The sequence below is a fragment of the Marmota flaviventris genome, chromosome 1 (assembly GCF_047511675.1).
Source record: "Marmota flaviventris isolate mMarFla1 chromosome 1, mMarFla1.hap1, whole genome shotgun sequence".
NCBI classification, from domain to species: domain Eukaryota; kingdom Metazoa; phylum Chordata; class Mammalia; order Rodentia; family Sciuridae; genus Marmota; species Marmota flaviventris.
Genome location: NC_092498.1, coordinates 147,130,008 through 147,271,321, shown reverse-complemented (window position 1 = coordinate 147,271,321; position 141,314 = coordinate 147,130,008). Strand labels below are relative to the sequence as shown.

The 141,314-nt window shown below is 42.2% G+C and overlaps 8 protein-coding genes across 12 annotated transcripts; 4 read left to right on the top strand and 4 right to left on the bottom strand.

Annotated features, from left to right (window-relative positions):
- The first annotated feature begins 8,866 nt into the window (after positions 1-8,866).
- Pop5 (POP5 homolog, ribonuclease P/MRP subunit) lies at positions 8,867-12,647 on the top strand. Of its 2 annotated transcripts, XM_027923379.2 has the most exons (5): positions 8,867-8,932; positions 9,009-9,151; positions 10,216-10,365; positions 10,537-10,620; positions 10,725-12,647. In XM_027923379.2, the coding sequence occupies exons 1-5, from the start codon at positions 8,913-8,915 to the stop codon at positions 10,835-10,837; spliced, it is 510 nt and encodes a 169-aa protein (XP_027779180.1). In that variant the 5' UTR covers positions 8,867-8,912; the 3' UTR covers positions 10,838-12,647. The 2 variants fall into 2 exon arrangements, with proteins under 2 accessions (XP_027779180.1, XP_027779181.1); XM_027923380.2 differs by lacking the exon at positions 10,216-10,365.
- A 136-nt stretch (positions 12,648-12,783) lies between these two features.
- On the bottom strand, positions 12,784-48,578 carry Rnf10 (ring finger protein 10). Of its 2 annotated transcripts, none has more exons than XM_027923351.2 (17): positions 48,373-48,578; positions 37,768-37,964; positions 32,585-32,784; positions 30,650-30,740; positions 28,697-28,881; positions 28,481-28,617; positions 25,107-25,267; positions 24,229-24,354; positions 23,566-23,836; positions 23,220-23,353; positions 20,988-21,105; positions 20,662-20,763; positions 19,371-19,526; positions 17,301-17,401; positions 14,200-14,257; positions 13,943-14,101; positions 12,784-13,341 (listed from the first exon to the last, which is right to left on the bottom strand). In XM_027923351.2, the coding sequence occupies exons 1-17, from the start codon at positions 48,527-48,529 to the stop codon at positions 13,265-13,267; spliced, it is 2,430 nt and encodes an 809-aa protein (XP_027779152.2). In that variant the 5' UTR covers positions 48,530-48,578; the 3' UTR covers positions 12,784-13,264. The 2 variants fall into 2 exon arrangements, with proteins under 2 accessions (XP_027779152.2, XP_027779153.2); XM_027923352.2 differs by lacking the exon at positions 48,373-48,578 and adding an exon at positions 43,786-43,807.
- A 3,993-nt stretch (positions 48,579-52,571) lies between these two features.
- On the top strand, positions 52,572-70,345 carry Coq5 (coenzyme Q5, methyltransferase). Its single transcript, XM_027923320.2, has 7 exons — positions 52,572-52,775; positions 53,473-53,622; positions 56,666-56,887; positions 62,553-62,659; positions 65,183-65,271; positions 66,908-67,019; positions 67,102-70,345. Exons 1-7 carry the CDS (start codon positions 52,589-52,591, stop codon positions 67,201-67,203), a joined length of 969 nt encoding a protein of 322 aa, XP_027779121.1. The 5' UTR covers positions 52,572-52,588; the 3' UTR covers positions 67,204-70,345.
- A 2,155-nt stretch (positions 70,346-72,500) lies between these two features.
- On the bottom strand, positions 72,501-107,531 carry Dynll1 (dynein light chain LC8-type 1). Of its 2 annotated transcripts, none has more exons than XM_071617145.1 (3): positions 107,252-107,531; positions 74,433-74,570; positions 72,501-72,921 (listed from the first exon to the last, which is right to left on the bottom strand). In XM_071617145.1, exons 2-3 carry the CDS (start codon positions 74,562-74,564, stop codon positions 72,784-72,786), a joined length of 270 nt encoding a protein of 89 aa, XP_071473246.1. In that variant the 5' UTR covers positions 74,565-74,570; positions 107,252-107,531; the 3' UTR covers positions 72,501-72,783. The 2 variants fall into 2 exon arrangements, with proteins under 2 accessions (XP_071473246.1, XP_027779171.1); XM_027923370.2 differs by lacking the exon at positions 107,252-107,531 and adding an exon at positions 74,775-74,890.
- A 146-nt stretch (positions 107,532-107,677) lies between these two features.
- Positions 107,678-114,496, top strand: Srsf9 (serine and arginine rich splicing factor 9). The gene is made up of 4 exons (XM_027923226.2): positions 107,678-107,972; positions 110,806-110,966; positions 112,428-112,600; positions 114,003-114,496. The coding sequence occupies exons 1-4, from the start codon at positions 107,785-107,787 to the stop codon at positions 114,144-114,146; spliced, it is 666 nt and encodes a 221-aa protein (XP_027779027.1). The 5' UTR covers positions 107,678-107,784; the 3' UTR covers positions 114,147-114,496.
- A 986-nt stretch (positions 114,497-115,482) lies between these two features.
- Positions 115,483-123,924, bottom strand: Gatc (glutamyl-tRNA amidotransferase subunit C). 2 transcript variants are annotated; one of them, XM_071617136.1, is made up of 5 exons: positions 123,828-123,924; positions 123,574-123,746; positions 119,155-119,223; positions 116,877-116,980; positions 115,483-115,908 (listed from the first exon to the last, which is right to left on the bottom strand). In XM_071617136.1, the coding sequence occupies exons 1-5, from the start codon at positions 123,906-123,908 to the stop codon at positions 115,805-115,807; spliced, it is 531 nt and encodes a 176-aa protein (XP_071473237.1). In that variant the 5' UTR covers positions 123,909-123,924; the 3' UTR covers positions 115,483-115,804. The 2 variants fall into 2 exon arrangements, with proteins under 2 accessions (XP_071473237.1, XP_027779028.1); XM_027923227.3 differs by lacking the exon at positions 119,155-119,223.
- Positions 123,866-126,276, top strand: Triap1 (TP53 regulated inhibitor of apoptosis 1). Its single transcript, XM_027923228.2, has 2 exons — positions 123,866-124,157; positions 125,303-126,276. The coding sequence occupies exons 1-2, from the start codon at positions 123,942-123,944 to the stop codon at positions 125,384-125,386; spliced, it is 300 nt and encodes a 99-aa protein (XP_027779029.1). The 5' UTR covers positions 123,866-123,941; the 3' UTR covers positions 125,387-126,276.
- A 3,094-nt stretch (positions 126,277-129,370) lies between these two features.
- Cox6a1 (cytochrome c oxidase subunit 6A1) lies at positions 129,371-131,862 on the bottom strand. The gene is made up of 3 exons (XM_027923395.2): positions 131,717-131,862; positions 131,441-131,583; positions 129,371-129,638 (listed from the first exon to the last, which is right to left on the bottom strand). Exons 1-3 carry the CDS (start codon positions 131,823-131,825, stop codon positions 129,555-129,557), a joined length of 336 nt encoding a protein of 111 aa, XP_027779196.1. The 5' UTR covers positions 131,826-131,862; the 3' UTR covers positions 129,371-129,554.
- Positions 131,863-141,314: the final 9,452 nt, after the last annotated feature.

The following is a 141,314-nucleotide window of genomic DNA, read 5'->3' as shown; positions in this document are numbered from 1 at the left end:
TTTGCCAGCAGGAGTGTAAAATGGTGCAGCCGCTGTGGAAAACAGTTTGGCGGTTCCTCAAAAAGTTAAACATAGAGCTACCATATGACACAATAATTTCATTCCTAAAAGAATTGAAAGCAGGGACTCAGACAGATACTTGTTCACCAATGTTCACAGCAGCACTATTCACGATAGCCAAAAGGTGGGAACAACCCAGATGTCCATCTGCAGATGAGTGGATAAACAAATTGTAGTGTGTATAGACACAATGGAATATTATTCAGCCACAAAAAAGAAACGAGGGGCAGGAATATCCTACAACTTGGATAGTCCTTGACAATACTATGTTAGGTGAAAGAACACAGATACAGAGAGTCACATATTGTATGAATCCTTTTATATGAAATGTCCAGAACAAATCTATCTGATGAGATAAAAAGTGAATTAATGGTTGTCAGGGGCTGAAGGAAAAGAGCATGGGGAACAATTGCTCAAAGGATATGGAGGGTACAAATGTTTTGAAACTAGGAAGAAGTGATTGTTGCACGTTGTGAATGTGTATAAATGTTACCATATTGTACACATAATTATATGTATATAGACTAATCACTGTAATAAAAGAGGTTAGCTTGTTTACCCTCCCCTTGAATCAGACTGGTCTTGAGACTGATGTTGACCATTAGGCTGCAGCAGAAGGAATGTTCTGGAACTTCTGTGGCCAAGCCTTAAGAAGGCTGCTTCTGCTTTTTGGAAGTCAGTTGCCATACTGTGAGCAGTCCTGCCCACAGAATCCTAAGAAATTAAAAAGATAGTTGTTTAAAGCCACAAAGTTGTGGGGAAATTTATTATGCAATAACACGTAAACAATTCTACCTCTAAAAACTTCTCAAGGCCAGCCGGGCACAGTGGAACACGCCTGTAATCCCAGCAACTTGGGAGGCTGAGGCCGGAGGATTGCTCAAAGCCAGCCTCAGCAATTTAGCGAGGCCGTAAGCAATCTAGCAAGACCCTGTCTCTAAATAAAAAGGGCTGAGGATGTGGCTCAGCGGTAAAGCACCCCTGGGCTACATCTCCAGTACCTCAAAGAATAAAAAAATAAGAACTTCACAAGGCCACCTATTTCTCTGTCTCCCCACCACCCTAGTCTGAGTCTCTCTTCTCCCTCCAGACAGCAGACTCCAGCTAGAGTTCCGGATCTCAGTCCAGTTCTGGAACTTCACCTTCCCTTGTAGCCAGAGGGAAGCTTCTAGGCCCATCTCATTCTCTCAGTCCTCCAGATAGTAACCGGGCTCTTTGTTGTGAGCTGCAAGGCGAATGCCCCGTCCCTGCCCATCTCCCCAGGCCCAGCGCCCTCACCCACCTCCACCCCCTACTTTTTGCAGTTCCTGGACTCAGCACTTCCCCTCCTCAGCAAAGGCTGTTCCCTCCACCAGAACGTTCCTACCGCCTTTCTTCCTTCCGGCTCACTCTTTCTCCTTTGGGAGGAGCTCAGCTCAGACACCAGTCGCTCCAGGAAGCCCTCCCTGACCCCCAAGCAGAGTTAGGTTCCTCCTCTGGGCAGCCGTTGGCCGTTTTTATTCCTGTCCTCACAGCAGCCGCTTCTGGATGGTTCTTGCCTTTTAGAACCCGTCTGTTTCACCATGCCACGAATGATTTCAGGACAGGGAGAGACTAGTGTGGGGCCGGCACCCAGAGGTACTTATGGAAACCCAGGGAAAGGAAGAGAGAGGTCTGTGGTGTGGGCTGGGGCTGTCTAACTTCTCAGGTGGGACTGTTGTGTGAGGGCTGGGCTTCCCCCACCCCACCTGGCCCTGGCCACCTGGAGAGGCCTGGAGAAGAGGTCATGGAGGAACTGCTAGGGGCTTGAGTGATAAATGACAAGGTGTTGGGAGTGGAGTGCTCTTCTATGTGCTCAGCATCTCCTACCCAACCCCTGTACTGCAGCAACCCAATGGCTTATCCATCTCCCCAATAAAGAGTGTCATGCAGAGCTTATTTGCATAGGCTATGCAGGTAGGCAGACCAGCTTTCAAATCCTGCCTCCGCTAGCTCCCAGCTGTGTGAACCTGGAGGATCGCTTCACCTCTCTGATCCATTCTCCCTTCATCTGTAATAAAGGGCATGATAATGGCACCTCATAGGTTGTCATGAGGATTAATGAGATAATGTGTCTAAAAAACACTTGTCACAGTTGCTGGCACACTGGCAGGTTCCCTGAAACGTTAATGAGATCGCTTCCTGTCACCCTGTGAGCTGTACTCACCTAGGTCCAGCACTGTGCCTGGCGTGTGAGAGGTGATCAGCCAATGCCTTAGGAATGAAGGAGTGAGGGTTCCAGAGAGAACACAGGAGCGATCATAACTGCATGTAAATACCCACTCATTCATTCAGTCTTTACAACCTCTAAAGGACTCGGGTGGTATTATTGTACCTTCTTTATTGGAAAGGAAACTGAGGCTTAAGGGAGTGCAGGAACTAGGGCGTGGAGGATGGATTTAAGCCTGGCATTGCAAGTCCTTAGTCCTTGAGCCACCAACCCGTGCTGTGCTGCCCCACTAAGCACCACGTTCACCTCTCCTGTCAGTGCGGCCTCTATCCCAATCTGTGACCTCAACCACGTGCACCTCTCGCTGGGCCAGTCACCCAGGGTACCAAAAGAGGACTGGAGGAGTCAGGGTTGAGGGCGCTTCCTACCAGTTTAATAATCTAGGCCTTGGCTGGCGCCTGCCCTTGCTAGTGACCTGATGACAGGTGGGTTCATGGGCTGGACTGTCACCAGGGGGTCATTGCAGGTAGACGGCTGCACTGTCCACACATACACACTGGGGGAGGGGTCTAGCCTCTGCCTCTTCCTAGCCCCCTGAAGGCCCTGAGAGAGGCTGAGACAGCCACCCCCAGATGTCTATTCCTGTCCCTGGCCTAGTGCCGCGCTGGGGAAGCAACAGCTATTTTGAGGCCCTTCTCCCTCCAAGCGTGAGTGGTGGGAAGGCGCTGGGAACATCCCGAACTAGGAGGCTGCCCATCGCAGCCTTGCCCTGGATCTTGGCCACCCCAGGCCTCCGTGGCTCTGCCTCAGTTTTTCAGCAAAGGCATTATGACCATCTCTGAACAGAGCCACCACACTGGGATAGCCCAGGGGAACTGATCCCAGGGGACTTCTGGTGTCTAGAGCACAGGGTGACTGGGCCTGGCTCTTTGGGGAAAGGACTGCAGCAGCTATAGCTGGACCCACCCAGCTGGTCTGAGCTTGACATTGGGAAACAGAATTATCAGAACAATGGCATAAAAATACCTGACGTTTCTTGAGTGCTCACAATGAGGCAGGCTCTGTTCTAAGCACTTGACACAGAAGTGATTTAACCTTTGCATAGAGGAAACTGAGGTTCAGAGAAGGAAAGCAACTTGCCTGAGGTCAAACAGCTGATGAGTGGCTGAGTCGGGACTAGAACCTAGGCAAGCTGGTTCCAGAGTCCATGTTATAACCACTTTTCTTCCCTTGAGCCCTCCAGGCCCAGGGAACTAATGTGAATAAGGAGAATGAGGCACTGGCTCCAGAATCAGTTCCCCTTTTCAGGTTTCCACCCACAGCACTGCTCCCTCATCTGGAAAATGGAGGTAAGAATAGCGCCCACTTCCAGAGTGGAGGTAAACATTAGTAATATCATACTTTTAAGCTGGGGCTCAGTAACTTCTTAAAAATTGTGGAATTAACATGTATGTGCCCATTCATTCGTCCAGGCTGTCATAACAAAAACACTACAAACTGGGTGGCTTGCACAACAATTTATTGTTCATGGTTCTGGACACCCAGCAGTCCAGAATCAAGGCACCAGCAGATTGAGTGTGTGATGATGGCCCACTTCTTGGTCCATAGGTGGTGTCTTCCTCCTGTGCGCTCACATGGCAGGAAAGGGTGAGAGAGCAATTGGCATCTCTTCCATAAGGGCACGAATCCTATTCTTGAGGGCTGCACCCTTATAACCTGATCCCTTCCAAAGGCCCCACCTCCTGATACCATCATGTTGAGGGTTAGGATTTCAACACAAGGATTTGGTGGGAGCTGGAAGACACAAACATTCAGTGCATAACAATGTGGTAAAATAAAATGGTACAAAAGGTACCAGGGATTAAACACGGGGCACTCAAACACTGAGCTCCATCCCCAGCCCTATTTTGCATTTTATTTCGAGACAGGGTCTCACTGAGTTGCTTAGCGACTAGCTTTTGCTGAGGCTGGCTTTGAACTCAAGATCCTCCTGCCTCAGCCTCCTAAGCTCCTGGGGTTATAGGCATGTACCACTTCGCCTGGCAAGTCCCTCTTCTTAATGCACATTTTTTAATTTCTCTCCCCAGAGGTAACCACCATCAACAATTTCTTGTGTCACCTTTTGGAAATGTTCTATGCAAAAAAAGTCAGAAAAGCTCTATAGAATAATAGTTACAAACACAGTCTTCCTGGTCAAACCATGGCCCTGAGCTTCTAGCTTCAAGAAGCTTGGGCAACTTACTTCTTCTGAGTCTTTGTTTCCTCATATGTAAAATGGAATTAGTAAAATTAAGTACAGACTCGAGTGTGGCTCAGTGGTAGAATGCTTGTGTAGCATGTGCAAGGCCCTAGGTTTGATTCCCAGGACTACAGTGAAATAAGTATGTACTTTATAGGTAGCTGCAAGGACAAATGTATCAATCTTTGCAAAGTGTCTACAACACTCTCTGGTACATAGCTGTCCAATCACTACACATTCTGATAAACATTGAGGTGACTTTTTGCCATTGCAAACAATGCTGCAAGATACATCCTTGCTCACCTGTCCTCTGGCATGTGCAAGAATCCTGTGGGATAAATTCCTGGTGGAGAAATTGCTGGGTCAAACAACAGTGCCCTTGGATTCTCAATTAGTTTTTGGATGAGCCAATCTCACAGGACACAGGGGTGGGATTGAGTGAGATGCAATGTTCTATCTCTGAGGTTCAGGAGGGCTGTGTCTGCTCCAGCAACCTGGAGGAGGTGGTGGCTCCCCAGGCCCCCGGCCAAACAGATGGAGGGTTTAATTTTATCTAGATTGTCCCCATAAGTCTTTACAGGAAATTGGTTGATAGGATTAGAGGAGCAGGAGCCCCTAATGAGCAGCGGTTGCTTTCCAAAATGCTGAAGCAGATACAATTTTCCTTTGCCACCAATTTTCCAAGGCAGCATCCAGATGCTGGTTGGGACTTCCTAGATGCCAAAGGCACCTTAGAATGGCACCAGATCAGACTTTCCTTCCTTGAACATCCTTCTAGTTCCTGGACATCCCAGAGTTGGGAGTAGAGAATAAGGGGATAAGAGCACAAGTTTGGGGGTAAGAGAGAAGTTGTCCCAAATTACAGTGACCTTGGGCAAATCACTTCCCTTTCTAACCCTCATGGGTATGGAGTCACACCCAGAACAGAAAGTATTTATTTATTTATTTATTTTTAAAGAGAGAGTGAGAGACAGAGAGAGAGTGAGAGAGAATTTTTTAATATTTATTTTTTAGTTCTCGGCAGACACAACATCTTTGTTTGTATGTGGTGCTGAGGATCCAACCCGGGCTGCACGCATGCCAGGTGAGAGCGCTACCGCTTGAGCCACATCCCCAGCCCACCCAGAAAGTATTTAATGCAGTGCCTGGTACATGTGAGAGCCTAGTAAATGGCCCTGCAGGAGACAAGCATGAAGAACAGCAGCTACTCTGGATCCTGCATCAGAAGACCCAGGGAACATCCCTGCCCCCTGGTAGCCTCCTACCCTCACCTAACTGCAGCTGCCCCAACCGCCTCCTAGGGAATGCTCCAGATTTTCCAGACTATGAAATGGGTTGTGTGAGTTGTAAGGAGCTAACATTCTGTTCTGTGTCTGATCCAAAAGGGTAAATGGGAGCAGGAACCCTCAGACAGGCAGGAGGGGAGGAATCCAAAGGAAGTTTTCCAAGCCCCAGCTCCGCCCCCCACCATTTATCTGATCTGATTTAGGATCTACGACTGTAATAAAGACAGTAATAATAGCAACTACCCCATTGATCCAGGCGGCAGATGAATCTGTTAAGGGCACAAGCTCCGGCTCAGGCTCAGACGGACCTATTCTGGAGTGAATCATGCTCAAGTTCACTTCTCTAAGCCTCAGCCCCTTTCCTCACCCTACTGCGGGGTAAAGGGATGGGAACCAGGAGGAGGCAGACTGGCGCATTGGGGACCGGGAGGCCGCCGCCCCTCCACGCCTCCGCAGGCGGAGTCCCCAGCGGCCTCCCGCGCCGCGCGGCGGGGACCCGGGTGATTGCAAACAGCCGCCGGCCTCATTAGGAGACGTGTAATTAGCGGCTGATGGAACCCGAGCCGCGCAGGCTAATTATCCTGGAAGAGGCTGCTCCGCCGCCGCGCGTCTGCACCCCAGCGGGGCCGGGAGGGGCCGGACCTGGTTCAGAACCAAAGACCGAACCCGCGTTTGCTCCCCGGGCCGTGCTGTGCATCAGGAGTAAATCGTTCATTCAAAACAGCGTTTACTATGCGTTCACGGTGCCGGGCACAGTGCCCGTGTAATCCCGCTTAAACTTCCATTCTAATAATTATTAATAATAGACACCATTATTAACCTATTGCAGAGATGGGGAAACTGAGATCTAGAGACGTGAATTAACCTCCTCGACAGCACCTGGCTAGTAAGTGAAAGAGGGGCTAGAACCTACGATGCCATCGCTCCATTTTATTATACCAAGTGGACCGTGAAACGGGGCACCGGAGGACAACAGTCGCGTAGATGGGATTAGAGACACTGGAGTTGGAAGATTTGGGGTTCGAATTCTGCGCCTGCTCCTTATTGAATACTTGACTCTATTCTGGACCCCAATTGCATCTATAAAATAAACGCGGCGTTAGGATTAAAGGAACGAAGGCTGAGAAGGGTTAAGGATGGGTATTTTTAGGGAGGTAGGAAGCTAGACACTCAGGCTGAGTCAGGCTGGGTCTTGAGCTCTCGGCAGAGGGCCTCTGGCGCCCCCTGCTGGCCAGAGGACGCTGGAGATCGTGTTTCTGGATCATGAGGTAGTTCTACAGTCATTGATCCCTACACAGCGCCACCACCTACCCTCCCGTTTTTCCTCCCGGTGGAAAAAAGAGTAGGGAATGATTGTCAATTATCAGTTGTGAAACCTGTCTCTCTTCTTGAACCGCACAGAATGAGCGTCATGACAAATAGGGGTGGACGTAAAGACCTAGCTAGCTACACGGCTATCCATCCAAGTATTGGGTGTAACCAAAAAATCTGGAGATGTTTTAAACGTCCATCAAGGGGATATTGACTAACTAACTTATCAGTGATTCATTCAGACAATGTAATAATGCATAAGAATATTGTAACAGAACAACTGATATGATAAGTCAAACAAGAACGAGTCTTACAATGATGTTGGATGAAATAAGCCAGACACAAAACATGCTGTAAATTATTTATATAAATTTCAAGAACAAGCAAAACTAATCTATTGTAATAGAAGGCAGTAGTTCCTTCCTAGTAAGGGCTTTGACTGGGAAGAAGTCTACACACACATAGAAATTCATTTAGTTGTACATGTAAGAATATGCCATATACATTTTTTTTTTACATGAAAAGGAAAGAAATAGTATGATCCTCTATTCTTCAGTGTTTTATTTGTCTCAGGATTCCTATAGAGTCTTACTGAGGATTCCAAAGGATTTTTTTTTTTTTTTTTTTTTTTTGCGGGCTATTTCTATCAATATTTACCACGAACATTGGACTTTTTGTGTGCGTGGTGCTGGGGATTGAACCTAGAGCCTTGTGCATGCAAGACAAGCACTCTGCCAAATGAGCTATATCCTCCTCTCCTAAAACTGAGAAATGTTTAAAATAAATACACAATTCCATTAGATGTCAGAGCAATGGTGTCATCACATGTCACTCAACCTCTGGAAAAAACTTCACTGTCCATTTTGAGAGAATGAAAAAGGCAAATGACATCTTAATGTTATTATGAAAGTGATTTTGAAGCTGGGGACTCCTTGAGCGGTCTCAGTGGTCCTTGATCCATACTTTGAGAATCCCTGGCATAGGGGGAAAATGATGAGAAAGAAAACACTTCATGGCAGTTATTCTCTCTCCGTGCTGGGACTACAGTTTATTTTATTTGCTTCTCTGTGTATAGTTAAAAAAAAAAAAAAAAAAATCCGGAAAAATGGGCTGGAGTTGTGGCTCAGCGGTAGAGCGCTCATCTAGTATGCGCGAGGCTCTGTGTTCGATCCTCAGCACCACATAAAAATAAATTAAATACAGGAATTATTTTTAACTAAAAAATAAATATTTTAAAAATCCGGAAAATACAATGACTATATATTGTTTTTTTGCTAACAAAAAATGTTACTAAAGCATCCACCTTCATAAGACTGCTGAAAAGCCCAAATAGTAACAGAACTTTTAATTGTACCGAAGAAAAATCGAGCTCTAACCTGAAAATAAGAGTCCGATTTCCCGAGTGTTAATCCCTGGGCCTCAAGATTTTGGCCTCAAAAGTTCCACCGTCCGTTTGGGGGACAGAATATAATGGCATACATAACTGAACCGGAGGGTTCCAAGGGCACCAAATAGGGCGGCTGACACCCAAACTGTAAATCCCGGTGTGGAGCAAAACCACCCATCACGGCCACAAGCCACTCAATTGCCGAGTCCTGCCCCCAAACTAATTTAGGAAGGCTCCGAGGACGCACGCGCCCTCACAAGCGCAAGGGAAGGCGGGGCTTTGAGGAGACTGACACAGAACTCGGCCTCTCAAGGGCCTGGTTCCGCCCCCGTCCTGCCTCCCTCTCAGAGTGGCTGCGAGGCCGAGAAGGCCAACTTCCCATTGGCCACGGGCGGGACCGACATCCGGTGTGTACGTCGTGCCTGCTGGGGCGAGGCCGCCATGGTGCGCTTCAAGCACAGGTAAGCGGCTGCTGGGGCACCCCCGCCCGGCCCCCAGAGCCCCACCTCGCGCTCACCGCCTTCTCGTCTGCTGCAGGTACCTGCTCTGCGAATTGGTGTCTGACGACCCTCGCTGTCGCCTGAGTCTGGAGGACCGAGTGCTGGGCGGTCTTTTTCGGGACACGATTGCCCGCGTACACGGGACTTTCGGCGCAGCCGCCTGCTCTGTTGGTTTCGCGGGTGCGAGGGCGCTGGGGGACGGCGGGATTTGGAGCAGGCAGGCGCCGTAGAATGGGGAAAGAAGGGGCGCGAGCGGCCCCTGAAGCAACCAAGTCCCACCATCCTTTGTATTGGAGGTTTTGGGCGTCTGGGACCCGGAGCGGGAGATCGCTAGGAACCGGAAATTGGACAGAGAGCTTAGAGTGGGGACCTGAAGGCACTGGGTCTTTGGACAAGAATCTTTTCTGTACCTGACTTCTCTTGAAGATTAATACAGTTGAGGGAAACCATATATAACTCCTGATAAGAGCTACTATTTGGATGTATTGACACCACACGGAATGTGTCACAATTACCCCCTTAGACACACACACACCTGGAAAAACCTTGAAAGAGTAATATAGAACTCGATTGCTGTGTATATAAATGCAGAACGAGCCCACGCAGAGGCCCTTCTTCCAACAAGTACCACATAGTTTACAGTTCTCTTCCTTCCTAAGCCCAAACTTGAATTCTGGAAAATTAAAGGCATGTAGACATCACCGGTGAAGACTCATCTGGCTACTGAAAGAACCCACACAGCATAATCCCAGTTACTTGGGAGGCTGAGGCAGGAGGATACCAAGTTTCAGGCCAACCTGTGCAGTTCAGCTAGACCCTCTCTCAAAATAAACATACCCAAGAAAGGACAGGGTGTTGGTGTGTGGCTCAGTGGTAAAGCACCCCAGGGTTCAATCCCCAGTACCACAACCAAAAACAAACTAGAGCCCAATTGTAGTACAACCACCTGTTTTTCAGGTAAGGGTCCCTCTGCCCAGTGAGGATGGACCTCTCCCATCCCATTTATTTGGTCAGGGACAAGAGTATTTTAAATTCTAAATTCATTTTCCATTCATTGTGTACAAGGCAATGCCTCTCCATAAATAAAGGTTTGTCCTAAGGTTTTCTTTCAGGGATCTGTTTTTTACTGATGCATCCTCCCAAGTGCCACTTGTCTAGAAGTCTCTCTGGTACATAGGCTTTTCTCCCAAGATTATTACCTGCTGTGAATCCAAGGTTTTCCAAAAGTTTTTCTTTATTTATAGTTCGATACATCAATGCTTATACTGGAATAGTGCTACTTCGGTGTCGAAAAGAATTCTATCAGCTCGTGTGGTCAGCTCTTCCCTTCATTACGTACTTGGAGAACAAAGGACACCGTTATCCTTGTTTTTTCAACACCTTACATGTGGGAGGTAGGAGTGCCATGTGGTATGGCTGATGATTTTTAGTAGGTGACAGATTCAAAGATCAATCATGACAAATGGGTGGGCGGGCTTCCTGCTGACCCATCGAGAACAAGATACTTCTGCCTCTCTCTCTTTTAGAAACCTTTCACAAGCTGTTGACCACAAAATCTCTTTCAGGTACAATTAGAACTTGTCAGAAGTTTCTGATTCAGTACAACAGGAGACAGCTGTTAATCCTGTTGCAGAACTGCACTGATGAAGGTAAGCAACACTAGTTCAATGCCTACCAAGCAGTGACTGAGCTTCAGTTGAATGAGATGCTCCCAAAGACATCCTTCATCCCTGGTTTGTATGCTTTTCTCCAGGAGAGCGGGAAGCCATCCAAAAGTCTGTCACAAGAAGCTGTTTATTAGAGGATTCTGGTGAGGAAGAGCTTTCAGACAATGGTGGTGAAGAGGCTGCTGAAGCAATGGAGTGAACTTCTGCTTGCCACACAGAAGGCTACACTACTGTTCAGGCCTACTTGTGGAAACAGAACATTCTAGGAGGCACAGCATCTACATACAGTTCTCCAAACTGGAAGACTACCAACCAGAAGACAAGTAACCAGCTTGAAATGAAGGACTTAAGTTACCTTTATGTAACATCCCTTGGATCCTGGTCTGCAGGTTGTAAAGGCTCTCTAGTTACATTTTTGTATCTAATTGCTTGGTTAAACAATGCTATAAATTATAAAAGGGTTTACAGAATTCATGTGTGGCCAAGTCTCCCCATCTACAACCTGACCTTGGTTAGAAGACTAACTCCCTCTGTGGTATTTATTTTAGCCTTCCACTTGAGGCTTTGTACTCTCAACCCCCAAATTGGATCTTAAGCAAAACATGTCACCTGAAGTAGAAATATTAAGACAGCAACTAAACTTTGTACAGACCTATAGCTAATCTAATCTTGTTTATAAATACCAGATTCCTTCCCAATATTTAATCAGGTGACTTGATAAGAAATACAACTTTTGGGCTGGGGATGTGGCTCAAGCCACATACTCTCCTGGCATGCGTGCGGCCCGGGTTCGATCCTCAGTACCACATACCAACAAAGATGTTGTGTCTGCCGAGAACTAAGTAAATAAATATAGAAAAAAAAAAGAAATACAACTTTTGCACTTTGGAGAGTGGCCTCACTTGCCCTCATTATTTACATGGCCCTAGAGCATCTGCCAAATTCAATGTTCTACAGTTCCACTCTTTTCCTGTGGCCTTAAACGTAACACCAGAAGAGACTGCCACACTCAGGAAGGAGTAAAAAGTCTTGTGACCACATTTAGCCTGCTACCTCCTAATGACATCTCTAGGATCTCTTTTCTCCATAATAAAAGGATACAGAAGTTTTTTGTTTTTCTTGGTACCAGGGATTGAACCCAGGGGTGCTTATCCACTGAGCCACATCTCTAGAGCTTTTTTAAAATTTGAGACAGGGTCTCATTAAGTTGCTTAGGGCCTTGCTAAGTTGCTAAGGCTTGCCTCAACCTTTAGGATCTTCCTGCCTCAGCCTCCAAGCTATTGGGATTACAGGCATGCACCATCACATTTAATAGAAAATCTTAACATTTAATAAAGATTTGTGATATTTACTTCAGTATACCCCGTATCTAAGGCTAAGCACCTTCCTTGACCCAGGATTTCTCAAAAATGATAAAGCTAAATCCAGCTTTAAGCCTCATACCAGAGATGTTAGTCCATGCTAGCTGCTATGAGTTTGCACAATTCTGTTTAATCTAGAAATAATGTGCCTAGCTGACCTGTAAACAGAACTTTAAAAAACAAACAAAAAAACCCCAGTATTACTTGTGCAGGTGATTTATTGCAACTTTGTCTTTTTTTAAGCAGCAAAAAGATTCTGAGCTAAAACCCAGGCATAGGAAGCTGCTCTAGGGCTGGGTATTATTCCTGTTCCTGCTAGCAGAGAGGCAAGAGGATCCCAATTTTGAGGCCAGCCTGGGCAACTTAGCAAGAAAAAAATAAAGGGCTGGCTAGAGCTCAATGGCAGGCCACTTGCCCATGATGCCTTGGATTCTACCCCCAGCAGTCGGTATAGGGTTTGGGAGGATGGAGCTGCTCTAGATAAAAGAAAGGCTAAGTATTGGTGACCTGGCTATTAGCCTGCTCTCCAGGAGTGCTGGACTCTTTCCTATAATTCATGCTACTGTCAAAATAAGCTTGTCCAAAAGGAAGGGATGTCCCAAAGGCTTTCTTAGTGACAAGTACAACTTTTTTTTTTTTTTTTTTTTTTTTTTTTTTTTAAAGCAAAGCCAAGTTCAAGGGGCAAAACTCCCTCACACATGGCAAGTGTCCATCAAGCTGCCAACTCAAGTCTGGCACCACACCCTGGCCATTTGTCAGAAGAAAAACTTCAATTCAAACTGGGTGTCCTAAATCCATTTTATTCCCATCCCTCTGTTTCTTTAACAAGGAGAACTGAACAGGTAGGAAAGATTCAACCATTTTTAAAAAGACAACTAATAGTATGCAGAGAGACCAGGAAGCCTGACACATGATGTCACAGCAGAGCAGTGTTGTGGTTTGGGCTGCTCCAAGGGGTGCTGAAGGGGCTCAAAACTTGTTTGGGGTTAAATTACACGTGGATCAAAAAGGCTAACCTGGCAACAAACTAAAAGCTTTGGCAGGGAGAGATCTCATGTGAGTGTCAATACTTTATTTTGGTGTAAAGACGGGAAGCTGGAAAATACACTGTATTTAAAATTTTTTGATTCCCCCTCACATTGTGGAAACCCCCTCCCCCCACCCCAAGCTAATCTGTTCAAACTCAAATACTTAAAATTACAGCAGCAAAACAAAAGCACAGAAAAAAGAAAACCAGATGAAGAAGGTAGCCTTGGCCAGTAGTGTCACTTGGTATGGACAACTGAGGTGCTGAACAGGAGCTTCTGCTTCTGTTTTTTCCTTTTCTTCCCTCCTTTCTCTTCTAAAGGAAAACAGAAAAGAGAGCTCACTTAATTTACAATGCCATCTTGGTTCCCTGGCCTTTCCATTACCAAGTCATTCAATGTCAGCCAAAGTACAGGCTCTGGAATTACACTTCTGGACTCAAATGCCAGTAGCATATACTAATATTTGTCTTGATGCTACCTCCCTGGCCCTGGCTTTCGCAACTCTAAGAGTTACACCTATTCAATACGGTTGTCGGGAAATTAGCACAATGCTAGGGACATATAAAGCACACCATAAATTTGTAATTCTTGTTTAATCGTGAGTACCAGGGTGGATACTGACTTACACATCTATGAATTACCTTTTACAGACTGGTCGACCAGTTTAGGTCTTCAACATAGTCAAGTATCAACTAATTTGGTTTGTCAGAACCCGTTTACCAACCCAAATAAATTCTTGAGGCCTAGAAGGAAAATTTGGATATTTTTTTCTTCCAAGACAGTGGAGAGTAGATCCTGCCTACACTTAGAATCTTGAGTTGGTAGTGTTTGCTGCCGAGTACAGGCAGGAATGGCAGCACCTGTGTGGTAAGTTTTTAGAGTCCTGTGTTGAGAACTCCAGTTCTCTGCCCTTACCAGAGAGGGGATCTGAAGTAGCTGGTGTGTCCAGTTTCATGAAGGCTGCTTCAATAGCTTGGCTGAAGGAATTCTGGAAACTGGGCACAGGAACACGGTCAGAGTTATCACTCTCTCCATCACTGTCCACAGGGGCAGGAGGAATTAAGCTGTTCTCATCTGGGGGGGGGGGGGAAATCAGTATTACACTCCTATGAACAACTAGCATTTTAATGAAAAGAGGACAAACTCACCCTTCACCAGCAGGCCCTCCTCACCTTTCTTTGGATTAGGTCTGGGCCACACATCTGCTTTTGCTTTTCCAACTCTCAGCATCTATGGAAGTGGAAAATGAGGTAAGTTTTTAGTTCAACTTCTTTTCCAGACACCAGCCTTGACATCAACTGGTTAGGAGGGCACAGAACCAACCATCACCTGTGAAATCTTCTCTCATTAATATACTATTTCAGTCACATCCATTATTATCCTGTGTAAACCACAAAGTGGTAAGGCCAATCTCCTTTGGGAAACAGGTAAAGAATACCACACAGAAGGAGTAAGCGTTTCTTACTCAGATGCTCAAGCTGGAAATGCTTTTTCTAATCAACTTTCCTTTTCTCCTTGAAACCCCTAAAAACATCAAAATGTTGGAATAAGCAACATCGTACCCCCTCCAGTTTTAAAACCATGTGGCTACTGAACTTCAGTTATTTAAAGCTATAAAACTCAATTTTATCCTGAAAGAGTAAAACAACACTCATTCATTACTTTTTTTTTTTTTAAAAGGGTTTTTAAAAATATCATTATTTATTTTTATATGGTGCTAAGGATTGAACCCAGGGCCTCACACCTGTGAGGCAAGCACTCTACCACTGAGCTACAGCCTCAGGCCCTCATTCATTACCTTTTAATCTTTGCTTTTTGAATAGCTTAATCATTAACTTTCAGATTCAGCCACAGACCTATAAAATTCTTCCAAGTATAGTAAATCAGAACAACCCTTCTGTCTCTGGATAACTGGCTTCATCTCAGTCAAGGCCATGTTTTTTGGTTTAGGGTTTTTTTTTTGGGAGGGTGGGGGAATATCGAGGATTAAATCTAAGGGTACTATACTGCTGAGTCCTCTTCCTTTGTCCCACAAGTAGCATGGCATCTGAATTGTCTTAAGATGTGATTAAAACATATCTATCACCTATGCTTTACTCTTACCAAAAATGGTTTTCTAAGTATTTAACCTGAATCCACTCATGAGAAAACAAGCAGACAAATCTAAACCATTTGATGTTCTGTGAAGCAACTTGCCTCGATGCTTCAAAATTCAAGGAGGAGGGGGAAGGAGGTCAGAAGAGCTGTTATGGACCAAAGGAAGCTGAAGAAACTTGGCAATTAAATGCACACAAGTAATCTGACTGCACCCTGAACTTAAAAAAAATGAAGATTGAAACAAATGGGCAAACAGAAACATGTACTACATTATTACATCCAAAAAATTCAAATTTTATGCTGTATAACTATAGTTTATAGGAAAATGTCATTTTACTTGACATGTATCCCCTAAGTACTAGTGAAGTATCATGCTGTCTAGAACTTATTACATACATAACAGAAAGCAAATATAGCAAAAATAAAAATTGGTGTATCTAGGTGAAAGATGTGACTATTCATAATATAATTCTTTCAAGTCTTAAGTTTCTCAAAGCTGAAAGAAGAAAAAAAAAGTGGTTGAGGGCCCCCCGAGTTCAATTCCCAGTACTACTACAACAATAAAAAACCTAAGCATTTGGCCTAATTCCTGAAAGCCACTTGGTTTTGCCTATGAAATTCAGTAATTTTCAGAATTGCCCTCAATTATTTTCATCCTTCCTGCCTTTAGGACCTTTCTTACCCAAGTCTAATTCCTATTTATGTCAGCACAAACTGTCATTTCTACATGAGAAAATCCATATCAACTGCAGACATTAGGTCTTTTTTTTTTTTTTTAAGAAAGAATTTTTAATATTTATTTTTTAGTTTTCAGCGGACATAACATCTTTGTATGTGGTGCTGAGGATTGAACCCAGGCCGCACGCATGCCAGGTGGGCGCGCTACCGCTTGAGCCACATCCCCAGCCCCAGACATTAGGTCTTAAGATGAATCTAATAAGGAGTTCTCGACTTTATAATGATGCAAAGTGTACACATTCTGTTTTTCATCTTTGGAACAATAAATGACAATCAATATATTATAAAATGATTTTGCTCAACTGTAAGCTGAGCATGTTTTTAGGGAAGCTATGATGTTCAGGAGATTAGGGGTACCAAATGCATTTTTTTGACTTACAATATTTCAACTTATGATAGGTTTATTATGTGTAACACCATTGTAAGTTGAAAAGTGTTATTCTCTAAGAACTGTTAAGGTAATGATTCCAAACTAGCCCCACAGAAATTAACAGTAACTTCTTACAGGGGTGTCTGTCCATCATCTTTAGTTATATGGATGCAGGAATGCTGAAGGTTAGCATGTTAAATGAATATTTGCTTAACAGAGTGATCTGACATCCAATCTCACTAGCTTGGTGTTTTCCCACCTTGCTCCATAAGGATGCTGCTTTGGCTAGTTACAGGATAACCCAGATAAACTTTCCCTTCTCAAAGTGCAGAGGAATGATTTATTTTATGTAACAAATACCAGTTGAACAAGAGATCCTAGAACTAGAGAACCATTAAAATTAATTGATGTATTCCCTAGCCTTTAGGACAGTGTCTAGTTTACAATGTAGTGGTTTATTTTGTTTTGTTTTTTAATAATTAAAACTCAAGATTTTTCTTTCAGCTATTCTTGGCCTCTTTCCTGGGTAAGTCTATAGTAATTGTTGAGACTAAACCCAAGAACTTCCCTCTTAAGAAAGCCTCCAAAAGCTAGGTACAGTGGTACATGCCTGTAATCCCAATAGCTTGGGAAGCTGAGGTAGAAGGATCCCAAGTTCAAAACCAGCCTCAGAAACTTCACGAGACCCTGCCTCTAAATAAAATATAAAAAGGGTTTGGGATATGGCTCATGGTTAAGCACCCCGGATCCAATCCCTGTTACAAAAAAAAAAAAAAAAAAAGAAGAAGAAAAGAAAAGACTCTAACAATTATGTATTAGAATCAATGCAGCTTAAGCCTTAAGGCCCTTCCCTCTATCAGAGGGGATATCCACAGAATCTACTCTTAGCCACTCCTGGTGGCATACAGCTCCAAGAGGCAGGCAATTTCCCTCATACCTATTCAAAGGACTAAATGGGTTCAGCTGTTATTAGAATGAGGAACAATAATCCCTGGATGAAGTTCCCAGAAAAACCAGCAGCCGAATTCATGTTACATACCTTGGGCTGCTTCACAAGCAAATTATTACCTGGGCAAAAGAAGGAAAGGGAGTCTCTTCTTCCAGACTCCCAACGCAAAATGAAGGACTGCCCTGACTGGCAGTGGGTGACACAGGGGTCAGCAGAAAGTCTGAAAAAGAACCAGACACCTGATTATATAAGTTCCAAAAAGCTAGCACCTATGAAATGACGAGATGAACCCTTGAGTCAGATCTGAATAATTACCAAAACCCACCCATCCCTGGCCAAAGAGAACCTTGATCCAACCTTCAATTCTGCTGTTTTTCCAAAGCCAAGAACACTAATGACTGTTTACATCAGTGATCAGTGGAGGGAGAGAAAAAGCTTCAGTTATAATGCTTTTAATCTGTTCCTACAGCAAGAATAACCCTTTTTCTTATGAAATGCTACACTTTTCCACAAAGAAACGTGATAAAATTTAATTAGATAAGCCTTTATGTTCCAGCCAGCAGTTAATAATGTGGAAATGTTTGGTTAAGATTCACGACAGATGGTGGCGTATGCCTGGAATCCCAGCTGAAGCAGAGACAGGAGGATCGCCAAGTTCAAAGCCAGCCTTAGCAACTTAGCAAGACCCTGTCTCAAAATAAAAAGAGTAAATAGAAAAGACTGGGAATGTGATTCAGTGGTTAGGAGCCCTTGGGTTCAATTCCCAGTAATCATGCACCCTCCCCACCCCAAAAAAGAGATGTCTAAAATGATGGTCAATAACTCTTTAAGTGTTTCATTTCATAACATGGCTATACTTAGGAGTGCTTGTCTAGCACATGTGGCCCTGGAGCCAATCACCAGAACTGGGGGGGAAAAAAAAAAAGGACAAAAATGAAACACTAATACATTTTTCTATAAGAATAAAGTGAGTATGTGTGTTCATTTTTTTACTTTAAAAAGGACAAGGGTGGGGCTGGGGTTATAGCTCCAGCGGTAGAGCACTAGGTAATGGGTTCGATCCTCAGCACCACATAAAAAATAAATAAGATAAAGATATTGTGTCCACCTTTAAAAAAAAAAAGACAAGGGTATCTTTGAAAAATCTTTCAATCCTTATCTCAGAGTACTAGTCTGGAATGTACCTGTCCCAATATTCTATACACTTAGATAAATGCACAATGAAATGCTTTGTTACTTTTTTTAAAACCCACAAAATTCTACAACTGTTTTTTTGAGCAGTACATGGATTAAAGGCAGGGCCTCAAACATTCTAAGCAAATGCTCTACCGCTGAGCTACAACTAGCCCTCTACAACTTCCTTTTATCTTTCCATGGTTCATAAAGACAGCTATTATTTTCTTCTTCAATATGAAGTATTTCATAGGGAAATGACTAAACTGTAGCATTTACGCTATCAATAGATTCTGTAGGCCATTTCTTCTTTATTGTTATTATATATGCTACTACAATAAAGAAATACAAACAAAGAGGCTAAAACAAAGGGTAGTATCCCAAATGTGAACACTAGAGGTAAAACAGCTGGGTCAAAGTAAATTTCCTACATAGCGAGCTACCTTGAGGTTTTTATTTTTATTATTCCTTGGTACTGGGGACTGAACCCAGGGGCACTTAACCACTGAGCCATATCATCAGCCTTTTTTTTTTTTTTTTTAATTTTGAAACAAGACTTTTGTTACATTGTTAAGGGCCTCACTAAGTTTCTGAGGCTGAATTTAAACTTGCAATCCTACCGTCTCAGCTTCTCCAGTCACTGGGATGACAAGTGCCACCACCTGGCTACCTTGAGCTTTTTAGAGGTTGGCAAGGTATAAAAAGTCAGTACAGGGGATGAGTGGCTCAGTGGTAGAGCGCTTGCCTAGCATGTGTGAGGCACTGGGTTTGATCTTCAGCATCACATAAAATAAAGGTATTGTGTTCATCTACCAAAAAAAAAGAAGTAAAGTCAACGTAAAAAGTAAATCAAATGGCAAGAATTTGATGTAGTTTAGAACTACCCAAGTAAAAGTCATCTGCCTGAAGAGAGCACCCCATGTTTATCGTCCACCCGAGTAAGTAAAACCCTTTAAGCAGCTGTGACCTAAAGTCTAATCAGTGGCTGAATATATTAAATCTCAATAGTTATTTACCTGTATGGGAACCTGGACTTCTGCTAAGAGGAGAAAGGGAGAGGGCTCCAGGCCCCTGGATGCTGGTAGGACCCAAAGCAGAATCAGAGGAGCAGGTATAGGAATTGAAGGCAGGAAACTGCTGTAGATTTTCTAGGGGAATGTGGACTTCTGGATCTGCAAAGGAAGACAATAACAGTAGGACCATTTACAATTCCTCAAATTTTCCCAACAGCTGAGGAAAGCCAGTATGTATAAACAACCTCAAGGTTCTGAAAGATGCAGACAGAAATTTAACAACTCAATTTATAGCAACTGCCATCCAATAATATGGTTTTTTTTTTAATTTATTTTTTTAAAGAGAGAGAGAGAGAGAGAATGAGAATTTTTTAATATTTATTTTTCAGTTTTCGGGGGACACAACATCTTTGTATGTGGTGCTGAGGATCGAACCCGGGCCGCACGCATGCCAGGCCAGCGCGCTACCGCTTGAGCCACATCCCCAGCCCCAATGATACATTTTTAATATAAAAATGCTTGTTCTAACTAGTCATAATTGAAGGTGGACGATAAACATGCGGTGCTCTCTACCTGCTTGTCTGAATATTTCCATAAACAAGTTAAAACAAAAATCCTGTTCTGTAAACATTTGTTTTCTCCAAGTTTAAGACATGTTCCAAATATCTACAACAGTTTTGAAAGCCCAAGTATATATATTGGCACAGTTTGAGAAGTAAAATTTAGTGTTTGCCATACCATATGGAATCACAATAACTAAGTCCTTTCCCTACCCAAAGACTCAAATCCTTGTTTTCTAGTGGATAATTAGGCCTGTGGGTCACACTAATCCAGTGGATTCTCTTACACAGGAGAACCAGATCAGAATACTCTGTGCTTACTGACACAAGAGCTCTCAAGTTTAACTTCCTGCATGCATTTCCTGGTTTTCAAAGTTTCTACTTTATTAGACATTTCTGGCACTCACTGGCACTGTTCCCTTTAATAGCTTGGAGGTAAGATCCATGATCTACAGACCACATGGGACAACTGCCCCCAGCTTTCTCAACAGAGTTTCAATTCCCTTCCCTGGAACAGATTTTTGTCACTCACTATGCCAAGGTGAATTTCATTTCCATATGAATTGTGCTATGCACATTGTGACACATATGAACTCATTAAATTTATCAAATGAGCCTATAAAGGAGGCTTTCATGACCTAGGTAAAAACTGAAGAACAAATGACAGAGCGAGACATGAACACAAGCAGCCTGGTTCCTGGTCACAGAGCCTTGTTGAGAGCTCCTGAACTTACACTTGCCCTGTTTCTTGTTCTCCTCCATTTCAATCCTACGCTCTCTGCGGCGTTCCTCCCGAGCCTTCTTCTGGCGTTGACGCTTCCTCTTCTCAATGTCATCTGTGGGTTGGTCAAGCTGTGAGAAGGCAGATCCCAAACCACCTGGCCATTAACTCTTCCCAGCTGATTAGCTGCTAAGCCCACACCAGTGGGCTGAGCTGAACTAGATAAATGGGGTGAGGTGTCTCAGGAGGAACTGCCCGCATTTGGTTTCCAGCATGATTTCCACCAAAGTCCCCGAACCCCACCCCCACTATAAAGAAAAGCAAAATGGGCGTTCTCACCTGAAAACATCTCTAGGGTTTCCTTAGAGACCACAGGAGGCTGCAGAGCCAGTTCACAGATGCTGAACTCACAGGTGAGAGGCAAGTGAGAGAGATATCTATGACGCTGCCGAACATCCTACATGGGAAAAGTGACCAATACTCCAGTAAGGCGTGACTTAACTCTTGAGAGTAAAGGCTGCCAACTCAGATTTCCAACAGTATACATACACTCACAGACAGCACTGGGCTTAAAGAGTAGTTCTCAAGTTACCATCTTTTTGAAAAGCAAAGCAGAAACTATGGATACAGACAGGCAGAAAAAGCAACCAAATTCAGTTTTTGCTTGTGCTACAAGTGAGTAAATTCAGCCTGGTAACAATCTAATCAGCTGTTTCAGATTGCCTGGGGTCCACAACTGAGGGGAGAGAACGGGGAAGATAAAAGGAGGAAGATAAACATTTCCCACGGGGCGTGGTGGCGCACACCTGTAATTCCAATGGCTTGGGAGGCTGAGGCAGGAGGATTGCAAGTTCAAACCCAACCTCAGCAACAGCAAAGTGCTAAGCAAGTCATTGAGACCCTGTCTTTAAATAAAATACAAAATAGGGCTGTGGATGTAGCTCAGTGGTCCAGTGCAGAGTTCAATCTCTAGTACCAAAAGCAAAAGAAAACAACCAGATTTCCTTACTAAAGTGTGGCCTAAAACAAAGAAGCCCATCAATTTAGTTTTTTTTCTTTTCTTTTTCTTCACATTTGAAAAAAACTGATAGTACTCAAAGAGTTTCTATTTTGAGGCATATGATAAATTTGTCATCAATACAGGATAATATCCAAAGGGAAAAAAATTCACATATGTGAATTATAAGACCATAACTCAGATATCTGCTAAGCTAAAAATGCATTTCAAGCCTATATACCTAACTTAAAGCCTCCATAGATTTTTCAGGGTTTTTCTTTCGTTTCATTTTTTTCTGTATGTTTGTGCTGGGAACTGAACCTAGGGCCTCTGGTATGCTATGTATAGTGTTCTACCACTGAGCTACTACTCCCTCTGGACATTTTTTTTTTTTAGTTATAGATGAACACAATACTTTTATAATTTATTTTTATGTGGTGCTGAGGATTGAACCCAGTGCCTCACACATGCAAGGCAAGCTCTCTGCCACTGAGCCACAATTCCAGTCCCTGGACTTTGTTTTCAAGATTCCCACCTCCCTTCTCTGGTACTCAAGATAGAACCTAGAGGTGTTCTACCACTGAGTTAAATCCCCAGCCCTTTATATTTTGAGTCAATCAAAGCTACCTAGAGCATCACTAAGTTGCTGAGACTGGCCTTGAACTTGCAGTTCTCCTGCTTCAGCCTCCTGAGTTGCTGGGATTATATAGGTGTGCACGACTGTGCCTAGCTCCCAGGCCTTTTTATTTTTTACTTTTGAAACAGGATCTCCCTAAGTTCCTGAGGCTGGCCTTGAACTTGCAGTCCACCTGCCTCAGCCTCCTGAGTTGCTGTGATGACAGGTGTGTGTTACCACACCCAGCTTCTTATTGTTTAAGAAATATCCTAGCTGAAGTCAGGTACAATGTTGCATGCTGGTAATCCTAGCGCTCAGGAGGCTGAGGCAGGAGGATCACAAAGCCAGCCTCAGCAAAGTGAGGCACTAAGCAACTCAGTAAGACTTGTCTCTCAATAAAATACAAAATAGGGCTAGGGGGATGAGGCTCGTTGGCCAGTGCCTTTGAGTTCAACCCCAGTAGCCCCCACAAAAAAGGAAAAAGAAAAAATATCCTAGTTTAGAGGCCCTCAGCAACTTATCAAGGCCCCGTCTCAAAATAAAAAAAGCTTGGAATGTAGGTTGGTAAAGTGCATCTGGATCCAATCCCAAGTACTAAATAAATAAATGAGGAATGAGAAGAAATCTATATCTCAACACAACAAATGTACCTGAGAAGCAGGGGGCTTAGAAAACTGACTTAACAAAATGCTGGCACATTAAGGAAGAACAATCTAATTAAAAAAAAAATTTCACAGCACCATCACCAACAAAAACAGACTTCAAAATACATAGGGCTGGGGGTATAGCTCACTAGAATGCACAAGGTCCTGGGGTTGATCCCCAGCCCATCACACACACAAATACATCAACTAAAGGCCTTGAAGGTTTAGGAACTTAGGCCAGCTCAGTCTACTCTAAAGAAATTAGTTTAATGTTGCTTCCCTAGCACCTCCTCTCCTAAAAGGCAAGCCCTTACCTCAGACATGGAGTAACCAGCAATCTCTACCACAGTCGCTGAGATCTTCTCTGGGCTCTGTTCCAGGCTGCCATACTCCCGCACGAGGCAACGTACATTCACAGGGTGCAGGAACATGTGTTGCCCATCCTCGGCTGAAGACAAGAGCTTTATCAACCAACAGTCTCTGCCAGCCCTCAGCACAGACCCTCTCATTGCTAGGCCCCCCTCCTTCCCAATGCTGAAAGGCACAGCTAGCTATCCAACCCCCAGGACCAGGAAAGAACCGTCTGCTCAGAAATCCAGGCCATCCCTCTCAAACATATCTATGGCAGGAAACCCCGTCTTCCTCCTTGGGGCCCCTCACCTTGGTAAAAGTAGTAACAAGGAGAGCTGCTCAGGTGTGTAAAGCCTGGCTTGGTGATGGGTTCCTGCTGGCTGGACTCAATACGAATGGTCCCTTCTCCAAGATTGTCAGCAGCTAATTCCAAGTCATCACAGGCCTCTGACAACCCCTCAGGCTCTGGTTCAGATACTGCTTCCTCTTCCTCTACCAGAGGGAGAGCAAGAGGATGAGAGTCCAGAGAACAAACTTCTGTGGTTTCTTCATCAAGAGCAGACAGATACTCTAGAACACCCTGTTGGAACAAACTCTAGGTCAACGGAAAGTCTATGTCCTGTTTTCAAGAAGCAATGCAACGGATTGGGGTTGTAGCTCAGTAGTAGTAGTAGAGTATGGGTGAGGAACTGGGATCGATCCTCAGTACATGAAAAAATAAAGGTACTGTGTCCATCTACGACTAAAAATATATTTTTTTAAAAAAGCAATGTGACATAAGGAGGAGACATAAGAAGCTCCCTAGATGTTTATCATATCGACTTAATACCCACAGTAAAAAATTACAAACCAAAGATAGTCATAGTCCACTCTCCTCCAAATAAAGTTGAGGTTTCATAGCAATACCTACCAGCTTAATAATAGCAACTGAAGAATGGCTGTCACTTAAGACTGTAACAGGGGCACACTAACCTTCCTGGGTTGAAAAACGGACTCCTTCGCCAAGGGAGCCATCAGCACCAGTTGTTCCAGAGCAGCCACAACACCAGTGACCTTCTCTCTGCTTTCACTCAATCCTGACAGAGCCTCTTCCCGAGTCTAGGGCCAGAGAAACCAGAGAAGGCTAAGTTTCCAGAAACATACTCAGTGTGGAGAGCAAGGACTCAGAATGGCCTTTCAACATGAGCTAAAGCCTGAATGGACTGAGGCTATACCTCAGTGGTACAGCATTTGCCTTACACACATGAGGCAATGGGTTCGATCCTCAGCACCAAATAAATAAAAATTTTAAAAAGTGGGGGACTTCTTCACTTGGGTAATTCTTGCTACTTAAAGGATCCTCATCAGGTATTGCCAAGGCCCAAATGGGCAAGCACTAATACTTTCTCCACATTTCTCTCAAATAAAACATCTCTAAAAACAAATCTAAAAGCCTACCTTGCTTAACTAAGAGCAGGGCTAACCTAAAAAACCCTACTGTCATAATTAGTCATAAAATTTGAGATACTTTTTATTTGAGAAAGGATCTCACTAAGTTGTTTAAGGCATTGCTAAATTGCTGAAGCTGGCCTTGAACTTGCAATACTATCTCAGCTTCCCTAGCCAGTGGGATTACAGGTGTATACCACTATGCATAAAATCATTTGAACTATTCCTTTCAGCTCTAGAAAAAGTTTGAAAAACCTCAGCTCTTCCCTTCCATTACAACATAAAGCCCAGAGCAGAATGCTTTTTTAGCCATTCTGGCTTATTAGCCTCAATGTGGGGTTGAAGTACCTAGGTCCCACTGTCCATCCCTGAATAGAAAGGTTTAACATCTCTGGCTTTTAGTTTCTAATGCATCCTCTGACCTTGAGTTCCTGGATAGCTGCCTCAATAAAGCAGGACTCGGGAGTGTGCTTCTCCTCTGCCAGTTGCTGCTCCAGTGCTACTTTCTCTTCCAGAACTACCCGGTGCAGCACCTGTTCCTTAGAGGCCAACAGTAACTTGGAATACTGGCTGTGCTGTTCATCTACAAAAAAGTCAGTAACATCACAAAATGCAACACTCAATGTTTGTGACAATGTAGTTAAACAACTTTCTCACACGCACCTTTTTTTCCTAGGATTAAGATGGGGGTAATTTAACCTAACTTCCTGAAAAATAATTTAACAGAAATCTCAAAATAAGGTTTATAAGAGAAAGTAATCAAATGTTTATTGTATAATGTTTAATTACAGCATTACATGTAATATCAGAAAATCTAAAAATAACCCATAAACCCAACAATAACAAATGGTTTGCTACATGATGAAATATTTATAGAGAATTCCTGACACTAGAAATGGTTTTCTAAGAGAGCAACTAGTGAGACTTGGAGAAATACCTACATTCTGTGAAAAATGAAGATGTCAGATCACGCTAATCCAATCAAGTAGAAATATACATACATAGAAAAAAAGTCTGCATTTAACATTTTGGGGCACTTTCAGGTAAAAGCATCATAAATGATTTTCTTTACTTCCTTCCCCCATATTTTCTGTACTTTTACAAAGTTTTAAAAATGTTATCTTGACAGTGGCTTGGGAGGCTGAGTCAGGATTCCAAGTTCAAGGCCAGCCTCAGCAACTAAGTTAGGTCCTAAGCAACTTAGAGAGATCCTTGTCAAAATTAAAAATTAAAAAAAGCACAGGGATGGGAGGGGAGGGGAGAAGGGGGGGCATAGGAAGGGAAGCACAATACAATAGACACTAGTATGGCCCTATGTATAAACGTGGCTGTATAACCAATGTGATCCTGCAATCTGTACACGTAGAAAAATAAGATTACGTACCCCATTTGAATCAAATGAATGATATGTCAAGATCACTGTAATGTTTTGAGCAACTAAAAAAAAAAAAAGCATAGGGGATGTAGCTCAAAAGTTAAGCACCCCTGGGTTCAACCTCTGGTACCAAAAAAATGTTATCTTGAGACCCTCTTAAAATGCCTTAAATATTTGCCTTTCCTATCCTGGTGCCATTTAAAAGATGCCATTTACAAATTTGAAATGTAGCCTTCATTTTTTTTCCTATATATTTATACACATGTTCAGAAAAAAGGATTTCTTAAAAATGATAAACTGTGCATGTTGTTCTGCAGCTTATTTCTCAAAAATCTTCTATGTTGAAACAGATCTACTTCATCCTCACCTTCCAGTATACAATGATGAACTATAATAAAGTACTTTTCACACAACATTAGATTACTGTCAATTTCTCACCATTACACTGTAACAAAAAAATTCTTCATGCCTATTAAGAATTTTATGTACTAATGTTAGATCAACTATTATAACTATCTTTAAATCTTACAAAATTGCAAAAGCCTGTTATTAATTTACACTGCCAAGAACTAGAGCCCCCACTTTCCCAATTCTTTACAAAATCCAGTGTTACTAATATTTTGGGGGGGGGGCAGTGAATGCAAATCTGATGGACATCTCAGATATGTAGAAGTGGGTTTCCTTAACTGGGAAATGCTGTGTTACATGCTTAACTCATTCTTCCACTGAGTTAAAATAATTTATAGAACATCTCTATGTTCTGGACATTAATCTTTAGAGCACCCCTGGGTTCAGTCCCTCGTACAAACACACACACACACACACAAAACAAACATACCAACCAGTCTTACTTTATAGCATTTATGGTTTCAGCCTGGTTTAAAAATGAGAATATTAAATAAGAATGTACAAAGATAAAGTAATCAAATGTTGTCTTAGGGCTGGGGGTCTATCTCAGTGTCAAAACATCAGCTTAGCATAATTAAGGCCCTGGGTTCAAATCCCAGTACCAAAGTTAAAAAAAAAAAAAAAAGATATCCAATATTTTGTTTGTTTAGATCCCTTTTTTCTTTAGTTTTTTTTTTTTTTTTTTTCTTTTTTTCTCCTTTGGGACTGGGGATTGAACTCAGGGGCACTCAACCACTGAGCCACATCCCCAGCCTTATTTTGTATTTTATTTAGAAACAGGGTCACACTGAGTTGCTTAACACCTCGCTGCTGCCGAGGCTGGCTTTGAACTCATGATTCTCCTGTCTCAGCCTCCCAAGCTGCTGGCATTACAGGCGTGCACCACTGTACCCGGCACTTTAATTAGGTTTTGACTGCCATCCATTCCCCCCGACCCTATATTTTCTTTTAAGGTTTAAAATTTTTGGACTTTTAAGTTCTTCAAGCTATCTGGAAGTACCTTTTATGACTGGTATGAAACTGGTATCTAATTTCATATTTTACCATGAGATCAGTCAATTGTTTCAATACCACTTATTGAGAGTTCCACCTTTACCCTAAAGATTGAAATGTACATATCACACTCTTATCCTGATGGCCTTTATGTGTGTCTACCAATGGCCTCTTCTTTTAGACTACCGAGTTCCTTGATGACAGGTGCCAAGACTTGCTGACTATGGAACCCCCAAGACTGGGCACAATACCAAACACTGTGCAGGAAAGCCTGGTAAAGCCGGGTGTGGGAGTACATGCCTATAATCCCAGCTACTCACAAGGAAAAGGCAAAAGGACTGAAGTTCAAGGCCAGCCTGGGAAACTCAGTGAAACCCTGTCTCAAAATAAAACGTAAAAAAGGACTGTGGATATAGCTCAGAGGCAGAGCACTTGCCTAGCGTGCACAAGGCCCTGGCTTCAATCCCCAGTACTAAAAACAAATTAAAAAAAAAAAAAAACAAATAAATAAAGCTCAGTAAAAAGAAAAATTAAAGAGAGAGATGTGTTTATGAATGAAAGAAATCTGAAACCAGAGTTAAACCACTCCATGCAAACTCTAACCTACTAGTATTCTTTCTTATTACTTTTAAAATTTATTTATTTATTCTAATTTGTTATATCCTACTGGAATTCTTGACTAATCTGGAAATGCTGGAACTAGCTTGCCCAAAGGCTAAATTTCTTTTTTTTTTTTTTTGTCAATACAAACTATTGAACCCACCCAGAGGCATTCTACCACTGAGGTACATCCTCCATCTCATCCTTTCCTTATTTTATTTTTTTGATCAAGATCTTGCTAAATATCCCAGGCTGGCCTCCAATTTGCCATCCCCCTACTTCAGCCTCCCAAACAGCTCTGATTATAGGTGTGTGCTACCACCTCTAGCTAAAGGCTCAATATTTGACGCTATAAAGATATTCAATAGTTTTAAAAGAGCATACTTGAGATTATCTGCCCCCAAAATTAATAGAACTCACCTCCTAGATGAATAGGGTGATCTACATTCATCCACTTGGATTTGGGCAAGGCCACCAACACTCCTTTCTCCCTCTTCATCAGCTGCATTGTAATGGTATCACCGACAACATACTGTCGAGATTCTGTAGCAACAACACTGTAACATGGATATTTAGATGAAGCAGAACAAGGAGCAGGCTGACTGAGGTCTAACCCAATACATAGCTCCATCTTACCTCTTGAGATCCTTCTTATGCACAGAACTATAACAGATGGGACATTTACTCCAGGTCTTTTCACTCAGTGAAAGATAGTGCAGGATGCATGCCCAGCAGAAGATGTGTCCACAACGGGTTATCTTGGCTGCAGTAGGTGGATAGAGGCATATTGGGCAAGATGGCACTTCATGGCTACAGATGCGCTAAAACAAAATGCCACAATTTCATTACTTCTGGAATGACTAAGAGCTGTCAAAGTTAAAAGTCTCTCCTCTCTCATCCCCACACATTTGTACTCAACACATCTTTTTTTTGGCACTGGGTGCTTTACCACTGAGCTACATCCCAGTCCTTTTTATTTTAAGACAGGGTCTCACTAAGTTGCTGAGGCTGGCCTTGAACTTGCAATACTTCTGCCTCACCCTCCCAAGTCACTGTGATTATAGGTGTGTGCTACTGCACCTAGCCACTCAACACACCTTTATGTAACTGCCTAACAATGTAAGTATACAGATGACAGCACCTTTTCTTTTCTTTTCAGTACCAGAGGATTGAACCCAGGGGCACTTAGTTTAACCACTAAGCCACATTCAGAGCCCTTTGTATTTTTTTATTTTGAGACAGGGTGTCGCCAAGTTGTTTAGGGCCTAAGTTGCTCAGGCTGGGCTGGAACCTGCAATCCTCCTGCCTCAGCCTCCCAAGCCACTGGCAAATGACAACACTTTAAGCAAATCATTAAGAAAACAAAAGTAATGATTTAATAAAACAAATACATAGCTGGCTGCAATGGTACACACCAGTAATCCCAGAAACTCAGGAGTCTGATGCAAGAGGATCATGAGTTCAAGGCCAGCCTGAGCATTTTATCAAGATCCCATATCAAAATAAAAATAAAAAACAGCTGAAGGGTGTAGCTCAGTGGTAGAGCAACCCTGGGTTCAATTCCCAGTACTGCCCAGTATTGGAAGGAAAGAAGAGAAACAAATACATAATGGGTATTCTGGAGGCTTTACATTAAAGGAAAATATGACAAGACATATAATATCATTTTTTTAAAAAATACGTAGATACATATATAGAAAGGCATTGAGAAAGGTCCCGCAGTAATCTATCAGTAATTTCCAAAACACTAAGATTTTCACTTTATATTTTATTCAGTGTGTATCATACACACCCACACCGCAGACCCCCCACCCCACCCCCCGGGATTTAACCCAAAGGTGCTCTACCACTGAGCTATATCCTCTTATTTTTTGAGATAGGGTCTTGTTAAGTTGCCCAGGCTGGCCTCAAACTTGCAATTCCTCAGTCTCAGCCTGAGCAGCTAAGATTACAGGCGTATTGTGCCACCATACCTGGCTATATTTTTGAACCATACATATATAAAATTAAGTTTTATAGACCTTCTGTCATTCTCAGATGATTTTATAAATTTTCACAATAGTGAGCCCAAGAGTTGGGTACTTATTTTAAAAAAGAGAAAAAGAAAAATAATCAAATTTAGTCTATATCAGATTCCCTGTTAGGATCAACAGGGAGACACTGAGAGTTCATAACTTCAGTGCTAAACAAATAACAGTAGATTTGATGGAAAGTGCAGCTGTGTGCTAATTTGACACTGATTACACAAAGGGCTGCCAATGAAGAAATGTCCACATAATCGAGCTCCTCTGGGTAAGGAGGGAAATTAAGAGTCTCTCTCTGGGTTACTACTTCCCAGTAGTAGCTGGTAGACAGATCTGCTTATATACTTTTGGATCAGAGCCTTCTACACTCTATCTCCTGAGGCCAGACCAATTAGTAACAAAATAAACTCCAGGAAGAACCAGGAACTGTCCTCTGAGAATGTCTATCATAAGGCCAGACAGAAAAGGAACTCAATCAGCAGTTAACACAGCCAGCAGCTGCTTTGTCACCACTGTCCCTATTTTGTTCTCTCACCCACAACTTAAAACTTTTTGAGCTACTTACCACTTGTTCCACAAAGTCCCAGTTGACTAAGGTATCAGGATCAGCAAAATGAGCTGTGTAGTCTTGGTCTTCAGACACCACAAATTGGCAGCTAGAAATAGGGAAGAAAACAGAAAAAAGGCCGACTGTGAGAATCGCCACATCCTCAGCTGAATTCAATCAGCTCTTCATTTAGAATTCAAATATAAGTCATTAGCAGCCCTGATTTGTGAAGTACCATCTTCACAATGCCTCAATTCTGAACCCTGAACCCTGATTCTGGAAGAAACTCAGCAGACCGAGGTCCAAGGCCAGCCAAGTTTTCTGTTGGTCTCCTTTGAACTAGAAGTAAACAGATTTCCTCCCTCAACCCCTGGAATCCCAGAACTCGACTCATTTTCAAGGAAGCTGAAAACTGTTCTCAAATCATCTGTGATCAGTTTTATAAAGCATACAATGGTTACTTCAGTCTCAATACAAGGTCAAACCATCATACCTAATGCCACACATGAGAAAACAAAGGGGAGCTGGGATGGAGTCATACATCCCTAGTCCCAACTACTCATAAGGGTGACACAGGAGATCACTTGAGCACAGAAGTTGAATGCCAGCTTGGGCACCAACACAAGATCCCATCTCAAAAAGTGGGGAGGAGGGCTGGGGTTGTAGCTCAGTGATAGAGCACTTGCCTAGCACATGTGAGGCACTGGGTTCAACCATATAAAATAAAGTATTTTGTCCATCCATAAAAGTGGGAGGTGCAGTTGCGCACGCCTATAATCCCAATGACTCAGGAGGGTAAGACAGGAGGATAGCAGTTCAAAGTCATCTTCAGCTACATGGCAAAGCCCTGAGCAAAAACTGTCACAAAATTTAAAAAAATAAAAAGGGCTGGGGATGTGGCTCAGTGGGTGAGAGTCCCCTGGGTTCAATCCCTGGTACCCCCCCAAAAAAAAAAATGCAGAGGTGGGGAAAAGTTGGGGATTTAACTCAGTGGCATAGCACTTGCCTAGCACATGCATGGCACTGTTTTTGATACTCAGCAATAAAAAAAAAAAAGGAAATCAGTATTTCAGCAAATGTCTGCTAAGCATTTCAATCTGTCATTAAATTATTCCTTAAGAAATTTCCTCTTGGGGGCTGGGGATGTGGCTCAAGCAGTAGCGCGCTCGCCTGGCATGCGTGCGGCCCGGGTTCGATCCTCAGCACCACATACAAACAAAGATGTTGTGTCCGCCAAAAAACAAAAACAAAAAAATAAATAGTAAAAATTCTCTCTCAAAAAAAAAAGGAGGAAAAAGATAGGTAGAGGCCTCCTTTAAAAAAAAAAAAAAAGAAATTTCCTCTTCTACGGGCTGAGATTGTGGCTCAGCTTGCCTCACATGTGTGAGGCACTGGGTTTGATCCTCAGCACCACATAAATAAACATAATAAAAATATCGTGTCCAACTAAAAAAATATATAAAAATATAATTTTTGTGTGTGTGTGTACACACACACACACACAAATTTCCTCTTCTAGCCAGGCACAGTGGTACACACCTGTTAATTCCAGCTACTCAGGAGACTGAGGCAGGAAGAATACAAGTTTGAGGTCCCATCTCAAAATAAAAAATATAAAGGGGTGGGAATGTAGCTCAGTGGTAGAGGTCAAGGGCATGCTTACAATGTCCCACCCTAGGCTCAATCCCCAGCACCAAACCAGAGGGAAGAAAAATCTCTTCTTTATAAGGAGATTAAAATCTGGTCCAATTCTACTTTTTCCACCTTTTCAATATACTAATGCCATTTATTAAAGCACCAAAAACATCTACTTGGAAAGAAAATGAAAAAGGCAAAAAAGAGGCATTGGTTTCCTTTCTGCTTCTCTCCTATAGTTTAAAGGAGTGCTCCTCCCAGCAACCCAACTATCTCGAGTCTCTCAATTCCACTTTCTCCCCCAGAAGCAATACTTACTTGGCCTGTAAAAAGAGTTCCTTGTTAAAAGGCTTATGTCCCCACTTGTTCCTTTTTCCCCAGCTGCCATGTCCACTGCCTTCAAAGTGACCTGTCTGGCCACGAGGTTCAAAAGTGAAATTCAACAAGTGATTCAGGTTGATCTTCTTAGGACCAGAGAACTGGGCAGGGCTAAACTCTGCCCGTTGAGCCTCTGCTACCTAGGGAGAATTAAAGTGTTTAGGATCAGGACAAAACCAATTTATAGTAGAAACCAAAACAAACCCTCCTTTGACACAGCTTAAAATATTAAAAAAAAAAAAAAAAGACTTAAATATTATCTTCCTAGAAGGAGATAATGCAAAACCCTATTCCAGACCTAGATGAGAGTGAAGTGGGTCGGGGAGAGCCTTTAACATTCCCATTACTTATTTAGTCTGTGCTTCAGTTTGGAATTGTTGAAGACTGAAATTATTTAGTCGGCGCTGCTAAATGGCAAATCAACCATTAAATGACAAAGCCCAGCACAAACTCCTCCTAGCTATCTTAAAGCTGAAAGATCTGTTTACTGGATTAATCTTCCCATAGTCCTATAGGACTCGTAAACCTCCATTCTTCTGTTTTTGTTGTTTTCTGGTGTTGGAATCAAATCCAGCACCTTCACCATGCTAGGCAAGTGCTCTACTTCTGAACTAAAACCTGAAGTCCACACCTTCATTCTTATTAGCTATTTGTTTTGAGGTTTTTTTTTTCTGACACAGCAAGTCTGTTGAGTCACCCTCTGGAGGCAGTCCAAAGGCCACTGTAACTGCCATAGGTTTCTGGATCCTGCAAGAGACTTCCTAAGACCCCATTGCTATTCCTGGTTAATTAAAACTGACAGAATTAGAACACCTAGACAGACTACCCTTGTGTCCAGAAATAAACCCAATCAGCAGATTCAGAAACAGTTTACAAAGTGGCAAAAAACCATATATAATAGTGCTGCATACAAAGATGAAAGAAATGTCAGGACACATTTCAGTCTTCAACAATTCCAAACTGAAGTGATAAAGGTAAGTGCTAAGACAGCTAAGTACATTTCTCACCCCCGCTTTCCTATTGAATATTATAAAACACTCTGCCATATTAATATCAGTATACTATCACTTTATGTGGCTGTATATCATTACATAATATGGGCATGCCATATTTTAATGCCTTATTTATGACAGTGTAATTTTCCCACTATTACAAATTGTTCCAATAATCACATTTGTGGATAGATCTTTGTACACAAATATGAAGGCACCTGCAATTTATTTATTTATGCATGCATGCATGCAAGGGATCAAATCCAGGGCCTCACACATGCTAGGCAAGTGCTTTACTACTGAGTTATACCCCTAAACTCCAATTATTTCTTTTCAACATACAGTAATAATTATTGGGCCAAAGGAAATACAAATGCAAGCCTTTTGCTGCTTAGTCAAATTACTGTGCACATCCATGGTGAAGATTCTAAAGAGTACAAAAAGGAAAACTGTACATTCTATTCCAGAGGCAATAAATATGCCGAGACATTTTATGTATACAGAATCATAGTACATGACCTTTTAAAATAAGTATAGGCATTTTATGTATACAGAATCATAGTACATGACCTTTTAAAATAAATATAACAAAAATAAATAAAATAAACATAAGCCATGGCATACCAGACTTTCTTTTTTACCTTAACAACCTATCTTGGAGCTTGCCCCACCCTGTTTATGTAAATCACCACAGGAAGCACCAGGCTTCCCAGATCATCCCTTATCTCTTGTGTCCAGGACTCTGTCTACATGGCTCTGATCTCCCCTAATTAGTCTTCCATCCCCAATGCCCCAAACTTAGATCTGAGAGCTTGTGCTCAGTCAGCAAAACCTTACCCATTCTCCATCTTCTGTCTTCAACTATTGTCCTCATTGGTTCACTTTCTACGGTACCATCCATTTCAATTCCCAATCATTTGCCCAAGATGCTGACCTATCAAGTTCTCTTCCAATCAGCCTGCCTCACCCCATTTGAGGCACCCACTCCTAGACAGGTATACCTTCTAGAGCTGTTATCAAATACAGGAGCCACTACCTAGATATGCCACATATTAAGTTTATTTAAGTATACTTGGTTAAATATGTCAAAATTAATTTAACTTGGCCGGGAGCAATGGCGCATGCCTGCAATCCCAGCAGCTCAGGAGGCTAAGACTGGAGGATTTTGAGTTTAAAGCCAGCCTCAGCAACGACGAGGCTCTAAGTAACTCAGTGAGATCCAGTCTCTAAATAAAATACAAAGACTATGGACGTGGCAGTGCCCAAGTGCCCCGAGTTCAATCCCTGGTACCAATAATAATAATAATTAATTTCACTTGCTTTTTTAATTTTAATTGTTTTGGAAACAAGGTCTTGCTATATTGCCCAGGTTGGCCTGGAACTCCTGGACTCAAGCAATCCTCCTGCCTCAGCCTCCCAAAGTATATAAGACTATAGTTACAACTGCCTAAGCTTGTTTCTTGTTTTTCATTTTTAATGTGGCAACTAGAATTTTAGATACACGATTTGCTTTTCCACTACGGAGCACTACTTTATAGAGTAGATCGTGCTTGTTAATGATCATATCATTAATTTTGAGCACCCTACTGTCCAGCCAGAAATTCATTCTGTTCAAGGGTTAGTCCTTATTGTAATTCTTTACCCTTAGGTCTCCAAACCAAGGATCCAATCTCCTAAACTGCCTTGCTTTATTTGGCTTAGATCCTGTAGTTCATTGCCCTTTCTCTCATCTGCTGTATTCACCTTCACCTCCATAGCAGCCCAAAGGCAGCAAAACATAGCTAAAAATCACACAACTGGTCTCACCAAAGAAGCCCTTTACACAGCCTAAGATTCATACTGCAATCCTACTATTCTTCCATAGTCCTTTTAGTCTCCTATTCTCCCAGACAACTCCTTCATGCCTCAGGCTCTCCAACCTCCTCTTTCAGCTAACTTTATATATTTCACTAAGAAAATGAGCACGATATTCAGATAGAACTCCAATATTCTGCTAACAAGTCTTTCTCTTATTACTATGGATAAGCTGACAAAACTCCTAAACCAATTCTTTCACTCTACACTAGATCACAAGAACTCACTGTTCAGCATTCTCCCCTTTTCCCCTCTTATCATTTTTTCCCTCTCATCATAATCATTAGGTTAGACAAGATCTAACCTTCCAAATCTTAACATTCCTGTCAACATCATATTCTCAAGCTACTATCTCACCTTTTTACTTCTCAGAGCAAAGCCACTAGAAACTATCGTCTAAACTTGCCGTTTCTTCTTCCCGTCCTACTTTTCTTTTGGTACCGGGAATTGAAGCCAGGTGTACTTAACTACTGTCACATCCTCTCAGTCCTATTTTTTTTTTTTTTTTTTTAATTTTGAGACAAAGTCTAAGTTGCTGAGACTGGGTTTGAACTTACAATCCTCCTGCTTCAGCATCCCGAGATTATGGGTACGCACCACCACATCCAGCCCATCTCTCTTTTTTTAAAACTTTTTTTTTTATTTGGAGATGGACACAATACCTTTATTTATTTTCATGTGGTGCTGAGGATAACCAACGCCTCACACATTCTAGGCAAGCACTCTACCACTGAGTTACAACACATCCCCATCTCTTTTGAATCCATTTGAGGCACCCACTCAACACATCCCCATCTCTTTTGATCAGTTTTGGGTTTTTTTTTTTTTTTTTTTAAACTGGGCATTGAACCCAGGGGTGCTTTCCCACAGAGCTAGCCCTTTTTGAGACAGGGTCTCACAAGATGCTAAAGCTGACCTCAAAGTTACAATTCTGCTCCTGCCTCAACCTCCCAAATTGCTGGGATTACAGGCATGACACCACCACTTTCAGCAACCTATTGCTGTTTTACAATTTAACTCCTTAATGATACAGCTCATTTAGTTTCATAGTTCTAAAAAACAACTATATGCTACCAGCTCTTCAACCTGGGTCTCCTCTTTAAATTTCAAATTCATAATTAACTGTCTACTTCTATTAGATGTCTAATAGGTATTCCAATGAAAATATAACATTTCCAAAATGAAGTTCTTGATTTCAATCTTTGTACCTCCTCCCTGCAAAAATCTGTACTCCTCTTGAAACCTTTCCTACTATAGCAAATGGTACCTGAATTGACGTCATGCCAAAAACATTACTCAGCCTTTTCTCTTAGTCCCCATATCTAGCAAATAAAATACTGTTGACTTTAAAGTAATATCCCAGATCTGATCATTTCTCATCACCTCCACCATTACCACCCCTTGCATCACTCTCACCAAGAGTATCTTCACCAGGCTGGGGGTGTGGCTCAGTAGGAGTGGGCTTACCTAGCATGAATGAAATCCTGGGTTCAATACCCAGCATCAGCAAAAACAAACAAACAAACAAACAACAACAAAAACATCAACTCAGAAGGCTGAGGCAGAAGGATCAAAAGTTCAAGGCCAGCTTAGGCAACTTACTGAGACTCTATCTTAAAATAAAAAGCATGCCAGGTGCAGTGGTACACATCTATAATCCTAGCTGCTCAGGAGACTGAAGCAGGAAGATCACAAATTCACAGCCAGCTTCAGCAACTTAGCAAGACCCTGTCTCTAAATAAAATATAAAAAAGGGCTGGGCATGTGGTTCAGTGCCTCTGGGTTCAATCCCTGAGGCAAAACCAAAAATTAATTATTGTCTCTCCAAACTAGAATATAAGCTCCCAAAGGACAAAAAAAACAATTTTTTGTTTAATGCTGTATCCCCAACTCCTAAATGGTATTTGGTGCAAGTAGGCAAGGAATAAATTCCCAGTGACTGAGTGAACAACTATTTTATTCTGTAATGGTTACAGAGTATGGACCATTCAAGCAGAAAAATTAATCAGTCTTGCTGACAGGCGTTCAGGTTAATATACAAGTAAGGTCCCAAATTATGCCATAATTTCTCACATTCCATAATTATGAAACCTTCTTCCTCAGAAAATTTTAATAACCTTCAGAAGAAAAAAGAGGCAAAGCTCCAGACCTAGTTAAATCTAAACTACCCAAGATTGCTTTGGTTACCCATTCTTCTACCTCTTGCTCCCCTCAACTACAGGAAAAACAAAAAAACTCATGCTCATATTCTAGGAATGACAATCTCAAAGTCCATACCTCATCTCGTCTTCCACCATTAAAAGAAGAGCTAAAGAGTTTGCTGCTGCCGCCGCCCCTTTGAGGAGGCATCTTATTAAAAGTTTTGCTTTTCTGTGAATTGGAGCGACGGGACTGGTTGCTAAAATTTTCATTTTTGGGGTAGGAAGGTTCACGCTTGCGATTATAACGCTTGGATCCACTTGAATTCTTTCCATCTGAAAAGAAGAAACACAAAGGAATTAGTTAAGAAGTTACATATTTAAATAAGTGAAATAATTTTTCTCCACCTCCCAGAAAAATTGTGTTTAAATAAAGAGAAAATGGACTTTTCCACAACTTCCAAAAAATATGCGTTTAGCCAGCCATTGGTGCTTTGAGGAAGACAACCCTTATGCGGGATTTTTGTTCTGATGACAGCCTAAGGAGTCCCTCCCTCAGGACAAATAGAGTACAGATCAAACTATGGAGATTATCAGTTCATAATGTCTCTTGTACAAGCCTAGGCATGTATCTTGTAAAAGTCCATTCAGATAAAGAGGAAAGGAAACAGCCATTCTATATTAAGAAAAAGTACTTTATTTGGCAGCAGGACAGAAGACATTATTCTATACTGCAAGGGCTGACCTAGGCTTAAGCAGATATAGTCAAGAGGCATAGAAGCAAAACAACATTTATGTTTTAGAAGCCAAACTGAGAAGCTAATAAATTGACAGAACAAAAGTTGAGCTCTAAAAGAATACTAGACGAGTCTGATTTATATCCAAGTTATATCCTTTTTAAAAATGTTTCTTATGCCAGGCATAGTGGTTCACACCTGTAATCCCAGCTACTCAGGAGGACCATGAGTTCCAGGCGAGTCTGGACAACTTAGCATGACCCCGTCTCAAAATAAAATTTAAACTAAGGGCTGGGGATATAGCTCAGTGGTAAAGTACTTGCTTGGCTTTGAGGGAAACTCCAGGATAAATCCCAACTATTGCAAAAAAATAAATTAAATTAAAAAAAAATGGCTGGGCACATAGCTGAATGGTAGAGTGCTTGCCTTGCCTGTGTGGGGCCTAGGTCCAATCCCTAGGGCAAGGGAAAAAAAGTCTCTTGTTTTTTTCCTTCAATTACATAAGAATATTAAATTTTGAAATTATCCAAGAATAAAGTTGCCAGTATCCACAAAACACTGACTTATTAATAGTTTTAATTTCCTTTCAATATACTTGCCACATGTTCTATGTAAAACGGCAAGCATACAAGATACACTGTCTTTCACTTGTTACTCTGAACATTTTCACCCATTCCTAGACTTCAAAAGCATAATTAACGACTGCACTACTGTCTGCCATACATTTATATTAGGTAGCATCTAAAATTTTGCTGCTTTGTAGACTATGTCAAATTCTCAGAATGAAATTAGCTGATAAAATATGATCATTAAAAGTCTTTTACACATCTTCAAGTTGCTTTCTAAAACTGTTATACCAATTTATGTTCTAACAGCACTATAAAAGAGAATGCTAGTTCACTTTACTCTTGCGAATACTCTAACTGAAAGGTCAAAATGCCTTAATTTTAAACCTGAATTTCTCATAACTAGCAATAGGGAGGATTGCGGGGATTGAACTCAGGGACACTCAACCACTGAGCCACATCCCCAGTCCTATTTTGTATCTTATTTAGAGACAAGGTCTCAGAGTTGCTTAGCACCTTGCCATTACTGAGACTGGCTTTGACGCCACAATCCTCCTGTGGGTTCGCACAATCCCAGCCACTGGGATTACAGGCTGTAATCTGCTGACCATGTGTATTTTGTGTAAAGAGTCTTTTTATATTCATTGCTCCATTTTTTCCACTAGAGAACTGCATGGATTTTTTTTTTTTTTTTGCCCCAAATTAAAGAACCTTCATGAGCATACTTCATACATGCTAAGTTTACCAACTTAAAAAAAATAATAATAAAACCAAACCTATCTGAGAACCATATATAACTTAAAGTAGAAAAAGGTTGAAGAAGGTTGAAGATGTAGCTCAGTGGTACATTACATGCCTATGTGCACAAGGCCCACAGTAACACCAAAAACAAAGTTTTTCCTAAATCACCCTATTATTATACTATTGCAATATGGAAATATGAACCAGTCTACATAATAATGACTAAAAGCAAAAATTTAGAGTGGAAAGTGAGGGTGGCTTTTTCAAAGAGCAGGCCTGAACTCCTGGGCTCATACTATACTCACCCTTTAACTTTTTGAGTAGCCGAGACTATAGAATAGGCATGCACTGAGCCTAACTGAAATTGGAGGACTTTTCATTTAAAAAAAAAAAAAAAAAAGATCCATCAGTTTTATGCTCAGAATTAAGGGTTTGATAGTGATAATTTATAAAATTAAGAAATTCCAGCATGAACTTCAGAAACTACAAAGATTCCTACCCTCCCAAATATAGTTTCATCTTGCTTATATTAAAAGTATATAAATTAAGAGATTCATGTAAACCAAGGAAATACACCACACTGTTAATGACAGTTAATTTGGGGGAAATGGAGCCATTCACTTTCATCCTATTACAGTGGTTTTCAATCCTGTCATTCACAGGAATCATTCAGATGAACTTTTTAAGGGATTCCTGTGCTCAGGCCTCACCTCTAAGATTATGACTTAACTACATAGAATTGCTGTTCTGAAGATTTATCTGAGTAATTTTTAAAACTAATATTTATAAGAAATTTTTCCCAGATAAGTAAATTCACTAGCTTACTTTACAGCAGACTAAATAAATTCAAATAAAAGGAAATATGAGTTCAATCAACTAATGGGATAAATGAGAGATAAGCCATCCTGTCCAAACCTAACCAACTACAACCTGGAAATTGAACCAATAACATGAAATGGCAGCAATGTAAACGGAATATACCATTACAGAAACACAGCCAGGGTAGGCTCAATCCACTAATGACCATAAAACAGGGAGAGTGACCAGAGTTTTAACCTAAAGAACTAAACTTTTCCCTACTCCTCGGTTGGCAACAATTAGCAAACACGGCACCAGTGGTAGCAATTAGAAAGTAAAGCTAAACTGGGCAGGTGATACATATCTGTAATCCCAGCAACTCAGGAGGCTGAAGCAGGAGGATCTCAATCTCAATCTCAAATTCCAGGCAAGTTTGGACAATTTAGCATGACCCCGTCTCAAAAATATTAAAAAAAAAAAAAAAAAAAAGACTGGGGAGGTAGTTCAGTGGTAAAGCACCTCTGGCTTCTCATCCCAGTACACTGCCCCCCGCCCTACAACACACACACACACACACACACACACACACACACGAGCAAAAAGTAAAGCTTTGGGTCTCATTGACATTTTGCCTTATCCTCAACCAACGAAGTTAGTTTCATGAAAAAATTTCAAATATGAACTGGGAGTATAGCTTGGTGAGAGCACTTGCCTAGGATACATAAGGTCAATATCTCAAGCACTGTTAAAAAAAAAAATTTCCCATATAAATGAATTCAGGGTATACAGAACTCCAGGCTAACTCTTCCCCCGCCCCCAGTTGTGTATGAACTGCATGTCTTTATTTTGTTTTTATGTTGTGTAAGAATTGAACTCAGTGCCTCACACATGCTAGGCAAGCACTCTGTCTACAGTCCCAGCCCAACTCTTCACCACTGAAAACTAACCTCAGCCATTTTCCTGCTTCGTTCTTCTTAACCCCATTCCACATCAACTCATGATAACAAATGAAGTCTTATAAGAGTAGACATACAAAGAAAACAGGGGCTGAGAGCATAAAGCTAAGTAATAATAGCTTGGCACATGCAAGGCCTTTAGTTTAATTCCCCAGCATTGTAGGAAAAAAAAGAAAAAGAAAACATTCCCCAAACGTCATCATTCAAGGCTGTTTCATATGATCCTGCATTTGACTCAACTTATTTTCAAGAGAAGCACGTCATCATTCAAGGCTGTTTCATATGATCCTGCATTTGACTCAACTTATTTTCAAGAGAAGCACTTTTCTAGGCCAGGCACCATGGCGCATACCTGTAATCCCAACACAAAATAGGGCTGGGGATGTGACTCAGTAATTGAATGCCCCCTAGTTCAATCCGAGAGAGAGAGAGAGAGAGAGAGAGAGAGAGAGAGAGAGAGAGAGAGAGAGAGAGAGAGAGGGGGGGAGAGGGGAGAGGGGGGAGAGGGGAGAGGGGAGAGAGGGGAGAGGGGAGAGAGGGGGGGGAGGAGGGAGAGGGGGGGGGAGGAGGGAGAGAGGGGGGGAGGAGGGAGAGAGGGGGGGAGGAGGGAGAGAGGGGGGGAGGAGGGAGAGAGGGGGGGAGGAGGGAGAGAGGGGGGGAGGAGGGAGAGAGGGGGGGAGGAGGGAGAGAGGGGGGGAGGAGGGAGAGAGGGGGGGAGGAGGGAGGGAGGGGGGAAGGGGTAGAAGGAAGCACCTTTCTACAGGCACAGTGGCACACACCTGCAATTCCATAGCCTTGGGAGGCTAAAGCAAAAAGATAACAAGTTTGAGTACATCCTCAGCAATTTAATGAGACCCTCAGTAACCTAGCAAGATTCTGTCTCAAAAAATAAAATAATAAGGGCTGAAGATATTATAGCTCAGTAGCAAAGCATCCCTGGATTCACTTCTCATTACTCCCCAAACAAACAAGGCACCTTTCTGGGGATGTATCCCAAAAGTAGAGCACTTGCCTAACATGCATGGGTTGGATATCCAGCACACACACAAAAAAAGGTCAGAGGATCCTCCACCAGAAAGGCACTTCAGTTTCCACAAATTTAGGTGAAGCCAAATTCTACACTGTAAGAGCTTAAGAAAATAAACTAGCATTCAGCAAGAGGACTGTTTTCATTTCTTCATTTATTACCACACTAGCAAGGAAACCATTTCATAACACTTACAGAAATGCTCTCTGGTGGACAGTGAACTGCTTGCTCATTTCTAAATCAGATTATATGACAGATCACATAAGTATTTGTGATTTTAGTGGCTAAAAATCAACTCCCTCCTTCTACTTACTTGAGGATATCAAGTCAGACCTTTCAAGAGACTGTGGCTCTTATCTCTCAATCCAGGCAGTAAGTAGCTAAAGATTGAAGGAACTGTCCTGCCTGGGACCCAGAGATAAAATTTAGTAGTGCTATTTGAGATATTTTGTAAACAGCTTGCCAGAATATATATACAGAATTCACGCTCTTTTCTCTAATAGAAGCAATGAGATGATCTACTTTAGATTTTGGAAAACAAAAAGTCAAGTTCTTGGGAAAAAATGTCTATGATGACATTTTTCTTTTGGTCATTTAAAAAAAGAATTTATTGTTCTTTTTGTTTTATGAAGTTTTAGACCTCAGCATGATGGCTCTCAATCCTTGCTGCACAACAAAGTCTCTCTTCCAGTTTTAAAATTATGCACACCCAGGACCCTAAGGCCCAATCCAGACTTAAAGAATCAGATTGAATTGCCAGGAAAAGGCCCCACAAGTATTTTTAAAAAGTGTCTTCAGGCTGAGCATAGTGGCCTGTATCTTTAATCCCAGCAACTCAGGAGACTGAGGCAGGAGGATTTCAAGTTCAAGTCCAGCCTCAGCAATTTAGTGGGACCCTATCTTAAAAAGCAAAAAGGACTAGAGATGTAGCTCAGCAGGAAAGCACCCCTGGGTTCAATCCTCAGTAGCAAAAAAAGAAAAAAAGGTCCTCAGGAGATTCTGATGCACAGAGCTAAGAATAAATAATGTTAAGACACAATCCAGAAAGGACAAGAGTATTAGTTAAATGGCTCAAGTCCAGAACTTTGGCTCTCAGGGTCAACAAAAGACTTAAAAACAATCCAGGGTCTTAAGTTTTTCCACACTTCCCAAATGGAAAGTAAAGCAGTCTCTTCCCCCATTAAGGGGCATGAGTTTTCCAGAATTAAAATTATTTGGCATCATCAACATTTCTAGCTCTAGTTCTAACAGGTGGCACAGCCTAGAGGTCAGAATACCAGCCAGGAAGTTTCTGTTGCTGATTCATGCTGTAATCACAAGCAAGTTGCTTACCCATCATCCAGAGCGGTTGACAAGCACCTCCAGAGGGGCAACATATGGCCTTACTACAGAATCAACTGACAACAAATTGAATCCAGCTGTAATTAGTAATTCTGAATGAAAGGAAGAGAGAGGTGGTATCAGGAACGATGCATGTGCCAATAAGTTTGCTTGGTGAGTTTATTATATAAAGTATATTTATAAACGTCTCCTAAGATTCCATAAGAATTTACTTGACAAACCAACTCTAATGCCTCTTAAGCCCTGGTTTTCTCACCTGTACAATGGGACTAATACTTTACCCTCCTTCCTCACTGAATAAGAAAAAACTTCTATAAAAACTTCTTCTGTTTACTATAGTGGCTAGCCCACAGTTGCCTTGATTTGAAAGCCTAATAAATAAAAATCATTCTAGACAAGAGTACCCACTAAACTTCCAACTTGTTAAGCCACATAATAAATCAAGGACTCCAGCCAACAGAAAAGTTATAAGAATTTGAGGGTCTAAGTGGTTTTACTGAAGGCTTTAAAATCACGATTTTCAAAGTCAAAACTGCCAGGTCCACTTACACCTCAGAGGTATTCTTCAAAGCAGATTACCTAGTAACCTAGCTTCTGTTACCAGAATGACAGGAAGAGTATCAGGACGGTGCTTCATACCACCAACCTCAAAATAACTGCTTCATAATAACTGACCTTCCCTTAACCTCCATGACAGTGCCATTGGCCCAGGATGGGGCAAGAGTCTAGTTCCTGGCCAGGGTCCACTCTTAGGCTATAAATTGCCTAGCCTCTTTCTTGCCTCTTTTTACTTTCTCTATGAATTCTCCAACTCACTAAACATCTCTCTCCTCTGAGTTTTATATTCATGGGATATTCACTGTTGAAATGTTATAAGAACAGCATGTTAGCCCTACTGGAATAAAGCTATAGAAGTATACTCAAGAAAAAGAATGTTCTGTAAATATTTGAAGCAATTAGCCAAGGCAAAGAAACTGTGGCATGCAATTCTGGCCGGAAAGATCAAGAAAATCCCAGTACCAAATTTATCCATTTCCTGTGTACAAATGAAGCACAAACAAGCCAACCACAGAAACAAAGGCTCAAGCAAATGCAGCTATGTAGCTAGGAAGCAAATGACCATTTGTGTCTCACATGATTTAAAGTATAGAAACAAAAGTTTTTTCCTCATGAGGTAGGAAAGGGAGACAGAAAACGATTAAATATTTAAGTATGAAAAATCTTTTGTTCTTTACCTTAAAAAAAAAAAGGCAAACTATGTCTTTGCATCTCACCCTCCTTTTTTCCTTTAACTCGGTACTCTAAAATTTGAGGCTGTCCTTTCAATAATTCCCACCAGGATCAACTATATCAGGTGTTTAGTCAGCTTTTGAAATACTTCAGAAACCTTTTCATGAAATTATGCAAAACCTGAGTGTACCTTTTCCTTAGCACAACCATCTCTGAGTCATTGTATCAAAGGTTCTAAGTATCTGTTGTAACAGCTTTGGCATCAGCTGTATCCCCTCCCCCATCATTTTGCTTTCTGAGACAGGGTCTCCTTATGTTGCCCACTACTGCCCAGGTTGGCCTCCAACTTGCTATCCTCCTGCCTCGGCCTCCCAAGTATCAGAATTACAGGTGCCTGCCACCCTGCCCCACCCAGCTACAATGCTCTTAAGGCAGCATTTGCTACCCTTCAGATCAACTTTAAAAATCAGCCAATATAGACAGTTTGCTAATTTTTAAAAATATTTATTTTTTAGTTGTAGGAGGACATTAATACCTTTATTTTGATTTATTTTTATTATTTTTTTTTATGTGGTGCTGAGGATCGAACCCAGGGCCTCAAGCATGCTAGGTGAGGCTCTACCGCTAAGCCACAACCCCATCCCAGTTTGCAAATCTTTTAATCCCTTCCCATAAACTATATTTCTAAATGCAAGCTATTCCTAAATGCAAGCGGTACATTGTGGTTGGTATAGAAGTGTATATTCAGCCAAAGGAACATTTGCTGACAAGGGCAAACATGGTCAAGCTTTCTAACAAACACTTAAAAACTAATGCCACCTGAGAGCACACTTATATACTTCATGAAATCTAACATCCTTGACACGAATTTTTTCTTCCTCAGAAGTTTCCAATTAAGAAGGTGAACTAGTGGTGCTTGCCTGTAATCACATAGAGAGATTGAGGCAGGATGGTGGCTCATTTGAGGACACTCCAGACATTTAGCAAGTCCCTGTCTCAAAAAGTAAAAAAGGTTGGGCATATAGTTCAGTGATAAAGTGCCCCTGGGTTCAATTCCCACTACCAAAATAAATAAAGGGAACCAGAGTTTTAAGTTCACTTTGTAGTATTTAAACACATTAAAAAAACAGAAATCGGGCTGGGGTTGTCTCAGTGGTAGAGTGCTCCCCTAACACTTGTGAGGCACTGGGTTCGATCCTCAGCACCACGTAAAGATTGAAGTATTGGGTCCACCTACAACTTAAAAAACAAAACATACACAGAAACCACTTTAAAAACTCAAGAGTGAACCAGGCATGTCGGGTACACATACAATCCTAGCAACTTGGGAAATCAAGATAGGAGGATCCAAAGTTCCAGGCCAGACTCAGCAGTTTGGCAAGACCCTGTCTCAAAACAGGGCTGGGGATGTATCTCAGAGGTAAAGCGCCCCTGGATTCAATCCCCAGGACAAGAAAATAAAAAGTGAGAATGAACCAAACAATACCTATCCAAATTAACTGTTAGAAATATTAACACTTAGCTGGGCACAGTGGTGCATGCCTGTAATTCCGGAGGATTGCAAATTCAAAGTCAGCCTCAGCAACTTAGGGAGACCCAGTCTCAAAAAAAAAAAAAAAGAAAAAAGAAAACAGGCTGGGAATGTGATTCAGTGGTTGACTACCCCTGGGTTCAATACCTGGTACCAAAAAGAAAAAAAAAAAACACTGACAAATTATTTGCTTTGGTCAAGCTATAATAGAATTCACACTGATAGATAATCAGCTCCATTAAATATTCAAAGGGCATAGGAGTAAAATGCCTTAGACACCTCAGTTTTTGTTGTTTTGTCTGGGGTATCACAAGCTTTCACCTACTGCTTACTAAGGAATAAACTTTTTAAACAATAAAATTTATTGCAGCTGACTCATGAATGTTTGTTAGTGGCTTAAAGAAGGGTCCTAGAAAAAACTGAGAATTCAGATAGTTGGAGATCCAAATCATTATATAATATCATACCTGGAAAACAGTGCAAAAGAAAAGCTATTATCAACTGCCTTGAGAAATACGCAAACCACACTAAACCAATTCCAACACTGGCCAAAAGGACTCACTATCCTTAATCTTTGGAGGGATCATGATAAAGATCCACAGTATAAAACCCCCAAATTAGTCTACATACAAGTTCCTGATTGGCCTGAGAGTTTATGCTAATCCCTGAAATATGTAAAGCATTATTTTATTATGGAGACAAGCAGTTTCCACCTGAGTTCCATCAGCAACCTCTACAAGTCCTCAGGCACAGCAGGTAAACAAGTTTGTCATAACCAGCTGGTAAACTCTGAACTCATCAGTAAACCTTAGAGTTTAAGTTAGCCTTCCAGTTTTTTAATCTTAAGTTTTAAGCAACTGGACCTCTACATTTAAGGATTCCAAATGTTTCCCTCTGCCAAAACCCCCCCCTCACCAAAAACACCTTTCTAGTACCATTAATATAATGGAAATACAAAAGAGAAGAAATTAGTACACAGGCTTTGAAATAAGATGGAGAACAGACTCCAGACTCTGCCAACTCCTAACATTCTACCTTTTCAGCTTGTTCCTTCCTTAAATAGGAACAATTCTACCTTGCCAGACAAGTTAATGACTGGAGTAGTGATAACAGATGCAATAGCCTAGACTAGTACTTGGTCCATGGGAGCCCTCAATAAATGCCAGCTATCATATGGTCACAACTTAAATATGACCAGAAATATCTTCCCTGTTAAAACACAAAAACAGGCATAATGTTTTGGGTGCCTAATAGGTGTCAGGTACTCTTAACTATTAATTATTTAATATTATATTAGTTCCACCTTGAAAGATAAGGAAATTCGGACACTCAAGGCCTGAACCCAAAAATTTTGAATCCAGAGTCTGCACTCTTCACTGCTAACTATATTAAATAAAACTGTATTAACTATATTAAATAAAACCATTGAAAGATGAGGACCCTATCCGGGGTCGAATTTTTGAATATTAGACTTGAGTTTTAAAAGTCCTTGGGCCCCACCCTCTCTTGTTTAAATTTGAATACTATCCAATGCTACTTCAACATAAAGGTACAACAAACTTAGTAGTTTTTAGAGCATGGACTGATGAGTCAGTTAAACCAGGTCTCAAGGCCTGCTCACAGCTGAGTGACCTTACCCTTTTCAAAATTCATCTAGAAAATGGGGAAAGGAATAGCATCTACTTTACCAGCTGTTTTAAGTTTGAGCCATGAAGATGGTGGTGAGAAAGGAAATGGAGTAGACAGTGTGGTTTGTCCCTAGGGGACCCAACAAGACAGCAGTCGCCCCCAGCCCGCTCCCGTGGGCCCGATCTTACCGCTCTTGGGTTTAGACTCGCCGGCTGGCCCCGCCGAGGCAGAGCGGGGCGGTTGTTGTCCTTTGCTGCTGCCCGAAGAGGCGGAGGAGCTGTTGGAGCCGCTGTTCTTGTCCATGTCGGAGGCGGTGGCGGCGGCGCTGGGGGAGCTCTGCGGCATCAACGGGGGCCTCGGCGGCGGCGGCGGTCGGAGCGGAGCGGGTGCGGCGGGGACCCAGGCTCATGGCGTTCAGGGCCGGCGGGGGTCGGCGGCGGCAGCGGTTCTCGGCCTTCATGGCGACATTTTTCCTTGTTTCCTTCCTTGGCTTCTCAAATTGGGAGGAGAAGCGGCAGGCGGGGCTATCGAGCCCAGCGACGGCGGTGACCAAGAAGGAGGAGTAGGCCGGGGCTCGGGAGTCCGGGCCGGGCCTGGCGGGGCGGAGGCTTGCAGGGGAAGGGGAAGCGAGGGAGGGTGCGCGAGCCCCGCCGGCCGGCCGGACACGCTCTCCCGCCGCGGGGCAGGAGAGAGAGCTGGCTGTCTTGGTGTCGGGGACGAATGTCTCCGACACAGCGACCGACACTCGCCTCTAAGCCGAGGGCGAGCTGCTCCGGGAATGGCGACGAGTCGCCAAACAGCATCTCGAAGAACCCGGATGGAGTATTTATACTGGAGAAGTAGGAGTGGTGCATTCTGGGAAACGTAGTTTTCACTTACATCCGGGTGCGATGATTATCCCCCACTACCCTCCGCCCATCTAAGAGCATGGGATCCTGGGATTTTTAGTTTCTGCCAAGTCCGGACTTTCTTAGCATTTGTTACTATTATATAGATTGTTAGAGTACTAACAACAATGCAGACAAACATTGAAATACTAATAGGACTCCTTTATGGACTTATTTGATTTATGGTTCTTTTTCTAGTATTAATATCAATAGATATATAGCATTAAGTTCTCTTATGTTATTATAAATACTAGTGTTAATAATAATGACAGTACCTGCCGGGATTGGTGGCCCAAGCCTGTAATCCTAGAGACTCTCGAGATTGACGCAGGAGGATTGCAAATTCAAGACCAACCTCAACAATTTAGCGAGGCCCTAAGTAATTTAGCAAGACTCTATCTCAAAATAAAAAAACTGAAAGGACCCTGCAGGTTCAATCCCACTGTCACAAAAGAAAAGAAAGAAACTTCCTATGTGCCAAGCATCGTGCTGGGCACAAAGAATGCCAAAGATTATAAAGTTAAATAAAACTACAATACAAGAACATGATAAGGGATACAACATAGTTAACTACAAAATGCTGATCAGAGTAGACACAAGAGAGAAGTACTGACAGTTAAGAGGAGTAAAGGACTTCCCATAGGTGATGTCACATGAGCTGAACATAGAAAGATAAGCGCAATTTCATTTATTTATTTTTGGATGCTAGGAATTAAACCAGGGCCTCATGCATGCTAGACAAGTGAGTTACCACTGAGCCACACATGATGTGAATAAGTGGAATTTAACTGTCATTTCAGAATGAATGGGCAGACATGATAACCTGCACCTGTAACCCCAGCTAGTTGGGAGACTGAGACAGAAGGATGTCAAGTTCAAGGCCAGCCTGGGCAATACAACAAGACCCTGTCTCAAAGTCAAAAAAAAAAAAACTGAGAAAGGGGATGGGGATGTTGCTCATTGGTAGAGTGCTTACGTAGCATATGTAAAGCCCTGGGTTCTAATCCCCAGTACTACAAAATAATGATGATGATGATGATGATGATGATGAAGCATCTCTAATTGGGCCTTCTTGGCTCCTTATTAGTCATTGCATGGAATACAAGACATTAATAAGCACATAAATAAATAACTTTCTTGGAATTAACAGTTTAAACTAGGATGAATGAAAATAGCTGTGTGTGTGTGTGTGGAGATTAAAATCAGGGACATTCTACCACTCAGCTACATTCCTAGCTATTTTCATTTTTTTAAAAATATATTTATTTATTTTTAGTTTTCGGTGGACACAACATCTTTGTTTGTATGTGGTGCTGAGGATCGAACCCGGGCCGCACGCATGCCAGGCAAGCGCGCTACCGCTTGAGCCACATCCCCAGCCCTCTTTTCATTTTTTGAGACAGGATCTCCCCAGATTCTTCAGGCCAGCCTCAAATTTGCATTCTTCCTGCCTCAGTTTCCAGGGTTGGTAGGATTATAGGTGTGTGCCACTATATCTGGCTGAGTACCATATTTTAAAATTTGTTTTAAATGCCCTCTATCCATTCTTTTCCTGCTTCCCTTTTTATAGTTCCCCTCCACATACACAAATAATGATGAAGTAAGAAAATAGCTAAACACAATTAGTCTGGAAACTTAATTTTATGTCCAGAAGGATCAGCCCCAAATCCTGGGGTCTATTCTTTTATATAACTAGGTGTGGAGATTTTACCAATTCCCTGATAAACCTTTACTTCCTTTAACAAAGACATGAAAATTCTGAGTTCATGGATGAATCATTTCTTCCTTCTATCATTCATAAAAATAAAAGAGAAGGAAATCTGAGTATAGTAGGTGTCCATCTGTCAGGCTATATTAAACCAGGAAGAGACTTTTCATTTCAAAATAGTTTCTTTGGATCCTTGGCACTTTCTCCTTGTACAATATTTACAGAAAATATACATTTAAATAGGGAATTAAAACAGAAATTCAAGCAAAACAACAACCTACATTCTCTTTTGTGCAAGATGGTCTACGTTATTCTTTCCATATAAAAATAAAAAGGACTGGAAATATGGGGTTTAAGTAAAACACTCATGACATGCCAATTGAAGCTAAAAATGTGGCGTGGATCAGCAGGAGACAAAATGTGCATAGTGTTTGGTTCTAGCTTTCTAAAATGATACCAGAATTTTCATTCCCTTTAGAACTTCCTAGGTTCACAAAATGGACAGGCCAAAGAAGTCTTTCCTATGTTTATTTCTCAGTGTTTTTCCAGAATGGTGTGCAAGCCAGGCAAGGATGTGCAGGACTGTAATCCCAGCAATTTGAGAGGCTGAGGCAAGAAAGATCACAAAATTCAAGGCCAGCATAGGCAATTCACTGATACCCTGTCTCAAAATAAAATATAAAAACGGATGGGGATGTGGCTCCATGGTAGTGTCCCTGAGTTCCATCCCCAGTACCAAAAAAAAAAAAAAAAATCTGTAAAGTGTAAAGTCTGTTAATCTCTTCCATCATAATCACCAGAGAAGTTTATTCAAATAAAGATCCCATGCCTGTCCAATATGCCCAAGGCCCTGGATTCCACACACACATACACTCACACTCCAGGGATACATACCAGATTTACTGATTTAAAAATTTCTGGTAGTTGGGGTTCAAGAATCTGTATTTTAAAATTAAATGAGCCAGAGGCTGGGGATGTGGCTCAAGAGGTAGCGAGCTCGCCTGGCATGCGTGCAGCCCGGGTTCGATCCTCGGCACCACATACAAAGATGTTGTGTCCGCCGAAAACTAAAAAATAAATATTAAAATTCTCTCTCTCTCTCTCTCTCTCTCTCTCTCTCTCTCTCTCTCTCTCTCTCTCTCTTCTCTCTCCCTCTCTCTTAAAAAAAAAAAAAAATTAAATGAGCCAGGCAGGCCTGTAATCCCAAAGACTCAGGAGGCAGAAGGATCGCAAGTTCAAAGCCAATCTCCTCAGCAATTTAACAAAACCCTAGGCAACTTAGTGAGACCCTGCCTCCAAGTTAAATATAAAAAAGCCTGGGTCTGTGGGCTCAGCGGTTGAATGCCCCTGGTTTCAATCCCTGGTACCAATAAATGAAGCTCAAACGAGGTGATTCTTAGACTGAAGTTTTCAAGAACTGACCTGGTGACCTTAGTCTTTTAACTACACCTTGCCTCAGTTTCCCCCTTTTGCACCAGAAAAAAAGAATTACTAGTTATCTTGCAATTTTTGGTCCTAATATATCTGTTGTCAGAATTAAGACACGTCTGCTGAGAGGTGATTGGGTGCTCACCCTGAGGTCTCCTCATACCTGGCGAATTCTAAATTCAATCTGGGAAAAGAGATAGGAAGGGCTTTCGAATGGATGTTCAAAGAGAAAGTAGCTTCTGGGTCCCAGAGATCAGTCCGTGCCTCTTTAACATCTGGTTCCAGGCGCGTTCCAATACATAATGTCTCCAGCCGGCCTCCGTCGCGCATCTGGTGGTGTAACATGACGTAAGCTTTGGCCCCGGTCGCCCGGCTGTTAAGATGGCGGCGCCCAGGAGCTGTGGTCTATGGAGTTACGCCCGCGCGATGAGGAGCTACAGGTTCCCAGGGCTTCGTAGCTCCTGGCCCGGGGGCCTGCTGAGTGCCCGCCTTTTGTCCCAAAAGAAGCGAGCACCGGAAACGCACTTTGGGTTTGAGACTGTGTCGGAAGAGGAGAAGGGGAGCAAAGGTGAAAGGGGCGAGAGGGCGAAGGGAGGGATCTGTCCAGCCGTGATCTGGTTTTCTTCTGTCCAAGTAAGGGTTGATTTAACTCCTTTTAACTTCATTCTGTTGTCTGTAAGGTTGTGACATCAAAGGACTATCCCACTGCCCGACCTGGCAGAGCTTAGCCGCCCGCCACTTTTTTTTATTATTATTATTATTATTATTATTATTATTATTATTATTATTATACCGGGGATTGAACCCAGGAGTATTTAACCACTGAGCCACATCCCCAGCCCTTTTTTATATTTTATTTAGAGATAGGATCTTGCTGAGTCGCTAAATGCTTCGCTAATCTGCCGACTGAACTCATGATCCTCCTGCCTCAGCCTCCCAAACCATTGGGATTACAGGTGTGCACCACCATGCCCAGCTATTTTTTATATTGAGACAGGTTCTCACTAAGTTACTTAGGGCCTCACTAAATTGTTAAGGTATGCCTCAAAATTGTGATCCTCCTGCCTGCGCCTCCCAAGTCACTGGGATTACGAATGTAGACCACCACACCCCGCCTAAGGTATAGATTTGGGCATCAAGCATTATGATTTAATATCACCTTTCAAAGACAGGCGTGTTCAGAGAGTGGCGGCAGAAGCTTCCTTTTTTCCAGGAAGGATTTTCTCATTCCTACTAAGAGCAATTGTGTATTTCTCTCATATCAGTCTATCAGGTGTTTGAAAGTGTGGCCAAGAAGTATGATGTGATGAATGATATGATGAGTCTTGGTATCCATCGTGTTTGGAAGGATTTGTTGCTCAGGAAGATGCACCCATTACCTGGGACCCAACTGCTCGATGTTGCTGGAGGCACAGGTAATATTGAATTTGGTGTCCTTAGGTACCATTGAGGATGTATTACAGAAATTAGTTTCTCTTGTTGGAATGAGTTAGCCCACCTACTGTTTTAGTCAGGTTTTTCACCACTGTGACTAAAAAAATCCACTAAAACAATTGTAGAGGAGGAAAAGTTTGAGGTTTCGTGGTTTCAGAGGCCTTAGTCTATAGAAGGCTGGCTCCATTCCTCGGGCCTCTAGGTGAGGCAGAACATCATGGTGGGGGAGTATGGTGGAGGGAAGCAGCTCACATCATGGTGATCAGGAAACAGAGAAAGACTTCACTGGCCAGATACAAGGGGACATCTCACATCCAAACCATAATACCTACCATTAGTCCAAAGGTAATAAATGAAAATCTGAATACTTATAAAATCTGAGAAGGGTTTGCAAAAATATTAGTCAAAAGCAGCTTTAGGGCTGGGTTGTGGCTCAGTGGTAGAGCTCTTGCCTAGCATATGTGAGGCACTGGGTTCGATCCTCAGCACTGCATAAAAATAAATGAATAAAATAAAGGCAGTGGCACACACCAGTAATTCCAACTACTGAGGAGACTGAGGCATAAGGATTGCAAGTTCAAGGCCAGTCAGGGCAATTTAATTAAGATCTTGTCCCCCCAAAATAATAAAGCCTGGGGGTGTAGCTCAATGATAAACCATTTGCCTAGCATGTGCAAGATCATGGGTTCAATTCCTAGCACTGGGCGGGGGGGGGGGGGGGGGGCGGGAAGAGCAGTTTTGTGCTTCTTACTTTTCTGTTAAAATAGGATTTCAAAGTAAAAAGACTAGTTTTTGACTCTAAACACTTTCCCATCTAAATGACTGGTTTTCTTTTTTCTTTTTTTCTGGTATGTGGAACAGAATCCAGGACCTTGAACATGGTCAAGCAAGTGGTCTACCACTGAGCTATACCCCCAACCTGTTTTATCTTCTTTTTAGCCCTCAACCCACTTTTCCTCTCTATTTGGGGAGAAAGCCTCTTATCACATTACATAAGCTTTCTAAGAAGCCCTTTCTACCTAATCTGCTATCACATCAGTTATCAAAAGCTTAATTGTTATGCACAGTCCTTTGTTATTTGTTGTACACTGGGCATCTGGGGAGAAAAATGTCCTGTTTTCTAAAACATATGTTGATGACTAGCACGCAGTGAGGCCTCAGGTTTGATCCCTAGCACTGTAAAACAGAAATCTAGTGTAATGTAAATAGTTATTGTTCTTAATTGTTTAGGGTATGATGACAGGAAAAAAAAAATCTGCATATATTCAGTATAGTCAAAACCATTGTAGGCCTACTACATTTTGTTTATTTATTTATTTTTTTATTACTAGAGATTGAACCCAGGGCTCACACATGATGGGCAAGCACGTTTCCATTCGGCTGTGTCCCAGCTGAGAGCCCAGGGAGAGTCCCACAGACCCACTGAAGGCTGTCCCTCTAACTTGCTATCCTCCTGCCCTGGTCTCCTGAGTGATTAAGATTATAAGTATGCACCCCAACATCCAGTGCTAGTTATAATTTTTTGGTACTAGGATTGAACTTGAGGGGACTCTACTAGTGAGCATCTCCAGCCCTTTTTACTCTTTTGGCGGGGGTGGTTACTGGGGGGGATTGACCTTAGGGACACTCGGCCACTGAGCCACATCCCCAACCCTTTATTTAGAGACAGGTTCTCCCTGAATTCCTTAGTGCCTTGCTGTTGCTGAGGCTGGCTTTGAACCCATGATCCTCCTGCTTCAGCCTCCCAAGCCTCTGGGATTACAGGCATGTGCCACCACACCTGGCTCCTTTTTACTTTTTTATATTTAGACAGGGTCTCATTAAATAGTCCTAGCTAGCCTCAAACCTGTAATCTGGGACTAGGGATATAGCTCAGTTGGTAAAGTGCTTGCCTTGCATACACAAGGCCCTGGGTTTAATCCCCAGCACTACACAAAAACAAACAAAACCTGTGGTCTGCCAGCCCCAACTTCTCCAGGCAGTGGGATTACAGGTACGCACTACTGTGCCTGTCTCTGACTGCATTTTTTTTTTTTTTTAACAATTTAACCTTAGGCAAGCACACTGGCACACACCTGTAATCCCAGCAGCTTGGGAGGTGAGATAGGAGGATTGCAAATTCAAAGCCAGCCTCATCAACTTATCAAGGCCCTAAGCAACTCAGCAAAGCCCTGTCTCTAAATAAAATATAAAAAAGGGCTGGGGATGTGGCTCAGTGGTTGAGTGCCCCTGGGTTCAATCCCTGGTACTAAATAATAATAATAGTAATTATTATTATTTAGACTTTATTTAATTAATTTATTTATATGTGGTGCTGAGAATTGAACCCAGTGCCTCACTCATGCTAGGGAAGTGCTCTACCACTGAGGTACAACTCCAGCCCTCTAACTGCATTTTTGATCCATAGTTGATTCAGTCTTTGGATGCAGAACCTGCAGATACAGAAGATCATCAGTATATATTTGTGTTTCTGTTATAAAAATTATTTCATGGGGCTGGGGATGTGGCTCAAGCAGTAGCGCGCTTGCCTGGCATGCGTGCGGCCCGAGTTCGATCCTCAGCATCACATACAAACAAAGATGTTGTGTCTGCCGAAAACTAAAAAATATTTAAAAATTCTAAAAAAAAAAATTATTTCATGGGCCAGGTGTGGTGGTGTACACCTATAATCCCAGCAATTTGGGAGGCTAAGGCAGGAGAATCACAGATTCAGAGCCAGCCTCAGCAACTTAGCGAGGCCCTATTTCAAAAAATAAAAAGGACTGGGAATGTGGTTCAGTGGTTAAGTGTCCCTGTGTTCAATTCCCAGTACAAAAAAATATATAAAATAAAAAGTGCTGGAGACATAGATGTTTGTACAAACAAAACAAAGAAGAGTTGTTGAAAAAAAAAGGTTAACATTGAAAAAAGTAGAAACTTCTATTTTCATGCACTCATCCACTCCTTTTGTTACTCCTTTTGGGTTTAGGAAATGCTTTTTTTTCTGTTTTGGTTTGTATCTTTCCTCCTATTGGCTTCCCACAGGTGACATTGCATTCCGGTTCCTTAATTATGTTCAGGCACAGCATCAGGGAAAGCAGAAGAGGAAGTTAAGAGCCCAACAAAATTTATCCTGGGAAGAAATTGCTAAAAAGTACCAGGATGAAGAAGATTCCCTGGGCGGCTCCCGTGTCATGGTCTGTGACATCAACAGGGAGATGCTAAAGATTGGAAAACAGAAAGCGTTTGACCGAGGATACAAAGCTGGTGAGTCTTACAGAAAGTTGACACAGGGTATGTTTATAGAATTAGGTGGATTACATAACATTGAAATGGTTTTTAAAAAATATTATATGGGGGCTGGGGATGTGGTTCAAGCAGTAGTGCACTCACCTGGCGTGCGTACAGCCTGGGTTCGATCCTCAGCACCACATACAAATGAACATGTTGTGTCTGCTGAAAATTAAAAAAAAAAAAAAAAAAATTCTTAAAAGTTCTCTCTCTCTCTCTCTTTGGAAGAAAAGAAAAAAGAAATCTGAAAAAATATTATATGGTATTTTTTCATATTTTTTTGGCACATATTGATGAAATTTGTTGTTATATAATTGTACTGAAATGCTCCCTCACCAATCTTTTGGTATTAGGAATTTAAACCAGAGGCACTCTGCCACAGACCTACACCACCAGCCCTTTTTAGTTTTCATTTTCAAACAGGATCTCACTATGTTGCCAAGGCTGGCCTCCAACTTATGATGCTCCTGCCTCGGCCTTCTGAGTTGCTGGGATTACAGGCATGTGCCACCACACCTGACTCTTGAAATGCTTTTTATTCCAGCTTTCAGAAACTCATTGTTAGAAGTTGAAGATCATTTATGTGACTAATTCTACATGACCATGGTATTCATTATACATTCATTATACATTACTATGGTATTCATTATACATTTATTTCAGCAACCTGTTGAGCTAAAAAATGACTAGCCCTATGTGACAAGGAATATAACCAGAGCCCAAAAGGGTTAAGGTTCTTACTCAAGTCACAAAACTTAGTGGCAGATCCTAAATTGGAGCTGAATCTTTGGATCTCAGCTCTTGGACCCTAAAATGGAAGTTTTGCTTCCAACTCTCAGCCGCTCTAGGATGACCTCAGCATATCATTTCTATTCTTAATTCATTCCATTCCCTATCAGTACTAGGATGGCTTGATTCATGTAGAATGTGAGCAAGCTGCTCAGATTTCCTGGGAAGACAAAACTTGCCCTTCAGCCCCAAGACTACACTTGGTTAGCCCTTCCACTATTAGTAATTTATTCTCTCCCTCAGATTTCAAGCAAGGCCAAGCTCTTTCCTGGCAGCCCCCAGACCACAACTGAGCACTATGGAGTTTCCAGGGCCTGCACATTTCCCAAGCAGGACTCTTAACAGTCAGTCTTTGCTCCAAAGATCCCTAATTGAGTAGACTGAGGCCTCATTACAGCTGCATCAAGGTCTAAAGACTTTTCCTACTTCATCTTTCTATCTCCTTCTTTTACCTTCCCCAAGTATTGCCCCTGCCACCACCAGAAAAGCAAAAATGAAAAAATCTTTCTACTCCTTCTTCTGTTTTGGCATCTGTTTCTCAGAGGTCATAAATGACCCAGAGAAACATCCATACAGTACTCCTCAAACTTCCTTACTTTCGCATACACCTGTAATCTCAACAACTTGGGAGGCTGAGACAGGAGGATTGCAAGTTCAAGGCCAGCCTAGCAATTTAGCAAGACCCTGTGCTCAAAAAAAAAAAAAAAAAAAAAAAAAAATCAAAAGAGCTAGGGATGGACCTGGCACAGTGGTGCACACCTGTAATCCCAGTGGCTCAGGAGGCTGGGGCAGGGGCTGGGGATATGGTTCAGTTGGTAGAGTGCTTGCCTTGCATACATAAAGCTCTGGGTTTAATCCCCAACAACCAAAAGAGAGAGAGAGAGAGAGAGAAAGGAGGATTGTAAATTCAAAGCCAGCCTCAATAACTTAGTGAGACCCTGTCTCTAAGTAAAATATGAAAAAGGGCTGGGGATGTGGCTCAATGGTTGAGCACCACTGGTTCAATCCCTAGTAATAAAAAGGAAAAAAAAAAAGGGCTAGAGATGTACTCAGGGGTAGAATGCCTCTGGTTTCAGTCCCCAGTACCAAAACAACAACAGTTTCCTTACTTTAGTAGATCAGGCAGATTGGTGACTGCAGGAGCCCTCTGCAAGCTCAAAATGGAACAAACTCAAAATGGAACAGTTGAGCTCCAGCATGAAATATAAATTTTAGGGGAGCTGCGGATGTAGCTCAGTGGTAGAGCATTTACCTAGCATGTGCGGGCCTGGGTTCAATTCCAGCTCTCTAACAAAAAAAAAAAAAAAAAAGAAAGAAAGAAAATGTAAATTTTACATTTGTCTTTCCATTTATTTTAATATTTTGAAATATTTCTGCCCCCATTTTTTTTTTTAATTGTTGGCTGTACCCTGTTGACCCAGCTTTTCAAGGCCACTGCATTGCCCTCTTCTTAGCTGGCCAGGCACTGCAGGCAGCCACAGAGAGACAACAGTAGGCAACAAAGAAAAGAAAGTACCTCACGTCAACACCTGCATTTGTCCTTTCCTCCTGCCCCGCTTGAATGTCTGTGGTTATTTTAGCCCAATTCTTCTTCCTCCTCCTCCTCTCACCCTCAGAAGGAGCTGCCTAGACGAACTACAGCCTACTTGGCCCCCAAGATGAAGGGCTCTTTTGTTAACCATCAACACTAACCAGAAGGCAGACAGTCACTAGTGTTTTTAGACAAAGGCACTATGTTTTCTAACTCCTACTGATAACCCTATTCCCGTCTCCCTGGTGTTCACCCCTAAAGAATGGAGAACAAAGATATTGAAATGAGAGGTAACATTCTATTTATGGAATCATCTCTTAAGTAGTAGCTTGCCTTCCAGGCTCTCCCAGCAGCCAGGCAAAATGTACCTGCATAGGAATTAAGTTTTCCATAGTATTGTTTTCTTTCCTTCTTGCTTTAGTAACATCCAGTAATGCTTTTGCAAAACATTTCATGCAAAAACAAATTGAAACTAAGTAAGGGGATCTTAGAAATTATTTAACAGATGTAAAAGTTAACATTTAAGGGAATTTTGTATGTCTAATACTATTGTATATTTTATAGATACACACACACATATTTGTGCATACATTAGGGATCAAATTCAACCCCCATACCAAAACAAAAAAAAACTCTTGTTAGATGTTATTTATTTGCTTTCTGGACAGTTTGTTTTCATTTGCCTCCTCTAGCCTTCTTTTTATATTTTATGTCTGATTGGATACAGGTGAAAAAGACAAAATTACAACAGTGTAGTTAAAAGATCTTAATTGGTGTCATTTGCAATTTTTTACTCTGGCAACCCTTCATTCCATAAAAAATAATAATTGTGTTCCCATGGGCCAAGCAAAAGAGGTTAATTTTTTTGTTTAGTTGTTTTTTTGTGGTACTGGGATTGTACACAGGGGAGCTCTACCACCAAGTCACATCCCCAGTCCTTTTTTATTTTGAGACAGGATCTTGATAAATTTCCCAGGCTGTCCTCAAATTTGTGATCTTCCTGCTTCAGTCTCTCAAGGAGCTGATATTGCAGGCATGTACCACTATGCCTGGCAGGATGTTGGTTTCATAAACAGATAAAGGCTGAAGAAAGCAGCTCGGTGGGCTCACATCTGTAATCCTAATGCCTCAGGAGGCTAAAGTGAGAGGATCACAAATTCAAACCAACCTCAGCAATTTAGTGAGTCCATGTCTCAAAATAAAAAATAAAAAGGGCTGGGGATGTGGCTCTGTGGCTCAGTTAAGCACTCCTGGGCCAAATCCACAGTTATGGGCCGAGGGCGGGGCATATACATATATAAGAGTTACTTTCTTTGTACTGAGGTTGCCCTTGAACTTGTCATCCTCTTGCCTCAGCCTCTCAAATTGCTAGGGTTATAGGTATCTGCCATAGTGCCCAGCTGAAATTACTCTCCTTGTAAAACAAGGCCAAAACAATAGAAAAATAACTGACTGGTCAACAGTAGATTATGTCAGATTTTTTTTTTGTTAGAATTAAAGTCAGAGAAAACTTCATGACCATGCTGATTGAAACTAGACTGGGCCAGGCACTGTTGTACACAACTGTAATACCAATGACTTGGGAGGCTGAGGCAGGAGGATTGCAAGATCAAGGCCAGCATCAGCAACTTAGTGAGGACCTAAGTAATTTAGTGAGACGCTGTCTCACAATAAAAAAATTAAAAGGGGAGCCAGGCACGGTGGCATACACCTGTAATTCCAGCATCATGGGAGTCTGAGGCAGGAGGATCTTGAGTTCAAAGCCAGCCTCAGCAACATAGTGAGGGCCTGAGCAACTCAGCAATGCCCTGTCTCTAAGTAAAATATAAAAAAGGGATGAGGATGTGGCTCCTATTCCCAGTACCAAATAAAATAAAACTAGACTGAGAAATTTGGCTGTTATTTCTCATTTCTTCTAGTTTCTCAGAGGGTCAGATAAACAGCTTATTTTCAGCGTGGTGATGTAGAACTTTTGTATGAGTGACTCCAAGTTTTATTTTTAGCCTGGTCGGTGGGGACTTAGTGCAGGAACTCCAAAATAGTATCATCCTGTAATTTTTATTTAACAGCGTTAAAGTCAAATCATTGTCCTTAGAGGAGATAGTATGTTTCTGAATTTAAGACTATTCTTGGGGTCTAGACACTTTCTCTATGACTCCAATAGAACCAGTATAATAATTCTTCAATATCCACAAATAATTTATTTTAAGAACTCCCAGCAACTTAGTGAGACCCTATCTCAAAATAAAACATAAAAAGACTAGGGATGTAACTCAGCTGTACAGTACCCCTAAATTCAATCCCCAGTACCAAATATAAATATACACACACAGCTAAAGCTGAGAGTGTGGGTCAGTGATAGATTGCTTGACTAGCATGCTCAAGGTTCTGGGTTGGATGCCCAGCACTGGGGGGGGGGGGAAATATACACATATATATATATATATCTATCTCGCTAATGATGAATCTGGTATTAGAATCCAAGCAGTCTAACTTCAAGAACAGGACTATTAACCACGTGTTCTATCCAAAGCACTTAGTTGGATAAAAATTGCTTGAGGGTGGAGCTGGGTATATATCCCAGGCTAAAGCACTTGTGTGAGTTCAATCCCTAGCATGATTTTTTAAAAATAATGCTCAAGTTTAGTATAAGTAAATAAACATCAAGTTATACTCTGAAACCCTAGGAGGAAAGACTTAGATCCTGCTAAACTTCAAGGATACCAGCTTCAAGTGTTTAAGATTAAGCCAGATGGGTTGGCACATGCCTGTTCCAGCAACTTGCAAGGCTAAGACAGGAGGATCACATGTTCAAGGCCAGCCTGGGCAACTTAGGGAGACCCTGTCTCAAATTCAGAACTAAAAAATCCTGGGGTATAGCTCAGTGATAAAACATTCATGAGTTCAATTCCCAGTCCTAAACAAAAAAAAGACTTCTTAAGATTGAAGGACCGTGAAGATAGTGGCCAGGAATCAAATGGAGAAGGGAGGTTAATCATGTTTTCTGACATCACTTCTGACACCAGATGTGTGTGTCTTCCCAAAACCAAACAATTCTTCAGTTTGCTGACACCTAGTAGGTGTCCAACAACTCAATACAGTTCAGTTCTGACAATACCAAGTTTGTATCATACTCCATAGATTTAAGGGCTCAGTTCTACAAAACTGCCTCCACTTCAGATGTTAGTCAAAAATTGGCTAGCCTAGGCTACTCACAGTTCTGCCTGGCAGACTACAGATTCCTCAGGTTCAGTAATTCACTGGGTACAACAGGGTAGATAGCTACCCAAACTGAGACCCCAAACTGATTTTGTCTTCCAGGACTTGCATGGGTACTGGGAGATGCTGAAGAACTGCCCTTTGATGATGACAAGTTTGATGTTTACACCATTGCCTTTGGGATCCGGAATGTCACACACATTGATCAGGTATGGATGCCTGCATCCTGAGATTGTGTGACTGTCAGCACCAGGCAAGATGGTACATGCCTGTAATTCCAACAACTCTGGAGGCTGAGGCAGGAGTACTGCAAGTTCAAGACCAGTGTGGGTAATTTAAAGAGCCCTGTTTAAAAAAAAATTAAAAAGATAGGGGATGTAGTTCAGTGGTAGAATGCCCCTGGATTTGATCTCCAATACAGAAGGGAAAAAAAAAAAAAAAAAAAAAAATATATATATATATATATATATATATATATATATATGTATAAAAATCAGTTCTCTGGAGTGGATCTATAGCGCGGGTGAGGGAAGGAGATTCTGCTCTGGGTTCAGCACTTGAGTGGAGTGAATATTTTAAGCTTATAGGCTTCTTCCTTAAAATTGCCAACATTCACAGGGTATGGCGGCACATGCCTGTAATCCCAATAGGAGGTAGAGACAGGAGGATCAGAATTTCAAAGCCAGCCTTGGCAACTTAGGCCCTAAGCAACTTAGTAAGACCCTTGTTCAGAATTTTAAAAAGGACTGGGGATGTGGCTCAGTGGTTGAAAGGCCCTGAGTTCAATCCCTAGTACAAAAAAAAAAAAAAAAGCCAACTTGCCTAGCTATAAAATTAAAAAGGTCAAAAATCACAGAGCAGGGGCTGGGGATGTGGCTCATGCGGTAGCACACTTGCCTGGCATGCGTGCGGCCCGGGTTCGATCCTCAGCACCACATACAAACAAAGATGTTGTGTCCGTTGAAAAACTGAAAAATAAATATTGAAATTCTCTCTCTCTCTCTCTCTCTCTCTTTAAAAAAAAAAAAAAAATCACAGAGCAGCTCCCATAGGAGTGTTTGTTGCTTGGGTTGACATTTACATCTTTGGGATAGTTAGTCTTGCCCTGGCATTTCATCTGTTTCCTCTCATTTATGAAGCTGTGTGAGCTTACAGACGATCAGAGATATGATCAGAGGCTGACACTGAAAAATGTACTCAGGTACTATTCTGTCAGAAGGTAGCTTCATGGTTCCTCTGCAGGGAGAACGGAATGTTCATTTCTTAATCTGCTTCAGTTCTTTATTTCTATTTTAGTATTCTCTTCAAAACATTTGCTAGGGGCTGGGGTTGTGGCTCAGTGGTAGAGTGCTTACCTAGCATGTGTGAGGAACTGGGTTCGATTCTCAACACCATGTATAGAAAAATTTAATAAATAAAAGATCCATTGACAACTGAAAAATATTTAAAAAGAAAAAATTTGCTAGCTGGGCATAGTGGTGCATGCCTGTAATGGAATTTGGAGGATTGCAAGTTCAAGACTAGTCTTAGCATATTTTGCAAGATCTTTAGCAACTTTCAAAATAAAAAATTAAAAGGACCGGAGATGTAGCTAAGTCTTAAAGTGTCCCTAGGTTTAATTCCCAGTACCAAAAAAGAGCAATATGTAATTATTACAATTATAAATAGTAAATGTTTATTATAAATAACACATTAAATGATATCATTAGATATATTAAAAATATAGATAATGTATCTATATTTTGTTTTGTTTTTTACAGGGGAATGAACCCAGGGGTACTTTACCATTGAGCTACATTCCCAATCCTGTGTATTTTTTATTTTGAAAAGGGTCTTGCTAAATTGCTGAGGCTGGCCTCAAATTTGCCATCCTCCTACCTCAGCCTCTTGAGTTGCTAGGATTGCAGGCATGTGCCACTGTGCCTAGCCTTATTTTTTATTTTGAGACAGGGTCTTGCTAAGTTGGTGAGGGCCTCCCTAAGTTGATAAGGCTGACCTGGAACTTGTAATCCTTCTGCCTCAGCCTCCCAAGACGTTGGAGTTATAGTCATATGCCACCATGACCAGCTGATTTCTCCTTTTTAAAACAGCTGAATAGATTCCTTTTGTGTAGCTATTCCCTAATTTAACCAGGCTCTCGTTAATAACTAATTTAAGATGCCTCTAATCACGTGCTATTCAAATAGCAAATTACCCTTATTCATGTCATTTCCACAGCAGAAGCATTTCTGTAAGATTACTTAAAGTAAAATTGTTATGTTGAAGAGGATATCCAGCCAGGTGTGGTAGTACATGACTGTAATCCTAGAGACTCAGGAGACTAAAGCAAGAGGATTACAATCTGGAGGCCAGCTTTAGCAACTTAGCAAGACCCTGTCTCAAAATCTAAACTGAAAAAGACTGAGGCTGCAGCTCAGTGGAAGAGTGGTAGAGTGCTCCTGAGTTCCGTCTCCAGTACCAAAGAAAAAGAAGATATCCATTGATTTTGATCCCCAATTCTAAATTTGCTCTTGATGGAATTTTACCAATCCGTATAGTCAGTAAACTTCTCTAGTTATGGGCAGCATTTAGGATATGTAGGGTTATTTCTGCTGTTATCATTGTCCAACTGAGAGTAAATCAGGGATTTGTAGGAATTAATATTTATAATGCCCACAAAACTAACACTGTCTCAGCTACATTGGAATTGAGTGAGGTTAATGAAGCATGTGTCCTGTTCTTGTCTTTCTTAGGCTCTCCAAGAAGCCCATCGGGTCCTGAAACCAGGAGGGCGGTTTCTCTGTCTGGAGTTTAGCCAAGTAAACAATCCCCTCATATCCAGGTTGGTATTGATAAAAGGGCTTTATCTTCATTGTCTATCCAAAGGGTTTTCCACGCCAAAATGGATAGAAAATAGCCAGTAAGCTATAACAATGAACTTAAAAATTGAGTCCTAGGGCTGGGGTTGTGGCTCGGCAGTAGAGCACTGGCCTAGCAAGAGCAAGGCCCTGTGTTCGATTCTCAGCACCACATATAAATAAATAAATAAATAAAAAGAAAGGTATTATGTCCGACTACAGCTAAAAAAATAAATATTGGAAAAAAAAAAAAAATTGAGTCCCAGAGTCCCTGAAAGACCTCAGAGGTCAGGCAGTTGGGAGTGATGATTCTTAGGCCAGAAGAGACCCAAGCTGGCCCACATTATATATTTTGTTTGGCTTATATGGTATTTTAAGAAATTGACTTAAAATATGGAAATTTTATGCCAGGCATAATGGTGCATCCCAAAAACCTCCGTGACTCAGGAGGCTAAGGCAGGAGGATTGCTAGTTTAAGGATAACCTCAGCAACTTCTTGAAGCCCTAAGTAACTTAGTAAGACCCTGTCTCAAAAAAAAAAAAATTAAAAGGACTAGGGAGGGGCTAGGGTTGTAGCTCATTGGAAAAGCACTTGCCTAGCATGGGTGAGGCACTGGTATAATCCTCAGTACCATATGAAAATAAATAAGATAAAGGAATTATGTCCATCTACAACTTAAAGGGGTGGGGGTGGTTAGGGAGATAGGTCAGTGGTAAAGCACCCCTGGGTTAAATCCCCAATACTAAAAAATAAAAAGTTGGAGGCTAGCCCCAGCAACTTAGACCTTAACCAAATAAAAATTTTTAAAAGGCTGGGGATGTTGCTTAGAGGTAAAGTGCCCCCTGGGATCAATCCCCAGTCCAAAATTGAAATTTAAAAAATCAAAATTTTATGTGAAAATTTTAGTGAAGGAGTTCAGCTTCACTTGGGAAATCAGATACCTCGTGGCAACCTTGGGTAGGCCCATCTTCCCACATGCAGTAGTCAGAACTTAGTATTAACTGCCTCTTCTTACTTTTTTGGTACTTCCTAACTGAACCTGTCACCATACTTCTTGGTCTTACACCTGATCCACTTCCCTTATTTTTTTGAGAAAAAGGAAAAAGAAGTTGTATTGCTTTGCTAACAAAGGAGAAATACAGGGGACTTCCATCCCAGAGGCTGTGATTCTCCCCTACTTCCCTTATTTCAGGTATTTGCTCAGCTTCCTCTAGGCATGAGAGGAATTGTGACCTGAGCCTTACTTAGAACCTGGATTCTTTGTTGTTGTTGTTGTTTGTACTAGGGATTGAACCCAGGGCACTTTACCACTGAGCTATGGCCCAGCACCGCCCCCAACCCCCTTCCTTTATTTTTTTTTCTTTAGAGACAGGGTCTCCTTAAGTTGCTGAGGGCCTCACTAAGTTGCTGAGGCTGATCTTGAATTTGAGATTGAGATCCTTCTGTATCAGCCTCCTGAGTTGCTGGAGTTGCATGCCCCATACCCAAGGCAGAACCTTGCTTCTTAAGGGAAGAATTCAGGCACTTTTTTCTCTTTTTTAAAAATTTTGATAGAGTGTCCAGTAAATGAATGCAAAGCATATTCTAATCTTAATCTTTTGCCTTTTTTGTTTGCTTAGGCTTTATGATCTATATAGCTTTCAGGTCATTCCTGTACTGGGAGAGGTTGTTGCGGGAGACTGGAAGTCCTATCAGTACCTTGTAGAGAGCATTCGAAAGTTCCCATCACAGGTACAGTATTTCTGTAGCTTACAACAAAGAGCCTAAAGTTGAAATCCAGACAATTCTTGGTGTACCTATCCTTCTGTTTTAGGAAGAATTCAAGGAGATGATAGAAGATGCAGGTTTTCAGAAAGTGACATATGAAAGTCTAACTTCAGGCATTGTGGCCATTCATTCTGGCTTCAAACTGTAACTCCTTTTCTATCCTGGAACATGAACCAGTCATGCCTGATAAATGCCTGGAACTGAAGAATAATCTGACTGATGAGGCAGCAGCTGAGCAACTTAAGGATAAGTACCTTGGACTCAAGTTCTGAATCAACCAGTCTCAAAGAGGAAGAAACCAATTCTGTCATTTTCTGCAGCTTTCATTAGGAGCTGCTTGGGCCTTCTCCCAAAGGCATTGGTCTGTTGTTTGGTTCAACTCCTGCCAACTTCTCTTAGCTATGCATTGTTGGATTCAGGTAAAACTAGCACTGAGCACTAAAGCACAGTTTTGAGGTACATTTGTAGCTTTCTAACAGTGCTGCCTCCCAAAGGAAGGATCATTTGAACCCAATGATGATTTTGAGTCAGAAAGCTTAATTGCACCTGAATCACCTTTCAGCCTAGGACTGAATCTAGGGCCAGAAGCCAAAGCCCCAATCAAAAGGCTAACAATCAACACTTGAATTCTGGGCTCGAGGAATATAGCACAGTAGCAGACTCTGTGCTTGGCACTTGTGAAACTCTAAGCTCTATGCTCAGTATTCCCCCCACAAAAGAAAAAAAAAAAAAAAAAAACCACCTTGAATTGTATGTTGAACTGGTAAATCAGTTTACAATTTGAGTGATTAGGAAAATACATTTTTTATAATTCTTTCAATTCTTTCTGGTGGAAGAGGTTCCACCAGAAGACACTATTGTGTACTATGTCAGAAAGAAAAGGACTCCTAGCTTGGTGTGGTAGCATACACCTGTAATCCCAGCTACTCAGGGAGGATGAGGCAGGAGGATGGCAAGTTTGAAGCCAGCCTAGGTAACTTGGTAAGACCACATCTCAAAATAAATATAAAACAAACCTGACACGGGGGCACACATCTGTAATCCCAGCAACTCAGAAGGCTGAGGCAGGAGGATAGCAAATTCAAAGCCAGCCTGGGCAACTTAGCTGTAAAAAGTAAAAACAGCTGAGAATGTGGCTCAGTGGTAAAGTGCCCCTGGGTCTAATCCCCAGTACTAGCAAATAAATAAATAAAGTATAAAACAACAGGGCTAGGGGTGTAGCTCAATGGTAGAACATGCACAAAGCCCCAGTACCACAAAAAATAAAAATCACTCACTACTAAGTCCTTTTTGATAGAATAAATGTACTAGCAAAGTCCTGTTTTCATGTCTTGTAAAGGGAGTTTCTTGATCAGAATATATTTGAAGAAAGGGTAATAGCAAAAAAAAAAAAAAAAAGTTTGAAAACTATTTATGTAGCCTAACCCCCACTTCAATACTCTGGGATGGATCTGGGCAGAGCTCATCTCCTTACTACAGTTCATTGTTTTTTAAGAGGCCATAAAAACTGGGCACATATCTCAGTGACTCCAGGGGCTGAGGCAGGAAGATCACCAGCTTAAGACCAGCCGGTGCAACTTAGCAAGATCATGTTTCCAAAAAAAAGTGGATGAGGGTGGGCATGGTGGTGCATGCCTGTAATCCCAGTGGCTGGGGAAGCTGAGGCAGGAGAATTGCAAGTAAGTTCAAAGCCAGCCTCAGCTTTAGCGAAGGCCTTAAGCAATTTAGCAAGACCCTGGGGATGTAGCTTGATGGCTGAGTGCTCCTGGGTTCAATCCCCAGTACTTAAAAAAAAAAAAAAAAGATACTGTAGAAATTCATCTCTGAGTTGGCTAACAGTTTAATTATAGATAACTTCATTCAAGGTTATTTTAAGAGGCTTCAGATATGCTCCTTGGCTCAGCACAGTAGGGACAAGATCTTGCCCTGTCACTTCCAGGTATAGGTAGCTACAAACAACTGTCTCAAATAAGAGCAGCTAAGAGCATTTGAGAAAATTCTAAACCTTAGAAAAACTTAGCTTATTTTGTTTTCAGCCAGCCAGCTGGAGCCTATAGGGTTTTGAAATAAATAGGAAAGAGTGGGTCCTGGAAGGAACTTCATAAGCCATCAACTTAGTTTTGTGGGATTTTTTTTTTTTTTTTTTTAGTTGTAGTTGGGCATTTATTTATCTTTATGTGGTGCTGAGGATGGAACCCAGTGCCTCACATGTGCTAGACAAGCACTCTACCGCTGAGCCACAACCCCAGCCCATTAACCCAGTCTTTATCTTCATAGCAATATGGTTTCCTCACATCTGAATCAAAAAATGGAAGTTAAAAGTTGCCAACTTCCTGGCAGTAGATAAGGTACAGAACACTTAGGTTAGAACTCTCATTGTCTACCTGTATGGTCTTGAATCAGCTCAAGGGTCTATTACTGAAGACTGATCATCTGTTTGGAGTAGGGCTAACTGAACAAGATAATAGCTTTGGAAACCAAATTCCTGTTGTTCTTTAAATAGAAATATAGCCAGGTCACCAAAGAGAGAAAGGGGATAGAAAAGAGATGATTAATGGGAACATTTTTAATCTGTTTACATAAAAACAAACCTAAATCACCCCAATTATAGTCTCGTTCCTCAGTACTTTATCCTTCTTTCCTGCAGATAGCAGGGGGAAAACTCAACTGCCCCAAAAAATAGTAAAATAAATTTTTGTACCCCCAACGCTGAAACCCTTCCAGTCCTAATGTAGCACAACTTCACTAGGATTCTAAAAGTGCTGGTCAAAAAAATTACAAACTTCCAAAGATGTTACTAAGCTAATGCCACACTTAAGACAGAGTCATCACCTATCAATTCAAATCTAGGACTCAGCCATGCACAGTAGTGCAAACTTTGTAATCTCAGCAATTCCAGTGGCTGAGATAGGATTACAAATTCAAAATCAGCCTCAGCAATTTAGCAAGTCCTCAAGTAACTTAGACTCTGTCTCAAAAAAATAAAAATGGGGCCGGGATTGTGGCTTAGTGGTAGAGCACTTGCCTGGCATGTGAGAGGCACTGGGTTTGATTCTTAGCACCACACATAAGTAATAAGGTCTATCAACAATTAAAAAATTAGTAAATATGGGGCTGGGGTTGTGGCTCAGCAGTAGAGCACTTGCCTCGCATGTGCGAGGTCCTGGGTTCGATCCTCAGCACCACATAAAAATAAACAAATAAAATAAAGGTATTGTGTCCAACTGCCACTAAAAAATAAATATTAAAAAAAGAGACAAGTTACTATTAAAAAAATAAGTAAATAAAAAGGACTGAGAATGTGGTTTTTGAGGCAAATCTCCTGTGTTCAGTCCCCAGTAGCCAAAAAAAAAGGTAATAGAAACCTCAGGGGTTGCTCCGAAATTTCGAGATTTTTTTTTTTTTTCTCATAGATTTCTTATAGATCTTGCATCTTGTAGATCCCAGATCTGAAACAAAAGCCTTATCTCATGTGAAAATTATGTAGGAAGGGCTGGGGTTATGGCTCAGCGGTAGAGTGCTCGCCTAGCATGTGCAAGGCCCTGGGTTCAATCCTCAGCACCACATAAAAGTAAATAAATAAAAGTATTGTGTTCAACTACAACTAAAAAATAAATATTTGAAAAAAAAGAAAATTATGTAGGAAACCTTAAAGTCAAGATTTGTCTTGAAATTTCCCAAGATGGGTACAGGTTGTCTCAGCTCTGTTTCTTGGTGTGGTCCTGGGATTGAACCCAGAGACACTTTACCACCAAGCAACATCCCTATCCCTTTTATAAATTTTGAGACAGGGACTAAGTTGCTATAGCTGTCCTGGAAGTTGGGATCCTTCTGCCTCAGCCTGCAGAGTCCCTGAGATTGCAAGCATGCACCATTAGGCCCAGCCCCCACCCCCCCTTTTTTCCCCTATCTACAAAAAAAAACAAGTCTCAAAGCCTGGTGCCCACACACCAACTCAAGGCAACTCAGGAGGTTGAGGCTGGAAGATCCCAAGTTCCAAGCCACAGTCAGCAATTTAGAGACCCTCAGCAACTTAGTGCGATCTTGTTTCAAAATTAAAGTCTGGGGTGTAGCTCTGTGGTAGAGCACAAATTCAATCCCTGGTACCAAAAAGCTAAATCTCTCTCATATGTGCTTTTCTTCATAAGACTACTTGGTCTCCATAAAATTGGGAGGAAACTTTTGATGGTTACTTTTTTTTTTGGCGGGGGGGGGGGGGGGGGGGTTACTGGGAATGGAAACCAGGGGCACTCTATCACTGAGCTACATTCCAAATTCTTTTTATTTTGAAACAGATCTCCCAAAATTGCAGAGACTGGTCTTGAATTTCCAATCCTCTTATCTTGGCCTCCTGAGTCACTGGGATTATAAACATGCACCACACCTGGCAATCGTTACTTGTCCACAACTTCAACTGGGTTCTTTAAAGAAATCAGTTTGAGGACTGGGGTTGTAGCTCAGTAGCGCTTGCCTAGCGTGTATGAGGCACTGGGTTTGATCTTCAGCACCACATAAAATCAAACAAAGATATTATATCCATCTACAACCAAAAATATTTAAAAAAAAAAAAAAAGAGTTTGACCACAGCCAATTAAAACACAGTGAGTACAGCAAGTATAAAATTCCAGCAAAGGCTTTATTAAGTGAACATGGAGAATGACTGCTCAGAAAATTTTGTTTTCCCCTTTTCAGGACCACCTTCTAGAGCTGGGGATGTAGCTTAATGGTAGAATGCTTACATATGACAAGCCCTGGGTTCAAATCCCAGCAAAAATAAAAGACTACCTTATACCCAGGCATCTACCTGGGAAGTGGAGGTTGAGGTAGGAGGTTTCCAAGTTCAAGGCCTGGGCCATTTAGTAAGACCCCCTTCTCAAAAAGGGGATATAGCCCAGTGGTAGAATGTACTTGTGATCAGTCCCCCTTACCATCAAAATCAAACCAACTTCTATCATTAAGTGTAGCCTTTGGGAGAATAGGGTAGGAGCAGGGAAGACAGCCTACACAGCGTACATTTTCTTTTCCCAACTCTGTAATGAGCTATTACCATTTAACAGCCATAGAAAGCTTAAAGAAGGCTGGCCTATAATCTCAAGGAGGGAGCCAACTGTTGTAAAGTGCACCTGGGTTCAAACCGCAGTCCCCCACCAAAAAAAAACCATGCATCCATCCACTCCACTAGGGCTTGAAACACAAAATATTCTTTTGAAAGAATACTATCCTTAAATGCCATTTCCTCAGATATAAGACAATCTCAAACTTCTCTGCCATGCGTTTAACATGGACAGCTGTTGCAGGAAAGGTAAAAAGACTCAAGAGTACTCTAATGGCTAGTTCCATAGAAATTTGACTTTGAAGACTCACTCTCACCAACCTGGTCACCTGACCCAATTAATAGGCCACCTTCAATCTTGTTATTTGAACAAATTGTACTTCACACACATATACATCTCCAACAGTTTTATTTTTTAAAGGAATGGATTGAGAGAAAAAAACATGGGGCACAGAAGTATGGAATAGAAAATAAATACAAATGTAAGCTGTTTTGCTAATTGTTTTATAACCACAACAAACTAGTACAGAGAATGCCCTGTACAAAACACAATAAATGTTCAAAGATCAAGCTGTTCCCTTAGCAAGGCTAAAGATTTCAGTCTCTGGTATTTGGAATTTAGGCTGCAGTCCTTATTTTTGGATGGATCACTGGTGTATGGCACAGTCCATGCTTTTAACCAGATTTGAACAGAAGAATGGCCACTTGGCCCAGGTAGAAGTAGATGAAGTGCTTGGTTTCGTGTGTCACGTAACTACCGAAGTTCCTCCCCACAATGCAGTGCCAGGTGGGGTTGTACTTCTTGTCAAACTCCTGGGAAAAAAGGAAAAAAAAAAAAAAAACTAGAATTTTAGTTCTAAACCAGAACCTGTAGGAGCAGAAAGGAAGAACAACAGCATCTGCAAATTCTTAGAATGAAAGAATGAATGTTCCCTAGCTCCAAGTCGCCCACATAGTACATTAATGCAAACATGCTTGCAGTCTGAGCCAAGATGGGAATGGGAGCTGAGGCGGCCAAAGTCAGAAAGGTCAGCCTCAAAGACAGGGTGCTTTGTTATAATGATAATTACACCTTCCTATCTTCTATAATATTCTTAACTCACTGACAGCAGGTGACATCAGCAGTTATACTTCATTATATTCTCTGGGTAAACAGACCTAAATTGTCCTCCCACTACATTTGCCATGCATCCAAAAAAAAAAAAAAAAAACTTAAAAAATTGAGCCAGTTTCAAAAGATTCTTAAGATTCTTAACTGCACTCCTGCACTACTATAAACAAGACTTCCAAAGGACAAAGCTTCAATTAGCAACTAAACCAAACAAGCGCAGATCAAAATTTAGATTTAAGGGGATAAGATTCTATGAAAAGAATGTTGGCAGCTGGTCAAATTTTATCTTTAATCAGAACTTAAACTATCTCCCCCCAAAAAACAACAACCAAAAACCTCCTTTCCATAGCTATATGATGCTAAACCTATTACCTGGTCCTCAAGGTTAGCAACTCTTCCCTATTTCTCCCACTCCAAAAGGCATTGGGACTAGTAAACCTGTGCCAACTTCTTCACTAAACTAATGTGTAGGCAAAGACCAAATATAATCTCTATAAATTATTAAAATTCTTTTTATGGTGAGTTAACAAAATTTAGCTTCTATTGCATGCAGTGTGAAAACCTCTGTTAGGTCTACTAAGGAGACTATCTGTCCTACAAGCTAGATGCACATACTGCTGCGTTTGTCAATAAAGATATTGATTTCTGTTCCATCTTAAGTCTTTCATCTTCCATTCTCCACTGGAAGGGAATCTTCCCAGGCTTAGGCTGCCAGCTTCCTTCTCTTCTAGCAAAACGTAGCTCGAGAAGTCGGCAGTCCTGCCAGGTTTCTGACTACCACGTACCAAACCCCTACCTACCCCAGGCGCCAACCACTATCACCACCCACTTGCCTTAACTGCCGACTAATTCCCCCTGGAAGACTGGCAAGATCTCCCTCTGGCCGGGCTGCAAGCACCCACGCAGCTCCCCCCTCCGGAACACCCAGATGGATCCCCGGTGCAGGAATCCTACAGAAGGGGGAACCGCTCGCTGCTCCCTGATCTTGGAAACCGTTGCTAGGTGGCGCTTTCCCCCAAGGAGATGGGTAATTAAAAAAAAAAAAAAAAAAACTTGGGGCTCTGAGGGTCTGGTCTTCCCAAGAGAAGCGCAAAATCCATTTGCGTTCTTTCCAGAAATCTCTACGCCCCGAACCCTAAGAATCTCTCCTAGATGCCTTGAGGACGCAGGATCGGGAGAAGGAACTAAGTTATGACGCGCGCCAGGTCCTCACCTTCTTGATGTGGGCCGCAATATCCTTTTCTATATTATATTTCTCCAACGCCTGAGTAGCGCACTCCACCGAATCCTGTTGCATCTCTTCCGACATGTCCGCATTTTTTATCACCGCCTTTCTGTCGCACATGGTTACCTGGGGGACAAGGACGGCGAAAGGAGTCAGGGAATAGGGTCCCGGGAGCGCCTCTGAAGCGCCGGTTCCCCACCCCCGGCCCGCGCCATCCCGGGACGCCGCCCCCACCCCACTTTTCAGGAAACGCGGATCGCGCGGACCGCACAGGGAGGGAAGTCCAGCAGGTGGGGGTGAAGCCAGGTGGCGGGGACGCCTGAGTCTCACCGTGGGGGCAGCGGCTGGGCGACTGCAACGGTCTCCTGAGGGAGGTGCTGGCGCAGCTCAAGCCCAGACGGAGTTGCTATCGCTACCGAAGCCGTGGCGCATCTAAGCAGCCCCACGCCAGCCGCCGCCGCCTAGTGCTCAGGCCCCGCCCTGCTCCCGCCGGCCCCGCCCCCACCGCACGTCCCTATTGGCTTAACGCAGCCTCCATAATTCTCCCATTGGCCCAAGGACTCAATGGTTCCCTCAGGATCTTTCGCCTGCATTTTGTTGCAGACCACAATGCACCGCTCACGGCGTCGGTTGCCCTGGCAATGGGCTGGCGCACGAGGTGAGGCCCACACACCCGGAAGGTGGAGCCTGGGCTAGGTGGAGAGGACCGCCAGCTGTCTGGAGAGCTGCAAGGGGAGCTTTTGCCCTAGCCAAGCGAGGTGATTCAAAATTCACAGAGGGCGTGTTGTCAAACTTGACAGCCTCAGGAAATTGGGTGGCCACCTCCCCATGTCCCTCCCACCCCCACCCCAGATCAGAAAAATTTACGGATTTTGAGGAGGCCTTCCCTTCACTGAATGGATATCTGTGAAGCAGGGCCGGCTTCTTGGGAAGCCCACGGTGCAGTCGCACAGAAGAGGTTCTCGTGCGTGGTTTAATACTCTGCTGTCTCATTCTTGAAATTTAGTATTTAAACAAGGGGCCCCACATGTCCATTTTGCACTCGGCTCCCTGTGTCGTCGATCCTGCTCTGAAATGTTTGTTGTGCGGAGGAGGGTTGGGGACAGTCTCAGGACTGAAGGAGGGTTTCAGGAAGGAAATGAGTTTCTTTCTGAATTAAGGAATTTCCTCGGGAGTGGGGTCTCTCTGCCAGGCAATGCAGACTTAATTTAAGGGGCTCAAGATGGATTTAGGAGGGCTGGGGATGTTACTCAGTGGTAGTACACTTGGCTGGCATTTACGAAGCCGAGGGTTCGACCCCCCACCACCACCCTATTCCATACCGCAATAAAAAGGGGTGTGTGTGTGTGAAAATTCCAGGTGGATTTGGAGTGTTGAGCCTTGAGGTGTTTCCAGAGAGGGGCTACTTGGCTCCATTAATGGAGACTTTCTTGTGTAGGAGAGTTTCTTGGTCGGATCCTAATGGACAAGAATGGGGTCCTCAGAGGTGTTTCTTGGCTTAGGGAGACTGAGCACTAAGAAAATTCTTGGGGCTGAGAATATAGCTCAGTGATAGAGCCCTGGATTGGAAACCCAGCGCAGCAAAAATAAAGCTCAACATGGTGGCACTGGTCTCTAAATCCCAACATTTAAAAGACTAAAGCAGAAAGACCAAAAATCTGTTTAAGGCCAAACCAGGGTGGTGGCGCACACCCCTAATCCAAGCAGGGAGGCTAAGCCAGGAAGACAATTGGAGGCCAGGCTCAGCAATTTAGGGAGACCTCAAAGTAAAAAATAAAATGAAGCCAGGTGTGGTGGCCCATGTCTCTAATCTCAGCAACTCAGGAGGTTGAGGCAGGAGGATCCCAAGTTCAAAGTCCACTTTAGCATCCTAAGGAGACCCTCAGCAACTTAGTGAGATCCTGTCTCAAAAAAATAAAATAAATAAAAAGGTTTGGGAATGTACCTCAGTGATAAATCGCCCCTGGGTTCGATCCCCAGTACAGAAATAATAATTTTAAAAGTTTGAGGCCAGTCTGCACATGCCTGTAATCTCAGCTACTAGGGAAGCTAAAGGCCAAGGCCAGAGGATCATGAGGTTGAGGCTAGCTTCAGCAGAGTAAGAAGACCCTGTCTCCAAAATAAAAAGAACTGGGAATGTAACTCCATGGCAGAGCACTTGCTTATTCTGCATGAGGCCTTAGATTCAATTTTCAGTACTGCCTAAATAAATAAATTGCAAGGGTGCCTGGCTCAATGGCCTACACCTGTAATCCCAGCAACTCAGGGGACTGAGGCTGGAGGATCTCAAGTTCAAGGCCAGCATCAGCAATTTAGGAAGGCCCTAAGCAATTTTGTGAGACCCTGTCTCAAAATTAAAAATACAAAAAAGGCTGGGGATTTGGCTCAGTGGTAAAGCACCCCTGGGCTCAATCTCCAGTACCAAATAATAAATAAATAGCAAGGACTTCAAGAAAGTGGTCAAATCTAGACCTGAATCCCAGCACTGCATTATGTATAATTTTAATACACCAATAAAAAATAAACTTAAGAACTATCTGAACCTCTGTTTAAATCTGTAATAAGAAACTAAATGTAAAAGGAAACCACTTCATAGGCTTGTTGGGATTATTAATGAACTAATGCTTTTAAATTCTCAGCACCGCATGTAGGAAGTAACTACAAGTTATTGTCAGTTTAAAAAACAGTCCCAGTCAGACACAGTGGCACAGGATAATGATGCCAGTGACTCAGGAGGCTGAGGAAGGAGGATTGCAAGTTTGAGGCCAGCCTCAGCAATATAGGGAGGACCTAAGCAATTTATCAAGAACCTGTCATAAGGTCTGGGGATAGAGTTCAGTTGGTACAGTGCTTGCCTTGCAATGCATAAGGCCCTGGGTTTAATCCCCAGTGAGCTCGCACTCACGCGCGCGCGCACACACACACAAAAAATGTTTTAAAGATTTAAAAAAGGCTGAGGATGTAGTCTTGTGGTAAGGCCAAGTGTTGTTTTGTTTGTGTTTTTTTTTTTTTTTTTGTGTGTGTGTGGTACCAGGGATTGAACCTAGGGGCACTTAACCACTGAGACATATCCCCAGTCCTTTTTATTTTGAGACAAAGTCTTGCTAAATTACTTAGGGCCTTACTAAATTGCTGAAGTTTGCAACCCTTTGCACTCACTGTTACTCCTCACAGCAGCTCTGCCTGAGACCCCTTTCCTCTTACCTCCCTCTTGGCAAAGCTATTTCCTCATGTGGACTTCAGCTCAAATGTCACCTTCCCTGAACTCCCCTCTCTCCACTTCCCCACCACCAGCTTTCAGTTATGCTCTACAACACCTGTGTGTGTGTGTGTGTGTGTGTGTGGTGCTGGGCATCTAATCTGTGGCCTCATGCATGTCAGGCAACCATTTTACCACTGAACTATGCTCCTGACTCCTCTAAAACACTTTTTTTGTGGAGGGGCGGGGATTGAGGATTGAACCCCAGGGAAGCTTTGCTTCTGAGCCACATCCCATTTATTTTTATTTTGAGACAGGGACTCACTAAGTTGCTGAGGCTGGCCTTGAACTTGTGATTCTTCTGCCTCAGCTTCCCAAATTGCTGGGATTACAGGTATGTACCACTGTACCCAGCTCTACAACACTTTTAATTCCTCCACCATATTTGCTTCATTTATTCTTTCAGGGGAATTACCTTATGTATTGGTTTGCCTAGACATTGTCTATCTGCTCCTGACTCTTTTGGTTACTAGTCCATCTTCGGCATTAATTCAGTGTCCAAGACCAGGGATGGAGCTCAGTGGTAGAGCTCTTGCCTAGTATTTGCAAGGTTCTGGGTTCTAATCCCTAGCTCTGGGGGAAAAAAAAAGAAAAAATTCAGTTTCTGGCACATAACAGATACTCAATAAATAGACTGAATTTAAGAAGTCAAATAGTATGTCACCATCTTACATATTAGAAAATTGATTTCCAAGGACATGCTGTTAATAAATGAAAGTTCATGTATGGATTACTCTAAAATCCATTCTCTAAACTTGGGTATTATATTCATACATTTAGCAGAGTAGGCAGTTTGCCTTTTTCTTATTTATAACTTTGAAGGAGTTTGAAATGGAATGATGGTAAGATTTTCTAAAACATAACAGGATTTCATTTAATAAAGGATGCTAGGTATTTCTCAGTTGTGACTCCTGCCCTTTCCTGACATCTGTGTTTATACTGCTCATTCTCAACCAGCTCTTAGCCTGAAAGAAGGTGCCATCAGAAACCAGGGCCTCCTTGGCCTATGTTAGTCCCCATTTGGGGAGGGGGGATTGTCCAGCTAATTTGGAGGGAATTTTTTCAGGAACCAAAAGCATTTCTACCTTTTTCATACCTTTATCAATCACTTCTGTAGATTGGTTCATTATTTATCTACCCACTCTGAGTAAGGCAGGCAGCAAATATCTCCTGATTATCAGAGAAAAGTACTGTGCTGCATTTGAATGCTTGAAATTTGTGTCTAAAATCAGTCACAATCCCCTCCATAAAGAGCTTCTAGTCAACAATAAATTAATCCTTTTAGGGGCTGGGGCTGGGGCTCAGTGCAATGTGCTGGGTATGATCCTAAGCACCATATAAAAATAAATAAATAAAATAAGGGTATAAGAAAATCACAATATCTTTTAAAAAATTAATCCTTTTGGTATCTTAGGTTTGGGTGTTTTAAGGAAGTTTAGAAATATAGGGATTTAGCATTAATAAGGAAGGCAAGTGGCATAATAGGGAGTGGTAGGGAGTGTGGTAAGTTGAAAAACCCTTTTCAATGGTGCCAGATATATTTTGCCATTTTGGAATGCTGGCCCTTTGATTTTAAAGAGAGATTAGTAATCTCAATTATTTTCATGGGAAATACTCCATTTTACTTTATTTTATTTTGGTACTTGAGATTGAACCTAGGGGAAATTAACCACTGAGCCACATCTCCAGCCATTTTTATTTTTTATTTTCAGATTTTGAGATAGGATCACAATCACAATAAGTTGCTTAGGGCCTCACTAAGTTGCTGAGGCTGGCCTTGAACTTGCAGTCCTTCTGCCTCAGCATCCTGAGTCACTAGGTTTACAGGCCTTTGCCACTGGGCCCAAGTAAATACCCATATTTATTTGCCTATTTGTTTCCTTATTTATGAGAAAAAAAAAAAAAAAAAAGCTTGCTAGCAAAGGAAAAACACAGGGACCTCAAGGCCCAGAGGCTGTGATTCTGCCCATCATAGAGGAGAGGGTTTTTGTTTGTTTGTTTTTTGTACTAGGATTGAACACAGGGAGGCTTAACCACAGAGCCATATCCCCACCCTTTTAATATTTTATTTAGAGACAGGGTCTTGCTGAGTTGCTTAGGGCCTCACTAAATTGCTGAGGCTGGCTTCAAACTCCCAATCCTTCTGCCTCAGCCTCCTGAGCCATTGTGATTATAGGTGTTGCACCACTACACCCACTTGGGATAGGGTGGGTGATTTAAAAAGAGGTGATTCAAAGGGTGTTCTCTGTATGAAGTTGTAATTCCCTTGTTAATTTGGGAGATAGTCATTTCTTAGATCTCTGGTGCCATCCCCAAAGTCTAAATTACTTGTTCCTCTTGTGGGTGTATGTTCAAAGACAATATCTCTGCCTAGGATGGGGAAGAAAGGCAATTCTGTTTTCCCTGAGATTGAAGATGGGGTGAAGTTAGGGAGGGAGAAGGAGAGAAGAGGAGAAAGAAACATGTCCATTTTAAAAATAAGTCACAGGGCTGAGGATGTGGCTCAAGTGGTAGCGCGCTCGCAGCCCGGGTTCGATCCTCAGCACCACATATAAACAAAGATGTTGTGTCTGCCGAAAACTAAAAAAATAAATAAATAAATATTAAAAAAATTCTCTCTCTCTCTCGCTCTCTTTCTCTCTTAAAAAAAAATCTTAAAAAAAAAATAAGTCACAGTGGCAGAGCAGCAGGTGTTATATTCAAAGTATAAAATGGACTGCTGTTACATTTTCCCCACTGTCAATTTCTACCTTCCATTTCTATGGAAAAATGGGCGAGAACATCATCTCTAAGCTACTTCCTGCTGAGAGGGGCAACTTGGGGGAAGTGACCTGAAGTCCTTGTTTTCTATCAGGTATGGTATAGACAGTTAGGGGAAATACCCATTTAAAAATATAGGCTATGAGCCAGGCATGGTGGCACACATCTGTAATCCCAGCAGTTCAGAAGGCTAAGGCAGGAGGATCGAAAGATCAAAGCCAGACTCAGCAATTTAGCAAGGCCCTAAGAAACTGTTTCAACATAGAAAATATAAAGGGCTGGGGATGAGACTCAGTGGTTAAATGCTGTCGAGTTCAATTCCTGGTACAAAAAAAAAAGGCAGGTTACAACTTCATTTGTTAAAACACTGTGCGGTCTAAATATGGCTTGTGGACTTCCAGTGAGCAACCTCTTATTCAGTTTGACCTTATATCTAGTGCTTTTTCCTTTGTATCAGACAGGTTAGTTTATTCTTGGGCATCAGAGACTGAATGCTTCCTGGGGATACATGGAACATGAGCATGGACTACCTAACTTGGCACATGATGTTTGCTGAATGAATCCTGAATGAATGGATACAGCAGCAAAATGCCTGTACTTAGAGCTGCATGAAGGCAGTATCTAGTACAGGGATTTTTTGGTGGTGGTTGTTGTTGTTATTTTGGGTACTGGGGATTGAATTCAGGAGCACTTGACGACTAAGCCCCATCCCTATTTTGTATTTGATTTAGAGACAGGGTCTCACTGACTTGCTTGGCACCTCTCCATTGCTGAGGCTGGCTTTGTGGTCCTCCTGCCTCCCTCTCCAAGCTGCTGGGATTACAGAGGCTGGCTTGCAGTTTTGATTGGCATCAAGAAGGTTCCATTCAAAAGCCAGATGCGTTGGTGCATGCCTATAATACCAGTGGCTTGGAAGGCTAAGGCAGGAGGATCATGAGTTCAAAGCTAGCCTCAGAAACTTATGGAGGCTTTAAGCAACCCAGCAAGACCCTGTCTCTAAATAAAATACAAAAAAGGGCTTGGGATGTGGTTCAGTGGTTGAATGCCCCTGAGTTCAATCCCCAGTACCAAAAAGAGGGGGGTATTCCATTAATTGTGGATAGTAAGAGAATTCCATAGGAAAACAAGGAGAAAAAGTGATCTATTTTTTGGTTGATAATAACCACCCCAGTGGGTGCGCTGATGTATGCCTGTCGTCCCAGCAGCTCAGGAGGCTGAGGCAGGAGGATCTTGAGTTCAAAGTTAGCCTCAGAAAAAGCAAGGTGCTAAGCAACTCAATGAAACCCTGTCTCTAAACAAAATACAAAATAGGGCTAGGGATGTGGCTTAGTGGTCAAGAGCCCCTGAGTTCAATCCCTGTGCCAATAAAAGGAAAAAGAACCACCCCATCAGATTCAGAATAACCAAGAATAGGTCATTTCCAAAGTTATCTGGAAGTGCTGCTGATGCTAAAGCAAAGCCTCTGTGATTCTACCAAGTAGAAATACTGGAGAGGCCCAGTGTGATTGGAACTTGCCTGTCATTCCAGCAACTCAGGAGGCTGAGGCAAGAGGATCACAAATTTAAGCCCAGCCTGGGATATTTAGTGAGACCCTGTCTCTTAAATAAAATATAAAAGGAGTACTGGGTTAAGCAGCCCTGGGCTAAATCCAGAGCACTACCAAAGAAAAAAGATAAAAAAATGCCAGAGAGATTTCCTAACTCATCACCATGATTTTTTAAATATCCATACACTACCCTCTATTATTATTTACTTAATATTTTATTATAAAAATTTATATGTAGGGGTTGGGGTTGTGGCTCAGTGGTAGAGTGCTAGACTATCACTTGCAAGGCACTGGGTTCAATCCTCAGCACAAAGTAAAAATAAATAAATAAAACAAAGGTACTGTGTCCAACTACAACTAAAAATTTTTTTAAAAAATAAAAAAGATTATATTAATATAATTATGGTTTACTAATAGTCTTTTCTATAACATTTAATATTTTTCTTTAAACTCCCATTATATTTTGTGTTTTACTTACCCCCAAAGGCATAGACAGAGATTTATTTAGGAAAGTGCACACATATTCAAGGGAGAATGAGAAGCTCGGGATATAAGTTAGTGGTAAATCACTGATCTAGCATAAATGACCCCTGGCTTCAATTCTTAGCAAAACACATACAAAAGGGAAGAGAGGGTAGTCTCAAGAGAGAGATCCCTTTGAAGTAAAGCAAGGACTACACATTCAAGGAAGAATGCAGGCTATCTGCAGAGGGAAGGCCCTCTTTATATTTTGTTTCAATTTCATTGACTGAATAAGAGTGTATTTTTATTTTTTAAATTTTAAAAATTTTCTGTAGATCAAAACCAGATTCTCTGACAAGCTAAGTAAGTACTCTTACCACTGATATACATTTCTGATCCAATAAATTAATATTTATTTTATTTTATTTTATTTTTTTGTTTAGGGGATTGAATTCAGAGTTGCTTAACCACTGAGCCACATACTCAGCCCTTTTTATTTTTATTTTTATTTATTTATTTTTGTGTGTGGTGCTGGAGATTGAACCCAGGGCCTTGTGCATGTGAGGCAAGCACTCTACCAACCGAGGTATATCCCCAGCCAGCCTTTTTCTTTCTTTCTTTCTTTTTTTGAGACAGGTCTTCCTAAGTTGTTCAAGGATTCACTAAATTGCTAAGACTTGCTCAAAACTTTGCAATCCTTCTGCCTCAGCCTCCTGAGCCGTTGGGATTACTGGTGTGCACCACCATACCCAGCTAAGGAAGATTCTTAAATGGTGTCCATGGATGGATTTCAAAGGTTTCAGAAGACCCTTGGAATTGTGCACAAAAATGTGTTCAGGGTTCAAAGACATGTTTCACAAGCAGAGGAGCCATAGCTCCTATCAGATTTATGAAAGAATTCAGAGCCTGAGGAGTTTGGAAAACACCTAATCTAGAATAATCCAGAATCCTGGGATGAGTGCCAGATTGCTTCACCAGGTCACACTGAATTGGCCCATCTCTTATTTTGACAACTCACTCTATTTAATTCCTAACTGCTAAATTTGCCTGAAAACTTGCTCCTTCCTTCCTTCCTTCCTAGGATTAAATCCAGAGGTATTTTACCACTGAGCTACATCCCCAGCCCTTTTTATTTTTAACTCCCCAAGTTGCTGAGGCTGTTTTTGAACTTGCCATCCTCCTGCCTCAGCATCCCTAGCTGCTAAGATTACAGGCATGTGCCACTGTCTGCATTTTTCATTCTCAACACAAGAAATGATAATTAAGAGGGAGGAAACATTACCAAGAACACAGCCTTTGGAATCAGATGTGGGAAAACCTAAACTGTGATCTTCAAGTTCATTAACCTCTCCAAGATGCAGGTTCCTGATTTTTTTACATCTTCTTTGTAGGGTGGTAGCAAGATTTATATTAAATAACACATGGATAGATGTATTCAAACTGCATGTAGGGGCACACGCCTGTAATCCTAGTGACTCAGGAGGCTGAGGCAGGAGATCACAAGTTTGAGGCCATCCTGAGCAATTTAGCAAGGCTTTCCGCATAACAAGAGCCTGTCTCAAAATTTAAAAATAAAATAAAAATTTAAAAAGCTCTATGAGGTAGGAACTGTTGGTCTCTCCATGATGCAGATAAGGAAAATAAAGCTGAGAGAGATGAAATCCCTCACCTAAGTTTATACTACTAGAAAGTGTCAGGGATGGGATTTGAATCCTGGTGTGTATGACTCCAGAGTCCCACATTGTAGTATTACCGATAAGACCTGTGAGCTACAACACCTTCCTAGATAATCAGGGCTGACATTTCAGAAGAGAGTAGTGTCCCTGCAGACTCAGAGCATCCCTGGTCCCTGTGGGAGCTCCCTAAATATGTGTTGGACAGTTGAGTGAATGGATGGAAGAAAGAATGGATATTGTTTTTCTTCTTTCCTTCCTTCCTTTTTCTTTCTGTGAGGGCCTCACAACATGCTAGGCAGGCACTCTGCCCCTGAGCTACATCCTCAACCCAAGAATGGCTATTTCTTTTTCTTTTTCTTTCTCCTTCCTTCCTTATTTTCTTTGTTTTTTCAGCCCAAGGCCTCATGTATGCTAGGCAAGCATTCTACTACTGAGCTACATCCCCAGCCCCCAAGAATGATATTTCTACCCAATTCAGCATTCCTTCCTCTGCAACAAATATCACAAACTTGACCCTGGATTAGTCCTTTACTTCCTGAACAGAAATCCTTTTCCATTTTGGCTATCAGACTTTCCCAGGGCTCCCAGATAGCAGTTCAGAGTTGTCATTCACAAACAGGCTATTCCTTGCAGGGCCTACAGCTCTACCCACTCACAGTCTAGAAACAGCAGTGGTCTGCCCAACCTCCACCCCACCACTGCCTTAGCAGAGCTGTGTTCCCAACCCTGTCCAGCATTCACTTTTCAAGCCTCCTGAGATCTTGAGCCTTGTGACCAATCAAGCAGCTCAAATCCTCTCTAATCTAAAAGGAAGTGTGAGGTGACCTTGTAGCTCCAAACTTGATTTAGGCACCCTTTCCAGAAAGGAGGGGCCCCATGGGAGAGACAGTAAGGTCTAGGTCTGAATCTGGAAGCTTCCTCCCCGTGGAGAAGGGCTGGCACTAGTCTGGGGCTGGCAGGGAAACTGAGCTTTGGAGCCAAGGACTGTGCTGCAGTGCAGAGAGTGGGGCCAAACAGGCTGAGGAATCTCAGGGAAGAATTCCCCTCTGGCCAATAACCAAGCATGACCTGAGTGACAGATAGTCTGCTGTCCATGGATGAAGCAGATAAGTCAAGTGTATCCAGAGAGGTCTAACAGAGTAACCCAGAGCAGAGGTGAAAAGAGGCCAGATGGTTTCAATCAATCCCACCTCTGACCCATGTAAGTAGTATGGCCTTAGGCAAGTGAGTCCACTTCTCTGAACCTCGGTTTCCTCATCTGTAAAGGGATTTTGATACTCCTTGTTTCTCAGGGATGATGTGGAGATTAGATGGTCCATGTTTACTATGTAGTATAGTATTAGAGGCATATGTCAAAGATCAATGAAGCCTACTACTAATTATCGTTAGTATTAATCAGGATTTCTTAACTTTAGCACTGTTAACATTTTGGACCAGTCAGGCATGTTGGTGCATGCCTTTAATCTCAGCAACTCAGTAAGCTGAGCCAGGAGGATTGCAAATTTGGGGCCAGCCTCAGCAACTTAGTGAGACCATGTCTCAAAATAAAAAATAAAAAGGGGTTGGGGGGTTGGGGATGTGGCTCAAGCAGTAGCACGCTCGCCTGGCATGCGTGCGGCCCGGGTTCGATCCTCAGCACCACATACAAACAAAGATGTTGTGTCCGCCGAAAACTAAAAAATAAATATTAAAAAGTTCTCTCTCTCTCTCTCTCTCTCTCTCCCTCTCCCTCTCTCTCTCTCTCTCTTAAAAAAAAGGGGGGGTGGGGATGTAGCTCAGTGGTAAAGGGCCATTGAATTCAATCCCCAGTACCAAAAATATTTTTAACCAGAATGATTTTTTATTGTTGTTGGGAAAGCTATACTGTGCATTAAAGAATGTTTGACAGCATCCCTGGTCTCCACTCATTAGATACCAAACCCACTGCACTCCCAGTATCAACAACCAAAAATGTCTGCAGGTGGTGCCAGATGTCCTCTGGAAAGAGAAATCACTCACCCCCAGTTGATAAGCACCACCCCAAACAATCTGGACTGAGTCTGATGTTACAGATTTCCTATTTAAAGATGAAGGGGTGGGGCATATGGTAATTACAGATCAGGCTAGCTCCAGTATAGAATTCGAGGCAGGATCTGCGTTCTGCTCTAGGAGCTATGGAGACTCCTTTGACTCAGTAGATGACTTCAGTGTCAGTCTTCAATTACATGCAAAGTGATCTCCAGTTAACTCTCAATTATTCTAGGACACGTAGCTGGTATCTGAGAATGGCGTCTCCATTCTGATTCACCAGAACAAACTCTGACTCTCCAGAACTGAAGAGTTCCTTCAGACCTTCATTCAGGATGACTAAGAGATATCTGAGTGAGAATTTAGTGTCAGGCACTGTTCTAGGTGCTACAGAAACACAAGTGAACAAAACAGTCAGGCTTGGAGTGTAGTTCAACCGTAGAGTGCTTCCATAGCATGTGCAAAGTCCTGGGTTCTCCAGTATTGCGTCACACAGACACACACACAAAGGCCAAACTCCTTCTTCTTGGAACACATATTCTAGCAGGAAAATAAGGATTAAAAAAAATTCAGACCCCTAAGTGCAGAATAAAAATAAAGTATAATAAGAGAACCAAGGTGTCAGGGTGAGGAGTTTTGTTTTAAATAGAATTTTCAGGAAGGCTTAAGAAAGTGCCATTTGAACCAAGATGTGGTGACCTGGCTAGTAGGTGGAGGAGAGAGTCTGGGGAAGTCAGTAGCAACAGAGGCCACTTGTAGGCTATAGCAACGCCCAGGTGAGAGGTAATGGTGACTTGGACCAGGATGGTAGTCACAGAGGTGGGGATAAGAGGTGGTCAGATTTGGGCTGTATTCTAAAGGTTGAATTGATATATTTGCTGATAAATTGAATGCAGCATTTGAGGGAACAAGAGCACTCAAGGATGTTGTGGCTGAAAAATTAGAAGAATAAATTGAGACGGGAAGGCTGGCAGGAGAAACAAAAAGTTCTGTTTTGGCCATGTTTAGTTTGAGATGTCCCTTAGACATTCCAAGTGGAAGTGTCAAATAGGCTCTATGAGTTCTGGGAAGAGGTCCAGACTAGAGCTATAATTTGGGGAGTCATCAGCTTATAGATGGCATTTAAAGCTATGGGAATGGATGAGATCACCACTGAGGGAGGAGTACGTACAGATGGAAGAGGAAATGCTTATTCAGCTCACAGGATTCTCTGAGCATTTGCTGTGGGCCAGGCCCTGAGTGAGGTGCCAGGTACAGATGCACTTCCCTGGGCTGGGGATATAGCTCAGTGGGTAGAGTGCTTGCCTCAGATGCACTTTCTTAGGCATCTTCCCAAGGGGAGTCCCAGTACTGACTGACTTTTTCCTGCCGAGGTGCTTGGGCCATTTAGAGGACGGGCTTCAGAGTTTGTGCCCCGCCTCTTAGTCGCTTTTTTTCCCCAACATTTATTGAGCACCTTCTTGATATAATAAAGTCCCCATGTAGGTACTAGGGACATGGAAGGGAACTAGTCACACATGCTCCTGTCCTCAGGGGGAGGCAGCCCTTGAACAAGGAAGCACACGGGAGGTGATTACAGTTGTGTCAGAGGCAACAAAGGAGAGAGAGGCCATTGCTGGGGGCTCTGCTCTAGCCTGGGCACCAGGGAGGCTGAGGACCAGCGTGTTCAAGGGCCTGATGCCGGAGGGAGGTTGGCAGCCCAAAAGGCCACCTGGCCTACAGAGAAGTTGTTGGGCGAGTGTGGGAGAGACGAGGCCAGAGGGTGGACATCAGTGAGACCTTCTGGGGCTTGTGAGCCTGGTTAAGGCACAAGGACTTCATCCTGAGCCATCAGCTGCCCTACGGTTTCAGGTGGGGCCCACGTGATCAGAGATCCCCTGAGGAGCGTGGGTCAGCAGGGCCTGATGAGACTCCAGGGAGGAAGGAGGTCCTTGCTTCAGTCTCAGCCCCCCACTGTCAGCAGCCTTTGCAAGGCCTGGTTCTCTTGGGGTGAGGAGGAGGTGCCCGGAGTTGTTCTCATTAAAAGCAGAATTCCTGGTACCCCTAAACTTGTCATTTGGGGATCACAAAGAAAGAGCGTAAGGCTGGACATAAAAGTCTGTTTTCTTCCAGAACTTGCTTCCCTGCAGAAGCTTCAAAGGTGCTGCATGACTTCATTAGCAGGGGTGCCAGGTGGGGTGGACAGTGCCTCTCTGACTATTTTCCATTTCAGTCCGTATAAATCAGCGTCCCCTTGGATTTATGGGCCCTTTACTGCCAGGAAATAAAGTAAAATAATGTAATTAGTGCAACCAACTGGGGCTGTTCTTAGACTTGATGGCCAATCCACAATGTGGAATATTTACAGAAGTCTTAACCAATCAGTTTTTTTTTTTTTTTTTTAGGGGGTGTTGGGAATTAAACCCAGGGCCTTGTGCAAGGTAGACAAGTACTATACCACTGAGCTAAGTCTCCATCCCCCTGATAACCAATTTTTATTAAAGAATGCAAAAATAATAAATGTAATACTAGAATATACAGAACACAAAGATTATAAATTTTAACTATACAGAGATAACAATATTTTGCACTAAATCAATATTTTTCTATGCATATGTATATATATATACATATATCTTATATGTGTGTGTGTGTGTGTACATATATATCCATAGTATCAGGTTTTTCTTATTTTTGTTTGTTTGTTGTTGTTGTTTGTTTTATACTAGGAATTGAACCCAAGGGCACTGAGCTATTTTCCCAGCCCTTTTTATTTTGAGACAGGGTTTTACCAAATTGCTGAAGCTGGCCACAAATTTCAGATCTTCCTGCCTCAGCTTTGAGAATCACTGGGATTACCGGAGTGTGCCACCACACCTGGCTCCTCCTATTCTCCCTTTTTTTTATTTTTTATTTTTTTTTAATATTTATTTTTTAGTTTTCGGCGGACACAACATCTTTGTTGGTATGTGGTGCTGAGGATCGAACCCGGGCCGCACGCATGCCAGACGAGCGCGCTACCACTTGAGCCACATCCCCAGCCCCTCCTATTCTCCCTTTTATCCACTGCCCCAAAACAGTTCATTTATGTCACCAGTGACCACCATGCTGCTAAATACACTGGCCATCTTCAGTGCCCTTCATCGACATACTTGTCATGTTTTTTTTCTTCCTCTCTAAAGCTTACTGAGGGACCCTGCCTGGCTTCTGGGACCCCCACCCCTCCACTCTCAGTTCTCTTTACTTACTAGCTGTTCCTTCGAAGTCTCCTAGTTCTTCTACTTCTTCTCTCTGAGACCAAAAGTAAGGAGTGTCCCAGGTCTTCCTTTACTGGGCCACCTCTCTGTTTAAACTCTCCCTTGGTAGTCTCCATAACTTTAAATACCATCTCTATATTCATGATTCCCACATTTGAATTTCCATCCCAAACTTCTTCCCTGAATGACCATCCCTTGTTTCTAAGTCCTTCTTCCCTGAATGACCATCCCTTGTTTCTAAGTTCTATTTGAATATCTCTGAGATGTCTAATAAGCATCTCAAACCTAACACACCCAAAACAGACCTGCTTCAATCCCAAACCTGCTGATCCTGCAGTTTTTCTCATTGTAAATAGCAATCCATTTTTCTACTCCATTTCTACTCAGGAAAGAAATCTAGAACTTTTCCTTGACTACTATATGTTCCTCAATTTTTATATAAAAATTGTTTTGGGGGCTGGGGTTGTGGCCTAGTGGTAGAGAACTTGCCCGGCAGGTGTGAGGCACTGGGTTTGATTCTCAGCACTGCATATGAATAAGTGAATAAAATAAACGTCCATCAACAATTTAAAAAATATTTTAAAAAATTGTTTTGGACCACACTCTTGCACTAGGCCCAAGCAGAACAGATTAAAAATCAGAATGGGTGTAGCTCAGTGATAGAGCACTTGCCTAGCTTGCACAAAGCCCTGGGTTAAATCCCCAGCCTCACACACACACACACACACACACACACACACACACACACACATAGTAATAACTAGGAAAAAAATTATGAAAAGTAACCTGATATTAACCAGTTATTTTTCTATTGCTCTGTCTCTCTGTCCCCCATCTTTCCAGGAAAATAACTTTGAAATAACCAACCTATGTAAGCCAATTAAGATTGTTAGGGCCAGGGTTGTGGCTCAGTGGTAGAGTGCTTACCTAGCATGTGTGAAGCATTGGGTTCAATTCTCAGCAACTCATACAAATAAATGAAATAAAGGTCTATTGATCACTAAAAAATATTTATGTGTTTATTTATTTGGACAACTAAAAAATATTTTTAAAAGATATTTGATTTTTAAATCAAGCCCAGGTGTGATGGTGCTAAGTCTCTGATCCCAGCAACTCAGGAGTCTGAGGCAGGAGGATTGCAAGTTCAAAGCCAGCCTCAGCAACTTACCAAGGCCCTAAGCAACTTAGGGAGAACTTATCTCAAAATAAAAAATAAAAAGGGCTGGGGATGTGGCTCAGTGGTGAAACACTCCTGTTTTGTTCAATGCCTGGTACAAAAAAAAAATTGCTAAATCAAATTATTTTAATTTTAAATGGGATAGGATACCAAGTTCTTGGATAACATGGTCAAATAATGCAAAAAATAAAAAATAATTCCCTGTCTAAATTTATAGATTTAAATACTATTCTAATTAAAATGCCAACAGGATATCATACAGACTGAATAAAATGATTCTAGACTGTGTTTAGAAAAATCAAAAGGCAAAAGTACTCTGAAGATAATAAAGGAGCATTGGGGTACACAGGCCTTTCATAGGCACAAATTGAGGGGAAAGTACTAGATTGGGTCAAAGGTCTAGGCATCACTGACATCAATAAGTGAAGGTCTGGGAGAGCCTGGCCAGGCAGATTGGGGAGGCAGAGGCAAGAGAGAAACAGGTTCTAGGGAGAGGAACTAGGCCATGCCAAGGCTCAGAGGAAGGGAGGCACAGGCTTCCAGCAGATCCTACAGAACCTGGCAGGGGAGTGGCACCAAGTGAGGAGAAACTGTTGGAGGCAAATCTTGAAGGCCAAGGTAAGGGTGTGGAAAGAGATGGGGCCCTCTCCAGGGAATAGACACTCTGTCACCTCCTCTGCTGGGTCCCTAGTATCTAGCACAGGACGCACAAGAGGTGTTCCATGGATATCTTGAAGATCTTTTCATATCTGCACACGTGGTTTTGGTCTTTTATTCTCCCCAAGGATACTTTACCACTGAGCCCTTTATATTATTCCCAGCCTTTTATATTTATCTATTTACTTATTTATCTTTATATTTATCTATTTACTTATTTAATGTTAAGGCAGGGTCTCACTAAGTTACTGAGACTGGCCTTGAATTTGAGATCCTCCTGCTTGGTCCTCCCCAGCAGCTGGGCAAATGCCATGGTGCCTGGCTATGGTTTTGGTCTTTTTTTTTTTTTTAATATTCATTTTTTTAGTTATAGGTGGACCCAATACCTTTATTTTATTTATTTCCTTTTTTTTTTTTTATTTTATTTTATTTTTTTTTTATTGGTTGTTAAAAACATTATAAAGCTCTTGACATATCATATTTCATACATTAGATTCAAGTTGGTTATGAACTCCCAATTTTACCCCAAATACAGATTGCAGAGTCACATCCGTTACACATCCACATTTTTACATAATGCCATATTAGTAACTGTTGTATTCTGCTACCTTTCCTATCCTCTACTATCCCCCCTCCCCTCCCCTCCCATCTTCTCCCTCTACCCCATCTACTGTAATTCATTTCTCTACTTGTTTATTTTCCCATTCCCCTCACAACCTCTTATATGTAGTTTTGTATAACAATGAGGGTCTCCCTCCATTACCATGCAATTTCCCTTTTCTCTCCCTTTCCATCCCACCTCATCTATCTGTTTAATGTTAATCTTTTCTTCCTGCTCTTCCTCCCTGCTCTGTTCTTAGTTGCCCTCATTATATCAAAGAAGACATTTGGTATTTGTTTTTTAGGGATTGGCTAGCTTCACTAAGCATAATCTGCTCTAGTGCCATCCATTTCCCTGCAAATTCTATGATTTTGTCATTTTTTAGTGCTGCGTAATACTCCATGGTGTATAAATGCCACATTTTTTTTATCCATTCATCTATTGAAGGGCATCTGGGTTGGTTCCACAGTCTAGCAATTGTGAATTGTGCTGCTATGAACATCGATGTAGCAGTATCCCTGTAGTACGCTCTTTTAAGGTCTTCGGGGAAAAGTCCAAGAAGGGCAATAGCTGGGTCAAATGGTGGTTCCATTCCCAGCTTTCCCAGGAATCTCCATACTGATTTCCAGATTGGCCGCACCAGTTTGCAGTCCCACCAGCAATGTACAAGGGTACCTTTTTCCCCACATCCTCTCCAGCACTTGTTGTTGTTTGACTTCATAGTGGCTGCCAATCTTACTGGAGTGAGATGGTATCTTAGGGTGGTTTTGATTTGCATTTCTCTGACTGCTAGAGATGGTGAGCATTTTTTCATGTACTTGTTGATTGATTGTATGTCCTCCTCTGAGAAGTGTCTGTTCAGGTCTTTGGCCCATTTGTTGATTGGGTTATTTGTTTTCTTATTGTTTAATTTTTTGAGTTCTTTGTATACTCTGGATATTAGGGCTCTATCTGAAGTGTGAGGAGTAAAAATTTGTTCCCATGATGTAGGCTCCCTATTTACCTCTTTTATTGTTTCTCTTGCTGAGAGAAAACTTTTCAGTTTAAGTAAGTCCCATTTGTTGATTTTTGTTATCAACTTTTGTGCTATGGGTGTCCTATTAAGGAATTTGGAGCCCGACCCTACAATATGTAGATCGGAGCCAACTTTTTCTTCTATCAGACACAGAGTCTCTGATTTGATATGTAGCTCCTTGATCCACTTTGAGTTAACTTTTGTGCATGGCGAAAGGAGGGGATTCAGTTTCATTTTGTTGCATATGGATTTCCAGTTTTCCCAGCACCATTTGTTGAAGATGCTATCCTCCCTCCATTGCATGCTTTTAGCTCCTTTATCAAATATAAGATAGTTGTAGCTTTGTGGATTAGTCTCTGTGTCCTCTATTCTGTACCATTGGTCCACCCTCCTGTTTTGGTACCAGTACCATGCTGTTTTTGTTACTATTGCTCTGTAATATAGTTTTAAGTCTGGTATCGCTATACCGCCAGATTCGCACTTCCTACTTAGAATTGCTTTTGCTATTCTGGGTCTTTTATTCTTCCATATGAATTTCATGATTGCTTTATCCATTTCTACAAGAAATGCCGTTGGGATTTTGATTGGCATTGCATTAAACCTATAGAGAACTTTTGGTAATATCGCCATTTTGATGATGTTAGTTCTGCCTATCCATGAACAGGGTATATTTTTCCATCTTCTAAGATCTTCTTCTACTTCTCTTTTTAGGGTTTTGTAGTTTTCATTATATAAATCTTTCACCTCTTTTGTTAGGTTGATTCCCAAGTATTTTATTTTTTTTGAGGATATTGTGAATGGAGTGTTTTTCCTCATTTCCGTTTCAGAAGTTTTGTCGCTGATATACAGAAATGCCTTTGATTTATGCGTGTTGATTTTATATCCTGCCACTTTGCTGAATTCATTTATTAGTTCTAGTAGTTTTTTTGTAGACCCTTTTGGGTCTTCTAGGTATAGAATCATGTCATCTGCAAATAGTGATAATTTAAGTTCTTCCTTTCCTATTTTTATGCCTTTAATTTCTTTCGTCTGTCTAATTGCTCTGGCCAGTGTTTCGAGAACTATATTGAATAGAAGTGGTGATAGAGGGCATCCCTGTCTTGTTCCAGATTTTAGGGGGAATGCCTTCAATTTTTCTCCATTGAGAATGATGCTAGCCTGTGGCTTAGCATAGATAGCTTTTACAATGTCGAGGTAAGTTCCTGTTATCCCTAGTTTTTCTAATGTTTTGAACATAAAGGGATGCTGTACTTTGTCGAATGCTTTTTCTGCGTCTATTGAGATGATCATATGGTTCTTATTTTTAAGTCTATTGATGTGGTGAATAACATTTATTGATTTCCGTATATTGAACCATCCTTGCATCCCAGGGATGAATCCTACTTGATCATGGTGCACAATTTTTTTGATGTGCCTTTGTATCCGATTCGCCAGAATTTTATTGAGAATTTTTGCATCTAGGTTCATCAGAGATATTGGTCTATTTATATTTATCTATATTGGTTTATTTATATTTATCTATTTACTTATTTAATGTTAAGGCAGGGTCTCACTAAGTTACTGAGACTGGCCTTGAATTTGAGATCCTCCTGCTTGGTCCTCCCCAGCAGCTGGGCAAATGCCATGGTGCCTGGCTATGGTTTTGGTCTTTTTTTTTTTTTTAATATTCATTTTTTTAGTTATAGGTGGACCCAATACCTTTATTTTATTTATTTCCTTTTTTTAAAAATATTTATTTATTTATTTTTCGGTGGACACAACATCTTTGTTTGTATGTGGTGCTGAGGATCGAACCCGGGCCGCACGCATGCCAGGCGAGCGCGCTACCACTTGAGCCACATCCCCAGCCCCTATTTTATTTATTTCTTTTTGTGTGGTGCTGAGGACAGAACCCAGTGCCTCACACGTGCAAGGCTCTACACCTGAGCCACAACCCCAGCCCTTCACATTTGTTTTTTACATTTAAAGAATGTGTTTGACTTAGAACTGCCATTACCAAATTATATTGATATAGTTCATTAATAATCTGCCTAGTACAAAATTGATTTGGGTCCAGAAAAATGAGGATTCTATTAAACAAATGCAGCATTTTGTTGCATCAAAAAACATACTTAGCCAGGTGTTGTGGTGCATGCCTGTAATCCCAGCTACTCTTTAGGCTGAGGCAAGAGGATAGCAAATTTGAAGCCAGCTGGGCAACTTGGTGAGCCGCTATCTCAAAGTAAAATTTTAACAAGGGCTGTGGATTGATCCTGTGGCAGAGCATTTGTATAGCGTGTGAGGTCCTGGGTAATCCTTAGGAAAAAAAGTTTAGCATTGTTTATCTTCTACTTTTTTGCTTGTGTTTCCGGTTTGCTGTGTCATACAGTAAGTCTCCAAGTGATGTGACAGAATGGAGTATGTTTAGGGGAAAGTTTTGGGTTGAGGGGGAGGAATATGGGGCTTAGAAAAAAAAAAAACATTTACAAAGAAAAACATAAAAGTGAACTTGAGGAACCCATTTGTCATTTTGTACCACAGCTCCCTCTTTCTGGAGCTAAAGTAACTCTTCTTTATATACTAGTTAATAAAATCAACAGGTGTTTAATAAGCACCTAATTTTATTTATTTATTTTGAACCCAGGGGTGCTTCTACCACTAAGCCACATCCCCAACTCCCCCCCCCCACCCCACCCCGTTTTTTTTTCAAAGTAAGAAAATCTTTATTCTGATTGAGTAACAGGCTTGTTTTGGTTTGGTTGTTTTATTTGTTTGTTTTTAATATTTTTTAACCCAACCCTTTTTAAAAATTTTTTTTAGTTGGATGGACACAATACTTTTATTCATTCATTCATTCATTTTTACCTTGTGCTAAGGATTGAACTCAGTGCCTCACACATGCAAGACAAGCACTGTCACTAAACCACAATCTCAGCCCATCCCCCAGCCCTTTTTTATATTTTATTTAGAGAGAAGGTCTTGCTGAGTTGCTTAGGACCTCCTTGCCCGAGGCTGACTTTGAAATCAGGATCCTAGGGGGCTGGGGTTACGGCTCAGCGGTAGAGCGCTTAGTAGATGCGTGGGAGGCCCTGGGTTCGATCCTCAGCACCACATAAACTAAATAAAATAATGGTATTCTGTACAATTACAACTAAAAAATAAATATTAAAAAAAAATAAAGAAATCAGGATTCCTACTGCCTCAGCCTCCAGAGCTGCTGGGATTTCAGGTGGGTGCCACCGCCAGGCTAATAAGCACCTACTATTGCCAAAGGAGAAGAGATGTCTCCAAAGAGGGCCCTGAGGGCTGGGCATGGTGATGCAAGCTTGTAACCCCAGTGGATAAGTAGGCTGAGGCTGGAGGATCGCAAATTCAAGGCCAGCCTCAGCGATTTAGGGAGGCACTAAACAATTTAGGATCTATCTCAAAATAAAAAAATAAAAAGGGCTGGGGATGGGCTGGGATTATAGCTCAGCAGTATTGTGTTTGCCTCCCACATGTGAGGCATGGGTTCGATCCTCGGCACCACGTAAACATAAATAAAATAGAGTAAAGATATTGTGTCCACCTTTTAAAAAAATCTTTAAAAAAAAGACTGAGAGAAAGGGGAATTCACTGCAGGACCCAGTGGGGTTCTTGGTGTGTATGACAGAAAAGAATTAAGGCACGTGCCAGTCAAAAGTATAGACAGTGGGGCTGGGGTTATAGCTCAGTTTGTAGAGGGCTTGCCTCAGTACACAAGGCCCTGGGTTTAACCTCCAGCAACACACATACACACACACAAAAGTACAGACAGTTTATTTAGGAAAGTAGTTACCTATTTAAGGGAGAAGGCTGGCCATCTCCAGAGGGAGAGACAACAGACTATAGTAGTTGTGGGGTGTTATAATTTATAGAGGGACAGTTGCTAGGGACTGGACTCCAGGTGGGGTCGGGGCAGATTCACACAATGTCTACCAGTTTTCCTTGCATTTGCAAATTGCCCTTCTGTTTCTTTCTTTTTTTTTCCTTTTCTTTTTTTCAGGCAAGGACATGGTGGGGTCAAGGCCAAGGTCCGAGGGTATGGATTAGGTCACTCAAGGGTGTCAACTGTTCTTGGGCCCTTTCTGCATTTCAATGTTCATGGGTGTTTCCTGCTTATCAAATGAAATGGTTCCTGTTTGTTTTCTTTGGAACTCAGTATCTTTTCTTTTTTTGTGTGTGGGGGTACCAGGGATTGAACTCAGGGGGCACTCAACCACTGAACCACATCCCCAGCCCTATTTTGAATTTTATTTAGAGACAGGGTCTCACTGAGTTGCTTAGCAGCCTCACCACCATTGTTGAGGCTGGCTTTGAACTTGTGATCCTCCTGCCTCAGCCTCCCAAGCTGCTGGCGTGAGAAGCGTGCACCACCATATCTGGCTCCTTTTTTTTTTTTTTTTTTAACCCCCAAATTCCTATTTCACTATGTGCCACAGTAGTTGCTCCTAGTGATTCTTGGCCTTTTCTTAAGGGTAGTGGAAGCATGGTTTATAGACCTTTGGTAATGAATTCCAAAGAAGCTCAGGTGGTAGAGTGTGTGCTTAGCACACGTAAGGCCCTGGGTTCAAACTCCAGTACATTCAATCTCCAAAGACACATCAATTGTGAGTGAACTCCTATACTGTCCTAATGGTAGTCACTGGCATATTTGATAGTAAAATTCAAATTAAGTAAGTACAATGAAGTACAATTTTAAAAATTCAGTATTTTAGTTGCAGTAGCCACTTTTTTTTGGGGGGGGGTACTGGGGATTGAACACGGGGTGCTTCACCACTGAGCTACATCCCCAGTCCTCTTTATTTTTTGAGACAACATCTTATTAAGGGTCTCACTATGTTGCTGAGGCTGGACACAAATCTGTGATCCTCCTGCCTCAGCCTCCCCAGTAGCTGGGATTACAGGTGTGCACCACCATGCCTGGTTTGCAGTAGCCACATTTTAAATGCCCAGTGGCTATAGTGGATACAATGGAGAATATTTCAGATCATTGTAGAGGGCTCTATTGGCCAGCCCTGCATGGATATTCTCCCCAGAATGAAAAGACTATCTGTTCTGGTACATTATTTTCTATATAACTTGTATAAGTTTTCAGGGTCAGGGTAAAGGAGTTAAAGGTTAGGAGAACAGGGAGATAGCAATTCCTGATCCTTGGAACCCATGAATCCAACAAAAAGAAGCCCAGATAGGAAAAGTTCTTTGAAAATAAATGCACAAATAAATAAAGTGGGGGAAAGGAAGGGGGGGGAAGCTAGTTGAAAACATCTCAGAATATAACAAGTTTGCAAAAATAGAGCAACCAAGCTGCTACAAATTCAGTATGCTCACTTCTTTAAATAACCTCATATAAAACCAGGCCCTTGTTTTCCCACCTGTTTGGCCACATTAAAAAAAAAATTCATTTCCTTCATTATCTAAAAATAATTGAAAAACAATGTTGAAGATTTCTGCAGTCTCTGAAGAAACCACCAAAGGGGAATTATATTCACAACACACTGCAAATCTTCTTGAATTATCTTTCCCATCTCTGTCTTCTCATCCTCCCACGCTTGGCACATGCTTCCCTAAAGCTCCCTGTTCCCCATTCCAAACTCTCCCAATCTCCAATTCTGCTTCTCCCTTTCCTTCCCTGCACAGCTCAGTTATTATGTAGCTCTCCAGAAATATTTTATTTATTATCTTCTTTTGCGTGCTGAGGATTAAATTGAGGGCTTCACACACACAGACAAGGGCTCTATGACTGAGCCACCCCCAGCCCAAGTTTTTTTTTTTTTTTTTGGTACCAGGAATTGAATTGGCTCTTAACCACTGAGCCACATCCTGAGCCATATATATATATACATAGACACACACACACACACACACACACATACATATATATATACATATTTTTTAGTTGTAGATCGACACAATACCTTTATTTGTTTTTATTTTTATGTGGTGCCGGGGATCGAACCCAGTGTCTCACACATGCTAGGCAAGTGCTCTATCATTGAGCTACAACCTGGCCCCCAGCCCTTTTTATATTTTATTTAGAGACAGGGTCTTCCTAAATTACTTAGGGCCTCCTTAAATTTCTGAGGCTGGCTTTGAATTCACCATCCTCCAGCCTCAGTCTCCCAAACCACTGGGATTACAGGTGTGCACCACCACACCCAACCCAGAAACGTTTTATTTTGCCCCATCTCATAATAAATATAGTGGCACATGACAGAGAACAGTCTCCAGGCTGCTGTGATCAGGAACACATTCCACAGTAACCTAGTCCTGCTTTCCCTGCCAGCCTGGACCAGCTTCTCTGAGATGACTCATTTTCCCACTCCTTATCACTTCCCCTTCTGCCTACGGTTGCCAAGGGCCAAGGTCTGGAAGAAGCTCATGACAGCCTGAACACAAAGGAAGGAAACATTTTGCTGGGATGCCAGAGGAGACTCATGTTACAAGGAAAGGGAAAAAACCAGATGGGCAGGTTTGAAGGATGTTTTAAAGCAGGTGTAAACTGTTTGTTGTTTCTGTTTTTAAATGGGCACTGCCATACTCTCTGGTACAGTAAATGGTTGGCTGTAGGAAGGAAATGTCTTTTACCTTTTTTTTTGGTGGGGAGTAGGGATTAGGTACTAGGGCCCTTTACCACTGAACTAAATCCTTAGCCCTTTGTATTTTATTTTTAAAATTTTTTAAAATTTTAAGACAGGGTCTCGCTAAATTGCTTAGGGCCTCACTAAGTTTCTGAGGCTGGCCTAAAACTTTTATCTTCCCTGCCTCAGGATTCCAGATGTGGGCTACCACTCTGGCAGTTATTGACTCTTTTTGTTTGTTTTGGTGCTAGGGATTGAACCCAAGGGCGTTTTACCATTGAGCTACTTCCCCAGTCCTTTTTATTTTTTGAGACAGGGTCTCACTAAGTTGCTTAGGGCCTCACTAAATTGCTGAGGCTGACCTTGAATTTGCGACCATCCTCCCTCAATCTCGCCAACATGCCTGACAGTTACTGACCTTTTTTAAAATTTATTTTTAATTTTTTTTAGTTGTAGATGGACACAATACCTTTATTTATTTATTTATTTACATTTGGTCCTGAGGATCTAACCTAGTGCCTCACACATGCTAAATAAGTACTCTACCACTGAGCCATAACCCCAGCCCAGTAGGCCAAGGTTAAATCTGAGAAAAGCCCATTGGTACCTTTCCTATTATTTTAGTAGGAATGATGAATATTTATTAAGCTTCCATATATATATTTTTGGGGGGGTTACCGGGATTGAACTCAGGGGCACTAGACCATTGAATCACATCCCCAGCCCTTTTTCATATTTTATTTAGAGACAAGGTCTCACTGAGTTGCTTAGTGCCTCACTTTTGCTGAGGCTGGCTTTGAACTAGCAATCAGCCTCAGCTTCCTGAGCCACTGGGATTACAGGCATGCACCACCATGCCTGGCTTGGCGCTATATATATATAAATATATAGGCTATATAGGAGATATATATATATATATATCTTATTCATTTATTTATATACGGCACTGAGAATTGAACCCAGTGCCTCACACATGCAAGGCAAGTGCTCTACCCCTGAGCCACAACCCCAGCCCATTGGTCCCATATATTTTAAATCAAGGATTTTCCCTATCAAGGGATGCCTGGCATCATCATTAGGTTGTATACCTGAAGTTATGTTTTTTTTTAATTAGAGCTTTATGGTTACTCATAGTGGTTGGGTTTATCCTGACATACTCATACATGTGGAGTTATGTTTTCAGTGGAGAAGGCACATAGAGCTTAAAGCCACTAAACCTCCTTACCCTTCCTTATGTTCTCCACACGCATCTGAACTTATCATTATCCACTCCTGAAGATCAGCTCCTCCCCTGCAGATCAATTCTTCTGCTTTCTTTATTCTCCATCTTAGAATGTTACCATTACCCAACCAGTTCGCCAAGCCAGAAACCTGAGAATCAACTTGGACATTTCCTCCTTTCTCAGTCCCCATGTCCAATCCATCTCCAAGTTGGGATTTTTCTCTGAGAGCTCTCATCTCCTTAGTATCTCTTTACCTCCATCACTGTACTGGGGATAGAACCCACCAGGGGTACTCTACTCCTAAGCCACAACTCAGTCCCTTTTGATTCTTGTTATTTTTTATTTTGAGACAGAGTGTGACTGAGTTTCCCAGCCTGTCCTCAAACTTATGATCCTCTTGCCTCAGTCTCCCAAGTGGCTGGGAGACTATACTACAAGTGTATGTCACCACACCTGGCTCTATCATTTGACATCAGGCCATGGGCATCTCATACTTGGAAGACAGCCACTGTCTCCCAGTAACCACTCGGATGTCTTGCAACTCCACCCTGTTACTTTCCTGAGTAACCTGCTAGTCAATGGGCCATTTGGGGATATCCCTGACTTACTCTGTATTCACCCCTCAGTTAATCTGAGCACACTGGCATATCCCTGAGAGCACTAAGAATCCAACTCCAAAATCGTTTATAGATAATGTAGATAATTTTAAACAACAGTATCTCTGAAGTCACAGGAGGGAAATTTACGCTATAAATACATAGTGTGCTTCCTATTGCAGTCCCCTAAACCATTCCTCCCTTTTTCATAGGTTCCCCCATAACGGCAGCTGCAGTCACATCTCCCCCTTGCTCCATTCCCTTCCTCTGCTATCCTGCAGCTGCTCCCCAGTCAAATTAGCTCCCAGTGTCCTCCTCACTTTATTTCTCCAACCCTCTTAGCTGTCACTTCCCATTGACAGACTCTCCACCCATTATAACTCCTTAAAATCCTATAGTGCGTATGCACTGCTGTCAGCAGAGTCCAAATGCCTTAAGTATTTTTATACTGGAGCTTGAAACCAGGACTTCATGCATGCAAGGCCGGCACTCTACCACTGAGCTATATCTCCAGGGGTAGGGTAGAGGGATTTCACCTGGCCTGTGATATTTTCTTCTATCTGGGTGATCACTCATTCTATTCTTTTGTCTGAAATGCCCTTCCCTTTTCTCCTCTGGTTAACTCCTACTAGTCCTTTAGGACTCAGCCTAAGCTGGGCAGGGTGGCACACACTTGTAATTCCAGCAACTTGGAAGGCTGAGGCAAGAGGATTGTGAGTTCGAGGCCAGCCTCAGTAATTTAGTGAGGCACAAAGCAACTTAGTAAGACCCAGTCTCGGGCTGGGGTCGTGGCTCAGTGGTAGAGCGCTTGCCTAGCAAGTGTGAGGCACTGGGTTCAATCCTCAGCACCATATATAAATAAAAAATAAAATAAAGATATTTTAAAAAAAAAGACCCAGTCTCAAAATAAAAAACACAAAGGACTGGGGATGTGGCTCAGCTGTAAAGCACTCTGGGTTCAATTCTGAATTAAAAAAAAAAAAAAAAAAAAAGGATTTAGCCTACACATCTCCTCCTGGAACCTTTCCTTAGGATCTCTAAGACATTGTCAGATGGCCCTCTACCATGGTCTCAAGCAATTTACCCCCTATCACAACTGTATTCTGCATGACTTTGAATAGCACCTTGTATATAGAACTTGAGGACAGAGTTTAATTACTACATGTCCTGGGTCTCAAACAGGGCCTAAATTATAGTTTGTATTCAAAGATGTTGAATAACTTGATGAACAAATGCTCAAAATGGCATTCCTGACTAGAATCTGTGGCTTTAGCAGAGAATAGAGCCCATGAACCCTTTGTTCATGAAGTCATAATTTTGTACTCATTTGTGTTCTCACCTGAAAAAAATCAGTATCTGGATTCAGAGGAACAAAATTCACCTCTGGAATTTCAAGAATGACCATAAATGCCTCTTAACAAATGTAGCTCTTCTCTTTATAATCCAAGAATTTGCCACATCCTGCATCTTCTGTGCTAGATAACTAACCCCCTTCAGAAGATTTTGCACAATATAATGCACTCAGTCCTTACTATTCTTACTATTCGTAAGCAGTCTTCCACCTAGAGTCTTATAGGTCATTTAGTTAGCTCCTCTCTCCCTAGGAGACTGCCCAATTGACTCCAACAACACTTTCTTTTTTTTTAATATTTATTTTTTAGTTTTAGGTGGACACAATATCTTCATTTTTTATTTTTATGTGGTGCTGGGGATTGAACCCAGTGCCTCATGCATGTAGGCAAGCGCTCTACCTCTGAGCCACAACCCCAGTCCAACACTTTTCTTAAAAAAAAAAAAAAAAAAAAAAAATCTATACAGGCAATAATTAAACAGGAGTGATAGGAATGAGAATGGTATTATCACACCTACGTACACCCCTAAAAATGAGAAGGCATATGGACTATGAGATGCCTTTAGGATAGGTAAACTCCTAGAAGATTGCACACTTAGACTTTGGATCATATTTGGGGTGAGCATGGCAGTGCACATCTGTAATCCCAGTTACTCAGGAAACTGAATAGGTTAGGTTAGACTGGGAAATTCAGTGAGTCTCTGTCTCAAAATAAAATTTAAAAATGGGCTGGATGCAGCATTCAGTGGTAGAGCACTTGCCCAGCATGTGTGAGGCCCTGGGTTCAATCTCCAGTGAACACACACACACACACACAAAATCATATTTGGCTAGGTATCTTTTCTGCTTGCTTTCTGAAGCCCAGCAGAGAGCAGTTGGAGGCAATACATAATCCAGAATATAACACGCAGTCTGATGTTTTATTTAGAAATCATTTATTTTTATTTCAAATTCAAAAGTAGTACATGCTAGATAAAATTTGATACAGAAAAGAATAAAATCAGAGAAATCAATATCATCAAGAGTTATCTCCACAAATTAACTAATTTATTTTTGGTACCAGAGATTGAACCCAGGGGTGCTTTACCAGTGTGCTACATCCCCAGTCCTTTTTATGTTCTCATTTGAGAACATAAGCTGGCTTCGAACTTATGATCCTCCTGCCTTAGCCTCCTGAGTTGCTGGGATTACAGGTGGTGCCACTGTGTCCGACTTCTTCACAAATTTTAAAAAAAAGGAAAGAAAGAAAAAGAAAGACATATCTCCAAATTATTTGGAAGGTTATTTTTTTTCTACACTTTTTTGTAACAAGCAGCAAATATATTGTATTAGAACTGAGAGAACATTTTATAACATTTGATTTCCTTTTTTGGTTTGTTTTCAGTGTATGAAGATGGAATATAGTTGCAATAATCTTTAAAGTCTACAGAAATGTATGTCATCTAAAGTGAAAAGTTTCAGCCAGTATTGGTGGCACATACTTATTATCCCAATGACTCAGGAGGATTGTAAGTTCTAGACCAGCCTGGGCAACTTAGCAAAACCTTGTCTAAAAATAAAGTAAAAAGGGGTGAGGGTGTGGTTTAGTAGTAGAGGGCCTCTGGGTTACCTGCCCCCCACCCCCTACTCCCATCAAAATAAATGAAGTGAAAAGTTTCCACAGTGGCATGCTTTTTTTGATTGCTTGTTTTGTTTTGTTGTGGGGATTGAACCCATACCTCATGCATGCTGGGAACATGTTCCACCACTGAACTTACATGCCCAGGCTTCCACTGTTGCTTTTTTTTTTAGTTTTAGATGAGCACAATACTTGTATTTTTATTTATTTATATGTGGTGCTGAGGATTGAACCCAGGGCCTCACACATGCTAGGCAAGTGCTCTACCACTGAGCCACAACCCCAGCCCAACACTGTTGGATTCTTTTTTTTTTTTTTTTAAGAGAGAGTGAGAGAGGAGAGAGAGAATTTTAATATTTATTTTTTAGTTATCGGCGGATACAACATCTTTGCTTTGTATGTGGTGCTGAGGATCGAACCCGGGCCACACGCATGCCAGGCGAGTGCGCTACCGCTTGAGCCACATCCCCAGCCCCCTGTTGGATTCTTTATAGACAACTGGTATTAACCAGTTTACTAGATGTTTTCAGAATATATATTTACATGTATACATATTAGACATTTTTTGGTGGGGTGTGTTACTGGGGATTGAACCCAGGGGCACTGTTTTTTCACATCTCCAGCCCTTTTTATTTTTTCAGACAGGGTCTCACCAACTTGCTTATTAAGGCCTTGCTAATTGCAAAAACTGGCCTTAAACTTGAGATCCTCCTGCCTCAGCTTCCCAAATCCCTGGGATTACAGGTGTGCACCACCATTCCTACTTAAGCACAATTTTTAATTCACTTTAATTTTAACTAAAATTAATGTGACCTTAATATCATATTAAAACATGGCTTAGCTGGGTGTGGTGGTGCTTGCCTATAATCCCAGTGGTTGGGGAGACCGAGGCAGGAGGATTGCAAGTTCAAAGACAGCCTCAGCAACTTAGCGTGGCCCTAAGCAACTTGGCAAGAACTTGTCTTGAAATAAAAAATAAAAAGGACTAGGGATGTGGCTCAGTGGTCAAGCTCCCCTTGGTTCAATCCTTGGCACCAAAAAAAACAAAACAAAATAAAATTAAAAAAACATAGCTTGGGGCTGAGGTTGTGGCTCAGTGGTAGAGCGCTTGCCTAGCATGTGTGAGGCACTGGGCTAGAGTCTCAGCACCACATATAAAGAAATAAAAGTCCATCAACAACTAATAAAATATTTTAAAAATATGGCTTAATAACTAGACAACATTTGATGTTATTGTATTGAACCACTCTCATTACCAGGAATTTAATTTTTAATTGCACAGAATACAATGATAATATACATAATTACTGTGTAGATTTTTTTAATGATAAAATCTTTCAAGCAGAATTACAAGATCAAAGGTATATGTAAACCAGTATGGAGTCGCACACATATGTAAACCAGGTATGGAGTCGCACACCTGTAATCCCAGTGGTTTAGGAGGTTGAAATGGGAGGATCTCAAGTTCAAAGCCAGCCTCAACAACTTAGCGAGGCCCTAAGCAACTTGGCAAGACCTTGTCTTGAAATAAAAAAATAATAAGGACTGGGGAAGTGGCTCAGTGGTGAAGCGCTCTTGGGTTCAATCCCCGTACCAAAAAAAATATATATATATATAGTATATGCATATTATCAGGAACTCATGTACACTATTAATTTGCCTTGGAAAATGACTATTCATTATTCAGTAGTTACTTTGTGGGTGACTTATTTTAGTTTTTGTATTTGTTTTGTTTTTGTAGTACTGGAGATTAAACTCAGGGGCACTCTACCATTGAGCTATACCCTCAGACCATTTTGAGACAGAGTCTCCTAAGAACGGAATTGTGATTCTCCTACCTCATACTCCTGAGTTTCTGGGATTACAGGTGTGTGACACAGTGCCCAGCTTTTTAAAAGAGGCTCAGTGGCATAACCAGAAATCAACAACCTTCTGACTAAATGTTGACGTTATTCCCTTGATACTGCTAGCATTAATGGAATCTGTTTTTAAGAAATTTTCTCAACCAGGGGAAGTGGCCCATACCTATAATCCCAGCTACTTGGAAGGCTGAGGCAGGAGGATCACAAGTTCAAGGACAGCCTGGGCAATTTAGCAAAACCCTGTCTCGAAAAACAGAACTAAACGGGGCTGAGGATGTAGCTTTGTGGTAGAGCATCCCTGAGGTCAACCCCATACCAGAGGGAGGGGAAGAGAGAGAGAGAGAGAGAGAGAGAGAGAGAGAGAAAAATTCATATCTCCTTCAATATTTTATTATGAAAAATTTTAAACAGAAAGGTTGAGAGAATGGTACAGTGAACACCCACACACTCACTGGCTAGAGTCCATAGTTAACATTCTGCTATTTTGTCCATCCATCAAGCCACCACAGTTTCTTTTTCTTTTCTTTTCTCTTTGGTGATCAAACCAAGGAACTGTGCATGCTAGGCAAGTGCTTTACCAAATGAACACCCCAGTTGAAGTTTTGTTTTTGTTTTTGGTACTGGGGTCACATCCTCAGTCCTTTTTATTTTTAAATTTTGAGACAGGGTCTCTCTAAATTGCTTAGGGCCTTGCTAAATTGTTGAGGCCGACCTCGAATTTTCGATCCTCCTGCCTCAGCCTCCCCAGTTGCTGGGATTACAGGTATGCACCACCATGTCTGGCACAAGTCCTCAGTTATAATGTCCCAGGTTACAATGCTCTGTTTTAAAGGGTTTGAATGTGAACTGCAAGGTGGGAGTTTAGCTGGGTTCTGTATTTGCACTCAGGATGCAAATAGGGGGCATGGTTCTAGATTCTAATCCTGACTCCACTCTGAGACTTCAGTTTTCTCTCCTGTAACACGGGGTGGGGGTGGGGGGTCCCTCCTTCCTGGGTAAAGATTCAAAGCACAAATCACCAGATAACATTCTAACAGTAATGGCTGTGATAGTTCTCATGTAATCTTTTACACCCTCATCCCCCACAACCACAAATCCAAGATCTAAGGACCACCTACGGTTTACACCATCAGGTCTAAGCAGCTGTTAAATGAGCAAAGGGTGGGCCAGAGGGCTACTGACCTGAGGCTGAGGATCGCGTCAGCCCACCGCTCGGGACTCGTTCGGTTCGCTGCAGGTCGGCCTGCGATCGGGCCTGGATCCTTCCCTCCGGCGCCCGGCACGCAGAGTGACAGCTGCGCGCCGATCCCGAGCGTGCCCGCGGCACCTCAGGGAGTGCTCATAAAGGCCTGTGAGGTAGGCGGCGCTACAGAGGGAGAAATCGAGGCTCAGGGAGTCTCTCGCTCAATCCAAGCAGCGGGTTAACGAACTGCATTTGAGGATTGAACCCTAACTGCTCTACCTTTGGCATCTCGGAGACCCACCTGCACCTACAGGGGGCGCCGACAGTCGCGCATGCGTAATCATCGCGGCCGCGTCCCCTTTAAGAAATTCCTTTAGCCTGGGACCCCTTTGCTTCCGCTCCGCGTTCCCACAATGCTGTGCGGCTGAGCGCCTCGGAGCCCGCGGGGACGCTGCCGGGGAACCCGGGCTGAGGCGGCGGCGGCGGCGGCGCGACGTGGGCTGCGGCGGGCCCGCGGCGTCGGGCGGTGCGGATGTCGGGCTGGGCGGACGAGCGCGGCGGCGAGGGCGACGGGCGCATCTACGTGGGAAACCTTCCGACCGACGTGCGCGAGAAGGACCTGGAGGACCTGTTCTACAAGTACGGCCGAATCCGCGAGATCGAGCTCAAGAACCGGCATGGCCTCGTGCCTTTCGCCTTCGTGCGCTTCGAGGACCCCCGGTGAGGCCCCCGCGGGTCTGCCCGCCTGCAGGCCCAGCCCCCGCCCGCGCTCCGCTCCCCTCCCCCCGCGGGCCTCCCCTCCCCCTCAGCGCGGACCCCTCGCGGCGCCCCCGGATGGAGGAGGAGGAGGCCTCTTCTCGCCGCGGGCTTCGGGCCGTCCTCTGCTCCGTCGTCACTTCCTTTATTATTATTTTATTTAGAAACACAAAATCGAAGCTTTTGGAGGGCCAGATCCCGCCCAAACTGGCCTTGGGGATGGTAAAAATTAGCATTTGCTCCTTCGCGGCCGGGGAGGCGTCCGTAAGGGGACGCGGACCGGGCTAGGAGAGCTCCGGCCCCTAACTAGCCCCGGGGGAGACTCGGCGGGGTGCAGAAGTAACCCCCGCCCACCCCTCCTCCCGACCGAACTCGCCGTTGGGGGGAACAGACTGCGGGGGCGTGGATGTTTTGGGAGGTGGCAAAGAGGGCTCTAAGAAGGCTCGGTGATGGACCCGATCTCCAGCCCGCGCGCGCCTCTCCACAAGGCCAGAACCTGACCCCGATAAAGGACTCGGGGTCTTAGGGGGACTTCTGAAACAGCTTGAGGGACGGTCTTTCATCCCACTCCCCTCTAATGAGGGAGGCCTTACTAGATGCTGAAGGTCCCAGGGATGTGGAAACTTTAGATCCCTAAACTTGCTCGAAGGGATCTTTTGCAAACATTGTTGGGATTCTGGCCGGAAAAAGCCCAGGAACTTTCAAAAACTGCGGTCGATGCTCAGAAGCTGCTGCTCTGCACTGGTCACTACTATTTAGCCGGGGTTAAATAGGAGCCGGCCCCATTTTCCCAGCATCGCGTCGAGGAAGGGTTCTCTGCCTCGCTGCCAGGAATATCCGTAGCGTGTGTCCTGCCTGCCGGGAGAGCATCTGAGGTTGAGGTGGCAGGAAGCACCCTGAGGCTTTGATGGCTGAAGACTGACAGGGCTGGCTGCTGATGTCTTGCCATTTGCCTCAAAAGTGGAAGGGGGCATTTTTACACCTAAACAAGAAAGGGCTATGTCCCCGTTATTAGTTACAGTGACACTGTGTATTTTCCACAGTGTGTCAGATCCATGCTGTATACTTAGCATTTTCAGTAATCTATAGGGAGATACTGTTAGCCACATTTTATAGTTGAGGAAATGAGGATTTGGAGAGTTGTGATAAAAGAGTCTAGTAAGGGTTCAAATCTTATTTGTTCTGCACTTAGAATACATACTTGCTGTGTGCTATGTTACATTGTCATTTCTTCTTTTAGTCCTTTCATAATAGAAAAGCTTTATTCTGATATCAATATGTGAGAAGTTTCAAAGTATTTTGCACATTAATATCTCATTTTATCCTTACAATAACTCTGTGACATTAGTATACTGTTCATGTTAGAGATTTAAAAGCTTGATTACACTTAACCATGGGTGATTACTAGTAAGAGGCAAAATGATTTAAAGTCAATTTTTTGTTTCATATTGGGGATTGAACTCAGAGACACTCTATACTGAGCAGCATCTCTAACCCTTATTATTATTTATTTTTAAACAGGGCCTCACTAAATTGCTGAGGCTGTCCTCCAATATGGGAACCTCCTGAGTAGCTGGGATTACAGGCATATACCACTATGCAACTTCAATTTATATTCAAAATCTGCTCTTAACCCTAGCAGCTCTGCCCCTCCCATATTGCATTATAATCCAGGTTGCTCTGGGATGTGGTCCTTGTTGCTTTTCATCCTGGAATATCTCAGGGTTTTTTGTTTTGGAGTTTTTTTGGTTTTGTACTGGGAATTGAACCCAGAGGCACTTAACCACTGAGCTATATCCCCAGCCCCCCCTTTTTAATATCTTTATTTTTTAGTTGTAGATGGACAATACTTTATTTATTTATCTTTATGTGGCGCTGAGGCTGGAATCCAGTTGCTCACACATGCTAGCCAAATACCACTGAGCCACAGTCCCACTCCCCCAGCCCTTTTTGTTTATTTTGAGGCAAGGTCTTGCTAAGTTGCTTAGGGCCATATTAAGTTGCTGAGGCTAGTTTGCACAGTGATCCTCCTGCCTCAATCTTGTGTTGTTGGGATTACAGAGAGGGGACACCATGCCTGGCTCTTTCTCTAGTCTTTAAGGCAGTTGGCCTTGTGGAATAACTTCCAGGGGCTTATGTTTGGTATGCATGGTGGTGCACATCTGCAGTTCAGCTACTTTGGGAGGCTGACGCAGGAGGATCAGTTGAGTCCAGGAGATGGAGACCAGCCTGGGCAACATAATGAGACCCACTCTAAAAAACCACCACCAACAACAAAATATAACATGAGAAACAGCTCATCAAGGTTGAAGGAACTGGATTATTGGCAAAATTAGTTGTCTGCCAACAACTTACATCTTCTATAAATTAGTCCTCTTAGAATTTATCCTTTTACCTGTCCATTATCATTTCATACCTAGAAGACTGTGTTTGACAGCTCTAAAGTTTAATTCAATACCATGAAAGGTTTTCATCCAAAGCAAAGGTACATTAAGATCCTGTTTTATGCTGGGCCCAGTGACACTCCTATAATCCTAGTGACAGGAGTTTGAGGCAGAAGGATCATAAGTTGGAGGCAAGCCTGGGCAATTTAGTGAGACCTTGTCTCAAAATGAAAAATTAAAAGAGGCTGTGCATGTAGCTCAGTGGCAGAGCGCCCCTGAGTATACCCCCCACCCCCCAAAAAAAAGAAACTGTTGTTTTCCCCCTTTACTTTCCATTTATACTCACTTTATGCCTCTCATTGGGAAATCAGTCAGCTTCCTGGACAGCACTAATTTCAAACCTTTCTTTGCAGAGATGCTGAGGATGCAATTTATGGAAGGAACGGTTATGATTATGGCCAGTGTCGGCTTCGTGTGGAGTTCCCCAGGACTTATGGAGGTCGGGGTGGGTGGCCCCGTGGTGGGAGGAATGGCCCTCCTACAAGAAGATCTGATTTCCGAGTTCTTGTTTCAGGTATGTTCCTTTCAAACTTGATGAAATGATACATATACCACTTAGTGTAGAGTCTGGCTTCTAAGGAATGTTAGCGGTTATTCTTCACTGCATGGAATATGTGGGCTTTCTTTTCAGTAACCTGTGCCAAAGCCCTGCTCTGGCCTGCCAGTGAGGAAGGTATCCTGCAAATGATATTGCAGTAGTAGTTCACTCTGGGTAGAACATAAACCTGATTATAAAGGAGTTACCTAGTGGTGATAAACTTTGATGTTAGAACTTTGAAGTTGATGTTAGAACCCTTTGAGTTTCAAATCTGAAGATGTTTTCGTTAGGAACATACCTTGTTATCAGACTTGCTAGAAAGACATCACAGGAGCCAGACTGGAACAACTTACTCAGCCTTGGATCCTTATAAAAGGCGAGATTTTGTGGTGATTTGAGAATTATATTAAAAACAAACCAAAGAAAACTCGACAACCAAATCTTACTATATTGGAAAGTATGAAACATTTCTGTTTATCAACAAGTGATAAAATTCTTAAAGGTTTATGTATCTTTGAAACATTAACACAATGGTAAAGACCCAAGGTCCTCTACACATTGCAGAGAAATATTAGGGCCCTAGTGGAGTGAAATGTATTGAGGAACCTGGCACCTTTTTAATATGTGAATGTTCTACAATCACAGCCAGTTACCGTGTGCTTAAAAGTGATACTCAGTATCTGCCTATCTTGTGTCCCTTTGTAATTTTTTAACCCTAGAACTCTATTCCCTCCTTCAGGATGTCATACATTATCTTTTTTTCTCTCCATGCTGCTCTGAAATCCTGCTTAGAAAACTATTAGGAAATGGCTGCAGTCCTGAGCTGTGAGCGGTAAACACAGCCTTTGAGAGCAGGAGCACATTTCCCTTTCATGACACCAGGTAGGGTTGTATGACTCCCGACTAGTTTTAGCGTCTGAGTATTACCTTTCCCCCCACTGTAGTGAAGAATGTTGGTGATCTCTTAAGAGGTACTTTGTTTGGTTTGTCAGTCACTTGCTCCTATGAGAAAACAAACTTTTTTAGATTTTTGTTGTTAAACTTCAGCTACACTTTGGTTATTTTGTTGGCTTATTTCAAAATTTCCATGTCCTGGGAAAACCTGCAGGCAAGAAATAATTGGTACTGATAAATTTCATAATGGGAAGTTTTGGGAGTTTGACATTAACTATGAAGAACAAAGAAAGAGGCTATGAATTTTGCTCTGTTGGGAAGGTTTGGTCTCTAGAAGATAAGACTAGGACCAGCTTCTCAATTACCACACATGTATCTCAGTGCTTTTCTCTGGTTTTGAGTCCCTTATCAATATTTGCGATTTGGGGACCCTTAGGAATTAAGCAATTCATAGAGAAGAGACCATAGATATTGCTGACTCTTATCAGGGCAGTAGACATGGCTGAAGGATGTGGGTTCTTTTCTTATGTTTTCTGTGCCTAGGACTTCCTCCTTCAGGCAGCTGGCAGGACCTGAAAGATCACATGCGAGAAGCTGGAGATGTCTGTTATGCAGATGTGCAGAAGGATGGAATGGGGATGGTTGAATATCTCAGAAAAGAAGACATGGAATATGCCCTGCGTAAACTGGATGACACCAAATTCCGCTCTCATGAGGTAGGGCCTTCCTTACCTTCTATTTCTAGGTCATTCCACCCAACTCTAACCTAGCAGTAGTACTAACAGGCTATGCATTTGCTATTTGTTTGATGATCTCACATTACCATTAAAGATCTATTTTAAGTGAAAAAAAAAATTGCCATGCCTAAAATACTGATGCAGTCTATCATAATGTGGTGGATTACCCTGTGATACTACCCCCTGTACCACTGGCTCAAACAGCAATTTCTCTTATAACTGTCCCTCTTCTGTGTCTAGTCTGGGATTTATAGGCCAACCTCTTCCCTTATTAGTACTGCTGACAGTACAGTACTGAGTTGTTACTTTACTGTTCCTTTTCCATTATAGTGCAGGTCTCTTTTGAAACTTGAGCCACCTTGCCATCATGTTGTAGTAGCCACCTCATCCTTGGGGCAGAGTTCCTGATGTTCTTCCTTTCAGGAAGACAGCTGCTGCTTTAGATCTCTCAATTTGATTCAAGTGGTGACTGTCCCTTTGGTACCATTTTGCCCAGACACCAGACTGTCAATTGGACATTGACCTTCTTTTCTGGTTATCTATCCTGAGTTGCTATGGTGTTTGGGGATACCTGGGGAAGATAGATCTCTAGGCTCATTTCTTTTTCTGAGAATTCATATAATTCTCTAGTTTTATGATTTGGAGGCTGGTCCTTGCATGGCTTAACAATGCTTTAGCTCAGACTGTCATTTACAGCTTGAATTTGGAAACAAAACAGTACCTGGTCCTCCCTATAAGGCAGGGCTTCAATAAGGGTAAATCCAATGACTGACTTTTACCTAATGTGACAAACAATTGGTTGAGAACAGAGGGCTGAGAGATAGTCCAGCCTAGATATGATTCTTCTGGTTATTAATTTTTTAAAAAATATTTTTTAGTTGTCAATGAAACTTTATTAATAAATTTGTTTATATATGGTGCTGAGAATTGAACCTAGTCCCTCACACATGGTAGGCAAGTGCTGTACTACTGAGCCACAACCCCAGCCCCTGGTTATTAATTTCTTAGATTGTGTCTATATGTAAAATAGTTTCATAATAACCTGGTCACTGGACTTATCAGGAAGCTAATCTAGGAGGATAACGAGAGCATTAGCCCAGGACCTAGGAGGTAGTAAACAGGAGGTAGCTTCTGTAGATGCACATTTAAAATGTCAAATTGCCACTTATTATTTGTGTCAGTCTTCATTTTCTTCCTTTTTGAAATGGGATAGTAAGAGTACCTACCTCTATAACATTGTGAGGATTTAATAAGAGCACTGCCAGGTATGGTAAGAGCTAAGGACTTATTGTTAGGCAGCTGATTAGATCTTGGTTTGCTTATTCTTCTGGCTCTTATTTTTATTTATTTTTTTTCTTTCTTTACTCTGTTCAAATTTCAGGGTGAAACTTCTTACATCCGAGTTTATCCTGAGAGAAGCACCAGCTATGGCTACTCACGGTCTCGGTCTGGGTCAAGGGGCCGTGACTCTCCATACCAAAGCAGGGGTTCCCCACACTACTTCTCTCCTTTCAGGCCCTACTGAGACAGGTGATGGGAATTTTTTTCTTTATTTTTTAGAAGAACTGAGCTGCTTTGTGCTCAGAATCTACATTCCAGATTGATGATTTAGCGTCTTAGGAAATTTTTTTAATTTTTTTTTTAAGGAAAAAGAAAACTACATAATTTCTACCAGGGCCATATTAGCAGTGAAATGTTTAAACTGCAGAAATTGTGGTTTTGGTTCAGAAACAAGTTGTATATTTTTCACCCCTGATTATGGGAAAAAAATCAGTGCTATGTCTTTGTGGGTTGCTCTGCTATGGAGATCAGCAGTTACTGTGACTGAGTCGGCCCATTCTGTTTAGAAATATATTTTAAACGTTTAGTAATTGACATGTGTTGTTGTCCTTGATTAAGTACATAGATTTCACCTAAGAGGTACACTGGTTTAAGGAAAAAAAAAAATCATTGAGTCATAGGAGCACCTTGTACCAAATTTGTTTTTGTATTTTGATGCTGTGAATTGAACCTAGGGGTGCTTTTACCACTAAGCTACATCCCCAGCCCCTTTTTATTTATTTTGCTTAGGGTCTTTTTAAATTGCTCAGGCTGGCCTCCAACTTGGGATCCTCCTGTGTCAGCCTCTTGTACCCAATTGGTAAGGAGTAGATATAGATTGTTTTACTTGGGGATGATAGTTGCTCTGATAGTGGTTTGAGAACTTCAACCTCAAGTACAGATTCAAAATTCTAATTCAAGGCCAACCTTGTAAATTAAATTGCCTAAAAGAAAAAAAAAGGGAGCATTGCAGATAAGGGAATGGGAAGAATCAAAATGCCCAGGGCTTTTTTTTTTTTTTTCCTCTTTTGGTAGCAGGAATTGAGCCCATGGTTGCTTAACCGCTGAGCCATATCCCCAGGCTTTGAACTTGGGATCCTCCTGCCTCAGCCTCCTGAGCCACTGGGATTACAAGTGATGGCCACTGCAGCCTGCTCCAGGACTATTTTTATTTTTATAAGTTTTTTTTTTTTTTCCAGAAAGAGAAACTAGTAACATATTTGCATATAATCACTTTGTGGGATGGAAGAAGGTTTTAGGTTAAGAGTTCAAGCTATAATCTACTTTTTTTTTTTTTAAATTTTGAGACAGGACCTCACTAAGTTGCTGAGGGTGGTCTTGAACTTGTGGTACTCCTCCCTCAGCCTCTTAAGTGGCTGGAATTACAGGTGTGTCACCACACCCAGCCAATTTGAACACTTTTAAGACCTGAGCAGAAAGTTAGTCCTCTTTTTCTGAATAAGGTGAATACCCAAGAACAAATGTAAGTACAACTGGTAAGGGAAAGATAGATGACAACTCAGGTTGTCACAGTAATCAGATACTGTCTATCAGATTTTTATTAATATTCTACCAGAGTTTTTATATATATATATATATACAAGTTCACTTATATAGTTTGGTAGACAGTTTTTTAGGAGGAAATAATGTTTTCCATACTGAACAGGTCTGCAAGCAAGTACAAGATTGATTTCCTTGGAAGCTGACTTGTTCTTTACCATCAGGAATTCAGTGCCTTGTTTTGGCCAGATTTTTTCCAGTTCTGTCTTCAGAAGAGTCAGATACTAAGAAATGCTTAAACATCCATTTTTTTCAGGTGATTAAAAAAGTGGGAACGATAGGGTTCACAGTAACAAAATACCATCATTGCTCTTCCACATGCTCATGGGGTATCCCCTTCCCAGAATGACTACTCGAGTCTGTTGGGAAGGGCAGTTGTTCACCCAGCTGTGGCAAAGAGATATTACCTGTTTGAAAACAATAGGAAAGAATATTACAGCTGAACCTGCTATCTACCTGGCTCTAGCCAGATCTAACTAATCATTTGTTTTTCATGGAAGTAAGTGTGGCTTCAATCCCATTTTCCTGGGTATCTGAAAGAATTACAGTTATAAGTAAAGCCAAGTTAATGCACACTTTTCAATAAGGAGTAGAGATAGACTGCATTCATTTTGTTCCAACAAGTGGTCTGAAGCAAGGTTTGTTTGGAAGTTAGTACGTATTTGATCAGTAATCATCTGCTAAAGCAATGACAAGTTTATAAAATTTCTTGTCTCTAAGTGAATCAAAGGCATGTTTTAGAATTAGGTCGTAAGTTTGCTAGCCTGCCTTTCTATCCTTGTGGCAACCAGAACTGTCCTAACCTGGATGGTCTTAATGAGTCCCTTGAAGAGGTAACCTCTGCACTGACTAGAGCTGATGTTTTATGTGGAGGCTGCCCAGAACGCTTCTCCCCCAAGAGATGTCCCATTCTCAATTGCCAAAGGGGTGCAGCAGCTCTGAGTACTGACACATATGCACAGGAGATAAAAACACTCAACCTACCCATGATTCTGGATTTTATTGGCCTGGAGTTCTTTTAAAGCTCCTACAGTAAGGTTAAAGATGACAGTCTCCAGGAATATGGCTTGTAGGTATGTTTTATTTGGCCTGCATAGTACTTCATTGTTTTTAATTTGAATTGATTGCCAACAATTAAAATTTTGCAAATATCTTACAAAAATGCCAGATACCCACATTCTCTGGAAAAATGGGCTCACATTCCTGCTTGATGGTCTCAAAAGAAGCAGTGAATGCCAGCTATTTCCTTAGGCAGTGCTTCAGATTTGCCACCCACCATAAACCCCCAGTCCTGTTTTGCTGTTTCCCATTGCTTACTACACCATAGAGTAAGTATGATACCTGGACTCTACTGCCCTCCTAATGCCACACATACCTGGGGGGGCCACAAAATACTCTTCCACCACATGATGGGAGTTTTGCAGTAGTTCTTCAGCACAGTTGCCTTCTGCTATGTTGTCGGATCTCAAGTACAGACATCTACAAAACCCAGAAGCTCAAAGTTACCATTGGAGAGAATGGGGCTTCTAGGGCAGTGGACAAGGTCAAGAACGGGAGAACAAGGGAACAGCATATTCTTGATTTATGGTCACTGCTCCAGGATAAAGGAGCTATGATCAGGAGTAGACCAAATATTTCATCTACAGTTTATAGATTCTCCCAACAACTATGAGGTAAGTGGTAATTAATTTTCAGAATCTATTTTTCTTTGCCACTGGTACAAGGAATTGAACCCAGGGTCTCACGCAAGCTAGACAAGGGCTCTAGCACTGAAATACATCTCCATCTCTTCTTTTTAAATTTAGAGATAGGGTTTTGCTAGTTGCTGAGGCTGGCCTCCAACTTTAGATCCTTCTGCCTCAGCCTCCAGGTCACTGGGATTACAGGTGTGTGCCACTCTGCCTGTCCCTAATGGGATTTGAATTTTGTCACAGAAGGGCAGGAATAACATGAATACCTGGGCAAAGGCTGCCTGTATATGAAGGCTAAGTTAAAAGATTATTTTAGGAAAGGACTAAAAGAATCCTGGCATCCATCCCAGAGCTAGAAACAACAAATATTTACTCATACTACGAGAGTTGGTCTTAATCTATCTTAACTGTGGCCTTGAAGAGTGATCTTATCAGACCTTAAGTTTGTTCAAAAAATGAGGGCTGTGTGTTGGTATTTTTAATGGGATTGTGCATTCATTTAAGACAACTTGGAGAACAAAAATAAAAACCACCCATAAAGGTAACCACTGGACTTTCTTTTTTCTTTTAATATGTCTTTTTTTTTTTTTTTCCCGTGTCATACTGGGGCTTGAAACCCAGGTAAAATGCTTCATGATTGCTGGGAAGATTGAAAATAATGGCATTAAAAATAAGACCAGGGGCTGGGGATATAGCTCAGCTGGTACAGTGCTTGCCTTACATGCACAAGGCCCTGGGTTCAATCCCTAGCAGCCAAAAAAAAAAGTGGTGGGGGGAGGGCTGTGGCTCAGCAGTAGAGTGCTCGCCTCACACGTGTGAGACCATGGGTTCAATCCTCAGCACCATATAAAAATAAATAAGTGAAATAAAGGTATTGTGTCCAACTACAACTAAAAAATAAGTGTTTTAAAAAAATTAGAACTGGGGTAGTGGCTCAGTGGTAGAGCCCTTGTCTAGCACTTGTGAGGCACTGGGTTCAAGTCTCAGCACCATAAATAAATAAAGGTCCATCAACAACTAATAATTTTAAAGAAAAAAAGATCTGATATTGATGGGCCCACATTCCTTGCAGTAAAAAGTGGGTGCTGAAGAAAAAAAGAAGGTGCTGAATGGCATGTTCAATTTTCAGAAAGAGCCAGTAAACCTACTATACCTTGGTCTCCATCACTTATTTGAAGTATTTGAATGTTCTGACAAAGATTCTGCTATCAACAACAGAAGCTTAAAAGCCACTGCTTCCCAACAGGTTTAATAGTAATTGATTTGTTCAGTCATTGGATACAGGTTTCCTATGTAAGTGAGATTCCCAGGAAAACAAAATTCACATCTTTAAATAAATACCACATTTCCACTTAATTACTATTTACAGTGAAGTCATTCCTAATAGATACACACCTCCCCCATTTTCTTCTTCATCATGTGCTAATGAAACCAGCACCTCTTCTAGTGGCACAGCGAACCCCTTCATTTGGCAAATTGCTTAACTTTCCTGTACACCAGGATCTTATTTAAAACAGAAGCAAATGAACTATTCTGGTCTTTATTGTTTTTGTGGTATTGGGGATTGGATGCTGTGCCTCAGGTCAGTTATTGCTTGAGAAAGGTACACTTCCTTTCTCAATTAGAGTTCTACAAGATAAGTTAATATAGGGGCTAGGGTTGTGGCTCAGCGGTAGAGCACTCATCTAGCACGTGTGGGACCCTGGGGTTGATCCCTCAGCACCATGTAAAAAATAAATGAGTGAAATAAAGGTATTGTGTCCAACTATAAAAATAAATATTTTTTTTAAAAAGATAAGTTAATATAAATACTCTTAAGGCATCCATTTTGTGAATAGATTGATTTATTTCCTATGCATCGGGGCTAACATTAGTTATGTACTATTTTTGAAAGAAATGAAGAAAATACTTCATTTTTTTTCTGTGTTCTGATCAGATGAGGAACCCTGGCAGAGTGCTCACCTAGCGCATGCAAGACCCTGGGTTTGATCCTCTGCACCACATAGAAATAAATGAAGGCATTGTATCCAACTACAATTAAAAAAATAAAATAATTAAGAAAAAATTCCCTGCCCACTAAAGCTCCAAAACAAATCACACCAGAAGCTGAGGAAAATACTACTAAAACAACAACAAAAAAAAAAAAAAAAAAACACGGAAAGTGCTGTGACAGCACAGAATAAAGAAAAGTGACTCATTTGTGCTTCTGCTGATCCTTGGGCTAGCTGATGGGCCAGTTCTGCCAAAGCTCTTTTTATTTTTATTCCAGGGGTGGGGGTAGATTAGTAGTGGGGATTGAACCCAGGGATGCTTCACCACTGAAGTACATCCTCATCCCTTTTTTTGTTTTGAGACAGGTTCGCAAGTTACAACATAAGTTGCTCAGAGCATTGTTGAAGTTGCTGAGGCTGGCTTTGAACTCGCAATCCTCTTGCCTCAGCCTCCTGAGCCACTAGGATTATAGGCGTGCACCTAGGGGTAATGAGAAGAGGATTCTCTAGTACCTGTGAAATTCTGAGCCTTTACATCTAAAAACATGTCTTTCAAGGTTGTGATAACTGAGATAATGCATATAAAGTCCCTAACATTAAGCACACTAATGCTTTTTAGCTCAAACCAAATGATATGTTATTAGTATGCAAAGAAATTTCTCTTGGCCAGTCAGGACTTTTACACCTAGTATTGACTATTTCCTAAAACCCTGGTGAATACCTGTCTTCACTTTACCAGGTTCTGTTTCAGATTCAGTCAGTTTGTTCAAAAATTTAAATCCCACAAATATCACATTTAAATAATAATAATTGTTAACCCAAACAATTTAAAATTTATGGAGACAGTGCAGGTCAGTAACAGGCCAAATTGAGATTCCAGCTGCAATTTCCTTGTTATCTTTTTCACAAACTCTAATGGAAATGTAATAGATTATATCCACCCTGTCCTCTTCCCAGCTGCTATGCATTTCTTTACAGTTACACACTGGTGACTTAGGAAACCCTGAATTCTTTGTTCTGTTTTCTTTTAACAACGATATTAGTAAAGAACATTCATTCAGCCAGGTGCAGTGGTGCACACCTGTAATTCCAGCAATTCAGAAGGCTGAAGACAGGAAGGTCACAAGTTGAAGGCCAGTCTCAGCAGTTTAGCAAGGCCCTAAGCAATTTGGGAAGACCCTGTCTCAAAAAGGACTTAGGAGGTGGCTCAGTGGTAAAGTGCCCCTGGGTTCAATCCCCAATACCAAAAAAGAAAAAAAAAAAAATTCATTCAGCGAAAATGGAGTATCTACTCAGTGCTAGGCATTAAAAACATCAGGAGCAAAACCAAATATGCTCCCTGCATGAGCATGAGGAGAGGAGTAGACAATCAACAACCTTCATATAGATGTATAAATACAAGTGATTATCAGCTTATTGAACATCACGAGAGCCACATGTCCTGAAAAAGACCCTAACTCATTATGGTTTGTATCTGGAATGGTCACCTCAAGTTTCATAGTTTCAGGCTGGGACTGTGGCTCAACTGTAGTGCACTTACTTGCCTGGCATGTGTAAGGCACTCAGGGTTTGGTTTTCAGCACCATATATAAATGAATAAAAGATCTATCAACAAGAAAAAAAAAAAATTCATGGTTTTGGGTGGGGTTTTTTTGTTTTGTTTTTTTGTAGGGATTGAATCCAGGATGCTTTTCAAAATAGACTGTTTTTAGCTGGGCACAGTGGCACACATTTCTAATCCTAGCAAATCTGCTCAACTCAGGAAGTTGAGGTAAGAGGGTCAGCAACTTAATGAGTCTCTAAACAATTTAGTGAGAACCTGTAACAAAATAAAAACTAAAAGGGGCTTAGGATGTAGCTCAGTGGTAGACTATCCCTTAGTTAAATCTCCAGTACCCCTTCCCCAACAAAAAAAGAATATTTTTATTTTTAAGTTGTATTAAGAGTTAGCAACAATTGGTGGGTAGAAGCTATATCCTTTTTGTATTCACAAGCCAGTTTGTCAATGACCTACCCCCGAAAATTGTACTACACTACTTCACTAGGTATTATTCTTCCCCCTTAGGCCTTTATGTTTGGGGTCCCTGGTATAAAATATATATAGTATAAAGTTTCCTTCCACATTCCCACCTTTTTTTTTTTTTTAAAAAAGACCAGTTTCCTGTGTTGCCTAGGCTGACCCTGAACTAGATTCAAGCAAAGCCCTAGCCTTAGCCTCTGGAGTAGCTGGGAGTACAGTGTTGGCCACCACATCCAAGTTCCTGTTTCCTTTAAAACTGGTTAACAGTATTTCTTGTATAAAGAATATATAGAATATAAAAATAGGTTACATAAAAGCATCAAATACTCTAATTTTTGGCCTTTTTATTGAATGTATCTTGGGGACTTTTTTTTTTTTTTTAAATACTAGGGAGATTGAACCCAGGGGAACTTAACCACTGAGTTACATCCCCAGCCCCTTTTATTTTGAGACAGGGTCTCATTAAATTACTTAGGACCTCACTAAGTAGCTGATACTGGCCTTCAACTTGCAATCTTCTTGCCTCAGCCTCCTGAGCCATGCACTACTACATCTGGCTCCTTTTTCTCTTTGGGGACAGGGTCTCACTAGGTTGCCTAGGCTGGCCTCTATCTTGTGATTCTCCTGCTTCACTCTCCCCAGTCACTAGGATTATAGGTGTGCACAACCGCACCTGGCTTATTTTAATTTTTTTTCTTTTTCAGGTCCTGGGGATAGAACCAGGGGCCCTTACCCCTGAGCTACATCCCAGCACCCCTGCTTTTTTCTTTTTAATTTGAGACAGGGTCTTGCTAAGTTGCCCAGGTTGGCCTCTAACTTCCAATCCTCCTGCCTCAGCCTATCAAGTAGCTGGTACTACAGGTGTGCACCACCATGCCTAGCTTTCCTTGGAGACATTTCCATATACACAGTTACTTGACTTATATGCTGATAATATGTCATATAAATAACATGTTTCTTTTTTTAGGGAGGTAGTGGGTATTGAACCCAGGGGCATTCCACCACTGAACCACATCCCCAGCCTCATTTTTGAGGTAGGGTCTGACTAAGTTGCTGAGGCTTGCTTAGAATTTGTGACCCTCCAGCCTCACCCTCCCAAATAACTGAGATATCAGGCAAGCACCACTCTGCCCAGCTAGTTAAGTTACATTATTTTGAACAACTGCCAAATATTACATTGTATGATGATGTATTTGTTATTTATTTAGGTTGTTTATGGGTTTGGCTTGGTTTGGGGTGTTATAAACAGTTTTGCAGTGGACACTGTGCATTTTTATTTTTTTCTTTCCCACCCCCTGCCACCAACTGGGAGTTAAACCCAGGGCTTCCCAAGTGCTCTACCTTGGAGCTAGATTCCCAACTCTTTGCATCTGTATCTTGATGGACTTTCACATATCTTTCCATAAGAAAACATCAGGTCAATTTGTACATTGTACATTTAAATTTTTGAAACAGTAATAACACTAATCAAGGCAGAAAATTAGCTCACATTGTAATAATTAGAGACATAAATCAACAAAATATAAAATGTTGGCTAGGGAGAAAGCTCAGTGGTAAAGCACTGGCCTAGCATGCATGAGGCCCATCACCACATAAATATCACAACAACAAAAAAGATTATATATGTAAAAAATAAAATGTCAAGGAAACAAAAGGATAAAGAGTGAGCGGTTGGAAGGAGAGAGCAGTTGCAGCGGTGAGGAAAGGCTCTCTTAGAAGAGCTGAGAATCAAGTGCCGAGAAGGAGAATGCTATGCAACGGGTGGGGACAAATGCAAAGATCCCAGGGACGGAATGAACTTGACTTAGTGGGAAAGCAGTTAAGGAAGCCAGTGTGTTTTAATCCCAGCGGCTCAGGAGGCTCGCAAGTAGACAGCCTTGGCAATTTAACAAGGCCCTGAGCACCTTAGCCAGACCCTTTTTTTGAAAAAGGGATATTTTTTGAAAATAACAAAGTGCTGGGATTGTTGCTAAGTGGTTAGAGCCCCTGGAGTTAAATCTCTAGTAGCAAAAAAAAAAAAAAATACAAAATACAAAATAAAGCCGGAGCGGGACGGTGTATAGAGAGGGAGGGACTAGTATGTCAGATTGGTTAGGCAAGGACTAATGTAGGGACTGAAAGGTGATGATGATTAACAAGCAGTTCGGATTTCGCCCCTCCGTACGCTGGGAGGACTCGTGGATTCTAAATGGGAGTGACAGGATCCATAATAAACAAAGCGAAGAACGAAGCCACTTACCAGCGGGGTGACAGTGGGCAAACTCCCAATCGCGCTACAGCTCTTTCACCCTCTGAAACGGCACATTAACCGCCGCCACAGACCGCTGTGAAGGCCCACAGTCAAGCCTTCGGAAACCGCAGCGACTTTACCTGTCCTCCAGTACCGACTCCATGGGCTCTACCCCGTCAGTGTCCACCGCGCGGAGCCGGTCAGCGAAGGCGACGGCTTTCTCCAGCCGCACCACCGCCTCGCGGCTGCCGAAGTCCACCAGCGCTAGACGTTCCAGGTGCTCAATCACGTCGGCCGTGATCCGCCCGCTTCCCTGGGGATATGGAAGGGACGTGGATCACGGAGAGGCCTAGGCCATCTCTCAGCCGCCCTCCTAGACGCCCCTGGCCTTTACCTGAGAATCCGCCTGGCAGGTGAAGCCCCGGCGCCCGCCCAGCGGGACCCGAAGAGCCAGCCACACCGCCCTCGCCCACATTTCTTCCCTTTTCGGCCCCCGTAGTGCGCCCAAATGAACTGCCCAGCGACACGTTTAAGAGTGATGACATCAGAGTGCGCCTCCGTCGCCTCCGCCATAGCCATGAACAGCGTCGGGGAGGCTTGCACCGACATGAAGCGCGAGTACGACCAGTGCTTCAATCGCTGGTTTGCCGAAAAGTTCCTCAAGGGAGACGGCTCCGGGGATCCGTGCACCGACCTCTTCAAGCGCTACCAGCAGTGCGTGCAGGTGAGCCGCACCCGAGTCCTGGTCTACCCCTAGGCCCCGCGTTCTCCGCTGTGTCCCCAGCCACAAGCCTCGCGTCTGACGGACGTTGGCATCAGGAGGGTGGAAGAAAGCCGCAGTGAGGCCGGTGGCAGCAGCCCTCTCCCCTACCATCACCACTGAGTCCCCCGAATGTCTCTCCGGTTCAACGTTTTTGCAATGCTTTACTTTTTACGGAGCACAGTACATTCGTTGGTTCATTTTTTAGGTGCTCTTCCTGAACTTGCAAAATGGCCACAGTTATCTGTATTTTATATGTGGGAAACTAACACTCAGAAGCGTAAATTAATTGGCTTAAGTTCACTAGTACTAGGTTTCCGTGATTCTTTTGCCCGTGGCGCACCTTTCCACTGTTACTGTAGGGTGGGCCAGGTGGTTACCGTCTTCTGGCCTGTTCCACGCTATGGAGGATCCCGTTGTTTTCGTATAATTCCTTCCTTGGCCTGTTTTTCGGACCGGTTACTAACTGGAGCTAATAAAGCTTCATTCTTGCGCAAGGGGCGTATAAGTGCTCTGCATTGTAAAAAACAGCCCTGGGAAAAGCATTTCCCTAAATTAACCTAAAATATCCTTCTGTTATTCCACCAGGGAGTTGCTGCCTTTACCCTATTTTCAGATGAGGACAGTGAGGCTGGCAAAGCCAGTAAGCCCTGGAATCCAGATTTGAACTCATGTCTATCACTAAAATAGTGGGGATGGCATTTGTCAGATTTCACTTCTGAATTTTGAATTTTAACGGTTCCCTTCGCAACTCCTTTTGAATCTCTCTGTTCTTACACTTGCTTTCTTTATAATGGTAATGTTAAAAAAGTATGTCATTTGAATCTTGGGTTGTGAGTCTATGTAGTTCATTCTTTTTTTTTTTTTTTTAATGTTTATTTTCTAGTTGTAGTTGGACAGGATACCTCTATTTCATTTATTTTTATGTGGTGCTGAGAATCGAATTTGGGGCCTCACACATGCTAGGCAAAAGCTCCACCACTGAGCCACAACCCCAGCCCCTATGTAGTTCATTCTGATTTTACCTTTGTGGCAACACATTTTATTTACAAAGTTTTGATTTTAAGTTTCCTATACAACTTTATAATGTATTTTCTTTTTTCCATCAGAAAGCAATAAAAGAGAAAGAGATTCCTATTGAAGGACTGGAGTTCATGGGCCATGGCAAAGAAAAGCCTGAAAACTCTTCTTGATATTAACTGTCACCTTGAAAATGGATCCCTGTATCAGGAAATTGAGGACTCTGGATTTTGTCAACTAAGGCTGTGAAGATAGCTGTAGGATTCAATTAATATAGGAGGAAATTGTTTCATTTCTTCTCTATTGATGTTTTCCTCTCACTTGTAAAAGATGATGAACCACCACTCTGCTTTGAGATGATTTCTCACTTGATCTGGCATCTTCCAGAACCTCAGTGGGCTAAAACTGAACAGTTTCTTGGGATTATGGTTGCAATACCTGGTCTGAAATCAGCTTTAAATATATCTTGTATATAAATTATTGATAAACTAGTCAAGATGAGCAGGGTTGCCTGACTTCTTGGTTTTGCTGCAAAGGACATTAGGTACATTGTACTGGGGTCGTTGTTCATGAAAACAATTGGTTAGGACTTCTTTCTTCTCTCAGGGAGCTAATGCTTTAAAAAAGGGATCCAGGCACAACAGTTTCATCCAGTTTATTTTTATAACAGTTGAAAAAGATTGCTGGTGGCCTGGGTAAGCAAAGAGGAAGACATTCTTTAACAGTTCCCTGCCTTAATAAGAGGTGTCCAATTAAGACATGAAAGCTTCAAGAATGTTAAAATGAACACCATTTCAGAGCTCACAGCATAGTTCTGGAATTACGTTACTTGGAGTTGCTATGGCAAAAGAATCCAAACTACAAAAATTTGTTATTGCCAGTTATCAACCCAAGTTAATGAATTAAGTCAACCTGCATATCATAAAAATGTCAAAATGCTGCATCTGGTTAAATGGAGGGGAAAGGTGCTTTCTTCATTTGCCTTGTTTGCCCACCCTGCCCTATATATAATGTCTGTAATCATGATGATGAAATAAATTTTAACATTTAGTTTTTATCATTATTTGCCCCTGGAATTCAAGTGTACTTTATGGAATACCTTTTACTTTGTTACCCTACATAATCTCATATATACACTGAAGAGGTTTGTGCTTTATAATTTAAAGCTGAAGAAAAAAATGAGAATTAGCTGGTGTGGTGGCACAGCCTATAATCCCAGTTACTTGGGAGGCTGAGGTGAGAAGTTTGCAAATTTGAGGCCAGATTGGGCAACTTAGTGAAACACTAATCTTAATTAAAAATTTTTTAAAAGGGCTGGGTGCAGTGGTGCACACCTATAATCCCAGCAGCTTGGGAGACTGAAGCAGGAGGATCGTGAATTCAAAGCCAACCTCAGCAAAAGCAAGGCTCTAAGCAACTCAGTGAGACCTTATCTCTAAATAAAATTTAAAAAACAGGGCTGGTGATGTAGCTCAGTGGTAGAGCATTTGCCTAGCATGTGTGAGGCCCTGGGTGGAATTTCACAATTCTGAAAAAAAGAAAAAGTGAAGATTTGTCTAACTTAGGTAATATGGTGTAGAACCGTGTAGAGGTGAGGTATAGAAACCTCACTTTTTCCAAAAAATTTATATCATAGTAGTCTACACAAAATTTTCTTATTTTTGGTACTGAAGATTGAAACCAGGGGTACTTAACCTCTGAACCACATCCCTAACCCTATTTTGAGACAAAGTCTGCTAAATTGCTTAGGGCCTTGCTCAGTTGCTTAGGCTGGTATTGAATTTGTGATCCTGCTGAAAAAGGATCCAACTCAGCCTCCTGAGATGCTGGAATTACAGGTATATACCACCATACCCCACCACACTTTCTTAAAATAAATTTGTATTTCATTACCAGAAAATGTCAGGAACAGATGATTATTTACATACTCTAGAAAGTAATGTAATCCCCACAAATACCTATCTTGAAGAATTTGGTTTATTATTATATGCCCAAAGATAGTATGAAGTTGATTTTCAGAAGGCCTAAATTCTGTTTTTTTCTCCACTTGACCAATTAGAACTTCATATTTAATGTGACTGGCCCTTAATGTCATTTCAAAACATATTATAGAAAAAATAGAAAGGACTGGGGATGTAGCCCAATGAAGTGCCCCTGGGTTCAATCCTTAGTACCACTAAATGTATATATGTATGTGTATACATATATATATGTGTATGTATCTATCTATATTGGATATATACATACATGTTTACTTATTTGTTACTCAGTTAAGGAAAGCCTGACAGCAAGCTGAAATTAAGTACTGTTAAGTACTTCTATCCTAAATTCAGACTGGCTACTAGCACAACAGCTTTGTAAGAACTGAGTGCGGCCAAGTGTGGTGGTGCATTATCTGTAATCCCAGTGGCTTAGGAGGCAGAGGCAGGAAAATCGTGAATTCAAAGCCAGCCTCAGCAATTTAGCGAGGAGCTAAGCAACTCAGTGAGACCCTGTCTCTAAATAAAATTCAAAATAGGGCTGGGGATTTGGCTCAATGGTTGAGTGCCCTGAGTTCAATCCCCAATACCAAAAAAAAGGAACTGAGTGCAAGATGGTATATCACAAAATGCAAATATGATTCCTTTTTTTCTTTTTTGCAGTACTGGGGATTGAATCCAGTGGTGTTGTAATACTGAACTATATCTCCAGTCTTTTTATTTTTCATTTTGATACAGGGTTCACACTAAGCAGCCTAGACTGGCCTCAAACTTGCAATCAATCCTGTCTCAGCATCCTGAGTAGCTGGGATTACAGGTATTCGCCACAGCATATATTATCACTGATTGCCAAAACAGATCTGTTAAGAATTCTTTGCTGGGTGTAGTGGCACACACCTGTAATCCTAGTGAATAGGAGACTGAGGCAGGTGAATCACAAGTTTGAAGCCAACCTCAGCAGATTTAGTGAGCCCTAAGCAACTTGGGGAGACCCTGTCCCAAAAAAATTACAGGGCTGGGGGTATGGCTCAGTGACAAGGCACCCTGGGTTCAATTCCCAGTACCAAAAACAAGCAAACAAAAACCAAAACAATCCTTCAAGTTGCATGTGCCAATAGTTCCATCCACTGGGGTGCTGAGGCAGAATTGTTTAAGCCTAGGAGCTTGAGACCAGCCTGGGCAACATAGCAAGATCCCATCTCAAGAAACTTCTTTGATGTATATTTAAAAGCTTATCATATTCAAATTATTGTTAAGTCTAAAATATCCCCATATTAATAGCTTTCTTGCTTCATGGACACATTCTGGCAAAAGGAATATTTAAATTGCTACTCAAAAAATAATTCTGACTGTTCCTTATCCTATTTTGACTTCATCTTCTCCAGATGTGACTCTAACTACCTCAGCTACTTTAAAAGTTTTCAATTTTGATGATAAATTTATCACCCTTTCAAGGCAATTTTGTAACTATTACTATTTCTAATTCTTTTTAAAAAATATATATTTTAGTTGTGGATGGACATGTTTGTTTTACTTATTTTTATGTGGTGCTGAGGATCAAACCCAGTGCCTCATACATGCTAGGCTAGTGCTACACCACTGAGCTACAGCCCCAGCCCTGTTTCTCCTCATTCTTAATGGTTATGGGATCATTTTGATTTCAGAAATAAATAAAGCCAAGACTACCAAGCAGAAATGTGTCCCACTGACTGTATTTCTAAAGGTTTCTGGCCTTTCCAACCTTGAAGATGCTAAATCTTAACCCCAAGAGGAAAACAACTCCTCTGAAGAAAATTTTCCAACCATGCAGAGGATTCTGCACCAAATGCTTTGGACTAGGACATGAGAAAGCTGAAACCCAGAGGAAGCACCTCCTACTGAATCGCAGGTATCTCAAGTATAAACTGCAGTCAATCTGCTGGCCATTAAATGTCTTGGCACCCCCAGTCTGTCAGGAACCTCTCTTAATACTTCATTAGCTCTGGTGCTCTGTACACTGGTCCCTTGGCTTTATCTACCCTAGGCACAAGAAACCAAGAATCTGTTATAGTTATTTAGTGAGGTGAACTGGATCTTAAATACTATCAAAAGCAGACATAGACCTTCACTGCAGAAACAGAAATAACAATAATGTTAATTTCTAAGAAAAAATAAAGAATGTACTTTCACTCAAGGCAATTTAAGTTTAAGTTATTTATTTAAGCCATCTCCTGCCTCAAAGGGATGGAAAATCAGTATAATGGTCATCAATTGATGAATGTAAGGTGAACTTAAGGTCCCATATACTTTTCTGGTCTTCATGCAGAGTAATGGTCCAAACCAGTGCTGTGGTCCCCAGTGCCTGAGTAATGGTCCAGATGCTCTATTCATCTTCATAGCCAGTTGGAAGTGGATTCACATGAGGATTATGGAATAGAGTATGGTTACCATCTCCCCAGGGGAAGGGCTGTGAAATGAAGATGTCAATTAGATACTTCCAGAGAACAGTTCAGAAAGAATACTGCCATGAACTACTTAGAACACGGTAACATACAAAAAGCAAAAGAAAAATGGAAAGTAAGTCCTTTATTAGCGTATTTCAACATTCCCATAATTTAAGAGAGCTCCTATAATGACCGTGGGGGGGAGGGGTCTTTTTTTTTTTTTCTTCAGTACCAGGGATTAAACTCAGGGGTGTTTTACCACTGGGCCATATTCCCAGGCCTTTTAAATTTTTTTATTTTGAGACAGTCTCACTAAATTGCTCAGGCTGGCCTCTAACCAACTTGAGATCATCCTGCCTCAGCCTCCCAAGTAGCTGGGATTGTAAGTGTGCACCACCACACCTGGCCCAGGGGCCATTCTTAAAATAGACAATAGAAAAAGAGTGCTCAAGTTAGTTGTTACAAGACTCTCCCTGGTAACTAGTATATCCAGTGCTAGATTTTTTTTTTTTTTTAAGTATTTATTTTTTAGTTGTAGTTGGACACAATATCTTTATTTTATTTATTTTTATGTGGTGCTGAGGATCGAACCCAGGGCCTCACACGTGCTAGGTGAGCACTCTATCACTGAGCCACAATCCCACTCCTCCAGTGCTAGATTTGTGAAAGTGTAATCTTTAAACCTGGCATGGTAATGCATGCCTATAATCCCCCAACTACTAAGGAGTTGGAGAAAGGAAGTTTTGTTCGTTGTTGTTATTTTATGGGGGGGCGGAGGGAGAACCCAGGAGCCCCTTTATTTTTTAATTTTGAGACATGGCTTCACTAAATTGCTGAGTCTGGCATCAAACTTGCAATGCTCTTGCCTCAGCCTCCCAAGTGTCTAGGATTACAAGCATATATCAGTGGAATCAGAAGATTTCTTGAGCCCATGAGTTTGAGAACAGCCTGGGTTATGCAGTGAGACCCTGTCTTGGGTGAGGAGGAAAAAAGTCAGGTTGGGATATAACTCAGTGGTAGAGCACTTAAATAGTATGTGTGAGGCCTTGGGTTCCTTCCCAGTATTGCAGAAAAGTAAAGAAAGAAAAAGTGTAGTTCTCAAATCGCCTGTATCAGAATGGTACAGTGGAGGAGATACTTATTTAAATAAGATTTTATGCTCTATCCCAGACCTAAAACACTCTCTGGACTGGGAAACTACAAACCACCCTCAATTACTTTGCTCACCACATTTGAAAAGCATGACTCTAGAGCAATGGTTTCCAGCCCAGGGTGGTTTTTGCCCCTCCAGGGTACACGGGGTAGTATTTGGAGACATTGGGGGATGAACAGTACTGCCATCTAGTGGATAGTGCCCAAGGATGATGTTAAACAAATGACTGCCATAGTTGAATAGCCAAAGGGAAAACAAAATAGGTATTGTAGGGGGTAGAGGAAGCTATCAGTCTCTTTATTATGAAGGTAGCACCTGGCAGATGCTCAGATTTTAGAAAGCTGAGCTATGTTCAGACCTTGCCACTCCATAAAGGTTTCCCAAATCTCCCAAGTTTTATGCAACAAACAGCTGTTTCATAGAACTACAGAACGCAAAACGTTGGATGCATCAGAAAAAAGGAAACCTGAAGGGCACTCACAGTTATGACCTTGGAAACAAATGACATGACCCCAAACAGTTTCCCTTCCATGAAATGGGAGCATATAAGTATTCTGATTGCGACAATTAGACGAAAAACTGTACACGCCAGGCACCCACGCTTTTAGAGCATAAAGAACTTATACTAGGGCACACGCAATGAAAAGAGAACGGACAACTGCAAGGGCGTACCTTGGTTCTGATGCGGAGATGGGGATAGGCGATGAACTCGGGTCTCTCGTGCTCTCCATGGTGCGATTTGAGGAAAACATTCAGCATGCTCACTCCCACCCCCGGGAGCGCCACGAAGTAAGTAAGGGCCCTCCACATGCGAGCTGCAAAGGGGTCACAACCGCTGAGCCCTGGCAGACCTGCCCGGATATCATTCTCCCTCCCCCAAGGTCACAGTCCCGCCCCGCGACGGTAGTGTGGGGATGCGGCACGTCCCGCCGACCCCAACCCCAGTACCTGAGCCCTCTTCGCCGTGGGCGCCACTCGACATAGGCCGCCCCACCTGTGGGCGAGACCGACCCAGCAGTCTAGAAAGGCGGGACGCAGATACAGCCGCCGCCACCATTTTGACCAGGACTACCAGAGAGCCGGAAGCGGAAGAGGAAAAGAGCCTTGAGGGCGGGACCAAGACCTAAAACACAAGTTCCTATTGGACGACACCTCTCAATGGCATTAACCGAGCCCGAGGACCCTGCGCGCTATCATCCCCACGAAGGAGTACCTTGTCAAAATCCTCCGAGTCGCCGAGTCCAACAGAGCATGCGCTCTGCCGATTCCTCTAGGATGCGCCCTCTCTTCTAACGCATGCGTGTTCCTTCCAGTCTCCTTGCGGTCCCACCTTGGGAACGCAGAAGGGAAGTTCGAACGCGGCTCCCGCACTCTCTGGTCGCTGTCTTAGTGGAAGTCCATGGACAGCAACTGGAAGTTCCAAGCGCAGACCACCGTGTCCAAAATGCCATTCCTCTTACTCGCCTTCTTCTGACGGCGTTTTTTTTTTTTTTTTTAATGGCATCTGACACCATCATCACTGTCATCGTTATCCCAGTGTTTTCTCTGAGTCCCCCCCCCCCCACTGGAATATAAATTCTGTGCTATCAAGCGTTTGCCGTTGCAGCACTCTCAGAATTCTATCTGGAAATGGTATGATTTGGAATCGTGCCTGGCACATAGCAGGTGCTTAATACAATTTATAGCAATCGAAACCAGAATTGGTACCAGAAAATCTGGATTCTAATCTCGGCTCAACATCCTCAACTTTTGGACTCTGGTCACGCTGGCTTTCTCTCCCTTAAAATTCTAGAAATAAAAATTGTAGAGGCAATTTTTTTTTCCTTCTCATCTTTTTATTTTTTCTTTTTTCTTCCTTCTACATGTCTAAAAACACTTTGAAAAAGAAAAGAAGGGCTGGGGGTGTAGCTCATTGGTACAGCACCTGCCTAGAATTCTCCACTTCAATCCCAAGTACCTCAAAAAAAATTTTTTTAATATTTATTTTTTAGGTGTAGATGGACACAACACAAGGCCTTTATTTTTATGTGGTGCTGAGGATCGAACCCAGGTCCCGCCTGCGCTAGACAAGAGCTCTACTGCTGAGCCACAATCCCAGCCTCGCCTCAAAAATTTTAATAAATAAAATAATGAAAGTTTAAAAATATATGTATAGGGGCTGGGGATGTGCCTCAGTGGCAAAGCACTGGCCAAACATGGGAGTGGAGTTGGGTTGGACCCACACACACACTAAAATACACACACACACGTATGATGAATGCAAACTTTTTAAAAATTGTTTTTAGTTGTAGTTGGACACATACCTTTATTTTGTCTAATTTATGTATGTGGTCCTGAGGATCGAACCCAGCACCTCGCACGTGCTAGGTGAGCGCTCTACCGCTCAGCCACAACCCCAGCCTGAATGCAAACTTTTTGATTGTAGGCTCCTTTAGGGATGAAATGAAAGCTTTGAAGCATTTTCACACACACACACACACAAAAAAAAAAAAAAAAAACTCACCTGTGAGCTAGGTAAAGTGCTTGTGTAGCATGTCCAAGGCCCTGGATTCAATTCCCAATATCAAAAAAATAAAATAATTTTTTTAAAAATTTACCTGCATTGAAGTACACACAGTTTTAGCAAGGTTGGGGGAAGATCTAGAGATCTTCTAGGAGTATTTGTGCTTCAGATTAATAACCCTTGGGGTAAGAGACACACAGGAACCCTTAGTGTTTAAAGACTGAGCTCACATCTTCTCCATTACAGCCTATATGATCACCTGGGGGCAAGTTAGATGAAACGAATGCTTTCACGTCATGCAGTTCCATGAACACGAACATTTAAGATCATATTACTAGAGCTTTACTATCTGACCCAGAATTATATCTTTCTAAGTTTCATGGTGTGATCAGGATCATCAACTCCCCAGGTATCGTTAAACCCAAACAGTGTTTGATACGATAACCAGGGCATAACCATAGGTAGGGGGCCAAGCTCAGGGATCAGGAAATCGAGGTTGATCTAGGTTGAATCCCTGATCTGTCAGCTGCCAACTAGATTTCCTCTTTAAAACAAGACTGTAGGGGCTGGGGTTGTGGCTCAGCGGTAGAGCACTCACCTAGCATGCGTGAGGCCCTGGGTTCGGTCCTCAGCACCACATAAAACTAAATAAACAAAATAAAGGTATTATGTCTAACCAAAAAGTAAATATTAAAAAAAAAAAAACAAGACAAGACTGTAATACGCATTCCTTCACCCAACAGATATTTTTCAAAACCCAGCTTCACCCAGTGCAGTAGTGCACACCTGTAATACCATTAACTATGGAAACTGAGGCAGGAGAATGGCACCTTCAAGATCCGCATGAGCAACTTAAAAAAAAACTCTACCTTGGGAAGTTACTCAACTGTAATAATGAGGGTGCTCATTTAATATTAACTAAAATGTCAATTATATGCTAGGTGTACACAGTAGTCGACAAGAGCTGTTATCACTCTCTCACATGCAGCTTGCATTCTAGTCGGGAAGATGGGATTAAACAAAAATATCCATTGCCTGGAATGTGTTATAAATTCAACAAATGGGCTGGAAATGTATCTGGGTGGTAGAGCACCTGCCTAGCATGCACCAGGCTTCTAGGTTCTATCCTGAGCACTTCCAGAAAAGATCAACAAATGTTCATTCTCTCACAGGACTTTCTTACACCTTGCAGAGTGGCACACTGCTGAGTAAAGATTCTGCCTATCACATGCTGGAAGACACAGTACATACTCAGGCATGATAGGTATGATGTTATTGACAGGTATACTCAGCATTTGCAAAGCCTTGGATGACCAAATTTAGCCAGCCCAGAAAACCAAAATCATCAATATGAAAAAAATATGAATATTTATTGAGGACTTATTGTGTGCCCAAATCTGTGCTAAGCAGTTTGTGGAAATTATCTTCCCCACATCAGGAAACCACCACTTCTTTCAGGTCAAAAACGACCCCCCGCCACACACACACACACACAAAATACATACACACCACAAATACAATTTCATATCTAATCCATCAATAAATCCCGCCAACTCTTCCTTCAGCTATACACAGAATCTGACCACTTACCATCCACTGCTGCTCATTTAGTCAAAGGTATTCTCATCTCCCACCTGGACAATTGCAACAACCTCCTGATATCCCTGCTGCCCCATCCCCCGGTGATCTGTTCTCTACATCAAAGTCAGAGGAATCCTTTAAGTCAAGTCACCTATCTCCTCTCCTCATCGTCCTCAATGGCTCCCATTTCCCTCAGAGTAAACAATAAATACGTAACGTGAGCTACCAGGGTCTACCTAACCTGAGCCTAATCATCTCTCTGACATCCCTCCGATCTCCACCACCTGCTGTCTAAATATTTCTAGCTACATTGGCCCTTTTGCCTTTCCTTGAACATATCAGGCATGCTCTTGCCTCAGGACTTCTGCATGTGTTTATTTCTCTGCCTGACAGAGTTTTCTCCCCAGATAGCCTAGTGAATTACTCTCTTACTGCACTCAGGTCTCTGCTTAAAATTCATCTTACCGAGAGACCTTCCCTGGTGGAAGAGAAATAGCCCCTCCTGACTCTGACACTCTATCCGCCTTGCGGTGCTGTATCCATCTTCATCACACTCACCACCATCTGCTATATTAAATATTCATGGAATTATTGTCTGTCTTCCTCCACCAAACACCACAGGGGCGGGGATTCAGTTTTGTGCACTGGCACATGCCACATGATAGGCACTCACTGAGTATATATTAATACCAACCATGGTAGATACTGTTCTCCCCATTTTTTTCAAATAATAAAACTGAGACCCGAGATGTGCAGGAAAGTGCCCAAGGTCACACAGACTTAGGCAAGTGGCAGACCTAGGCAGTTAAGCACTCCTGATATTTCTCTTAGCCTCTTAGCCATACAGGGTTTGGTTTAGAAATAAACCAACTCCAAGAGGTCACCCTATCTAGCTCATGCTGATCTGATGCTCTAAATAGGAGTCAGTGAGAAAAAGAACGACTGTTGGGTCTGGGGTTGGGGCTCAGTGGCAGAGCGCTTGCCTTGCATGTGTGAGGTACTGGGTTCGATCCTCAATACCACATATAAATAAATAAAAAATAAAGGTACATCAACAACTTAAAAAAAAAGAAATAAAAGAAAAGAAAAGAACAACTGTTAATTTCTGTCTCCATGACTGAATGGAGAATAGTGGTTACTAGAGGTTGGGAAGGATGTGTGTTTGGTGGGGAAGGTGGATAAATGGAGTTCGGATTGAATCAGCATATGCTGTCTGCACATGTGGAAATATCTCGCTGATCCCTATTAATATACACAATTAATACAAGTTGATAAAAATAAAATGATTTAGAAATTTCTGTTCTTGGGGTGCTGAGGTGGCAGATCTGCACGTGCTCCCTCTCACGGGGACATGCCACCCAGTCTCCCCAGGACACCCAGCCTCTCTGTGTAAGGAGCTTCTCCAAGGCCATAAGCAGCCAGGCCGGGATTTGACGTCATCCTCTCTGGCAGCTGGTGATGTTTACACTCAGGCTGAGGCCACTCAGGCTGTCTCTGATGCCCTAGTTCCTTGAAACAGGGAGGTGATAGTGAACACCTCCATGCTGGGGCAGCCGCTGGTGGTGGAAGGAGATGCTGGGGTGAGGCAGGAGGGGCTTCCCAGCCAAGGACAGGACTTAAGAAGAAATTTTTCTGGGACATCCCACATGCTCCTTCTATTCTGGTTTCTCCCAGCTAAGAGCACCTTTCATTCCTGATCCAATAAACATTTGTCCACCAAGCAACTAATCCTGGGAGAAGGAGCTGGCACTGAAGCATATTTCCAGCAGGCTTCAGGAGAACCAGGGAATTGTGGCCACTACCTCCACCCTCTCCATACCTTGACCGAACTGCTCAGTGTCTTTAATTCATAACAATTAGGGTCTCAACTGTGTGCCTGGACTTGGGACACAGCAGTGGCATTTGTGGAATAGGTGGGTTTTTTTCTTTTTTTCTTTTTAATACCTGGGATTGAACCCAGGGGCGCTTACCTCAGCCCTCCTTTTATATTTTATTTAGAGGTAGTGTCTTTTTTTTTTAACGTATCATTATTATTATTTTTTTTTTGAGAGAGAGAGAGAGAGAGAGAGAATTTTAATATTTACTTTTTAGTTTTCGGCGGACACAACATCTTTGTTTGTATGTGGTGCTGAGGATCGAACCCGGGCCGCACGCACGCCAGGCGAGCGCACTACCGCTTGAGCCACATCCCCAGCCTCTAGAGGTAGTGTCTTAATAAATTGTTTAGGGCCTCGCTAAGTTGCTGAGCCTGGCTTTGAACTTGTGATCCTCCTGCCTCAGCCTCCCAAGCCGCTGGGATTACAGGTGTGCACCACCACACTCTGCTGATATAGGTGATATTCATATCCCCATTTTAGGGATGAGGCCACTGAGGTACAAAGAAATTAAATCATTTGCCTAAGTTTCATCCTATAAGTGACACAGCCAAGACTGAAATTCAGAGGCACATTTAACCACTATAAGAAGCTGCTTTGTTAACTCAAGTGACCTTAACGATGCCTGGCACCAAGTGAAAGCTCAGCCAGGCACAGTGGCACATGCAGGAGCATGGCAAGTTCAAGGCCAGCTTCAGCAATTTAGCAACCTTGTCTAAAAAAAGAAAATGAAAGGAAAAAAAAGCCAGGTGTGGTGGCACATGTCTGTAATCCCAGTGGCTCAGGAAGCTGAAGCAGAAGGATTGCAAGTTCAAAGCCAACTTCAGCAACTTGGTAAGACCCTGAGCAACTTAGTGAGACTGTCTCCAAAAAAAAGTGGGGGGGGGGGGCTGGGGATGAGGCTCAGTGGTTAAACTCCTTTGGGTTCAATCCCCATTGCTATTAAAAAAAAAAAAAAAAGCAAATGCTTAATACTTGTTAATCTGGGAATGTGGGCACATGCCTGTTGTTCTAGCACTTGGGAGGCTTAGACAGGAGGATCACTTGAGCCCAGGATTTCAAGGACAGCCAGGACCACACAGTGAGAATCTGTCTAAAAGAAAAAACAAGTTGATTGTTGGTATTGTCATGATCAAGGGAGGAAGGTACAGGATGTATGGAAGCAAAGCAGAAGTGCATTTGGTATGAATTTTGAAGGGGGCAGTCAGGAAGGCTTCTTGTAGGAGGTGACACCTCTCCCCCCAACACACACACACACACACACACATACACACACACACACACACATGAGTTAGAGAGTCAGGGATAAGTTTGGGTTGGGAGGAAGAAGGAAAGAGTTTTCCAGGAAAAAAAAAAATTGGGGGTACTAAATCCAGAATTCCAACCAATGCCTTAAGGTTGGAGATGTGAGGGTTCAAGGACTGGTCCTTCCAGGGTCCTGTGGGCCATGCTGAGTTAGGATCTCCTTGTTTCTTATGATGATGGGGATAGAATGCAGGGCCTCCTATGTGCTGGGCAAGTGCTCTATCACTGAGCCACACCCCCAGCCCCAGGATCTTGACTAAAGGGTACTGAGAAGCCTTGGTTTTAGGCTAGGAGGGAGGAAATCAGCTTTGCAATTAAGAAAGATCCCTGACAGTGTATATCTAGAGGTTTGCAGAGAGGGCTGAACGTGAGAGTCTATTTTCTAGGGACACAAGTGATGATGGTGGGGGTTGTTCATCCAGGCAGGCAGAATCGGGTAGCTATGCAGGTTAGGGCACTAGATTCAGACCCTGGGCTAAGTGGCTTTGAGACTTGGCCCTATTCTTTCCTACCAGGAGGGCCTGGGGCAATCAATCCACTTTACCTCTCTGAGCCTCCTTTCCTTAATTTATAAATGGGGCTAATAACTGACCATCTTCCACAGATACTGTGAGTTTAATGTGATAGTTTAGATAGCCCAGGACAGGGAGAGTGCACAGTGAAGGGTAGCTATTGCTTATTTCTACAGTTCACCTCCCAGATCTCTGCCTACCTTGATTGTCAGCTTTTGGAGAAGACTCCAGGGATCATTATCCCTGTAACCCACTAGAACTTGGTGCTCAATTCTATCTTCATCCTGGTCACTGCTGATGTTCATTCACGCGTCTGCATCCAAGGCTTTGCTCAACTGGGTCTCCTGGCTGGAAATGCACTTCCCACCCAGTCTTCACCTCTCATAGGCAGCCTTTCCCGGTTACCTCCTGCCCTCTGGCCCCTGGTTCCCCAGTGATATTTAAGCTCAATGTACCTTGTACTAGAACTATTCTATTTTCTCCTTTTCACTATGAGCTCCAGGAGATCTGTCCCCTACCGACTTCCATTCCTCTGAATTCCCTTGAGGGAGGACACAGAACTGGCATTAAAAAAAAAAAAAAAAAAAAAAAAAAAAAGGTTAGGAACCTAGGTTCTCAAAGCTGAATTTTTTTTAATGATTTTTTTTTTTTTTTTGTACCAGGGATTGAACCTAGGGCCGTTTAATTACTGAGCTACATCCCCAACACTTTTCATTGATTTTTTTTTTTTTTTTTTTGAGACAGGGTCCTTGATAAGTTACTTGGAGCTTCACTAAATTGTTGAGGCTGGCTTTGAACTTGCTATCCTCCTGCCTCAACCTCCCCAGCTACTGGGATTACAGGCATAAGCCACTGTGCCCGACCAAAACTGGATTAAAATCTTCCTGGTTCTGTGGGTTTTTCCTCTACCAATGCTTTCATCTTTCTGTGCCTCAGTTTTTTTTTTTTTTCATCTGCCAAATGAGGAAAAAAATAGTACCTACTATTAGGATGGTTGGGAAGACTGAATATGAACTTTCATGTAAAGCACTTGGCACTTGGCTGAACAAATAGCAACAACTGGTGTTATTACTGTTTTGTTTGTTATTTTGGTACAGGGTCTCACTGAGTTACTTAGTGTCTCTCTAACTAGCTGAGGCTGGCTTTGAACTCTCCATCCTCCTGCTTCAGCCTCCTAAGCTGCCGGGATTACAGGTGTATGCCACCCTGAATACTACTATTATCTTATTTTTTTATTTTTTGAGATTGGTAGTTTTTTTAGTTAGAATGTAAGCCGCCTGAGGGCGGGGACCCTTCGGGCCTAGAGCGAAAGGAAGGTTTGCAGCCCGGAGCTGGACGGGGCGTCTCTGCACCCGCGCCTGCAGTACGGTGCTCGCCCGGTGGGTGGCAGACTCCGCATGTGCGGGCACCGCCCACGAGCCGGCCTGGGAGTCGCGCCCGCGACCTTCAACGTGGCTGTCTGGTGTCAGGATCCTTTTGAAGGAAGGAGAGAAGGGGAACCTATGAAAGCGCTAGTGGGAGACTCGCCCGGGCTTCAGGGACTCCTTCTTAGGGCTCTCTGCATCTTCCCGAGGGTTGGAACAAGAAGAAAAAAATCTTCACTTCCCACCTGGGTGGAGTGCAGAGGGGACAGACTGGAAAACTTCTGCCCTGAGCCTGAGAAAGAAAAAGAGAAAGGCTCGTCCTGAAAAAATCTTCATCGTCATAACTCCCAAGTCACAGGGTGCTGCCCTGGATAGTCCATGCATTGTCCCCACCTAGTAGCTCCTTTGATCTTAGGAGAAAGGGAGGTGTGCCCATTTTGCAGGGGAGGGCCACTGTGACTGGTGGAGGTAGAGCCCACTTAGACAGACAGACTTCTGCTGTGCTGCGCCTAACTCCAAATCCCCGCCCTCCTCCCACCCCTGACGGTCAAACTGAGACCACCCCTGCAGAGGCGTCTGCCCACCCCCCTTTAGCCTACCCTTACTGGGATGATAGCACTTGGGCATGTATTATTTCACTTAATCCTTCCAACAACCCCTCAGAGTAAGACTTTACTATCATCCTCGTTTTACAGAAGGAAACTGAGAAGCAAAAATAAAACCAAATTTGGACCAAAAATAAAATCCTCAAAGTCTGTGCTTTCAGCCAGTACTGTATTTTTGTTGTTGTTGGTGTTTTTTTTTGTTTGTTTGTTTGTTTGTTTTTGTGGTTGTTGTTTCTGTTATATTGGGGATTAAATATTAAATCCAGCAGTGGTCTACCACTGAGCTACATCCCCAGTCCTTTATATTTTATTTTAGTTTATTTTTTTAATTCAAGGTCTTGCGCTGGCCTGGAACAATCCTCCTGCTTCAGCTTCCTGAGTCCCTGGGATTACAAACATGTAGCACCATGCCTGGTTGCTTGGGTCTTTTTTTTTTTTTTTTTAACATTTTTTTTGAGAGAGAATTTTTTTTTTAATATTTCTCTTTGAGTTTTTGGCGGACACAACATCTTTGTTTGTATGTGGTGCTGGGGATCGAAGCCCGGGCCGCACGCATGCCAGGCGAGCGCATTACTGATTGAGCCACATCCCCAACCCCTGCTTGGTTCTTAATAATTATTTAAGTATTGAATAGGTAATACATCATTCCTACCTACTAGTTATTCAAATTACCATAAATAAACCAACAAAGGACAAAGGATGAACAATTTGTCCCCATTCCTGTCCTCCAGCCACCCTGGTCCAGTCTGTACTGCTAAGGGTAGCACCCTGTGAGTTATGAGTTATGTCTATGAAGATTTTC

Excerpts from the sequence above, each read along its gene's own strand:
- Pop5 (XM_027923379.2), top strand. The coding sequence starts at position 8,913 with ATGGTGCGCTTCAAGCACAG. Across the intron at positions 9,152-10,215 it reads CTGCTCTGTTGGTTTCGCGG|TTCGATACATCAATGCTTAT; the intron begins GTGCGAGGGCGC and ends CTTTATTTATAG. Across the intron at positions 10,621-10,724 it reads GCAGAACTGCACTGATGAAG|GAGAGCGGGAAGCCATCCAA; the intron begins GTAAGCAACACT and ends GCTTTTCTCCAG.
- Rnf10 (XM_027923351.2), bottom strand. The coding sequence starts at position 48,529 with ATGCCGCAGAGCTCCCCCAGCGCCGCCGCCACCGCCTCCGACATGGAC. Across the intron at positions 25,268-28,480 it reads TCACCCTATTCATCTAGGAG|ATGAACAGCACAGCCAGTAT; the intron begins GTGAGTTCTATT and ends ACTTTTTTGTAG. Across the intron at positions 23,354-23,565 it reads TTGTTACTACTTTTACCAAG|CCGAGGATGGGCAACACATG; the intron begins GTGAGGGGCCCC and ends TCTTGTCTTCAG.
- Coq5 (XM_027923320.2), top strand. The coding sequence starts at position 52,589 with ATGGCGGCGCCCAGGAGCTGTGGTCTATGGAGTTACGCCCGCGCGATG. Across the intron at positions 56,888-62,552 it reads TGACCGAGGATACAAAGCTG|GACTTGCATGGGTACTGGGA; the intron begins GTGAGTCTTACA and ends TTTGTCTTCCAG. Across the intron at positions 65,272-66,907 it reads AACAATCCCCTCATATCCAG|GCTTTATGATCTATATAGCT; the intron begins GTTGGTATTGAT and ends TTGTTTGCTTAG.
- Dynll1 (XM_071617145.1), bottom strand. The coding sequence starts at position 74,564 with ATGTGCGACAGAAAGGCGGTGATAAAAAATGCGGACATGTCGGAAGAG. Across the intron at positions 72,922-74,432 it reads TTGCGGCCCACATCAAGAAG|GAGTTTGACAAGAAGTACAA; the intron begins GTGAGGACCTGG and ends CTTTTTTCCCAG.
- Srsf9 (XM_027923226.2), top strand. The coding sequence starts at position 107,785 with ATGTCGGGCTGGGCGGACGAGCGCGGCGGCGAGGGCGACGGGCGCATC. Across the intron at positions 107,973-110,805 it reads GTGCGCTTCGAGGACCCCCG|AGATGCTGAGGATGCAATTT; the intron begins GTGAGGCCCCCG and ends CTTTCTTTGCAG. Across the intron at positions 112,601-114,002 it reads CCAAATTCCGCTCTCATGAG|GGTGAAACTTCTTACATCCG; the intron begins GTAGGGCCTTCC and ends TTCAAATTTCAG.
- Gatc (XM_071617136.1), bottom strand. The coding sequence starts at position 123,908 with ATGTGGGCGAGGGCGGTGTGGCTGGCTCTTCGGGTCCCGCTGGGCGGG. Across the intron at positions 123,747-123,827 it reads CCTGCCAGGCGGATTCTCAG|GGAAGCGGGCGGATCACGGC; the intron begins GTAAAGGCCAGG and ends CCATATCCCCAG. Across the intron at positions 115,909-116,876 it reads GTATTTTGTGGCCCCCCCAG|GTAATATCTCTTTGCCACAG; the intron begins GTATGTGTGGCA and ends GTTTTCAAACAG.
- Triap1 (XM_027923228.2), top strand. The coding sequence starts at position 123,942 with ATGAACTGCCCAGCGACACGTTTAAGAGTGATGACATCAGAGTGCGCC. Across the intron at positions 124,158-125,302 it reads GCTACCAGCAGTGCGTGCAG|AAAGCAATAAAAGAGAAAGA; the intron begins GTGAGCCGCACC and ends TTTTTCCATCAG.
- Cox6a1 (XM_027923395.2), bottom strand. The coding sequence starts at position 131,825 with ATGGTGGCGGCGGCTGTATCTGCGTCCCGCCTTTCTAGACTGCTGGGT. Across the intron at positions 131,584-131,716 it reads CCACGGCGAAGAGGGCTCAG|CTCGCATGTGGAGGGCCCTT; the intron begins GTACTGGGGTTG and ends ACCCCTTTGCAG. Across the intron at positions 129,639-131,440 it reads ATCTCCGCATCAGAACCAAG|CCCTTCCCCTGGGGAGATGG; the intron begins GTACGCCCTTGC and ends TTCATTTCACAG.